Source organism: Lepidochelys kempii, chromosome 1 (assembly GCF_965140285.1).
Source record: "Lepidochelys kempii isolate rLepKem1 chromosome 1, rLepKem1.hap1, whole genome shotgun sequence".
Lineage (NCBI taxonomy): Eukaryota > Metazoa > Chordata > Testudines > Cheloniidae > Lepidochelys > Lepidochelys kempii.
Genome location: NC_136380.1, coordinates 257,874,663 through 258,002,646, shown reverse-complemented (window position 1 = coordinate 258,002,646; position 127,984 = coordinate 257,874,663). Strand labels below are relative to the sequence as shown.

General features: G+C 48.4%; 6 protein-coding genes and 2 non-coding genes across 23 annotated transcripts; 4 read left to right on the top strand and 4 right to left on the bottom strand.

The window, feature by feature from the left end:
- The first annotated feature begins 9,203 nt into the window (after positions 1-9,203).
- TMPRSS6 (transmembrane serine protease 6) lies at positions 9,204-40,958 on the top strand. Its single transcript, XM_073325420.1, has 17 exons — positions 9,204-9,360; positions 9,587-9,729; positions 9,921-9,988; positions 11,277-11,461; positions 14,834-14,875; positions 15,644-15,848; positions 17,655-17,791; positions 18,901-19,013; positions 19,980-20,089; positions 21,941-22,086; positions 23,020-23,118; positions 32,225-32,338; positions 32,804-32,920; positions 33,428-33,596; positions 35,800-36,074; positions 39,717-39,853; positions 40,800-40,958. Exons 1-17 carry the CDS (start codon positions 9,204-9,206, stop codon positions 40,956-40,958), a joined length of 2,376 nt encoding a protein of 791 aa, XP_073181521.1.
- LOC140905663 (U1 spliceosomal RNA) lies at positions 23,550-23,711 on the top strand. The gene has a single exon (XR_012156906.1). It is a non-coding gene; the product is annotated as a U1 spliceosomal RNA (small nuclear RNA).
- On the bottom strand, positions 39,124-39,316 carry LOC140905667 (U2 spliceosomal RNA). The gene has a single exon (XR_012156910.1). It is a non-coding gene; the product is annotated as a U2 spliceosomal RNA (small nuclear RNA).
- Positions 40,959-42,614: 1,656 nt separating the features above from the next.
- Positions 42,615-53,697, bottom strand: KCTD17 (potassium channel tetramerization domain containing 17). Of its 9 annotated transcripts, XM_078850659.1 has the most exons (8): positions 53,236-53,317; positions 51,860-52,012; positions 51,042-51,150; positions 49,108-49,199; positions 47,244-47,339; positions 45,859-45,984; positions 44,976-45,241; positions 42,615-43,523 (listed from the first exon to the last, which is right to left on the bottom strand). In XM_078850659.1, exons 3-8 carry the CDS (start codon positions 51,052-51,054, stop codon positions 43,259-43,261), a joined length of 858 nt encoding a protein of 285 aa, XP_078706785.1. In that variant the 5' UTR covers positions 51,055-51,150; positions 51,860-52,012; positions 53,236-53,317; the 3' UTR covers positions 42,615-43,258. The 9 variants fall into 9 exon arrangements, with proteins under 9 accessions (XP_078706785.1, XP_078706778.1, XP_078706780.1 ...); XM_078850652.1 differs by lacking the exon at positions 51,860-52,012 and having other exon boundaries at positions 53,236-53,491; XM_078850654.1 differs by lacking the exons at positions 51,860-52,012; positions 53,236-53,317 and adding an exon at positions 52,978-53,208.
- Positions 53,698-56,525: 2,828 nt separating this feature from the next.
- Positions 56,526-90,123, bottom strand: MPST (mercaptopyruvate sulfurtransferase). Of its 6 annotated transcripts, none has more exons than XM_073325434.2 (3): positions 89,665-90,123; positions 62,856-63,493; positions 56,526-57,870 (listed from the first exon to the last, which is right to left on the bottom strand). In XM_073325434.2, the coding sequence occupies exons 1-3, from the start codon at positions 89,985-89,987 to the stop codon at positions 57,572-57,574; spliced, it is 1,260 nt and encodes a 419-aa protein (XP_073181535.2). In that variant the 5' UTR covers positions 89,988-90,123; the 3' UTR covers positions 56,526-57,571. The 6 variants fall into 6 exon arrangements, with proteins under 6 accessions (XP_073181535.2, XP_073181555.1, XP_073181545.1 ...); XM_073325454.1 differs by lacking the exon at positions 89,665-90,123 and adding an exon at positions 66,025-66,043; XM_073325444.1 differs by lacking the exon at positions 89,665-90,123 and adding an exon at positions 65,424-65,621.
- On the top strand, positions 72,424-78,945 carry TST (thiosulfate sulfurtransferase). The gene is made up of 2 exons (XM_073325384.2): positions 72,424-73,083; positions 78,445-78,945. The coding sequence occupies exons 1-2, from the start codon at positions 72,489-72,491 to the stop codon at positions 78,741-78,743; spliced, it is 894 nt and encodes a 297-aa protein (XP_073181485.1). The 5' UTR covers positions 72,424-72,488; the 3' UTR covers positions 78,744-78,945.
- CIMIP4 (ciliary microtubule inner protein 4) lies at positions 79,570-85,601 on the top strand. 2 transcript variants are annotated; one of them, XM_073325362.2, is made up of 6 exons: positions 79,578-79,662; positions 81,687-81,762; positions 82,369-83,021; positions 83,700-83,850; positions 85,097-85,207; positions 85,428-85,601. In XM_073325362.2, the coding sequence occupies exons 1-6, from the start codon at positions 79,654-79,656 to the stop codon at positions 85,517-85,519; spliced, it is 1,092 nt and encodes a 363-aa protein (XP_073181463.1). In that variant the 5' UTR covers positions 79,578-79,653; the 3' UTR covers positions 85,520-85,601. The 2 variants fall into 2 exon arrangements, with proteins under 2 accessions (XP_073181471.1, XP_073181463.1); XM_073325370.2 differs by lacking the exon at positions 85,097-85,207 and having other exon boundaries at positions 79,570-79,662.
- A 149-nt stretch (positions 90,124-90,272) lies between the features above and the next one.
- Positions 90,273-126,822, bottom strand: LOC140903696 (cytokine receptor common subunit beta). 2 transcript variants are annotated; one of them, XM_073325405.2, is made up of 15 exons: positions 126,578-126,822; positions 120,587-120,717; positions 119,434-119,603; positions 116,170-116,299; positions 113,602-113,786; positions 112,787-112,944; positions 112,179-112,350; positions 106,529-106,664; positions 106,278-106,438; positions 105,733-105,878; positions 105,463-105,634; positions 96,010-96,100; positions 95,659-95,728; positions 94,076-94,179; positions 90,273-92,625 (listed from the first exon to the last, which is right to left on the bottom strand). In XM_073325405.2, exons 3-15 carry the CDS (start codon positions 119,501-119,503, stop codon positions 91,368-91,370), a joined length of 2,853 nt encoding a protein of 950 aa, XP_073181506.2. In that variant the 5' UTR covers positions 119,504-119,603; positions 120,587-120,717; positions 126,578-126,822; the 3' UTR covers positions 90,273-91,367. The 2 variants fall into 2 exon arrangements, with proteins under 2 accessions (XP_073181506.2, XP_073181496.2); XM_073325395.2 differs by lacking the exon at positions 126,578-126,822 and having other exon boundaries at positions 120,587-120,866.
- Positions 126,823-127,984: the final 1,162 nt, after the last annotated feature.

Sequence of the window (127,984 nt, the reverse complement as noted above, 5' to 3'; positions counted from 1 at the left end):
CCAGGAAACCAGGTCATGTGGTCTAAAGTTGCTGCAGATATGAGATTAGTTGAGTTGTGGCGTAGAAGAGCCATTGCCAGTTGCTTCACGACCCTTTTCTGCTGAGTCCTGAAGACTCCTTGGAAGTGCCATGAAGGTCTAAAGGGCCCCCAGCTGATCCAAATGTAGCATGGACAAAGCCACAGAAAAAGTACAACACAGGACAGTGTCCATCAATTATAGTTTCCTTATTAAACTGAACTCCAGCACCAGTGAAAAGTGCTGGGCCAGCAGTCCTGGAGACAGAGTCCTCTATCTGGAGCACAGGTACAACATAGATAGCAGCAATGCAGGTTTACACACACACGCTACCCTGACATCCCTACCAACGTACCTCATTTCTGACCTGCGGAGAACTGCACAACAGCCAGTCCCCATCCCGCACCATGGGAAAGTGGTAATTCAGGGCCAAATTCAGCCTTGATGGTGCAACTCCTTTGAAGTCAGATTTGCTTTTGGGTCTGTGTTCTTGGTTTATTCATAGATACCACAGTGATGAATGTGGTACTCAGATTGGTTAGATTAGATTAATGTCTACACGTACCGTGCTGCAGCAGTGCTGCAGTAGCGTGTCTCGTGAAGATGCTCTATGCTGATGGAAGAGAACTCTCCCATTGGCATAACAAAACCACCTCCTGACACACTGCTGTCCACACTGGCGCTTATGTCAGTGAGATGGTTTACACACCCCTGTGCAACATAATTTCTGCTGACATAAATTGTAATGTAGACATTAGCCTGGACTCAGTATTTGGCCTCTCTACGAAGACTATAAACAAAGGCAAGGCAATTGTTTTCTGGAAGGAAGGATGGATGATCTCGTATTGAAGGCACTGGCCTGGGAATCACGACATCTGGGTTCAATCCCACTGTCACAAACTTCCCATGTGACCTTGGAGCACAATTTTCAAAAGCACCCAAATCATGTAGGAGCCTAAGTTCCATTTTCAAAAGGAATTTAAGCACCTAGGAGCCCACATCCCATTTACTTTCAATAAGACTTAAGCTCCTAAGCCATGTAGGGGTTTTCTAAAATTTTACCCTTAGGTGCTCAAGTGCCAGATATATAAAGGTATTAGGTACCTAGAAAGGCAGCTAAGCATTTAAATGCCTTTAAAAATATGACCCTAAATCACTTTTGAAAATGGGACTTAGGCTTCTAAGTCCTTTAGGCACTTTTAAAATGTTTACCCTTAGTCTCTCTGTTCCTCAGTTTCCCATCTGTAAAATGGTGGTGATAATGATCCTTCCCTGAGTCCCAGGCTGTAGGGAGGGTAATTTCATTCATGGGTGAGAGGTGCTCAGATAGTACAGTGACCAGAGTTGTATAATAAACACATAGTTTTGGTGATCTGAGTACTTGTCCACTAAAAACTGCGGTAAAGACACTGTATAGTAACAGATTTCATTCTCAGCTGGCCCGAGGCTAGATTTGAACCCCTGACTTCCTGCTGAAAGACTATTCCTCACCAGCTAATAACAGACTAGTGACAATACCAAGGGAGAGCTATATCAAGGTAACCTCTGTCGGCTAAGAGGGAATTTCCACTAATGATTATCACTGAGGTGACTCCATTTACTTTGTTGTAGCCATGTTGGCCCCAGGATATTACAGAGATGAGGTGGGTAAGGTAACATAGATTCATAGATTCATAGATTCATAGATATTTAGGTCAGAAGGGACCATTATGATCATCTAGTCTGACCTCCTGCACAATGCAGGCCACAGAATTTCACCCACCACTCCTAAAAAAGACCTCACACCTATATCTGTGCTATTGAAGTCCTCAAATTGTAGTTTGAAGACCTCAAGGAGCAGAGAATCCTCCAGCAAGTGACCCGTGCCCCATGCTACAGAGGAAGGCGAAAAACCTCCAGGGCCTTCCAATCTGCCCTGGAGGAAAATTCCTTCCCGACCCCAAATATGGCGATCAGCTAAACCCTGAGCATATGGGCAAGATTCATCAGCCAGATACTACAGAAAATTCTTTCCCGGGTAACTTGGATCTTACCCCATCTAAAAACCCATCACAGGCCATTGGGCCTATTTACCATGAATATTTAATTACCAAAACCATGTTATCCCATCATACCATCTCCTCCATAAACTTATCGAGTTTAATCTTAAAGCAAGATAGATCTTTTGCCCCCACTACTTCCCTCGGAAGGCTATTCCAAAACTTCACTCCTCTGATGGTTAGAAACCTTCGTCTAATTTCTAATCTAAATTTCCTAGTGGCCAGTTTATATCCATTTGTTCTTGTGTCCACATTGGTATTGAGTTTAAATAATTCCTCTCCCTCTCTGGTATTTATCCCTCTGATATATTTATAGAGAGCAATCATATCTCCCCTCAACCTTCTTTTAGTTAGGCTAAACAAGCCAAGCTCCCTGAGTCTCCTTTCATAAGACAAGTTTTCCATTCCTCGGATCATCCTAGTAGCCCTTCTCTGTACCTGTTCCAGTTTGAATTCATCCTTCTTAAACATGGGAGACCAGAACTGCACACAGTATTCCAGGTGAGGTCTCACCAGTGCCTTATATAACGGTACTAAAACCTCCTTATCCCTACTGGAAATACCTCTCCTGATGCATCCCAAGACGACATTAGCTTTTTTCACAGCCATATCACATTGGCAGCTCATAGTCAACCTATGATCAACCAATACTCCAAGGTCCTTTTCCTCCTCCGTTACTTCTAGTTGATGCGTCCCTAGCTTATAACTAAAATTCTTGTTATTAATCCCTAAATGCATGACCTTACACTTCTCACTATTAAATTTCATCCTATTCCTATTACTCCAGTTTACAAGGTCATCCAGATCCTCCTGTAGGGTATCCCTGTCCTTCTCTAAATTAGCAATACCTCCCAGCTTTGTATCATCTGCAAACTTTATTAGCACACTCCCACTTTTTGTGCCCAGGTCAGTAATAAAAAGATTAAATAAGATTGGTCCCAAAACTGATCCTTGAGGAACTCCACTGGTAACCTCCCTCCAACTTGACAGTTCACCTTTCAGTAGGACCCGTTGTAGTCTCCCCTTTAACCAATTCCCTATCCACCTTTCAATTTTCCTATTGATGCCCATCTTATCCAATTTAACTAATAATTCCCCATGTGGCACAGTATCAAACGCCTTACTAAAATCTAAATAAATTAGATCCACTGCGTTTCCTTTATCTAAAAAATCTGTTACTCTCTCAAAGAAGGAAATCAGGTTGGTTTGGCACGATCTACCTTTTGTAAAACCATGTTGTATTTTGTCCCATTTACCATTGACTTCAATGTCCTTAACTACCTTCTCCTTCAAAATTTTTTCCAAGACCTTGCATACTACAGATGTCAAACTAACAGGCCTATAATTACTTGGATCACTTTTTTTTCCCTTTCTTAAAAATAGGAACTATGTTAGCAATTCTCCAATCATATGGTACAACCCCTGAATTTACAGATTCATTAAAAATTCTTGCTAATGGGCTTGCAATTTCTTGTGCCAATTCTTTTAATATTCTTGGATGAAGATTATCTGGGCCCCCCGATTTAGCCCCATTAAGCTGTTTGAGTTTCGCTTCTACCTCAGATATGGTGATGTCTACCTCCATATCCTCATTCCCATTTATCATGCTACCATTATCCCTAAGATCCTCTTTAGTCTTATTAAAGACTGAGGCAAAGTATTTGTTTAGATATTGGGCCATGCCTAGATTATCCTTGACCTCCACTCCATCCTCAGTTTTTAGCGGTCCCACTTCTTCTTTCTTTGTTTTTTTCCTATTTATATGACTATAGAACCTTTTACTATTGGTTTTAATTCCCTTTGCAAGGTCCAACTCTACTTGACTTTTAGCCTGTCTCACTTTATCCCTACATATTCTGACCTCAATAAGGTAGCTTTCCTTACTGATCCCTCCCTTCTTCCACTCCCTATATGCTTTCTGCTTTTTCTTAATTACCTCTCTAAGATGCTTGCTCATCCAGCTTGGTCTACAACTCCTGCCTATGAATTTTTTCCCCTTTCTTGGGATGCAGGCTTCCGATAGCTTCTGCAGCTTTAATTTAAAATAATCCCAGGCCTCCTCTACCTTTAAACCCATAAATTCTTCAGTCCAATCCACTTCCCTAACTAATTTCCTTAATTTTTGAAAGTCAGCCCTTTTGAAATCAAAAACCCTAGTTGCAGATTTATTTTTGTTAATCCTTCCATTCAATTTGAACTGAATTAGCTCATGATCACTTGAGCCAAGATTATCCCCTACAACCATTTCCTCTATGAGATCCTCATTACTCGCCAAGACCAGATCTAAAATGGCATCCCCTCTAGTCGGTTCAGCAACTACTTGTTGAAGGAATCCATCAGCTATCGCATCTAGGAAAATCTGAGCCCTATTATTATTACTAGCACTCATCCTCCAGTCTATATCTGGGAAGTTAAAGTCTCCCATGATCACACAGTTTCCATTAGTATTTACTTTATTAAAAACATTAAAAAGGGCTCTATCCATATCCAAATTAGATCCCGGTGGTCTATAGCACACCCCAAGCACTATCCTAGGGGAGGCTCTAATAGTTTTCTTCCCCAATTTAATTATTGCCCAGACAGACTCAGTCATATCCATTTCATCGCTTCTTATTTCTTTACATTCTATCTCATCATTGATATACAGTGCTACTCCACCACCTTTACCTTTATTTCGGTCTTTCCTAAACAGCACATACCCTTCAATACCTGTAGCCCAATCATGACTACTATTCCACCAGGTCTCTGTTATACCTATAATATCTGGTTTCACTTCCTGCACCAGTAACTCTAGTTCCTCCATTTTGTTACCTAGGCTCCTTGCATTAGTGTACAAACATCTTAATTTTTGCTGTTTGGCCTCACTCACATTCTGTACCCTATTAGGCACGGTTATTTTACTACCAGTATAACCTATTAGACTTGTATCTACACTGCCCTTCCTCCTACCTACAGCTGTATCCACTCTTACTTCATTTTCTTTCCACTCTATGCTAAATTCTGGCGTGGAGATTACCTGGACATCTCCCAACCATCTCCCCCAAATTCCTAGTTTAAAGCTCTCTTAATCAGTTGTGCCAGCCTCCATCCTAGAAGTCTATTTCCTTCCCTACTCAGATGAAGTCCATCCCGAGAGAACTGTCCTCTATCCATGAATGCCTCCCAATGGCCATACATCCCAAAGCCCTCCTTATAGCACCACTGCCTAAGCCATCTATTGATAGTCATAATCTTGTCACACCTTTGTTGCCCTTCTCTAGGAACAGGCAAAATCCCACTAAAGATCACCTGAGCCTCAATTTCCTTAAGCGTCCTCCCCAGCCTAACATAGTCTCCCTTAATACTTTCCAGTGAGAATCTAGCCGTATCATTTGTTCCCACATGAAGGATAATTAGGGGATTCTTTCCCGCTCCCTTTAGAATCCTTTTTAACCTCAGGTCTACATCCCGTATCTTAGCACCTGGAAGACAGCACACCCTCCTATTTTCTGGATCAGCTCTGGTTACAGGCCTATCTATTCTTCTCAATAAAATAACATAAAAATACATCTTTCCTTGGACCAACTTCTAAAGCTCATCTTTCTCACCAACAGAAGTTGGTCCAATAAAAGATATAACTGTCTCCCCATTTGCCTTGGCCTTTATTTCTTTATGGCTAAAGCATAGGTACTTCTGGTAAAAAAAAAAAAAAAAACGAGGTACATTTTCAGAGCACAAGGGTGCATGTAGGGTGGGGTCCCTGGACTGTACGCCAGAAGGTGAGTCAGGTGAGATGTATTGTCAGAGCTGCATGGAGAGCCTGGGGCTAAAGAAATGGGATGTGCCAAGCTGGAGTGAGGGGCACTGGCAAATCCGCGTGGGAGCCAAGGGTTGGATTAGCAGTGGGTGCTCTAGGGTGAAGGTGAGGAGAATTGGCAAAGAAGGGACAGGGGGAGGCTGATAATTGGAGTGGCAGGGAGCGTTACAGGACAGGACTGAGGGGCATGGATAAAGCTTTGCCTAGTTCTTACCAGTGCTATTAGTTTGGACAGTGCTAGCCCCTGCCACCTCCCATTGTCCCGCCTTTGTACAGCCCACTGCTTTCAGCAAGAGCGTCCCCCACCCTACCCTGTCTGAACAAGTCTTTTCTTCTCAGTGCCATTTGTGCCTTTTATCTCCACTGGGACCCATGAGCGTAACTAAGACAGAAAGCGGTTGCTGAGCAACTAGTTGCCCCCATAGAGGGAATCTGTGATCCATCTGCACCTGCTTTCCAGGTTAGGCTTCTCAGGGGACAGGGGAACTGTTACCCTGGCTGTTTACAGCATCATCTCTTCACAGCCTGCAGATCCTCTCTCTTGTCAAACCTCCTTTCCCTCTGAGTCATCCTCCATTAGAGAAAGCTGTGGCTCTCCTGGGCAAGCTCAGCCCTCTCTGTAGGGCAGGACAGGGCAAAGGCCAAAACAAAGGGACATGGCCTCAGATTATTGATCGCCAGAGAGGCCAGGGGCTTGAGTAAACACATGTCTACCAATGTGTGTGCGCCTGGCCACACGCAGAGCTGGAGGTTTCAAAGGTAGGTCTGTAGCTCTGGGGGAAACCCCAGTGCCTAGAATTGATCTTCTAGCAAAGGGAGGCTCTTTTTGATCAGTTTGTGGTTCTTTATGCGGCTGCTGTTTTGAAGGAATCCCTTGAAGGTGGAGTAGAGACCCTCGACTCCTCCCTTCTGCTCTGGGGTGGGGGGATACCCCTGAGGAACGTCAGCTGAAAGGAGACCACAGTGAAGAGCAACATCGGTGTATTCCGATCTCTACCGCATGTGAGAGGGTTGTAGGAGACAGGAAGTGGTGGCGTTAATGGATTCATTGTTGTCTTTGTGCCCACTCTTGTTAAGTTAGATGTTTCCACTGAGTTGCTTTTTTTTTTTTAACATTTTTTACATGTGTCTCTTTTTAGAGTGGCAGCCATGTTAGTCTGTATCCACAAAAAGAACAGGAGGACTTGTGGCACCTTAGAGACTAACCAATTTATTAGAACATAAGCTTTCGTGGGCTACAACCCACTGCATTGGATGCATAGAATTCATAGAATGCATCCAATGAAGTGAGCTGTAGCCCACGAAAGCTTATGCTCTAATAAATTTGTTAGTCTCTAAGGTGCCACAAGTCCTCCTGTTCTTTTTACATGTGTCTCTGTATTTGAGGAGCAAAGTTGAGGGTTGGGAGGAGCCTCAGTATCGGGGTGAATAAGGAATGTTGGCTGTCCTTTGTTGTTCTCATGTGGTCATGCAGCATACATGGTAATACAGACTTCCATGTGAGCACATGTATGTGCATCCACATGCTTCAACCCCCTAGGGACCTCCTCTAACAGGCACTCACATAGACCCCTCACACCTACACTCTAACACACACAGGCACAGTCCCATGCATGTACATAACTCACTAACACACACACACGTGTGTCCTCCAGGCAGGCAGAGCACCATGTAAACAGGCTTTGGAACATGCTAACACACACTCAGGCACTCTCTGACACCCCCTCACGTTCACACACACTCATACATCGCTTCTCAGTGAAGGAGACATGCAAATCCTTTGGCCTCTGCTAGTATGTTATTGTGTGACAGGACTTTCACAGGGCCTCTTAAGGGACAGGAGAGGGAAAGTGTCCGAGGAGGCCAGCCCAGGAGCATCCAGTCTTGGCAGGCTACAGTACTTCTTTGCAGAGAATCACGGGGGATTACAGGAAGGGGAGAAGGCAGGAATAAGTCAGACAATCAAGTGTTGTGGGAGGAGGAGTAAAGATGGCGATGTAGAAGGTAGAGGGCTGAATTACATTTGGGGGGTCACCGCTCCCTAGTATCCATCAGTGAGGAGTGGGGAGAGGTGGGGTAGCAAGGAGGTACCTTAGTGTGGGTTTTGCAACATTTGAAAGCATTCCTGTTGCCTTGCAGAACCCTGGAGCTCAGCAGTCTGCAAAGGTGATACTGTTGCATTCAGTGAGATTTGTGGGGAGACACAGGTATGTTGGGGAATGTATTAAAAAGCTAGGACATACAGACACTAGGGGCACAGAGCTAGCAGGAGGATGGATAGGGCATGATCCTAAAGGTCTCAGTCAGCTGCTGCCTAAGTAATGACTGAATAAACTCCTGCGGGACTTCAACAGGAGTTTTGCTTGTGAAAGCAATGAGCAAGGTCCTAGGGATTTGGCATAGATAGGGCCCTACCAAATTCACAGTCCATTTTGGTCAATTTCACGGTCATAGGATTTTAAAAATAATAAATTTCATGATTTCAGCTATTTAAATCTGAAATTTCACAGTGTAGTAATTGTAGGGGTCCTGACCCAAAAAGGAGTTGTTCAGGGGTTGCAAGATTATTGTAGGGGGATCTCAAAGATATTGTAGGGGGGGTTGCGGTGCTGCTACCCTAACTTCTGCACTGCTGCTGGCAGCGGCGCTGCCTTCAGAGCTGGGCAGCTGGAGAGTGGCGGCTGCCAGCCGGGAGCCCAGCTCTGAAGGCAGCGCCGCCGCCAGCAGCAGCGCAGAAGGAAGGATGGCACGGTGTGGTATTGACACCCTTACCTCTGTGCTGCTGCCTGCAGAGCTGGGCCCTCAGTCAGCAGCCACCATCCTCCGGCACCCAGCTCTGCATGCAGCAGCACAGAAGTAAGGGTGGCAATACCATACTATGCCCTCCTTACTTCTGCACTGCTGCTGACAGGGTTCTGTCTTCAGAGATGGGATGGGATGGCATTGCCACCCTTACCTCTGTGCTGCTGCTGACGGGGTGCTGCCTTCAGAGCTGGACACCCAGCCAATAGCCACCGCTCTCCAGCCACCCAGCTCTGAAGGCAGCATAGAAGTAAGGGTGGCAATACCGTGACTCTCCTGCAACTCCCTTTTGGGTCAGGACCCTCAATTTGAGAAATGCTAGTCTCCCCTGTGAAATCTGTATAGTAGAGGGTAAAAGCACACAAAAGACCAGATTTCACTGTCTGTGACACGTTTTTCACGACCGTGAATTTGGTAGGGCCCTAGGCATAGATAATAAGGGGATACACAGATAGGAAGAGGAGCATATAGATGGTAAAGGACACATAGGAAGGGAGGAAGGGATGCATAGATAATTCAGCCTCACCGATGGTCTGCTGCCTGACTAGATGCCCATGATGGAGGCTGAGCAGCAGGAGGAAGATGCAAACACCCCATCTGAAGATGAACCCAAGAGCAAGGCTCACGACTGCCTGCGCTATGCACCCCTCTGGATAGTCCTTGTGCTGTTGGCTGGAGCTGGTGTGCTGACCTGGTATTTCCTAGGTAACAGTTCTACCGTGTTTTGTCTTTTACACTGGTGATCATGTGTCCTAGCAAGGAAGAAGCTGATTTAGATGCCAAAGAGAATCAGTGACTCCTGGATGGGTTGCCATGGGTCACCCATCTGTGCACTGATTCCCTAGGGAGCTAGCTAAGTTCCTCCACCCAGCCAAAGAGCCTTCTGTCCTCCACATCCATGGGTTAAGCTGTCTGTGTCTTTTGTTGTCAGACTACAGACCACGACACTTGGAATCAACCGTCCTGCAGTTCTACTCTGGCAGCCTCCGGATCCTCAATTGTCAGTACTCCCTGGATCTTGGACGGCCAGAATCCAGAGCCTTCTGGACTGAGTCAGCAAAGCTACAGAAGATGGTGAGGGTGGTTTCATGTGTGGGGGCTGAGGCAGGTCAGTGAGTGGGAGAAGTGGGCCACAGGTACTTCTGTGAATGGAAGCCTAAGCAGGTTATACCAAAACAGAGGGGGCTGGAGCACTGGGTGGGTTCCCTGGGAAGTTTGCTGTTGTACTCTTGCTGGCTAGTTATCAGTTGGCATTCTCGTTACAGCTGAGGGAACTTATTCGTGTCACGGACCTGGATCCATATTACAACTCCAGCACAGTATATGCCTTCGGGTGAGTGTTACTTCCACATTTGTTTGCTTTTCAGGACTCTGTCTCTTCTGTCCCATGTGAAAGTTACAGCTAGGTTGTGAACTTGTTCAGTAGCCATCTATTCATCAGACAAGAGCTGCTGCAACCTCCATTCTTACTCCACATGGGCTCTGGATTAGAGCCTATTGAAAAGTGGAATTTCCATCCCAGAGGAAATTCCAATAATTTAACATTGCTTGTCAGCCCATACTCAGATGAAAATCAAAATATCAAAACTTCTAATGGAACAAAAAGTCCAGAAAGAAAATTAATTCAGAAATGTCAAAAGGTTTAGTCTCAGCATTTTCTTTTGAAAGAATGTTTTGGCATTCTTTGAATCGAAATGTTTCATTTTGTACTGTCAGCACAAAATGAAATACCACAGAGAAAGACCATGATGCATCCTGGGAGATGTAGTTCTGCACAGGGCAGGGCCCGGAAGGGAGAAGTGGAGTAGGAGGGACCTGGACCTACAACTGCCACAGAACACTGTGGTGGCTAGGACAGATGTGGAGATTAGTGTCAACACGATCCTGACATTTTGTTTTGCTTTTCCCAATGGCAAATTACATCAACAGTGATCTTTGCCCACCAAAAATGTCTATTTCAGCAAAAAAAAAAACAAAAAAAACACACCAAAAAAAACCAAACCCAACACCTTTTTCCAGCAGGAGAATGTTTCATTCACATTTTTTCACTCAGGCTTCCTGGCTTGGTCCATTTTCTCTGTCATTTAGCTGACAAACTACAGTAGTTGTGATCTCCTGCAATGTATCAATGGTCCCTGCACAGGATTAAAGGCTCATTCTGATCAGCTGAACAGAGTCTAGAATCAGTCACTTGTCACTACTGGGAGATGGGACATGGAGCCTTAAAGGTCAACATTTTCAATCTATGGCAGCAGCGACCACAAGTCATTTCCACCTGAAGCACATTCAAGTGGATTATAAAAAAGTTTAAATGATCTCATTTTAGTTTCTAGTGGGGCAGGTATCCAGATCATTAAACCCACCATTCCCAGTGGCACAAGATGGCTTCCTCAGCAGAAAGACCAACTATTGAATGGACCATTGATACACTGGCTCTTCTTTTCCACTAAAGGTGGTCTCTCTAGGTTGGGGCTGAGGCACATTGGTGGGGCAGTGTGTTCTGGGACATTTGCACTGATGTGCTTGATCTGTAGCTAAAGAGAGGAGGACATCTGTCTCCAGGGCTGAACTCACTTGAAATGAAAAGGATGAAGGAAATTAATGTGCTATCTCCCTGCTAGGGAGGGGTCCCTGACCTTCTTCTTCTGGTTCGCCCTTCAAGTCCCCAAGAGTCAGCACAAGGAGATGACTGCTGAGAGGGTGAACATGACTCTCTGCAGAGAGCTTCTCGCCAGTGCCAATGGTACAGGCAGACTCTCCTACCAGACAGAGTACAAGGTTGATCCAGATTCTCTGGTTCTGCTGGGTATGTATCAGCCACCCAAGTGTGACCTAAGCTTTCAGGATCAGGGGCTGAGGCCTATAAGTTGCTGCCGGCAGGCTGAGAGGCTAGGCTGAATGGCATTACTAAAAGGGAAGAAGAGAGGAAAGGAGGAGAGGAGTGTGTTAAAGAAGGGAGAGGAAGGGGGATGAGGGGAAAAAGAGAGGAAGGGTAGAGTGTAAGCTAGAGGGAAAGGCAAAAGACAGAACAGGACAGGGGAATGAATTACAAATGTTTCCTCCTTGTACACACTTTTCATGAAGTTTGGTTATTCCCCTGAAGAATTACAGACTCATGGAGTAAGAGATAGCAGTGACTGACTAGGTAGCATCTTGTCCTTTCCTCTACCTCCTCCTTCAACTTTGGCAAACACTGAGTTGTTCCCTACACTATATGCTTTGTAGCTTTACTCCAGTGTCCTAAGCAACTGGGCTTCCATGACATTCCTTGGGAGACTATTCCACTCTCCGATAGACTGAGAACAGAACTGAATGCAACATACTTAGATTACAGTTGTTTCTGCTTCATGATGCTTGTAATATTTCCATCATTTCAATTCCTTATATTGACTTCAAGATTTTATTTTTAATCAGTGCACAAAATAGAGATCACAGCTTGTTAAAGTGTCCTGGGAACGAGGTCCTGACAACTGCCCTTGATATTTCAGGTCCTTTTTAGGCCTTGATCCAAAGTCCATTAAGTCAATGGAAAAAAATGCCATTGATGGCACTGGGGTTTGGATCAGGCTTATGGTGTGATTGCTCCCTCCTTGCTCTGTGCTGCGATACCTCTGTGCATAGAGCTCACAATGACTGTTTGTTTGTTTAAATTCTGCCCTATTGCATTGCAAACTCATCTGTAAGTTTGCTATCACTGTTACTCCCAGGGTCTCTTTCACTATTGCCAGTTCCAAGTTTCTCATTAAATAATATGTTCCAACCATTTCCCCCTAGATACATTATTTTGCATTTTCCCCAGATTAATCTTATTTTGGTATATCCCTACCCTATTTGTCATTTCACACAGTCCTTTTCTCTCTGTTCTCATGGCTGTTTTTGAATTTAGTATTGGGGAATGTCATTAAAATGCTTTTTACTCCCTTTTTCAGATCATTAATGAGGATGTTAAATAAGACCAAACCTAACGTCCCACTGAACACCTCTCTCCGTTTATTAAATTGCCATTTATAATTATTTTTTATTTGCAGCTTTTCAGTTTCTGGTGCACTGTATGTGACAGTGCTCACATTCAAGCCAATTTAAATTAAGATTTCATGAAACACATGCCTAATGATTCACTAAAAATCAAGCTATATTGCATCTTCTGCTTTCCCTTTATCCACTAATTTAGTAATTTAGCAATTGAGTTTGTCAGTACCATTATCTTTTAAAGGTTTTCAGTTTTTTCCTCTCATCCCCTTCACATTTATTCATTATTTTATTAGGGTCTAAAGTTAGATTTGCTCAATTCTAATTGCCACGATCATCCATGGGGGTTTCCCTGTTTCTCCATGAAATTTCAAAATGTAATGTCTGTAGTTGAATAAGATTTGACAGTTTGGGAAGAAGTATGCCTAGCACCTAGAGCAGGGGGCAAAAATCTGGACCCCAGGATTCTATCTCTGGGATAGACACTGCTTTGGCAAATCACTTAATCTAGGTCTTTGTTTACCCATCTGTAAAGTGGGAATAAAATGATAGTTAACAACACTTTCCAACCTCACAGCTTGTTGAGGTGTAATTAATTGACAGCGGTAAAGTGTTTTAAAACCCTCAACCAAATGCTCCTACGTGAAGACTCTTAATATTACTAAATTTGTTAGCTGCCTCTCTATCATGGGGTGCCTATTTTATCAGCCCACTGATTTGTATGTGGTAAGATTGTCCAAGTCTTCCCTCACTTTACTAATAGCTATTTGTAAGCCCGCAATCTCTCTCTAGCCACAGGATTTCAGCCCCTTTTCTTTCAGGAACTCATTTTTATTTCTCCAGAATAAAAATCTATTTAACACAGGTTCAAAAAGATCAATCACATCCTTTCACCCTGACTCAAGGTCTTCTGTAGGAGCCTGTCTACTCCCTATAGGATTACCCTTAGCAGGCCATCTGCCTTGGAATCATATATAACCTGGCCTCTTTTCCCTGCCCTAGGAACTCCTGAAACCACACTCTTCCCACCCCTCAGCAGCCCTCTGCTCAACAAACCTCTTGCTGGCCTTTATGAGGACCAGGTGATCTACAAGCTATCACATGATCACTGCCTCTTAGCATGAGCTGGGAGGCAGCTGATCAGTCACAGGTGGGGCTGGGCCCAACTCCCCTAAATGAGCCAACCACCCTATGACACTATTTTTTTAAACAGGCTTGTGGATTGTCCTCTCTTTATGTTCCTTTTTAAAAGTACATTTAATAAAGCAGTATCCATTGGGCATCACTCACCGGAGGCCCTGTTATCTCTCCACCCCTGTCTCTCAGAGACTACAAGAAACTCCCACTGTTTCCAATGAAAGTTATTCATATCCTGTAACAGGAAGAATAGGGGCCCAGATTTCTTAATTCCCCATAACTGGTTTTCTTGTTAAAGAATCCTTTTGGACTGCAGTATTCTGTTAACCTAGTATTCACTGTGCCAAACTCACATACCTTGTGGTCACTTGTACCAATCCTCCCTATTATCCTCACATTTTCAGGGGTTTTTTTTCCCCCATTCATAACTCTTTGACAGCAGATTCAAAGCCCACTGAAGTCAATGGAAAGAATCCTCCTGCCTTTAGTCCCTGAGTGAGAAGAGCCCAATCCCCTTTGGGATTTGGATCCTTCTACCCCCACATCTCTGCTCACCCCAAGGAACTTTCTTTCCACCTAAAGAAAGAGAGAAAGAAGGTGGAAAGTGGGTTGGGTCACAGGCAGGCAGCCAGGGTAGAACCTGGGAGGTGTGGGAAGCAAGGCACTTCCCTGGTGTACTAGTGCTTGACAATGAGCACGGTTAGGAGGGGAAGGATAAGGACTGGTGGCCTAGGTTAATGACTGACTTGTGTGGGAAGGAAAGAATATACTTGAGAGAGGACCAGATGATGGGCAAGCAAAGAAGGAGAGAGGCTCATGGCAGGCTGAGGCATCATGGGTAAGAGGGACAGGGCCCAGGATAGGAGGAATGGGAGCTAGAGGAGGTGACCAAGGTAGATCTTGATAACAGGCATAGGAAGGAACGAAGGCACCCAGGGTAGTGCTTGATGTGGGGGGAGAGAGAACCATTGGGCACAGAAAGGAGAAGAGGGGCCCCATCCTACAGCTTAGATTTTAGGTACTACAGATTCTTATGTTTTTGTCTTTCTTTTATATATTTCCTTTCCAACAGAATCCAGTGTGAAAGACATAGTAGTGCTGAAATCCACTCGGGGTAGGCCATCCTTTCCCTTGCTCTTTGAGTTCATTTTGTTTGGGGGGATTTGGTGAGGGGCCAGAATTATTGTTTACTGTCCTGAGATGTGAGATCAAGGAAAATGACAGGAAGAGAACTGTATTCACGAAGCACTGATGCTGCACACAGTGAAGAACACTTTCAAAAGCACCACTGTGACTTTCAGATCCGCAGAGGTGTTAGGTATTTATCTCTCAATGGAAGTTAAGCACCGAAATCTCTTTGAGGATCTGGGCTAAGGTGCCTAAATCACATAGGTACTTTTGAACACTTATCACAAACTCTCTGGCTAATAGCTGGACATTTGCGCTCAGGTGCTGCGTATGCATGAATGTGTGCATTTGGAAACGCTCTTCCCTTCGCTTACCGTCCCCCTTCAGAGCTGCCAACGCAAAGAGAATTAGAAGGGGCAGCAGGAGAACAGGCAGCATGTACTGTAAACGGAGGATGGGGCCAGGGGAACAAGGAAAATGAGTCAAACAGAAGAGAAATAGGAGAGTGAGAGTTCGCCTAGAAGAAGGGGATAATTAGCATGGAGTTAGCTAGTGAGAGGGGATTGGTGTCACGGGGAGGAACTAGGGTAAAGCGTGACAGTAAACTGAGATCACTGGGAGGAACTGGGCTAACACAGAACCTAACCCTGTAGTAGGGGTTTGTATTGGTCATCATTAGGGTATCTTGTTGGCAAGAGCCCTTCCAACACTCAGCTAACAGCACTCTGGGGTTCGGTTTGTCTCATGGATTCAGGTTGCTACAGGTACAGCCGCATCAGGGCAGAGGAAGTCTTCAGGCTGAAGGGCCCTGACTACTTGGCCTCCAGTTGTCTTTGGCACCTCCGTGGTCCCGAAGGCCACATGATCAAACTACGTCTGGAGTGGACCCTCCCAGAGTGCAGGGACCGGCTGGCCATGTATGATGCAGCTGGGCCACTGGAGAACCATCTCATCACCTCGTAGGTAGCTTTTGTACGACACTGATATCAAATACAGTGAGCGGTAGGAAGAAGGTCAGTCAGCTCCTTAGCTAGTATAAATTGGTGTAGCTGCACTGACTTGAGTGTAACTCTTCTGATTTTACACCAGCTGAAGATCTGGCTCTAAGATTCCTTAGGAATGGGGTCTGGCACAAATTAAGATGAGAGGGAGAACTAGGGCTCCTGAAGGGTCTAAAATAACTGATTTATGGATGAGGGGTTGGTCCCTCTTCTGGGGTGCCACCTGGTGCACTGCGGTTCCACTGAGCCCATGCGTACCACCAGCCTAGGCTGCCTCACCCTGTCCTGCTGCACACACACAGCTAGGGACACACCCAGCTGCAAACAGACACAGAGATCAGCTCTGTGTGGGAAGACTCAGTTCAGGGATTGCCCAGCACTCAGGTGCACACACTCTCTGGAGTGTAAACCCAAAATTATATTGCCTTGCACTGTGGAGAGATCTATACAGCATAAAGTCATGAAATTCGCTCCCCCTTTCAATGTGGAGGAAGATATGCTCAGCTTTTTGCCCTCCCCATTATGAATTACACAAACTGGTTATAGAACAAAAAAACCCAAAAAACCCAAGTGCATTAACTATAAAAGGTAGATTTTAAGTGATAAGGGATAGCAAACAGATCAAAGCAGATTACTGAGCAAATAAAACACACGCAACCTAAGCTTAATATACTAAATTAACTAGTTAATAGTAGCACATTCTCACCCTAAATGTTGTTTCATGCAGATTAGAGTTTCTTGAAAGTAAGCTGCACTGCTTGCAGCTTAAATCTCCAGGTGTTCTTTCCACAGGCTAGACCTTTCTCACCTGCGCTCCCTGCCCCACAGCTTGGTTCCTTTGTTTCTTCAGGTGTTTGCAGCAGTCTTCCTTCTTGGGCAGGGAGGCAGTGAAGAACCACCAAGATTAACTCACTTCCCAGCCTTAAATAGGATTTGCATATGGCAGGAATCCTTTGTTTCCCAGTTTGACCCTCCACCCCCTCCTAGTGGAAAAATACCAGCAGTCCAAGATGGTGTCCAGTATTAGGTGACATGAACACATGACCCTGTAGTGTCAAAGCAACTTCCCAGGAAACTTCTCAGGAAGGAGGGAGATTAGTATCTTTAAAGTCCTATTGTCCTTCCTAATGGCCCATCCAGGCTGATTGCACACTGTCTGGTGGGTGTTCCCCAAGCGTAAACACAGTTGTAATTGTTATAGTCAATATTCCTAACTTCAGATACAGAAATGATATATGCATACAAATGAATAATCATATACAGTAAATCATAACCTTTCCAATGATACCTCACATGATCCATTTTGCATAAAATATATCTTAGTTATGCCATATTCATATCATAAGCATCTCTCTAAGAAGAATATGGGGCATAGCGTCACAAGGGGGACCCCATGGTCTCAGAGTCCTCATGAAGGTGGTCTGGTTTGAGACAAGATGAAGATCCTAACAAGGGGTGCGGACATGTTCCCCCACCCTGATCTGAGCCCTTTTCTCTGTGCTATACCTTGATTTGGTTACTAGGTCCAGAGCTTCAAAGGTATGTAGGCTCCTAATGTTCATTGATTTTGATGAAAGTCAGAAGCCTAAACACCTTTGAGGATCTGGGCCTTAATGTCTAGCAACATACTGAAGTTAAAGGTCTGAATAATCGCATCCTCTCTCTCCCCTCCGTCTCTTACCACCACTTCACTCCTCTCCTTTCCTCACTGCTTTTACTCATTCCCATCCTCTTTCACACTTCCTGCTCTCTCTTTCCTCTCAGATTCTATGGCTGCAGCCGTCAGGAGCCCATGGTGGAAGTCCTTTCTTCGGGCCACGTCATGTCCGTGGTATGGAAGAAAGCGATGTACAGCTACTACGATCCTTTCATCCTCACTGCCCAGGCTGTGCCCTCTGAAGGTGAGGAAGGCTGGAGGGAAAGCGTGGAGAATGAAGGAGCTGGGAGAGCTCACACAGTGCAGACCCCTTGTCAGTTAGCCTCACACGTATTCTACAGGTCACTTCACCCACCATCACAAGATACTCCTCCATTGAGATGGAATATGGCAGCTGTTTCACAGCACATAGAACCACCACACAATGGCTTGGAATAGGAATTCATTAAAGATTGTGAGGCACTTAGATGCTCCAGTGATGGCAGCCAAAAGAAGGATGGCAATAGATAGAAGTGAGGAGTCCTGCATTCAGCTAAAGTCACAGGGGAATTTAGGTCAGCAGAACAGATTCCTATTCGAAATTGGCCAAGAGAAGGAGGTTAACAACCTTAATTTGCACGAAGTGCCATGGGAACTTTAATAACCATGAGTGGTCAGGGCTGGGGTTGCCAAGGCAACTGACAGAAGGCCACACTAATGTCTCAGTAACCCCTAACGTCAGGCTGGAGCAATGGCAGAGAGTCAGAGGGAAGAGCACTGCCGGGTACAGCAGCAACACTGCTTTGGACACTTCTCTGTTGTGTCTCCCAAGCTAATACAAGCCAGGCTTGACCCCGGCTTAGCTCACGAGATCACAGCTTGTAGCCTTTCCCAGTTGGCCTTTCCTCTTTTTTCAGACACTTACTCATTTTTGTGCTGTACCCACTGCCCTTTTCTCCAGCTCTGGTCTCTTGGCATCTCCTGCACTATGATCCTTCACCCTATCGTCCCCAGCTCTTCCCGACACGTACGCACTGTGGGAAGGCGGCATAGCAATGTAGGAAGCCAAGCAGGCAACCACACCTGCAGTTGATTGTCTCGGCAGTCTGCTTCTGAGGGCCCCCCCTCATCAGGAAGTAGCTCCCCTGGGATGTTTCTGGTGCTCCCAGTGAACCCAGCTGGGAAAGCATGATGTTGGTCCCACAGAGAACACAGACCATGAGCACAGCAAACAGCTTCATGGGTCTCTAGCAAACGCGTAGCCTGTGTCTTCCTCCATTCTTCTCTTGCGGGTGAGGCATGTCCCTTTTTTCTGAGGATCCAGTTTTCCCAGGTGATGTGTGTGTGTGTGTGGGGGGGTGTCTGTGTTTTCAGACTGCCAGGTGAATCTAACGCTGCAGGGAGGCCTGGAACTGCAGGGGAAGATCAACACTCCACACTACCCGAGCTACTACTCGCCCAACACACAGTGCACCTGGCTCATGACGGTGAGCCCCACCCCCCGTGGCTCCTCCTCTTTCTCTAGCCAAACCTTTCCACAGTAGTGGCTTTAGACAGAGCACCAGGGCACCTTTTCCCCTACACCACTGCTCTGTGGCAATGCCCTCTCCACTCAGACTCAAGTGATGTGTGGGCGGGGGTTGAGTGCCCTGCAGTTTCATCTCTGCAGACCCTACAGCAGAGAGTCTCAAACAGAAGGTCATGAGATCACAGCTCTTCCTGTAATGCTAAATGGGAGGGAGTCCCCGCTAGATCCCCAGCTAGATGGGAGGAAGGTTGCGGGGAGGCGCGCGGGAAGAGGTTTCCTGTAAGGAAACGGCTGGGAATCATTGCCTTACAATACTTCCAATTCTGGCTGTGGCTCTCAGCCTAGATCTCCACCCTGGACTTGTGACTATCAAACTCACTAGGCAGTCACCTTCTGTTCTTCAAATCCAGCCTGTCTCAGTTCAACCAAGACCCAGCATTAGAGTAGCAGGGATGAGGAGAGAGGTGCATTGGCACAGCTAGGTGCAAGGCCCCAGGACTGGAGCAGCAGGCTTCCTGCAGGGCTGAGGTGCTTTAGCAGGGCTGGAAGTAGGATCTAGGGCTGGAACAGCCAGCAGTGATGGTGCAATGGGAAAGGTGTTTAGGGAGAGGTAGGAGTGGTCTAGCAGGGAGTGTTGGAGGCCATGACTGAGGGGCTCTGGCAGAGGTCTGGGAGGCAGGCCTGGGAGGCAGGCCTGGAATGACTGAGGGTGCCACACTTCAGGATTAAGGTGGTGGCCAGAGGGGGCAGTGGCCTGGTGCCTGTGTAGACTGTGCCTAACTCTTGCCAGCTTGGTACTGTGTGAATTCACTGCTCTCCCATTTGCGTTCATTTGCCCCTTTCATGCCAACGGGTCCCATTTGTTTGGCTGGAAACAGCTTGCTGCTGCTCTCTCATCTCTGCTCTTGGACCACTCTCCATGCAGGTCCCATCTCTCGACTACGGAGTTGTCCTATGGTTTGATGGCTACACACTGAGGAGACAGAAGTATGATCTGCTGTGTACTCAAGGCCAGTGGATTATTCAGAACAGAAGGTCTGTGCTCATGTTCTTGCTGGATTATCACTCTCCATCTCCAACCCCAGATTACTTCTCCATGAGTCTGAATTCGCCCCCACACCTCTGGTTTAGCCAGTCCCCAGGTCTGCTAGGAAACATTTGCCAGCTCTAACTTCTATCTTCTTGCTCCCACTCAGTCATTTGATCTGTGCTATTAACCGTAACTGCTACTACTGTGCTGATGGCACTCAGTTGTCCATATCTTTTTCAATATTCTAGTAACTCCTCCTTGTCCACTGACTGCCTATCTTGATCAAGTCAATGTATTGCTTTGCCTCAGCTTCCTTCAGAAAAGGATCTCAGAGAGAGAGACGTGCTTCTTTTGGGCAAAGGCAACATCCTCAAACCTCTCCAATGTCGCTATCAACTTCCCTTCTTCCTCGTGCTGCGTAAAGCAGATTGTCTTGTTTCCCCCACTTTGTGCAGCCCTGGCGTCCTCCCACACCTCCTGTGTTTGCAAATGTGCCTATCACCACCTCTGCAGTATCGTCTGTGTGCTACTGCCTCAAATCTTCCTCCGCACAAATCTGCCTGAGTCTCTGCCTCTTCTTGCTTTGCCTATTAAAAACTCCCTTCTATAAAGACTTCTCTATGGCGTCCCTAAGCCCAGCTGCCGTCATGCACTGCCTGCCGCTGCCCATTTTCTCCCACGTACAAAGAAGCACAGCCAATGCACTGCCATTCTCAGAGCCTTCCAGCTGGCTCCACTTTAGTTTCAGGAGCCTGTTCAAAATTGTGCTCTTATTTTAAAACTCTGTTTGGGCCTTTTCCAACCTACCATGCAGACCTTGTCTCTGCTGCTCACCTGAGCTCAGCCACCTCTGTCTTTGGACCCAATCCAGGGAATTGTTCCAATGACCTCAGACTCTCCACTATGGGTGTCACAGCCTATCAGCAGCAACAGCTGTCTTGTATGTCTCCAACTTCCCCTTTATTTGTATCCCTTCCTTGCATGTACTTTTTCCTTCTTTTCTCCCTAGTCCAACCTCCCTAACTCTTATTTAGCCATGTGAAGATCTAGGACATGAGTTCATAGGAAAGACAATATAGAAATAGCACTGGTTTAGAAAGCACAAGTTCTGCTCTTACCCAGACAGGTCTAAATCAGGATTAATGCCTCCAAAGTAGGTGGAATCATTCTGGATTTATGCCGAGGTAGCAGAGCAGAATTTGGGCCTGTGTATAAAATATGGCCTGTTTGCAGAAGGACAACCATGACACCAATTCCCTATGCCTGGTTTTTGTTACCAAGTGCATAATATTCTCCCCAAAGCTGTTCAGTCCGGAACATCCAGAACCATTACATGTCTCTCACAAACTTTAAATGGTGTTTTACTTTCGCCATCATTTCAAATTCTCTCCATCTCACCCTTAGCATGTCTCTTTTCCTTTCCCTCCATCAGTCTCTAGGGCTGCTTCCTCACACATTTCATTTTCTCTGGGCACTCGGGGCTAGCCCCTGATCTTGGTTATACTAGTGTAAAACCAGTGATGTCTCCAGAGTTGCTCTGGCCTCAGGACGTTCCAGTCAAGTAGCTAAGTGCTGGTGCAGTGGAGAGCAGAGCGTGGTGCTGGATGGCCTGTCTGCTGAAAAAGCCTGGCTTCCCCTGCATTTCCAGGAGCATCATCACTCTACATCCCCAAAACATAGAGAGTTTTTCCCCATCTCTGCTATCCCAGTCCTTGTGGTTCTCTCCTTCTCATGGTCCAGACCCCAATTCTCAAGTGCCATGGAACCTTCCTGCCCCAACACCCTTTTCCCTTGAGGACGACATTTTTTCTCCTTCATACAAACTCTTGGATATCCTGCCTGTACTTCTCTATCAGGTTGTGTGGCCTGCGGACCCTGCAAGCCTATGCCGAGCGAATTCCTGTTGTATCCTCTACTGGCATCACCATCAGCTTCACCTCTCAGATCTCTCTAACCGGACCTGGAGTGCAGGCTGCCTACAGCCTCTATAACCAATCTGATCGTGAGTACAGGGCTTCTTATAGATTAGACACACTGATTGAGAATGTAGTCTGCATCTTTCACTGCTACCCAGTCACCAGCAGGTTTCTCAAGCTCCTGGCACGTGTTGAGAGCCACACATGCCAAGTCCTAGATACAAGCTCACCTATAGGTACAGACGCACGTTACCCTCATGAATGTGTGCGCATACACCACTCTGAACCATGGACACACAAGCACACAACACTTGATCATATGCACAGCTCACAGAGGTACTGAGGGACCGTACACCTAGGCACAGGTAGACTCACCTCTGCCTCTGTTTTACTGAGCTGGCCTTGGAATTAGATGCCTTAGCTTATTTTAATTTGAAATGACTGTTTCAATCACAAAGGCTCCTGGAGAGTTATTTCCGGCTTTTCCTTGAAATCCGTGTGTGTGTGTGAGAAACAAAGCCTGACACACACACACATTCTCTCTCCAAGTCTGTCTTGTCTCACTGTGCAGTACTTGGCAGGGTACACGGTCCCTCTCTACATACTCCCTGAATGTCATGGGGACACCTCTTTCATGTCCCTGACCAGGGTTTTGCAACAGCCCCAGGGAATCTATCCCAGTATTCCTCCCAGCATCATGCCTGGTGTGGCAGGATGTAATAACAGTGTAGCCCCCAGGAGTTCTGGTGAGAGATTGCCCTTGATTTCCTGGACCCTGTCATATGACCTGCATTGGTTACAAACTTTCAATACCCCCATTGCCTAGCCAGGGTGCATATGCACGGAGTCCAGGGGCTGCCATTACACAGGACTTTGGAAACATAGCAAGCACTGAGCAAACATCCCTGGAGAGCTGGCAAGGTCAATAGCACTTGTAGCCACACACTTTTGAGCCTCAGTGTTTTGCTTTTAGGAGGTCCTGTAATGGGGACTAAACATTCCCTTGTGATTCTTTTTAGCCTGTCCCGGGGAGTTCCTCTGTTCTGTCAATGGACTGTGCGTCCCAGCCTGTGACGGGATCAAAGACTGCCCCAATGGACTGGACGAGAGGAACTGTGGTGAGTCATCCATTATTTCTACCCCCTGTCTCTCCTCAGCGATTTTCAGCCCAGTTCAACCCTCTCCTGCACAAAGGAGTAGGTCTCCATGGTCCAAATCCAACTCTCTAATGGGGGATCTCTGTGGGAGACAGGAGAACCCCACAGAGACTTCACTACATCAGTCAGGGGGGTGAAAGTAACAAAGGCATTGGCCTGGTTACATGCAGGCAGTCAGTCTTCAGTCCACCAGAATCATACTGCTTCAGTCTGTTAGGAAGCAAGACTGAAAGCTCAACGCGCACCAGGCTCCTCCACGCACTCTCGAGGCCATATATCCCACAGAGACAGTTGGCCCCAGAAAATGGGGCAGTAGAAACAGTTTCCATACGCCAAGATCTACAAGTTCCTCAAATAAATCAGTGTCCAACCTGCAGCATTCCTCTACCCCCACACTGCTAGTACAGTGCAGGCCATGACCACAAAGGTAGTTTTCCAAGGATGAGGCTCATCTGTTGCACTGCAGGTGTGCTGACCCCTGCAATTTCCCCAAATACGGGAAACTTGACCTCATAATTTGTGGTAGTGGGGGACTGCGTTCGCACTCTCCCCTGAAAACAACCCCTCCCCCCAAACAAAACTATACTCCTCTCTCCCACCACAGCTCTGCCAGTGATCCTCAGTCCTGGCCTACAGCCCCACCTGCTGTTCTAGGCCTGAGTGTCCCACGCTGCTCTGCCAACACACCACAGTCTTGGCCACCCATAACATATGGAGTGCTCGCACAGCAGAGCTCTGTGTAAGAGTACTCTACTCACCACTGGATAGTGCTGCCTGCTGGCCATTCTGGGTATTAGCTCCATCAGGCCAATACCCTTTCCTGCAGTTGCACTCCATCTCTCTCTTTCAGTCTGCACCCTTCTCTCAACCTAGGAGCTACTGCTTCCTCTTCATGACTTGGCCCTCCATCCAGTTCACTCAGATCTTCCTCTTCCAGGGTAGTCTTTCAAAATCTCTCCCCAAGCAGCGTCAGGCAGTCCTCACACTGCTGCCCTGACTAAGTCATTCCTACACCGACTCCGGCAGTCTTTGTATCCACTACCCTTAACCATGCCATTCTGCAGTGGATGGTAGGAGAACCCAGGCCCACCCTCTACTCTGGGTTCCAGTCCAGGGCCCTGTAGTGAAGTAGTTAAGATGGGCATCTTCACCACCTTACTGCTCTCAGCCCTAGACTTCTGCCTACTGTGCTTCTTCTCCCCCTTCTTTCTCCTTTACCTCAGGGAGAGGGACTACAGGCTGGCTTCCTCCCTGTTGTCCTCACACACTGCTGCCGGCCTCCTGTCTTTATAGATGCCCCACCTATTTCCTCACAGGTGAGCTTCCTTCTAAATAGCTCCCTCCACACAGCTTAAAGCACTGTCGTTTGCAGTTTAATTGGCTGATTGGGCCCACTTGGCCTAATTCAGCTCTGGCAGGGCCAGTGTGGGGAGTACAGCCCCCTCACAAACTCTTTGTATTGTCAAACCACTTGCAAATATCACCTAATTAACTCTCACAGCTGCCCTGGGAAGTATGCTTAGTATTACTACAGATGGTGTGTGTGTGTGTGTGTGTGGGGAAACAGAGAGGAAAGTTAGATTATTTGCCCAGGGCCACCCAGCAAATCAGTGGAGGGATTAGCACTAGAACTCTGGCATTCTTGGTCTCATGCCCTGAGGATGGGATTAGGAGTTATGTGCCTCTGTGCAGCGCTGCCCATGCCTGTTAGTCCTGGCATGCAATAGTCCCTCCCTGCTGTTCCAGGCCTCCCATGAAACTCACAGTCCTGTGCTCACAGGAACATAAGAATCACAGTGCTGGGTCTCACAGGGCTCTAGTTACCCCAGGATCTGGTCTCTGACCATGGCCAGCACCAGATGATTCAATAAGAGGTACAGAAAACCTTATTGTGGAAAGTTATTGACTAAACCTGTCCATGGAGGAAGTTTCTTTCTAAATCCATCAGTTAGTGCTTGATTCGAAGCAAGAGGGTTTGTTATCTCTAGTTGTGTCCTCCCTGGTGTCTTATATAGCTGTGGATGTTCTCATCCTCTAAATGTCTGATCCTTTTTAGAACCCTATTAAGATGAATTCAAACTAGAACAGGTGCAGAGAAAGGCTATGAGGATGATCAGAGGAATGGAAAACCTGCCTCATGAGAGGAGACTCAAGGAACTTGGCTTGTATTGCTTAACCAAATGAAGGCTGAGGGGAAATATGATTGCTCTCTGTAAATACATCAGAGGGATAAACACTCGGGAGAGAAAGGAGTTATTTAAATTAAAGGCCAATGTTGGCAATAAGAACAAATGGATATAAAATATTCATCAATACGTTTAGGCTTGAAATTAGATGAAGGTTTCTAACCATCAGAGTGATGTTCTGGAACAGCCTTCCAAGGGCAGTAGTGCTGGGGGGGTAGAGGGGAAACACAACAGGTTTCAAGATTGATCTTGATAAATTTACAGGGGAGAAACAGTATGATGAGACTGCCGTGACGGTTATTAGCAAATATCTCCAAAGGCTGGTGATGGGACTCTAGATGGGGAAGGCCCTGCATTACTACAGAGAATTCTCTCCCAGGTTTCTGGGCTGGTGAGTCTCGCCACTTGTTCAGGGTTTAACTGGTGGCCATTTTTGGGGTTGGGAAGGAATTTTCCCCCAGGTTATATTGTCAGAGATCGGGGGCGGGGGGGGGGTCACCTTCCTCTGCAGCGTGCGGCACGGGTCACCTGCAGATTTTAAGTAGTGTAAATGGTGGATTCTCTGTAACTTGAAGTTTTTAAAATCAAGATTTGAGGACTCCAATAACTCAACCAGAGATTAAAGGCCAATTATTGGAGTGTGTGGGTCAGGTTCTGTGGCCTGTGACGTGCAGGTGGTCAGACTAGATGATCCTGATGGCCCCTTCCGGCCTTAAAGTCTGTGAGTTCTTGGCCTCTGATATCTTGTGGCTGTGAGTTCCACAGGCTAATTATGAGTTGGCTGTAAAAAGACAGTATTTCCTTTTTCAGTTCCAAATGTGCTGCATTTCAGTTTCATTCAATGTCTCTGTGTCGTTGTATTATTAAAATGGATAAAAAGAAGCAGCCCAATTTACCTTCTCTACCACGTTCATTGTCCTGTGTGCCTGTCAAGCCCCCTCCTTTTCATCTCATCTCTAAAGTAAACAGCCCTAGTCTTTTAAATCTCTGTTTTTATTATTCCAGATTTTTCCAGGCCTCTAATCATCTGAACTCCTTGTGTTAATTATTACATAAATAATAAATATATGGAGGCAGTGCCTGGAGGCCCCAGCCCCATTGAGTTTGGGCCTGTTCACACAAGCATAGCAAGCAGACAGTCCCTGCCCCCAAAGGACTTATAATCTAATGATAAGACAAAAGACAACAAGTAGATGCAACAAACAGCAAGGGGAGCACGAGGTAACAGTGAGCCGACCGTAATACATGTCATGTGCTGTGGCCAGTGCTTACCAGTGCCTGAGCCACTGTTGAGTGTTTTGCAGGCAGTGTGACAAAGGTGGGCTTAAGGAAGGATTTGAAGATATGTAATCTAGTGGCTTTGTGGTCTTCTAGTTTTGTTGTAGATGGGCTAACCAGGACTGGGTACAGTATTCCAAGTGAAGACGCACCTTTGATTTATAGAACAACATTAGAATATTTTCAGTATTACTCTCATTCCTATTCCTGATAGATCCGGACTCTTTGCTTGTCTTTTTAGGGTATGTCCACACTGCATGCTAAGCCCAGGCTATACCTCAGGTTTCAGCCAAGTCCCCCTTCCATCCACACACAAATCAGTCTGACTTGGGTCAGCAAAACACTCAGGACCTGGGTCTTAAGACCATGCTGGGGGGTGGTTCAGTGTCTGAGTCCTGCTGTGACTCAGATCCAGGCCCTGTCATTTTGATGTGTAGATGCAGCTGAAGCCACAGACCCCATTCAGAATGTCTGCGTAGTGCAGTGTGGACACATTAGCACAGCTCAGACACCTGCGTCCAGCAATTGTAAGCCCAGGTTTACAATGCAGCGTGGACACTCAAGCGCAGGCTTGGTAACACCAAGTCCACAAGCCCAGGTCCCACCGACCTGGGATTACAATGCAGTGTAGACATACCCTTTGAGCCTGGCTGTACATGGAATGGAAGCTTTCAATAAGCTAGTTAGGTGACATCCAAGACTTTTTCTTGCATGGTTAGTGAATTTAAAACAGATCAAGTTTCTTCTTCCTAGATGCATTACTGAGCATTTGTTAACAATTTCTTTAATCTGCTAATGAGCTGCCCTCTGAAATTTGCTGCAGTCTTCTCTAGTCTTGACTAACCAAAATAATTTTGTAGCAGCTGCGAATGTTGCCACCTCACTGCGCTCTTTTCCCTCAATTATTAATGAATATATTAAACACCAGTCCTAGCATGGAACCTTGGGCATGCCATTCTCTTCTGCAGGGCCTGATGAAATTCATTCTAAAGTGATTGCTTCAGCTAGTTCTGTAATCTCAGAACTGTTAGTAATTATCTTTGAGAATGTATGGAGGACAGGTGAGGTCCCAGAGGGCTGGAGAAGGGCAAATAGTACTTATCTTTAAAAGGGGGAACAAGACTAAAAGAGGATCCCAGGAATTATAGACTAGTCAGCCTAACTTTAATACCTGGAAAGATACTGGAACACATTATTAAAAAATCAATTTGTAAGCACCTAGAGGATAATAGGATTATGAGGAATAGCCAGCATAGATTTGTCAAGAACAAATCATGCCAAACCAAATTAATTTATTTCTTGACAAGGTTACTGGCCTAGTGGATAAGCTGTGGACATGGTATATCTTGATTTTAGTAAGGCTTTTGACACAGTCCCACATGACAGTCTCATCTAGGGTAATATGAATTTACTATAAGACGTGTGCACAACGGATTGAACGGCTGTACTCAAGGAGTAGTTATTAGTGGTCTGCAGTCAAACTGGGGGTATGTCTCTAGTGGGGTCCCACAGGGGTCAGTCTTGTATCTGGTATTATTCAATATTTTCATTAATGGCTTGGATAATGGAGTGGGAAGTTTGCAGATGACACCAAGCTGGGAGGGGTTGCAAGCACTTTGGAGGACAGGATTAGAATTCAGAAGGATCTTGCCAAATTGGAGGATTGGTCCAATTTCAACAAAATAAAAGTCAATAAAGATAAGTGCAAAGTATCAGAGGGGTAACTGTGTTAGTCTGTATCCACAAAATCAATGAGGAGTCCGGTAGCACCTTAAAGACTAACCAATTTATTTGGGCATAAGCTTTCGTGGTAAAAAACCCACTTCGTCAGATGCATGGAGTGAAAATTACAGATGCATACATAAATATACTGACACATGAAGAAAAGGGAGTTATCTTACAAGTGGAGAACCAGTGTTGACAAGACCAATTCAATCAGGGTGGATGTGGTTCACTTCCAATACCTGATGAGGTGTCAATACCAAGAGGGAAAATTGCTTTTGTAGTGAGCCAGCTGCTCCCAGTCCCTATTCAAGCCCAAATTAATGGTGTTAAATTTGCACTAGCTACCCAAGATCCATGGCACATTTGGTGGCTGAGCTTTGTGACTTTGTCCTCACCCACAACCATTTCAGATTTGGGGACAAATTATACCTTCAAGTCAGTGGCACTGGTGTGGGTACCCGCGTGGCCCCACAGTATGCCAACATTTTTATGGTCGACTTAGAACACTGCCTCAGCTCTCGTCCCCTAGCGCCCCTCCTCTACTTGCGCTACATTGATATCTTCATCATATGGACCCACGGGAAGGAGGCCCTTGAAGAATTCCACCTGGATTTCAACAATTTCCACCCCACCATCAACCTCAGCCTGGACCAGTCCACACAAGAGATCCACTTCCTGGACACTACAGTGCAAATAAGTGACAGTCACATAACCACCACCCTATACCGGAAACCTACTGAACGCTATACTTACCTACATGCCTCCAGCTTCCATACAGGACACATCACATGATCCATTGTCTACAGTCAAGCCCTAAGATACAACCAAATTTGCTCCAATCCCTCAGACAGAGACAAACACCTACAAGAGCTTTATCAAGCATTCTTAAAGCTACAATACCCACCTGAGGAACTGAGGAAACAGATTGACAGAGTGAGATGGGTACCCAGAAATCACCTAGTACAGGACAGGCCCAACAAGGAAAAACAACAGAACACCACTGGCCATCACAAACAGCCCCCAGCTAAAACCTCTCCAGCACATTATCAATGATCTACAACCTATCCTGGAAAATGATCCCTCACTCTCACAGACCTTGGGAGGCAGGCCAGTCCTCACCTACAGACAGCCCCCCAACCTGGAGCAAATACTCACCAGTAACTACACACCCCACCACAGAAACACTAACCCAGGAACCAATCCCTGTAACAAACCCCATTGCCTACTCTGTCTCCATATCTACTCTAACGACACCATCATAGGACCCGACCACATCAGCCACACCATCAGGGGCTCATTCACCTGCAAGTCTACTAATGTGATATATGCCATCACATGCCAGCAATGCCCCTCTGCCATGTACATTGGCCAAACCGGACAGTCTCTATGCAAAAGAATAAATGGACACAAATCAGACATCAGGAATGGTAACATACAAAAGCCAGTAGGAGAAGACTTCAATCTCCCTGGACATTCTATAACAGATTTAAAAGTAGTCATTCCTCAGGAAAAAAAACTTCTAAAAACAGACTTCAAAGAGAAGCCACAGAACTACATTTGTTGGTATGTGCAAAGGACTTCACGTAGGAAGGGAAAAATCAAATGCACAACTACAAAATGGGGACTAGCTGCCTAGGTGGTAGCACTAGGCCAGGTTTTGCTCTTGCTGAGCTAGTTCACTCCCCAGTGTAATTCAGTCTGAGCTCTCTCAAGGAATCCAGGGAAGCAGATTCCAGCAGGTTTAGTTGTTTTTTATTTCAAGCCACCTTAACAAATCAAAAACCCCTTCAAAGGCTAAGCAGTCCCTTCCCCAAATCCATCCCTCACACCGGGAAGTGCCACAACCCATTCTCCTGGCTCTTACCTCAGAGCCTCAGGAATAGGAGGACTTCACACAGTCTCCCTTCTGTCCATTTGGTTTTTGGAGCAACCCCTCTGTACAGTTGCTCCAGCAGAAAGTATTAAGCACACAGCCCCCTCAGCTTTCAGGAGGGTCTGGCCATCTCACCCCTCCATTTCCTGCTGCCCTCTTTTCTGAGGCTTAGCCAGTTACGGTCCAGCTCTTTTCCCAGGTGCAGCAGGTGAGGCTAATCAGCCAGTCAGCTAGCGGCAGGCCTCTGACCCCAAAGGAATGGTATCCCTTATACTGTCATAGGGTTATGGTGGATCACAAATTGAATATCAATCAACAATGTGATGCAGCTGAAAAAAAGGCTAATATCATTCTGGGGTCTATTAATGGGAGTGTTATAGGTAAGACATGGGAGATAATTGTCCCATTCTACTTGGCACTGGTGAGGCCTCAGCAGGAGTGCTGGGTCAAATTCTGGGCATCACATTTTAGGGAAGATGTGGACAAACTGGAGAAAATCCAGAGGAGAGCAACAAAAATTAGAAAAAGTTTAGAAAACCTGACCTGTGAAAGAAGGTTAAAAAAACTGGAGAGAAAAGAAAACTGAGTGGGAACCTAAAAAGAGTTTTCAGATGTGTTAAGGGCTGTTATACAGAGGACGGGGATCAATTGTTTCCATTGTTTTCCATGTTCACTCAAGGCAGGACAAGAATAAATGGGCTTAATCTGCAGCAAGGGAGATTTAGATATTAGGAAAAACTTTCTATCTATAAGGGTAGTTAAGCTCTGGAACAGGCTTCCAAAGGAGGTTGTGGAGGTTTTTAAGAACAGGCTGGACAAACACCTGTCAGGGGGCTGGACTTGGTGACCTCTCGAGGTCCCTTCCAGCCCTACTCTTCTATGATTCTGTGATTAACCTGCTTTAAATCAAGATGGGGCGTCTTTCTAAAATATAGGTTCGAGCTCAGCCATAAGTTATTGAGCCTGAAGCAGGAGCCCCTGGGTGAAAATCCGTAGCCTGTCTTATGCAGGAAGCCAGACTAGATGATCAGAACGGTCTCTTCTGACCTTGTAATCGCTGACTCTGTGGAACCTTTGCCATGATGAAAAGCTACCCATGTATTTCTACTCTTTGTTTTCTTTTAGAGTAACAGCTGTGTTAGTCTGTATTTGCAAAAAGAAAAGGAGTACTTGTGGCACCTTAGAGACTAACCAATTTATTTGAGCATAAGCTTTTGTGAGCTACAGCTCACTTCATCAGATGCATACTTTGTTTTCTGTTGCTTTCCTCTGCTCAGTGCATAAGTCCATGTTGCCTCTCCTAGAGCTCTGTCCACGCACTACAGTCCTGACCCACAGCACCTTTCTGGTGTGCTCTGTTCGCTATACCACATCGGTGCTCTGCTGATACACCTAAATTCTCGTGTACTCCCTTAGTCTCTCTTAAACAAAGCTGGCCAGTTTTGCCAAAAACGGGGCTGTGTGATGGGCACAATATGTGACAAGGCTGAGTGTCCCCCTCCCCACCCGCCCAATTCATTTCACACATGACTTGTCCTATATTTGATGCCAGGACTCCAGAGGCAAAATGGGCTGGTCTCTTAACGCTCACACCACGTGGGCCTCTCAGCCTGGGTAGACAGACTCGCGCTAGCGGGGCCGAGCTCGGGTGCTAACAGTAGCGGTGTGGATGTTGCCGATCAGGCTCTCACGCCCACGTGATCCCTGGGTCTGAGCTCGGGGCGCCAGCCTGAGTCTCTGCTGGAGCCACAACGTTCCCACTGCTATTTACAGTTAGCTCGAGCCCCACTAGCGTGAGTCTGACTGCCCCGCCCAGGTGAGGAGGCTTGCTGCCAGCTGCAGTGCAGACATACCCAAAGTCCCTTTCTCCTCTACCACATGGTGTTTCCAGTTGAAGCCCCCTTGTGACTAGTGGTGGGTATTGCTGAGGGATAAGAGACCCACTCTTTCCCTTTGCCTTGCTTTTCTGAATCCCACCCGTTTCTTCCGGGTGCTTTGGTCTTAGTGTGCTCGGCGAAATTCCAGTGTCAGGAGGACAGCACTTGCATAGAGTTCACCAAGGTCTGCGACCAACACCTGGACTGTGTCAACGGGAGTGACGAGGAGCAGTGCAATGAAGGTAGGGAGGGGAGACTGCTGGGTAGCGATAAATTTCCCCCTATCAGCTAACAATGCAGGCAGTGTTGTTGTAGCCGTGTCAATACCCGGATTTTAGAGGGACAAGGGAGGTGAGGTAATAGCTTTTATTGGACCAGCTTTTGTTGGTGAGAAGTTGGTCCAATCAAAGATGTTACCTCACCCACCTTGTCTCTCTAATAAGCTACTGATAAAATTCCTGTGCTGAGTCCCAGATCAGGACCCTGCTACCAGCTAACACCAAAGTACAGCTAGTAACATTCTCTCTCTTAACCTACCAGCTAATACAGGGGTATTACTGAGGGAACTCCCACCCATTAATCTAGGGGTTCACCCAGGCAGAAGGTTGACGTGGAGTTTTTTGGCTGCCCCATGCTCTCCACTGAAATCCCCCAACCCTCATTCAAGTCTCTCCCCTTTACTCCCCCAACCAACTTCATCTTTCCAGGAGTCCCCTGCGGGCCTTTCACTTACCAGTGTGCAGACAGGAGCTGCGTGAAGAAACCCAACCCTCAGTGCGACTCCACCACTGACTGCAAGGACTCGTCTGATGAGAAGCACTGTGGTGAGGAGTGAGAAGGGAGGGCACTCTCCTAGGCATTGCCAGGGGGAAGCTCCCACTCCTGGAGTTAAGAACAGTGCTGGCTGGGCCCTGCTGTGAGGAACCTCGCTCTACCAGAGCCCTGGTTTGCACTGCTGGAGTCCTGGTTGCCAGTAGTGGGATGCTGCTCCGAGGAAGCTCACATTAACAGAACACTGACTGGCACAGACCGGGCACTGCTGAGAGGAGGCTCACAGCACGGGTGTCCCAGCTGCTGCTGACTGAGCTCAAGCGTGTGGGAAAGGTGGTGCAGGGTTCACCTGTGTTAATAATAGGGAAAAACCTCACACTGGAATTTTCAGTCATCTCAGCCCTGACATGCTATAAAATGGCTCCAGCCAGTGCCAGGCAGGGTGTAAATGGCCAAGGGTATAAATGGTGTAAATGGCAGACTGGAAAGTCAGTAAAGCAAAGGGGAAGGGCAGACTTGATGTCTTTGCTCCTTGTCTTCCTATGTCTTCCTCTCCTTAGACTGTGGATGGCAGGCCCCTCTGAACCGGATTGTGGGTGGCGCCAATTCTGTAGAAGGGGAATGGCCATGGCAGGCTAGCCTTCAGGTCCGCGGGAGCCATATTTGTGGTGGAACGCTGATTGCCGATCGGTGGGTGGTCTCGGCTGCTCACTGCTTCCAGGATGACAGGTAAATGGTGAGGGAAGAGCGCTGTGGAGGAGACCGAGTTCAGACTGCTTTCACATCAAAGCCGGTTGGGTCTCAGCCTAAATCAACTTGGAACCACGTCACAGAATGGCCACTCACTTCGGAACCATTGACGGTAGTGGCTCAGAGCTGGAACAAGGAAGTCAGGCCTGGGAAGCCCTGCTGGAGATGTGTGTGTATGAGGGCAAGATTGTGGTAGCAGGGAGGTGCTGAGGTGCTCTGGGAAGGCATAGAGGGGAGGGAAGCTTGCATAGCTCCCATCCGCTCTGTGCTTGGCTCTGGTTCCACAATGGTCATGAACCCTAAAAACATACACAATTGGACTTTTCTCCTTCATGCGAAAAAAGAGTAAATGGGGACTCACAGGGGGAAGCCCAGCCTAGCTTTATGTGGTGAGAGCATTGGTGGAGCTCAAGCTACCAGCACATTGGCCCCTCACCCGATAGGTGTTAGGCCAGTGATGACTTGCAACCCCATCTTCTCATTTAAAGGTTTCAGAGTAGCAGCCGTGTTAGTCTGTATTCGCAAAAAGAAAAGGAGTGCTTGTGGCACCTTAGAGACTAACCAATTTATTTGAGCATAAGCTTTCGTGAGCTACATGCATCCAATGAAGTGAGCTGTAGCTCACGAAAGCTTTTATGCTCAAATAAATTGGTTAGTCTCTAAGGTGCCACAAGTCCTCCTTTTCTTTTTTCTCATTTAAAGTGGGCCTCAAGCTTTGCTGTCACTCATGTCACAGCCCTCTAGAGGTGACTCGTAGTAAATAATTATATATGGTAGTCCGCAAAGGCCTTAATTAGAATCGGAGCTCCATTTTGCTGGGAACTTGGGCAAGCACCGAAGAGAGAAAATCCCTGCCCAGAGGAGCTTACCATCCGGAGACACACACAGACGAAGGGTAGAGGAAATGGCTACAACAGTCCAGCAGATGGATCTGGTGGAACACTAGCACCGCTTTGCTAGTTATGTATTTTGTAGGGTGGGGCTTGTTTTTATTACTATTATTATTTTGTCCTGGGGTTAGAGGTAGGGAGGAAGAAAAGGGGAAGAGGAATAGTTACAGTTGGGCATGCGCCCAGCTAGGACCAGCAGGCTGGGGTTCAGAGGCATCATGGCAGAGATGAACCTTAAGGAGGGATTTGTTGGAGGATGAGGTGGCCAGGGCCGGCTCTACAGGTTTCACTGCTCCAAGCGGTGAAAAAAACTGCAGCCGCGGATGCCAAAAGGGAGAAGCTGCCGCCGAATTGCTGCCGTGGCCGGCGAGACAGAGGAGCTGCCGCCGAATTGCCGCCGCCGTGGAAACACTGCCGCCCCTTTCTAACTACTGCCCCAAGCACCTGCTTGGAACGCTGGTGCCTTGAGCCGGCCCTGAAGGTAGCAGCTGTTTGGAGCGTTTGTCAGGGAGTATTTCCCATGCATTAGGGGCAGCGTGGGAGAAGGCACAGAGGTGGAAGGGACCGTGTGTCCAAACAATAGGCCTCTTACAGTTTTTTTTCCCCAGTCTTCTCCACTGTGTTTTCTTCTCTGCCCTTCACCCTCCCACTTGCAACATGCTCTCCCCTCTCCCATCCCCTTAGGCATGCTAGCTAATCTATCTAAACATCTCCACTGCTCCACCTCCAATCCCCACCTCTCTTGGCTTTTCCCAGTAGGAGGTATGTGCTATTTAATCTATGCTCCCATTTAGGGCTGTTCCTCCTTGTAATGTACCCTTGCTCAACCGAAGGGTATGTCTGCACCACTGGAGTGTAGACACTACAGTGACAGAAGGGGTTCTTCCATCACTGCAGTAAATCCTAGTTAGGTTGACAGAAGAATTCTTCCATTGAGTTAGCGCTGTCTACACTGGGGCTTAGGTTGGCTTACCTATGTCTCTCAGGGGTGTGAATTTTTCACACTGCTGAGCGACGTAGCTAGGTTGACCTACGTTTTCAGTGTAGACCAGCCCTCAGCTATGTCTTTCCCCTCCTTTACATCCCTCCCTCTCTGACCTTTTCACAGAGCTGTCACTTCCCCCATGCTCCCTTCCTTTCCTTTGCCGGTCCGTTGTCTCTCTGATTTTCCAGCCTTCTCCTCACTTCCCTCACTCTCCTTCATTTCCCCCAATTTCTCACTCTCCCTTTTTGTGCTGCACGCCCCACCTGTCTCTCTAACACTGACACACTTTTTCTCCCTTTGCCCCCAGTAGATTGGCTTCCCCATCCATCTGGACTGTCTACCTGGGCAAGTACTTTCAGAATGTCAGCAGCCAGAATGAGGTGTCCTTCAAGGTGAGCCGCCTCCTCCTGCACCCATATTATGAGGAGGACAGCCACGACTACGACGTGGCCCTGCTCCAGCTTGACCACCCAGTTATCAACTCGTCCTTCATTCAGCCCATCTGCTTGCCCGCCCACTCCCACCTCTTTGAACCTGGCCTCCGTTGCTGGATCACTGGATGGGGGGCTCTCAAGGAAGGAGGTACATGCAGGATGTTTGCTGCTCTTGTTAGGATCCACCTTTCTTCCAGGATTTACGGGGGGAGGAAGGGGGGATTTTTCAAAGGTAGTTAGACACCCAGCTCCCATGAAAAGTTGGGCTAATTACTCTTTCTGCCTTTGAAAATCTCCTCCCAAATAAATAAATTCTGTTGTGACGCTAGGAGGCTCACCTCAGGGCTTGGTTGCTTCAGTGTGGCATAATGTTCTTGGCAAGAATCTGACGCGGGGTCCCTCAAACAAAAGTCAGAGAATGTTGCAGTTCCAAGCTCCTTGAAAGATAATGGAAAGCTTTGATATGTCAGTGCCCTTTCCCCCTTTACCTACTGCAACTGCAATCTACCCTAATAGTGCCTCCAGCTCTCCCTAGTGGATCATCATATTGCATCATGCAGAATTATCACATATGGATGTAACATCACAGCATGAAGACAGACTAGCACGAGTCCCCCAAAAGATGAGAGATTTTAACTGTCTGGGCTTGCAGGACCTAGGACAAACTCATGACAGTATGGGTCATCCTGGGAGGACTGGGATGGGAAGGTGCACTGCTCTGGGACAGCTCTCAGCTGGAGGCGTTGGGTCCAAAGACCTAGAGAAGGGTCTTTGTCAGCAAGTGAAGGGAGCATGAAGGATTTTTGTAGCTATAATTCTTTACGGGGAGCTATATGTGTGCATGGTGTATTACACACACAACAACATAGTCTCCCAAGGGAAGCAGTAGAAGCCAAAAGTGGCTGGTGCCCCTGACTGTCAGAAAGAGCTGAGCTCCTGCCCTCTGAAAATCAGGCCCCTTCAAGACGTTGAGCATCCCAAATATGGAGGCACCCAAAATCAGGTGTCACCCCTCCTCAACCTAGGTCATTTAAAACTACACTGGACAAAGCACTAGTAAAAGTATAGTAAGGAAGAATCCTACCCTGGCAGGGAACTGGGCTAAATGACCTACAGTGACAGGTTCCGTCCATATAATAGCTATAATTCTCTGACTGATGAAAAGGGTCCAAATTCTAACCTGTTGTAGACTGGTACAACTCCTTTGGGAGTGTTGAACCCAGTTATATCAGGTTTCAGTTGCAGTGCCCTGCCAATGAGCTTAGTGTTTAATTCAGACAGGTAAGTATGAAACATGGAGAAAGAATTCCCAGGGCAATATTGTCATGAAGATCAATGCTGGACAGCTTTGTGAAAGAAGTGGGCAAGGAGGAGCAGGAGCTCTCTTGGCAGACAAAAAGGCTAGAGATGTTCCAGACTTGGAACACAAGGGATGGCATGAGAGAAGGTGTGGAGCTGAGGTCAAGAAAAGGAGCCAAAGCGCAATAACGAGAGAGGCCTGAGAAGATCAGAGCTGGCTGCGGGGACAACACTGGGCCCAGATATAGCCCTGCACTTGTGCAGGGATAAGGCACCATCAGACAGATGGAGGGGCTGCAGCTTGAACTTCCTCCGATCAGCAGCTGCAGGAGCCAGTGCAGCCCCTGAGGGCTGTCCTAACTTGTGCCCCTGGTGGGAGGGTCACTACAGCCTGCTGCACTCATACAGTATTGCCCATGTGCCTCCTGCAGGGCTGGTGCAACCACTAGGCAAACTAGGCAGCTGCCTAAGCCGCCAAGTGGTTGGGGGCGGCCAAAAGTGCGCTCCGAGGAGGCGGTGGAGTGGAGGTGAGCTGGGGTCAGGGGTGGGGGGCCGCCTGCAGCAAGTAACAGGGGAGGGGGATAGCAGGAGCAAGGTGGAAGTTTTGCCTAGGGCGCGAAACATCCTTGCACCGGCCCTGGCCTCCTGTTCCCCTCATAGAGCTGGTTGGGACAGTCATGGAGACTTAGCAGTTTGGATGAAGTTTTCATCAGAAAGATTCTGCCTTATTCAGAGAGATCTGGGATGAAAACCTCTGCTCTGAATCAGAGAGGACAGGGACTTGAACCTGAGTCTCCCAGCTCCCTAGCCAGTGCCACATACCCACGCTACTTCCTGAATTGAAAAGTTTTGGTTTGGATCCAAAACCGGACAGTTCAACACAATTCTGTTTTCATGGGGATGTTCAGAAGGCCATGTTTTCAATCCACTGTGGGACGAAAACAAGTTCTGAAAGCGCAACAAGTTGCTGCAAAATGGAATTGTCATCCTCCAGATAGCTCTGTTACACTAATAAAAATGATACCAACAGGATCTTGTAAGAGGGACAAGGCAAATTGCCACATTTATTGTAAATACAACAAAATATTCCTATATGCAATTTCTATATAGATCCATTCACACACACAGACATTCACACACAGGTTCTACATAAAGGTTGTTATAGTCACCAGCCTAGATGTTGCTCGTGCCAAGTCACTGGCCAGGTGGCCTGGACACGAGAGTGGAGCTGAGTCATTGTCAGATGCGCATCCGATGCTCCTGGAGGGTGGTCGTAGAACCAGACTCAAAGAACACAGTCCCTGGACCCAATTTTTATAGGTCTCTGGTTCAATACAAGTCTATGGAAGTTGCTTCATCATGCTGAATTTACAATTGAGATGACCATCAATCAGCTCAATCAGCAGGTGGTACATCCATGACGGCTCCATGACGGCGAGGTGTTATCTTCTCGTTCTTCCTTGATGCGTTTTGGGTGGATTCCGGTTCGCCCTCTGGGGGGTCATCCGGTTATCTCCACTTTGCATATTCTTCGGCCCATCGATATCAAGGTTGAAATTCTTAGGATTAGGCTGGCACCATTTACTAACCAATTATTTCCCTGCTTCAGGCTCTCAATTCCATGCACTCATCATTCATTATTTTACTTAACAACACAATCTATGAATCTTGATTCATTTAACAAGTTTTATCCCACTATCTATTTTTCCCTCTTTGGATACCAAGATTTACATAGGCATGACAAGGGACCCCCGCGGGGGAAGAGCATCAGGGTGTTGTTTTGAAGAACAGCATTGTTTCCTCAAAGTTCTTATCACTTTCCAGCACAGTCTCTTTGTCCTGTACCAGCCTGAAATAATTAGCACTTTGGCCTTGCATTTGTTACAGAGTGAAATAAGAAGAGATTTAATAATTTTATTAAGATAATGTTGAAATAAAAAATGGTACAGAGTTCAAGGCTCCTATTCCATCTCCCTGTTCCAAAAATCCATTTAATATATAGTCCTCAGATAGAGGACATATCAGATATTAAACTGATAAGAACAGATACTACACTTGATCTTAGCCAAAATTCAACAGCATGGAACTGATGTTCATACCTTTTTACCATACCTATATAGTCTTTTGTCTATCTTTATTTCTACTACTACATAATTATAATTCTATCATACTTATATAACTTTGAGGGCGACCCAACAGCTCTACTCCCCTCCTGCCCTGCTGGTGCAAAGAGCTGCAGGGTAATGCTGAATAGGGATCAGTTGTGTAGAGCCTTGTGGGTGAAGTGAGAAGTAAAAGGTGAGAAGCTAAGGTAAGGATTAGGGGAGGGGGGAAGATGTGATGCAAGTGGAGGACAAGATGGTGATCCAAGTGGCAGCTCTTTCCATGAACTGGAGACAGAGAGAGGTGAGATGTGGCTGTGGTCTGGGGATAACAAGAAGAGGCAGGGAGCTCTGCTGTTACTGACCCACTGTTCTTGTTCCATACCTAGGGCAACTGAGTAACATCCTACAGAAGGTGGATGTGCAGCTGATCCAGCAGGACATCTGCAGTGTGGCCTATCACTACCAGATCTCTCCCAGAATGCTTTGTGCCGGCTACCGCAAGGGCAAGAAGGATGCCTGCCAGGTGACAGAGGAGATGTGGGACACTTCCACCTTAAAGGGGGATCATCCAGCAATGGATGAGGGCTGGGGAGGGGTCTTTTTTTCCCTGAACATGTGCTATAGCTTTGAATAAGGTGTATATTGATTCCAAGAGGTTAGAAGAAAGACCTTCTTGCCCCAACTGCAGGTCACATCCTGCTCATGCTTATCCTCCGGTGCAAACACAGAAACTTTTCAGTTTCTTAGGATTATATCCAGTCTCCCATGAGCTCCACATAGTGCTGGAACCTTGGTGGAGCCACACACAGCTCCATAGGGAAGATTATCCACTTCCTCCTGCTGGTCCTCCCCATAGTCAGGAATGCTGGTGACAATATAGATTGGATTTTCCCTTTTCAGGCCATTACGTCCTCTTCAGCCACTCCTCTGCTTTCCTACTCCAAGCAACTTCCCCGTCATCTACCTGAAGACTGTTCCCATAACTCACCCCACCCCAGCATGTGCTGATTGGTGCTGCTGCTCTCTGCCTGCTCCTACATTACCCTTCATCCCCGGGGAATTCCACTGGCACTCCATTAATTTTAGGATCCAGTTCAAATTTACAATTGGCAAAGCCCTCCCTAGACTTGCTCCAGCCTGTTTCCTCCTGAGGCCCTTCCACTGACTAGAAGAATAAGCAAGAGACTTATTGGGGAAGGGGACACATGGCCGAGGATGTGCTAGTGGCCAATACCTTTTCTTAGAAGTCTTGGGTTTCTGATTCTGTCCTACACTCATCTGCCTGAGATACTTAGCTCCATTGGGGGTGCTGCTGAGGCCTTGGGCAATGGGATGGAGGGGTTGAATTGCAGCCTGAAGATGAGAGGAAGTAGAGGAAATGTATTCTCAAAGTACGTGCTAGTTCTTCATCATGCTCCACCCCCATCACTTTAGTGTTCTGATGGTTCTTTGTTTCCTTCTGTCTCTAGGGTGATTCCGGAGGTCCCCTTGTCTGCAAGGAGCCCAGTGGCAGGTGGTTCCTGGCTGGCCTGGTGAGCTGGGGGCTGGGTTGCGCACGTCCAGATACTTACGGGGTCTACACCAGGATCACCAGGGTGCTAGGCTGGATGAAACAGACAATGAGCTGAGGGATGTCCCCCTGTGCCTTCCCCACTAGGCACAGGCTGCTCTGTTACCTGTTCCTGACATTGATCACTTGTCTCCAGAGTGTTAAGAAAGACAGAGATTATGTTTTGGGATGGGGTGAAAGTAAATCTTCCCCTGGGGGTATGTGAGGACAAGTGGGAAGCCCCTCCACCCTCTCCAAGAAATGCCCCGTCTTGTATTAAGGCCAGGCACACAAAGGTCTCTGGTGCATTGAGGGGAGGGAGGATGGAAAGATGGGGGCCCTGAGCAGATGCTTTCTGGACAGGAGCATGGGGGAGACTAACTTTACATGAACTACATGATTCATCCCCAGTCCCAACACTGGAACATTTGCTGCAAGAAAATCTGACTGATGTAGATAGAAACGAGATTCCAGTAACTGTGATATCAATCCATCTCTCTCTCCTTCCCTGCCATTCATTCTTCTCCTCCCCCCACGCCTCCTCCTCTCCCATCTCTATAATTGCTTCTTTCTTTAGCTAGAGGGTGTAGTTAGGTTCAACAGGGCAATTATTTGTCTATTACAGCCTCCAAGACATGATCCATCACTTTTCCCAAGTACATGTCACTGCCTTGGTGCTGTAATTTCACCATCATTTTATGCTGCAATTGGACTCCCTCCAGGCACAATTCTTGGCCACTGAGTACATAACATCTGTGCAACCTCCTACCCGCTCCCTTGAATTCATTTAATACCTTTAACACAAAAGATCTTCCTTCACTTCCATTCTCTGTTGCTAGCAAGTGAGGGGAGAAGGCAGCAAGCAAAGTATTTTAGATGGTGATGGCTATGTATTTATAAAGAAATATTATGGGCCAATGTCTGGAATTGGGAATAAAAATAATTACTTTTTTGCTCTGCAATTTTCTCTCTGTTTAACTCTCTCTGGGTTGAGAATGTGTCTGCCAACCTAGAATTCCATACGAAGCAACTTGATAAGACCAGATTAGAGAACCTCAAAAAGAGACCAACACCTCCCTCTCAGCTACAGCCTGGGGACAGCATGAACCAGCTGTAATCTGTGTGGGTGCTTATACAGTGCCCATCACTGTGGTGTGAACTGCAACAGAAAGAAGTTCCCCCATCAGCCCTGCTATACACACTTGGGGAACTACAGGCAGAAAAGGGAGGCCCAGCCAGGCTCCCTGGGACTGTGGGAATGTCTCCGTCACTTTAGCCAGGAACCAGGAGAACATCCCCTTCCACCCCTGAGAATGGAAGACAATGCGTATGCAATAAATATCAGTACTTAGGTACATTAGGGTCAGAGTAGGTGACCAGGAGCCCAGGCCAGGGCCAAGCCTCCAGGCTGAGCTACACCCAGCAAGCAACTTTTGTTTCATGCGTGTTTATGAATTTTATCCTGGGCCGCGTGAGCAATGGAAATGGCTTCCTTAGCCCAGCATCATTCCACTGGGACCCATAAGTCTCCTGGCCGACAGAGTGCTGGGTACAGAGACTCCACTCACACGCACATCCTGCCGCACCTGCTGTTCCTGAACAAAGGGGTGGGGAAGGAAGACTAGCCCTGAGTGGATGCGTGCTAATGTCAGTTAATCTGAGGCCTCAACCCAAGCTCTCGGGTCCTTCCCACAAGCACCAAAGTGCTCTGGCAAAAAGGAGAGGAGACAGCCAGTAATGGACAGTGACATTTATTCAGGAGTTATAACACAGCATCCTCAGACACCGCAGAAACACCCCATGCCCAGAAGCCCTGGCAGGCATCTCCTTCCTAGAACAGTCAGAAGCTACATCAGAAGCCAGGTATGCCATGCCGTACTCCTGCCTCTTTCACCCCCATTGAAATTAAACCTCTCCCTGCAGGGCCTCTGTGTGTGTATTACCCAGCAAAGGATCAAGGCTGCCCCTTTACTCCTTGTGCTAAGCACAGAGGCTATCCGGAGAGAGGCAGGGATTCCCCATTTGCCCCCTGGTGACAAGCACAGCTCAACTGCCCTCCCCAACAGTGGCTCTGACAGTGAATCAGACACACAGGCCTGAATCTAGTCAGCAGGTCGGGGTAGGAAGGAAGCGTGTAGCTGCTGAGTTCTGTCCTCCCCAGCAGGGGTCACTGTGACCAGTGCTTAATTTAGAGTGAAAGAGGTGCCGGGGCTCAAGCAATGATTTACTTTCAAAACTGATGCGGCAAATCCAAAGGTGCCGGGGCTATGAACTGCCAAGCCTAGAGATGCCGGGGCTCAGCCCTAGCACAAATTAAGCACTGACTGTGACTCTAAGGAAGGGAAATCCTGTGGGCCTGGGGAGATTGCAGGGTGTGGATTACATCCCCTGCAGCAAGTCAGACACAAAGACGGGGGTATCTGCCTTTCTCGGGGGGATGCGAGTGTGAGCTTCAGAAACGATATTCCAAAACAGAACTTTAAAAACAAAGGCAACAAGTTGAGGGTGAGGAGTGGAGTCGCTGCGACGCTTTCCCCCAGAGGGCTGCCATAAACTACAGTACAAAAATAAAGATTTTAAATGGAAATTAAAAGGCTGGAGTTGATCGTCGGTATCACATCCTGAGGCCTCTGGCTTGTAACAACTAGAAAACGAGAGAGAGACAAAGAACAAAACCAAAGGCAGAGAGAAATCAAGCATGGAGGAGAGAGGGAGAGCAACACAAATCGAGAGGAAGAGGAAAAGCAAAGTGACAGGAGATGAGAGAACAGAAAAGAAAGAGACATGAAAAAGGAGGGAGGGAGAGAAAGAGAGAGGAAGGAAAATCCATGTGAGTAAAATATACTGACTCAGTATAATTCTCAGGCCCCACAGCTAAGGGCAGAGAGACCCCTAAACAGAGGGATGGAGAGAGCCTGGCAAATACCAGAGAACCAATGACTCCCCCTAATCTAAGGGGTGTGGGAAGAGGGGTTCAGGAACCCCCAATTTAGCACAAATCCTGTAAACACCCTAAAAAGATTGAAGCAAGGCCCTTTCTCAGGCCTCCTCACCCCCTTCACCACACAACTAGGGCAGCGAGCCCAAGTTCTCTTTCTCTCTGCCAAAAATTGGGGCACACTTCACACAGAGCTGCCTAGTTTCTATTTTCATCCCCAGAACGCTTACCCTGTCAGAATCTGTTGGGAAACGCCCACCTGGCAAAGGTTGCTTTTAAAGGCAGGGAAATATATGGAAATCCTCATGCAAAATATTCTTTCATCTATCAAGAGGAGGATTAAACAGTAGCTTCTGGGGAAAAGTCCTGTGTTCACATATGCCAGGCAGAAATACAGCATTCTCCCCAGCTCCCCATCTATCTTCCTTGCCCTTGTTCCCATCCCTCTCAATGTCTCACAGCTTTACTCTTCCTTCTGCTACCAGAGCCTCTAGTCCAGAACTGTAAGGCCTGCTTAAAAAGTAAGACACACACAAAAAGAATCAGAAAAGCACAGAGTAAGGAAAGAATCAACCACTCCCTGCCCCCACCAAAGACCTACAAACCAGGGCCAGATCCATAAGAGGGGAGGCGATGAGAGTCACTCATGCAGAGCTCAGAGTCATATCTGAGAGTGCAGACAGGTAACACACCTGCAGAGGAGGAAGAGTGAGGAGCAGGAGGAGACAGGATCCTGAGCAGGGAGCACACAGGACCCCAGAAGTGGAAGGTGACAGGGGAGGCAGGAAACCAGGTGCACGAGGAGAGAGAGAGAGAGAGAGAGAGAGAGGGAAGAGGGGAGTGGAGGGAGGGATTCTTGGGGAAAGAACTGTGTGGAAGGGAGGAAGTAGGAGAGAGGTGACAAGAACCCCATGGGCGGGAAGGGAGCAGGAGAGGGAATCTGGACAGGAGAAAGAATTAGCAGAATCCCGAGTAGATTAATTTGCTGCAAATAAAAATAAAAAAAACAATAAGTTAAATATAAAGTAGCAGCCATGTGTAATAGATCTCCCACCTCTACCACTGTGACCTCAGCCCCACTGCATCCCCTGCTCCCTGGAGTGGTTCCCTCAGCCCCTTCCCTAGTGCTTCCCTGACACTAGCTGTGTGGACTCTCACCAGACGGGAACGGACGGCTTTATGGTTGGGTTTTTATTATTATCATTTTCCTCAGGGATTTGATGCACCTTTCTCCTCTGCCTCCTCCTCCTCCTGCTCCTGCTCTTCCTCCTCTGGATCCTCCTCTGTGCTCTGCGGCCCAGCGTGCAGTACAAAGGGAAGAAAGATCGGAGACACTTGCAAGACCTGCCATGGTGATTCTTGTTCATGCGCAAGGGCTCAAAGCAGCGGCCAGATTTGGATATAGGGAGGAACGGCCTGAAGACCTTTAGGGTTCAGAGAAATTCAGGCTCTCTCTGGAACCCTGACCGGAGATTGCCCATGGGAATCAGGCAGGTACGTCTCCCCACATAGAAATGCAGAGGGTTGTCAGGGACTGATGGATTTTGGTCCTTCCCATGTTCTGTGTCTACCAAGAAAGCATACCCCAAGGGAGTTTCTCACCTCCCTCTCTGGCCTGAAGGTGAGGAGGGTGCCTCCCATTTCCACACACCACAACTCAGTGGAGAAAGCGTTCCTCGCTCTCCAGAAAGAGGATATGGTGCTCTAGTCAGCAAACAAAGGTACCCACTGCAAAGCATTCTGGGTATTCACACACTGATGGGTCTGATGATAGTGACACACTCAGCGTGGGTAGGAGATGAGGAGGCAGACTGGGGAGGCACAAGAAGGACAGAGGTACCTTGTTATAGTGATTTGCCACACACACAAGGTCCTGTTCATTAGGAGGTAGCACTTTATGACTCTGAACAAAGGGACAGGCCATGACATTTCACCACCTGGTTAGCTCACCGCTGAGGGGGAGGGAGGAAACAGAGAAGAGGCTCTTATGGTGATGAAGATAAGCCATTAACACGGACGGTGAAGTGCAGGTTGGTCTCACCTTGGCTTTGTGGCTAGGCTCAGAGCTCAGACCATTGGGTGAGTTGTACAGCTCTTTGGAGACCACGCACAGGAACTCTGTCTGGTCCTCATTCCCATAGTTATAGGATGACCCGATATTCACCAACTGGAAATCACAAAAGGAACAAAGTCAAAGATCTCACACATGCTTTGCTACACGTCCACTTCTCACTGGGAACAGGGATATAAACAACGCCCTTAGGGAGCATGGAGTCAGATACTTATGTGCTACTCCCATCAAGAAACCAGAGGGACTGAGGACTAAACAGAGGCTGTGACACAGAGACCTGCGGGTGGAGCTGCTGTACACAAAGAACTGTAACCTCACTCAGATTCCTTCAGGCTCCCCAGAGAAGAGGTGGCAGAGAAATGAGATCGACTCAGTGATGAGCTGCCAAAATCTTACCAGTTCCCCCCTCTCCCCACGAGGGGGTTGTGGCCCGTGCCCGCCCCCCCGGGACCCCTGCCCCATCCACCCCCCTCCCCTGTCTCCGGACTGCCCTCAGAACCGGGCACGATGGTATCGTTGGCCACAGTAGTGGGTGCCCACCCCGCCCCGCCCCTAAGAGCCAGAGGGACCTGCCGGGGGGCAAGGTGGGGAGTCCCGGCGGTACTTACCTGGGGTGGCTCCCAGGAAGCATCCGGCAGGTCCCTCTGGCTCCTAGGGGCGGGGTAGCGAAGCTAGGGGGGAAGCAGGGGGAGCAGCTGCACCCCCAATGATCACATCAAAAGTGGCACCTTAGGCACCGACTCCGTGAGTGCTCTGGGGCTGGAGCATCCACGGGGAAAATTTGGTGGGTGCAGAGCACCCACCTGCAGCTCCCCGCCTGGCCCCAGCTCACCTCCACTCCGCCTCCTCCCCTGAACACGCCGCCCTCCTTCGCCACCCCTCCCACTTCCTGCGAATCAGCTGATCGGCAGGAAGCCTGGGAGGGCTGAGAAGCAGGCGGCGGCTTTGCGCTCAGGCCCAAGGAGGCGGAGGTGAGCTGGGACGGGGAGCGGTTCCTCTGCGCGCCCCCTGGGTTACCTGCTGCAGCGCAGGCGGCCTTCCTCACGCCCCCCCCCCCCCCCCCCCCCGCCCCAGCTCACCTCCGCCTCCCTGGGCCTGAGCAGGAAGTTCAGTTTTTGGCCACTTGTTAAATTTAGAAGCCCTTTGAGAACCAGTTGTCCCTCATGGGAGAGCCACTTCTAAAAGGGCTTCTAACTTTAACAACCGGTTCCAGCAAACCAGCTCCAGCTCACCACTGGCTCTACTGGCATTGTACCTGGTGAGTAAACAATACCACAGGGGAAGTGGTGTATTCTGGTGCCTTGGTGTTCGAGCACGTTCCCTGTCTCTTCTCTAGCCCACACATCCTACTCTACCTGCTCAAAGCGCCATCCATCTGACATAGTGGAAACCATCTGAGTGAGCTCTTCTTCCTGGCACTGCAGCACCCGGTACACATGCTTCGGAGGCCCCTGTGAGGAAAGTGAGGCACGTTGCTGAGGAACTCTGCCTTGGGGGCAGATGTTCCGGCAGGAAATTGAGCCAAGTGGCTTCATACCCTCAAAAGATTCTGAGTGTTATTCTGTGACAAAAGCTGATACGCCTCTGGCTGGGATTATAAAAATGAGGGGCCTACAAAAAGGTACACCCGCAACCCAACTTCATATTGCCCTGCCCAAAAAGGGGTGGTATGAGAGGACAAAGGTTTCTGCAGGATCACACCTCAGGTGCAGCAGGAGAGCACATGGATTAAAAGGATCTACCGTGAGGAGGGGAAGGGTCCAGCACCCAGCATAGGCCACGCTCATTCTTACAGGAAGTTTGCATTTGTTATCATTGTTAATGAACGCCACTGATATAAGGCCGGGGTTCTCAAACTGGAGGTCAGGAAGTTATTAGGTGGGGGGTCGTGAGCTGTCAGTCTCCACCCCAAACCCTGCTTTGCCTCCAGAATTTATAAGGGTGTTAAATATATTTAAAAAGTGTTTTTAATTTACAAGGGGAGGTCGCACTCAGAGGCTTGCTGTGTGAAAGGAGTAACCAGTACAAAAGTTTGAGAACCTCTGATATAGTGCCATAAATGCCCACTGTGCTCGAGTGTGGAGGCACAGAGCAAAGCAGTCTCTACTTCAGGGAGTTTACAAACTAAGGCAGACAGGACAAAAAGGAATGCAAGTTCAGACATGGGATCAGTGCACAGGGAAAGAGACCATGGAGAGATTACTGGTGAAGCCAAGTAGTAGCTCTGCTGCAGGATTCCTGAGTGACCCTGGGGGGGAAAACACTCTCTGTGTTTGTTTCCAATCTGCAAAATGGGGGTAATAAGCCTGTTTTTCTCCCACCCTTTGTCTTGTCTACTTAAACTGCAGGCTCTTTGGAGGCAGGAGCTGTCTCTGACTGTGTTTGTACAGTGCCTGGCACAATAGGGCTCTAATTTCAGTGTGAGAGTCTATGTGTTACAGTATTGCAAATAATAAACAATTTTTAACTCTTATTATTACTGGAAGAAATGGGTATTAAAGAGCGATTTGAAAGAGGTAATCACAGCCAAAGATGGAGGAGTCATGCCTTAGTGATCTTCCCCACTATAGACATCCCCTCCGCCTCCCACAGCATTAATGCCTCAGTGACTCCCCACCGATATCCCTGCCTCCCACAGTGATAGAGCACTAAAAGTGCACTAAAAGGAACAGGCTGGCTTCTTTCTGGAGTTGCAGGAGCACACAGACAATGCATCTTCCACAAACCATCCCCTTCCCACACTGAAATAGCCCCTGCAACTAATGCCCTGTCTGGAGGTTCAGGATATCGCACCCTTCCAGATCAGAAAAGCACAGCATCCAGTGCCACCTCTGGGACTTCCATTTTATTTTAACTACAATGAAGGTTTCCTGCTGGTGGAAGATTTCATGACACAGCATATATCAGTGGAATCATCCCTGCGTATTTATGTGCCAACAAACAACTCCCATTTATGTGACCGGGCCAGCTGGGCTGACACACCAGGAATTGAACCAAGAACCTCCAGAACTAAAAGCCTTGGCTGCTACAGCTTGAGCTAAAGCTCTGTGGCTCGGGGCTGTAACAACTCATATCCTCTGCAGATAGGCACAGAGTGGGATCAGTAACAGTCACCCACCAGTGGGTTATTTTTCCACGGCACTTTCCCACTGTCCCTCCCCTATTTGACCTCTCTTCTAGCTTTCCATCCACCCTGCCCCTCTCCATTTCCCCTCAGACCTGTGTTATGGTGTAGTTCTTCTCCTCCAGTCTGTCCTTGATTATTCTGATTAAAGGGCCGATGTTATAGAATTCAGCTTCTTCTAGAACCCCTAGACACACCCAGAGCGCAAAAGACATGGGAATAAGTATCTGTCCTTCTTAGTCCCATTTCCCAGTACTCAGAGCTTCCTGAAGAGAAAGCCCCATCTGGCTGCTTCAGGAATTCACATGCCTGTACCAAGAACTCTCTCCCCTGGGGAGAAGGGACACCACAACATCCCACATTAACAGTTCTCTGCTGCCTGGAAGCTCTTACACCTGGGGATTGAATTCAGGCCCCTTTTACTACTGTATCAAGGGGAGGCGCAGGGGTGTCTAACCTGGTTACGATGTCAGGGCTCTACAAGTGAAGACAGAACCCTAACTCTTCTCTGGTTAATGTTCCCAGGATTCACCCTACTGGGAAGTGCATCTATATCCCTACCCTGGCTGTTATTCCAGGAGGAGGACACTACCCACTAATACCTGATCCCAGGCTTGCGGGTTATTTTCCCAGGGAGGGTTCAGGGCTCTACCTATTGGGCACTGAACTCAGGCACCCTGATTACTGACCCAGAGTGTCTATGAACTAGAGTGAATTTAGGCCACTAGCTACTTAAGGGCTCATTCTTGCCCTGCTGGTTACTGTCCTGTAGGCTCTGTTCAGCAGGGATTAAACCCAGACCCCTCAGTTACTGAGTGCTATCCACTTGGGAGCGAATCCTGTTTATTGTTGTAGGTACTGAGCCTAGTCTTCTGGTCCCCATCCTGGGCCTGTTGCTGATCTCTGAATAGCACTTTACCCCAAAGCAGGTAAACAAAGATGTGTGTTTCACTTCATTAACCTACAGTAGCTGCATCTGTCCGCTCCCCTGAGACAAACATGATCATGTTTGTTAACAGGGAGGGTGCGGGGCACCTTATGGGTCCACAAGGGAGAACGATGCCTAGGAACCAGCATTCAGTGACTACACAGGTTCTCTCTTGAGATCAGTACATAGACAGGGCAAGCAGGTGAGATTTAGTTGCCCCTAACCATCCCACGTAGGCCTACGGTACACTGAAAAGTTTCCTGGCATTGCTACGTCAGTCAGGGGTATGAAAAAACCACACAGCTGACCGACATAGCTATGCTGACAAAACCCCTAGTGTAGACGCAGCTCTGTCAACAGAAGTGGATTTCCATCAACATAGCTAACTTTGTCCGGGGAGACAGCATTCCTGCAATGACAGAAAAACTCTGACAGCATTGTCATGCTGGCATAGTCTCCATAGTATAGATAGACTCTGAGATTCCCTCAGAGCTTCTCATTCTCCCACCCCATTAGTCCCTCTCTCACATACACTGGGAGAAATGGCATGCTGGGGAGGAAATCAATAATACTGTAAAGCATTCTCAGTCACTTAGGGCTCAAACCCTGTGGGGTTAACACCAGGGAAGGCCATCCATTTCTTACTTGTTAATTCATCAGAGATCCTACCTACCAGAGATCCACCACTACCATGGCCTAGCCACTCCTTTCCCAGCCCCAGTGACAAAAGCTTCATGCTCCAAGTAGTGGAGCACGGGTGAGGAAATCAGTGTGCACAGGGTTGAATCAGCATGAGTTCACCCTACCATAATATCATACCATCACTAGGAATAAGGGGAAATTCCAGCAAGCTTTTTCTCCCAACTCTCATTCATTTTATTGTATGGCAAATGGGACACAAAGAGTTCCCCGGGATGTGGGCTCCAAAGATAGCTGTCTCAAAAATCCTAGCACAGGGGAGAGGGCCCGCCACTGGGGGGAATTTTTTAGACAGCAGAATTGGATATGGTCAGGAGACTGGGGTTAACAGCACCTACTGTAACCCACCTCTAAGAGAGGGATTGGGTGTGAAGAGGGAGTTTTCTGGGTTTCAACACTCACCCTCCTCAGCCATGTCTTTATTCAGTACCAGCTTGCCATGACGGAGGAAATTCAGGATAGGTCCAAAATATGTGGGGTCCCGGTCTATTAGGTACGCACCAGTTTCATCCTAACAATATAGAGACAAGCCATGATGGGAAGAACCCAGGGGGGAAACTTGCCACTGACCCTAACTTCTCTAGACAATGGAGTACAATAAAATAATAACTGTAGTAATCCTGGGTTACATTTCTATAGCTCCTTTGATCCAGTGGACAGGGCACAGGACTGAGGATGAGGAAACCTGGGTCCTTTTGGCTGTTGATTTTAGGGAATTCACTTAATTTTTCTGTGCCTTGTTTTCCCTGTGAAAAATGGGGATAATGATTAGTGCTGGTCAGGAAACAGTTTTCCAGTCTTGTGAGAATTTTTGAGATTTCAATAATTTTTTCCACCCCAAATTGGGATGAAAAGTCAAAATCTCAACACAAAAAATTATGAATGGAAAATTCAAAAAGAAAAACATTCAAACCAGAGAGATCAAAACATTTCAGTTCAACTTTGACTGTGTCATTTGTTTAACATTTTTAATCTTAAAATAACTTAAAATTTCAAACCAAAACATAATTTTAATCCCAAACCCAGTATTTTCCATTTTGAAAATGTCAAAGTGGGACATTTCAACAATTTCAAAATGTTTCTTTTCCCTGAAAAACAAGAAATTCAAAAAAATGGACCCTTTCCCAGGAACAGCTTGGTTTTGATGAATCAGCATTTTCCAAGGAAAAACCATTTTATCAAAAAATCCCTGACCTGATCTACTAATGATACCTACTCACCTTTGTAAAGTGATCTGAGAGCTAAATATTAAAAGTAGCATATAAGAGCTAACTTTAGGATCCCAAAGCACTTCCCAAACGACATGCATATAGTACTACAGAAAAGCAGCCACCTCTGGGGTGGAAGGCTGCAGTCAGCTGATACACATCACACTGCAAAACAGTAGGGAGAAGAGGCATGTTTGAAAGTACAATGGGTTAAATCAATTCTCTAATTTGTTTCATGTTCTCTATGTATATAAATCTCCCTACTGTATTTTCCACTGAATGCATCCGATGAAGTGAGCTGTAGCTCACGAAAGCTCATGCTCAAATAAATTGGTTAGTCTCTAAGGTGCCACAAGGAGTCCTTTTCTGTTTGCGAATACAGACTAACACGGCTGCTACTCTGAAACATCTCTAATTTAAAGTACCCTGGGACTTCTAACATTCAGGCAGAACCTAAATACACATGCAGCGCAAACTGCACAGTACTCTCAATTTATCTCCTTTGAAAGAGCAAAGGGCTGAACGGATCCTGCTGGGGCCCCAGGTCTTGGTATTTCATCCCTGAGGTGCAGACCCCGCAAGCCTTTCCTATATATAATATGATTCTATAAGGCTAGCAGGGAGATCCTGGAATAAAAAGACGTGATGTGGACTCTGGTCTCAGCAGGGCTCCTACCTCTTCAGCCTGTACTGGGAGGAGGAGACTGGAAGAAGCGCTCTGTGTAAGCTGGGAAGCTTGTCTGGTGCAATAAAGAAAACGTACCTCCCGCACCTTGTGTCTCTGGCGGGAGGCTACTTATTGTGGCTCTACATGGTAAAGCCAAGTCTCCTTGTCAGGCCTGAGTCCCACCCACGGAGCTGGGCGTGTGACAGAGGGAGAAAGGAGGGCGCCTCTTGCGGGGCTGGTGCAAAGCGTCCCAGACCGGTGGCGCGGGGAGGCAGAGGAGACGGGTGCTCTGTGTGCCACACAGCCCCGGGCTGGCGGGCCTGTTCGGTCCCCACTGTTAAGCCACAGCCTCCTCCCGTTCCACAGAGGGGACGGGACGGGCCCACCCCCCGAAGAGGCTCTGGCTGGCACGCAGGGAGTGAGTCCCCCGGGGGGGAGAGGGACGGGGTCTCGCTCCAATCACCCCTGCGCGCGCGCCGCGCCGCGCCGTCCGTCCCGCTGCCTCCCCAGCTCCGTCCATCCCGCTCCCTCTGGACCCTGTACTAGGACCCCGCCTTCCCCCGCCGGGGCTAGCTCCTCCCAGCCCGGCCTGCGCTCTGCTTTGATCCCACCCAGCTCAGGGCTCCGCGCTGCCCCCCTGGGCGCGCCGCAGCCGCAGCCGCAGCCACCCCCCTCCCCAGTGCGGGTCCGGGCGGCCAGCAGGCGCCAGCTCGCCGCTTACCCGGTCTGACTGCAGCTCCTCCCCCTGGCACAAGCGGCAGAGGAACGATTTCTGCTCCCGGCACAGGGTCTGCCTGGTGGTGAGGAAAACCGTGCCCCCGACGTTCAGCCGGACCCACTTGGCCCGGCTGCTGTTTGCGGGCTGCGGCGGGTGGCTCTCCCAGGTCAACGAAACCCTCTCTGGAGCCTGCGTTTCCTCCCCTCCTCCTTCCATCCTCATCTCTCCCTCTCCGTCCCTCCCAGGCTGGAGACGCCCCTGCAGGTGTTGGGCACTGGAGGATTCTGGGACCTGTAGTTTATCTGGTGCTCTCCACCCCAGAGGTGGCTGCATTTCACGGGTGCTCAAAGTGGGCAGCTATGGGATCTTTGGGGAAGAACGATTCTGTATCAATGGCATGTCTGTTATTACTAACGATGGGCACAAGGGACAAAACCCAGCTCCTCATTCTGAACACTCCCCAAATTCCAGGGGTGCCAGGATAATGGGTTTGCCTTGGGGCCTCTCTCTGGTCGCTGCTGTTCAGTTGATAGCTGTAGGTTACTTTGAAATAATATGTAAACCCTGTTAATATGACCACATTACATCGTCTCTGCGATTGCTCACCAAAGAATCCTGAGAGCTGTAGTTTTGCATAGCCCACTCTGCCTGCCGCAGGATCTGCAGTGTTATCTATGCCGCCACTGCTGCTGCACGGGGTGATGAGTGCTAGAGGATTCTGGAAGCTGCAGTTTACACACCTTCTGAGCAGGGTGTTGCAGGCAGTGGTGCTTTGGGTTGAGGAGAAAACTGTTCTCTGCTCTGTGCCTATGTGTTGGATGTGGCTCAGTCTTCCAATGCTGAACCAGCCAGATCTCTTTCATGTTCTCCTTTTGCCCAGCAGGGTGTCCAACTATCATAGCATTCACTTCTCTGCTATTGCAGCAAGACACTCATAGAGGATTCGAACTATTTTGGTCATTGAGACTATGTGGGTGCTCATGCATGTAGGGGACCAGTGTCCACTATCAAAGCCCTGTTGTTGTTTTTTTAATTTATCTGCAGTGATGATCACCTAGTCAGCAAGTTTTCCCCTTGGCTGCTACCCCATCACCAACTCCAAACTTGCCTTGCATAAACCTCCCTTTCCTGGATGGGTGTCTCTATGTTTATGCAGTCCCAGGCCTTGCCCGCACCCCCATCCAGGGGATTAACTCATTCACAAGACCTACCTCTGTCTCTTCTGAGTGCCCCATTTGTGGCGGGGGAGGGGGGAAGGTTTTGAGAAGGAAGAGAGGGTGCCCTTTTGGAAGTTAAGTTGCACATGACCCCTGGCCCAGGTGAAACACGCAAACTTTATCTATCCCCTCAACTATGCTTCTACCATGCCCAACAGAGGTCATCTGACTTATTAACTGCAACCACCTTTGCCAACATTTCAAACAGTATTCACATCAGGCAGAAAAACACAGGTAGCTTCCCTCCCAAAGGCTAACACTGGCCCAAAGCCACCCGCCCAAACAGGTACCTGACCCTTTCCTGCCAGGGCAATAGCCATAAAGTGCAGTGCTGAAATGTAGGCACACGTCTATTAACCTTACAGTTGGGTCTTTTCTTGGGTCTCACACACACACACACCCTTTCTTTTTTTTATTCCATTTAGGGAGCTAGTTCTCTGGTACAATTCAGTCCCTTTATGCCATATAAGGGGCATAAAGGCAACAGTTTTCCCCACAGGTGAGTAACCAAGTCTAAAGGGGTTCCCTGGAAAACAGAGCCAGCCTACCCCACTCCTCTCTAGCGAAGGGGGTGTGCCGGGGGTAGGAGGTAATGTGGCTGGAATATGCTGTCCTCTAGCTATTTTCAGCTGCTGAGTAGTCCCTAGGCCACCACTGCTGAGTGTAAATATGAACAGCCTTGAGTCTCCTCTAATTTAGAAGAGAAGACAGATAGACAGGCCCCTGGATGCACAAAGAATATAAACTATAGGTGGCATAGTCACTTTTGCTCCCCTGCTCCTTAACTCTATATGGCATACCTTGGTTAGAGTGGAGACTCAGGCCCAAACCCTTATTGTCTGTCATCTATTTTTTCCTCTTATCCCCCCCATCTATCTCCTTTTTCTCCAGCCTCCGTCCTTCAATTCCTTAGCCTGCATCTCTTTCCCCACTTTTCTCTGCCCCACTCCCTATCCATCTCTTTCCTTCTACAGCTGCAGATGATCCAGGGAAGGTCTTTAGTCATAGCATGAGTTCTTCTGTCAGCACTGGCCTCTGTTTGTTGCCCAGATGTCAGGATCTGGCCCACCCACAAGAATGAAGTCATCATGGAAGGAAGGGCAAATTGTTAACACCTAACCCACCATATGTAATGCATCCCAGCTGCTCCCTGGGAATTGATCAGGAGACAAACACCCCCTCACCCACCTCTCTCTTCAAGCTGTCTAGGACAATGGGTGTTATGATCAACAGGGACCTTTCTTTAATCAAATATATTGAGGCCACTGTCCTTGTACAGGTGTAACCAAGAGCAGATTAACTCTCCGAATGCACTGAATCAAATACCCCTGATGTCTGCTGGGGGAGATTTTCAGCTCCAAGACTTAAGGTGGTGGCCTTGTGAAAATGACTGCCATTACGCTAGGGCTTCAACTCAGCAAGGTACTGAAGCACATAACTAATTGTAAGCACACGAACAGTCCCATGCAAGTCAGTGCAAGTACCTGAAAAAGAGCTCTATGTAAGTTTGTCTCTCTCACCAACAAAAGCTGATCCAATAGAAGCTATTACTTCACCCACCTTGTCTTGCTAATATCCTGGGAGCAACACTGCCTACAGGGGGAGTACTCTCATTCCTAGCGTTAGGCATGTGTAAGTATCATGCTGAATTGGAACATAGCATCTGAAAGTTGCACAATTGCATGGCTGCAGGACATTAACAGCCTGAAACAAACAACAGAGAGGTATGCTGTCCCTTTCTTATTTGGTCTACAGGTCTCTCCCAGGGAAACTGAAATATACCTACCAAGGATGAAACAAATACTGCAGTCACTTCATCAGCACAGCTTTCTTCATAGAGAATAAGGGTATGTCTACACTGGAAGTGTAATTTGCCACCTGGATAGACATACCTGCGCTAGCTGTGATCGAGTTAGCACGCTAAAAACAGCAGCGTAGCTGCAGCCGCAGCCGCACAAACTGCATGACAGCCTAGCAGCCCCAAGCATGATCCAGTCTGAAACTGCAGGTACGTCCTCGGGCTGGCTGCTCACACTGCTGCAGCTTCACTGCTGGTGCAGGTCTGTCTGTCGGAGCTGGATTTCATAATTTTATTAAGATGATGTTGAAGTAAAAAGAAAACGGTACAGAGTTTAAGCATAGAAGTTTCTGGTTATCAGGGAATAAGGTACAGATTATCAAGGGGTGCGAAATTTGGTTTAGGAATGGGTGGCGTAAGGAATACATAATCTCCCCCATTGGTAGTAAAAGTTTAACCGGTTAAAGTACAGACACTGAGATATGCGGGTATGTTGTCCATATAATGGTTATGTTCAGGGGTGGAGTATAATGAGTGGATACGATGATGGGGATGGATCTACCCTCATTTGGTGGGATTTAATGTTCAGTGAGTTTATGGTTCCAGTTCATATGGTCCAATGGAAAAAGTCTCTCAGTCCCTCTCCCATAGTTGATGCACGATGTCGTACCGGCTCACACCTTACACCTGCTCCAGCTCCACTGTAGACGTATGCTGGATATATGTAGCTGTGGTAACTAAACACTCCCTGTGGAGGGGTACAGAGCAAGATGCCTCTGTGATCTAGGAAGGAGAAGCCCCAGCTATACTGTCCTGGGCTCAGTTCAGGAGAAAAACCTTTAAACTCATTAAATGTTTTTATTATGTAACCTTTTAAATAGATACTTTCTTTTTAAAAAAAACAGGATTTCAAGTTCCCCAGGAACAATGGTGGATGCAGAACTGGCTGAGAACAAATCAGAGTCCAACTACGAGGAGAAACCTAAATTGCTCCTCCACTCATCTTCCTCACTCAGTGTCTAATCAGGAGGGATCATCCCAGCTGATGAGTCCAGCCTGAATCAATTATTCCACCAACCCATAACAAGTGCTTCCTCCCCCTAATAAGACGCTGTAAAAAGGCATCTTCCATGCCCAGAAAAATGGGTTGTAGGCAAGAAGGGGGAGGGGAGTAGGGGGAAGGGACTAGAACCATGTGTTTAGATTTGTCACCCCAGACCTTCACTCAATACCACTATGATTTTAAAAACAGGAAAGGCTAAGACCATCTCCCAAAGCCTGTTCCAAGGCAATCTGTCTGCACCGCAGGGACAGAAGCATTGCTTCAGAGGGTCTTGCCTCTGCCCTCAGAGATGACCTCTCCAGGCCGAGCCCGCATGTACCACTCCACCCAGGCACCATCGTAGACAGCCACGTCTGGCTTGCCACAGAGGTACGCCCCCAAGGCCACATGGCAGGCAGTGACTCCCGAGCCACATGTGGCTACCACTGGCTTTGAGAGGTCCACTTTCTTCTCCTGGAATAAGCTGCGGATCACTTCAGGGGTCTTCTCAAAGCCAGCTTCTGTGAGGAAATCCAAGAAGGGGATGTTCAGGGAGCCAGGGATATGACCAGGCTCAATTCCTGGAGGAAGAGGAAGGAGACCAACGCAGACAGGAGTTAATTTTTACATCACGGAGGGTTCCATCGCACAACCCCTTCTTGACTACCCTCCACGCATACTCATGCCTTGGCAACCCTCCCTCTACAGCCACTGCACAAGGTTATGTGAGGGTTAATGTCTGTATGTTTGACCACAAGGCATCATATCAAAGCTAAATATTATTAAAGTGATGGGGTGTGTGGGAGCTACCTTCTCTTCCGCCTCCCCAGGTCCCCAAGAGATTGAGTGCACTGCTGCCTCTGAACCATGGGACTCTGCATTCATACTAAAATACACAGCTTTCTTCACTTCTTGTACGGACGGAAAGTCACTTTCTGGGGTGCAGCTCTAACAGCTTGGGGTAGGGATAGGAGCACCCTCTTTCAGCCGCATGTGTTAGTCACAATGTATGCAACATCACTTCTATATGCTTGATTTGGGACTCAGCTGTGGCAACAGGTGAATCAGCTGAGAGGAGGGATAGTTTTAGGGTGAAGGCAAGGAATGGGACTCAGAAAATCTTATTTCTATTCCTTCCTCTGCCACAGATTTCCTGTTTGACCTTAGATGTGTATCATAATCGCTGTGTGCCTCAGATTCCCAGCAGGAGAACAGCCATAATTAGGAATAGTTAGTTATTATAGTTAGGAATCATTAGCGAACAGGATGTAAGGAATCATTAAAAAGGGATAAAGAATAATATGGAGAATATCTTATTGCCTTTATATAAATCCATGGTATGCTCACATCTTGAATACTGCGTACAGATGTGGTCTCCTCAACTCAAAAAAGATATACTGGCATTAGAAAAGTTTCAGAGAAGGGCAACTAAAATGATTAGGGGTTTGGAACAGGTCCCATATGAGGAGAGATTAAAGACGCTAGGACTTTTCAGCTTGGAAAAGAGGAGACTAAGGGGGATATGATAGAGGTATATAAAAGTATGAGTGGTGTGGAGAAAGTGAATAAGGAAAAGTTATTTATTTGTTCCCATAATATAAGAACTAGGGGCCACCAAATGAAATTAATGGGTAGCAGGTTTAAAACAAATAAAAGGAAGTTCTTTTTCACACAGTGCACAGTCAACCTGTGGAACTCCTTGCCTGAGAAGGTTGTGAAGGCTAGGACTATAACCGGGTTTAAAAGAGAACTAGATAAATTGATGGAGGTTAAGTCCATTAATGGCTATTAGCCAGGATGGGTAAGGAATGGTGGCCCTAGCCTCTGTTTGTCAGAGGGTGGGGATGGATGGCAGGAGAGAGATCACTTGATCATTACCTGTTAGGTTCACTCCCTCTGGGGCACCTGGCATTGGCCACTGTCGGCAGACAGGATACTGGGTTGGATGGACCTTTGGTCTGACCCAGTATGGCTGTTCTTACGTTCTTAATCTTCCCCTTCTCTCACCATTTGTCTGCCTTGACCATTTAGGTTGTAAGCTCTTTGTGGCAAGGCTGTCTCCTACTATGTGTTTGTACAGCACATACCAGAATCGGGCCTTCTATGCACTACCATAATACAAATTATAATCTACAGTAAATCTGGCTGTCAGATGGAGATCTTCACTGCCAGGTGTTAGGGGAAATCAACCTAGTTAGCATATGTGACTCCATTTTGGGTTTCCTCTTGGCCGTTAACTAGAAGCGAGCACATCACGTACCAAGGGAGGATCCTTCAGGGTGGACAGCTGGACAGTTCTGTGGGGAGATCGGGAATCGAGGCCATAAGAGAAACAACCGCCGAGTCCGGGATGGACATGCGAAGCCCCTTGGGGGCACAATATATGTGGGCTCTCAGTTTGCTAAGCACGTCCCACCCAAGAAGGTTAGCGGGGCCTTCTGGCATGACAACAAATCTATGTGACAACTTTAAAGAACCCAGCTCCACAGGGACGGGGCAGGATAGGGGAGCCGGGCATGGGTTGCCCTCAATACCCTGCACCCAGACCTTGGTATTAGAAAGAGAGCCCGGAACAAAAGTTAAAGTGGAAAGGGTGGCTCCGGTATGCACCAAAAAGGGTACAAACTTTTCCCCAATTTTCAAGTAAATTTGAGACTGCAATCCAAGATCCCATTCTAACTCTCCCACGGCTCCCAAAATCGCCTCCTCTAGTCACTGGGGATTAGCAAAGTCCTGGGGAGCGTTATGGGGAAAGGAAGAACCGATCTCCGGCTGATCCTGCCAAGGAGCCCCTTGTGGAAGCACGGGGCATTGCCTCTTCCAGTGCCCCGGTTGCTTACAATAATTACAGTTCCTGTTCCTTGTCCCACCCCTTCCTCCTCCCCATCCTGTCCCGCGTCCGCATCCCCTCCCTCTTGTATTCCTGTGTCCCTGCCAGTGCTGATTCCTCAAGGGAACCTGCAGTGCGGCTGCCAACATCCTTACTTCCTCCTTCTTTTGCTTACGTTTTTCCTTAGCTTTCTCCTCGTCCCTACCATTAAACACGAAAGTGGCCAGGCGAACTACTTCGCTTAGGGGTTTCCCTGGCCAATCGGGAACATGTTTAGTTAAATGCTTCTTTATGTCTGGTGCCGCTTGATCGACAAAGTAAGAGACCATCATCGTGCGGCTAACCTTGGCTTCTGGCTCCACCCCTCCCCCATACATTGTAACCTGCTTAAACAAACGGGCCAAAAATGCAGACGGATGCTCGTTTAGGTCTTGCTGGCACTCTAATTTTTGACCAATTTGCCGTCTTACTACCCACCCTACGGATGCTCTCCAGGAGCCCTTCCCGGGCAGCTGAGAGGCTGGCCCGGCCATTGAGGTTGTTAGGATTCCAACCTGGATCGGCTTCGGACCAAGGGGTGCGATTCTCAGCGTCCCCCACCCAACGCCGATTAGCGTCTAGAATAGAATACCTCTCGTCGGGGGTAAATAGGGTTTGCAAAATAGCCTGGATGTCTGCCCAGTTAGGCTTAAATGCCGTAAAGACTGAACGGATAATCTGTAGGACTCTTTCTGGACTGTCCCACAACCTCCGCATCTGTGACTGCCAGGTTACCAGGGCCAAAAGGGCGGTGGACCATGATCATAGTGACACAGTCAGTGCCTGTCGCAACGGGCTGTTGTATCCGGGGCGCTTGAAGCGCAACAGGGGGTAGGGTTAGAGACGGGTATAGACAGGCAACAGGAGGAGGAGTAGGGGGAAGAGACGGAGGAGGAAAAGCAGCATAGGGCGGAGCGGAACCTGCAAGCGGCATGCAAACCTTAGATCTGGTACCAGAGCCCAAAGTCGAGGGGCGCCCCTTATCTCGGGCGTATGCCCAATTATCCCATACATACCAATAATCCATTTGAGCTGGATGCTTGTCCTCCAGTTGTTGTCTAAGGCAGGTTAATTCATCCTGTCCAAAAGTTCCGTCAGGTGGCCATCCAAAGGGCGTCTGAATAGTCAGCGCTGGCCACTCAACTTTACACAAAATTACAGCTCTCCTTTTACCTAACCCAGGGGTGCCAGAAATATTTTCCAATTCTCAAGAATCTCAGCCAAAGGGGTTCCCCTGCTCACACTCTGCCCAGAGCCCATTCTAGGGCTACCAAAAGAACGCCTAATGTGCCACCTTATCGCCTAAGCGACGGCCCACACTCCCGTTCCTCGGAGTTCTCGAAGGTGAACTCATCCGGTGCCGGCTGGAGTTGTCCGAGGGAAGGAGTGCGGCTTCGCTTACAAGGGCGAGCCTAGAGTCCCATCTGGGTCGCCAAAACTGTTACGAATTATTCCAGTTAGGACACGTACAGTTCGTTTCTAGGCTGAGGCAACCAAATAAAGACAGACTGCAGAGTATCTCAAAGTTTCTAGGTTTATTCCGCTTAACAGAGCGGTAACACGCTCGAGCATAACGGGACCCCGATTACAGGTTACACAAAGATTATATACTGTTGGCAAAACATCCTGCCTGTGTGCCTCGGTGGGGGGGCCTAAACCAATAAACAGGCCTTCTCCTTATCTATTACCAATCCCCTGCAGCCACCTTCCCCATGCAAAAAAGCTGAATTAGCAACTATTTCAGGCATGTCGGCTGGTTCCTGTCTCCTTTGTTTCCCTTATCTTGAAACTGTCCAGCTGTCTACCCTGAAGGATCCTCCCTTGGTACGTGATGTGCTCGCTTCTAGTTAATGGCCGAGAGGAAACCCAAAATGGAGTCACATATGCTAACTAGGCTGATTTCCCCTAACACAGGATTAAAGTCCTCAGGGCTTACTGCTGGCACAGATGCTGAACTACTAAACATCTTGTGTTTGAATCACAGAATCATAGAACATCAGGGTTGGAAGGGACCTCAGGAGGTCATCTAGTCCAACCCCTGCTCAAAGCAGGACCGATCCCCAATTAAATCATCCCAGCCAGGGCTTTGTCAAGCCTGACCTTAAAAACTTCTAAGGAAGGAGATTCCACCACCTCCCTAGGTAACGCATTCCAGTGTTTCACCACCCTCCTAGTGAAAAAGTTTTTCCTAATATCCAACCTAGACCTCCCGCACTGCAACTTGAGACCATTACTCCTTGTTCTGTCATCTGCTACCACTGAGAACAGTCTAGAGCCATCCTCTTTGGAACCTCCTTTCAGGTAGTTGAAAGCAGCTATCAAATCCCCCCTCATTCTGCTCTTCCATAGACTAAACATCCCCAGTTCCCTCAGCCTCTGCTCATAACTCATGTGTTCCAGTCCCCTAATCATTTGGTGTCATAAGGCTTTGCCCCAGGGTGAATGTGTTTTAAGCAAGCTTTTCCAGCAGCATACAGAGAACAGAACAGTGGGAGTAGCAAATAGACATAGGTAAGCAGAGACAGCAACCACAAAGAGGGATAGATATCAGCCAAGCATCCTCCTCTTGAAACTCATCTTTGGAAAAAGTGAGTTTCCAGCCTCAACCTTCAGCTGGGAACGAGAGTCATGGTTCTGGGTTTGTGCCTTAAAATGAACCCCATGTTTGTCACAGCGATGGCTAAGCAGAGGTGTTACCTTCTCTGGGCTCTGCCTCCGTCCCTCTGAACCGCCCTGCAGAGCGAGCATCAACCAGCTGGAAGCGATGTGACTCTATGTTCTCCTCTACGTCCTCATGGGTCTTCACCAGTGACTTGTCCAAGGAGGCACTGAACTCCGCAGGAACTGCTCGGCTCTTGCCAGAGCTCAGTGGGTACCCCTCCCGCTGCCAGTTCTTCAGCCCACCGTCCAGAAGGGAAACAGCATGGTGCCCAAAGGCCCGGAACATCCACCAGACACGGGGAGCAGAGAAGAGACCCTGATCGCTGGCATCATACACGACCACATGGGAGTCGTTCCCCACACCCAGCTTGCCCACATACTCCGCAAAGTCATCCGCACTGGGCAGCATGTGGTCATATGGCGACATACGGTCGCTACATAGGTCGAGGTCAAAGAAAGCAGCACCAGGGATGTGGCGCTCCTCAAACTCATGCCGGGGGTCACGCTTCATCTTCGGGAGGTACCAGGACGCATCCAGGATCTTCACAGCCTGCCCAGCCTGAGGGGACTTGATGGTTTCTGAGAGCCACTTAGCCGACACCAGTGCCCGATAAAGGAACTGCTGAGACATTGCTCCTGAGTCCTGGCCAGATTCAGACAGTCTCTGGGGTTTCCTGAAGGGGGGAAAAGTCAGGAATTAGTGACAGGAGATATTAGGGTGAGCTACTGCGAAAAAAGAGACTAGAGCTCTTTGGGGGAAGAACTGTCTTTTGTTCTGTGTGTACAGCACCTTGCACAATGGGCTCCTGAGCACTACAATAATACAAATAGTAGAAGAAAAGAACTTGGGCCCCAGGTTACAGAATACAACCCCACCTCTGCTTCACTGTGTTCACACCAGGGTAAAGTCAGCTCTGTAACACCACTGGGGCTACATCAGAAATCGGTTTGGCGATCCAGAGATCATGAAATGAGCCCAGTTAAAGACAGAGAGCGAAATCTAGGGAGAGGAACATCTGCAGAGCCTGCCTCACCCCAAGATGAGTCAGCTGCATGTGGCAGGAACCTGTATTCAAGATCAGGAAGAGAGAACCCTGCGTGTGAGGCACCCTGGCACCTGCTGCATATACCAGAGCCAGCAATCTGAACCTCACAAAAGGGAGCTCTGCATGGTTGGGTCCCGCGTCCTGAATTAAGGACTGCCACCGCCCCATTAAAAAAGCTGTTCGTTTCCCTATGCCCAAGTTTTGCTGTTGCACACTCTGCCAGCACTGTGACTTTCCTACAACTCCCTGCCCCACGCCACAGGCCCGAGAGAGGAAAGCAGCATAGCTTTGGGAAGAGCCCTTGCCTCCGCGGCAGGCTGAGAAAGAACTCCAGGCAGAGAGGGTTGTCCCCTCGGACCTGGCTGAGCCAGCAGCATCCCCCCTGCCCCTGCCCTGGCGGTACTGGACCCTGGGTTCCCACTGCCAGGGGTGTTACACACGAAGCAGACAGGAGTGGCCAATGCCCACTCAAGGCCACTCCCTGGCCTGACCAGCCCCTACAAGGCACTAACTGCACGGTCCCCATCAGCTTTTAAGGGACAGCCCCCGCTCAGGGCAGCAGCGGAAAGCATGCCAGCGTGCCAACAAGGCCTGGCACGGCCTCCTTCCAACCCAGAGCCTGGGGATCGGCGCAACCACTCCGCGCCCACCAGCCAGGTTCAGCCTAGGGAGCCTGGGGGCCGCTGGCCCTGAGCCCGCAGAAGTTCCTGCCTTCGAGTGAGCGACTCCCGTCCAGCAGGCTACTGCCCAGACCTCCGTCCCGCTGCTGGGCCGCGGCTGCTCAGCGGCGTGACTGACACGGGCTTCAGGCCGCCTCCCCCAATGCGCGGCGCTCCCGCCCCCTCCGTACGTTCGCTCCTGGGAGGAGAGAAGCACCAGCTCCCACCCGGCTGCCCAATACGGGAAAGGGCTGCCCGCCCAAACCAACTCCTGGGGGGGTGGGGGGAGGCGGGGGCAGAAGGGACCGCCCCGCACCAGCCCTCCCAGCCCAGAGCCAACCCGCAGCAGCTCCCCTCCGCTCCCAGCCACCAGCGGGCGGGCTTGCCGGAGGGAGCGGCCCCGCGCAGCACTCTCCGGGGGGGGGTTTCCACACACACACACACCCCCCCCCCCTCCTCGCAACAATGGTCCGAGCCGCCCGCGGGGCGAGAAGGAAATGAATCAAAGAGACCTTGTGGCCGCCAGGGTGCGGCGCCGGGAGCCGCTGCCGAGTCAGGGCAATACGCGTGCCCCGAGTGCAATGCGGAGGGAGCGCGGCGCTGCAAGGCCGGCCTCGCCCGGGACAGGCACCCGCCCGCGCTGCGCGTGTGGACTGGCGCTGCGTGGCCCAGGGCTCCGGAGCGAGCTGCGCTGCCAACGCTGCCCTCTGCAACCCGTCCCCCCCCACACACACACCCACCCACACCCCTTTAACCCAGATTCCGGCCCCTCCCCCCGCCCCGTGTGCTGGCCCGGGATCCTGCTCTGGAGCGCGCCCTCCTGCGGGCGTTTCCCGCCGGGGATTTAGTCCTGAGGGGTTTCTCTGAGGCGGGGGGGCTGGGAGCGGCTCCTCCATCACCAGGATTCTTCCGAGAGCAGGAGGCCTTTGTGTCCAGCGGTTTCCTTCATGAGGAGGGAGTCTCCCGGTCTTGCTGTGTAGTGAGGTGTCAGCTGGTCTTTAGCTCGCTTCCCTTACACTTGTACTGTGACCCTCACCCTGCCTGAGACCACAGTCCTAGCTTTCTGCAGAGCCCTTTAGAGTTTCTTCTAGGGTGAGACAAGGTGGGCGAGGTAATACCTTTTATGGCAGTGGCTCTCAACCTTTCCAGACTACTGTAACCCTGTCACGAGCCTGATTTCTCTTGCGTACTCCCAAGTTACACCTCACTTCACTGTTTGCCCGAAGCTGGGAATGGGCGACAGGATGGAGCACTCAGAGATTGCCTGTTCTGTTCATTCCCTCTGAAGCACCAGGCATCGGCCACTTTCGGGAGACAGGATACTGGCTAGACGGACCTTTGGTCTGACCCGCTATTGCCGTTCTTAGGTCCTTAATTTCGCTTACAAAATCAGACATAAAATACAAAAAAGTGTCTCAGCCACTATTACTGGAAAATTGCCAACTTTCTCATTTTTACAATATAATTATAAATCAATTGGAATATAAATATGGTACTTACATGTCAGTATAGTATATACAGCAGTATATACAAGTCACTTGTCTGTATGAAATTTTAGTTTGTATTGACTTCACTAGTGTTTTTATGTATAGCCTGTTGTAAAAGTAGGCAAATATCTAGATGAATTGATGTACCCCCTGGAAGACCTCTGCATACCCCCAGGGGTACACGTACCCTGGGTTGAAACCCACTGTTTTATGAGACCAGCTTCTGTGGGAGAGAGAGAGACAAGCTTTCCAGCCAGCAGCACAGAGTTCTTCTGGTACTGGTAGCTTGAAAGCTCATCTCTCACCAACAGAAGTTGGTCCCATAACAGATAGTAGTACCTCACACTCCTTGTTCTAATATCCTGGGACCAAAACAGCTGCAACACTTCACAGTTTCTTCTTTGAGACTTGCCCTTTGCCCTAACACTGATTTAGCCAGTCATCTGACTGCACTGTCAATGATTCTGGAGTCTGGTTTCACCTTGTTACCTCCTTCCCCTGCCATCAGGGTTTCAGTTTTATGCCCCACAGGAGGCTGAAGATGGTTCCTTATTCCCAGTTCCTTACTGGTGGTACCAGCTCCTTATTCAAAGGCCAAAATTGTTTAAAATATAGAAGGGTAAGAGTAAATGTTTAGAAATGGCATCAAATTAATGTGATGGAATGTGACAAAGATACATTAGTTAATTATTAATTACATAAGCAAATAAGATGGTATTTGACTGACTGTACATAACAAACTAAATCTCATGTCACCTGCAGTGACACATGCCTGTGACCAACAATCTGTTCTGAAGGAGCTGGGATAGGCTGCTGCCTGACCCAAAGTGTAGTTCCTGCAACTTATGCTGTTACATGTCGTGGTCCTGCCCCACTACTACCTTGTAAATGGGGCTTGAATAAAGAGCTGGGATTTGACTGACTGCACGTGACAAAATAAGTCTCAGGTCACCCCAAGTGACATGTCTCTATGATTGTCAGACTGTTCTGAAGGAGCTGGGGCACACCGCTTGCCAACCTGAAGTGTTCTTCTTCAGCAGTATGCTGCCACATGTCATGCCCCCACCCCATTTCCATTTTGTACATGGAGTTTGAATAATGAGCTGGGGCTTGACAGGCTGTACATGACAAAATACATCTTTGGGGCACCCCAAGTGATACATCCCAGCAACCGTCAGACTGAAGAAACTGGGGCCTGCCATTCATTGACCTGAAGCTTTGTTATTGTGCAATAAGATGTCACATCTCCACCTTACTTATATTTTCTATATGGAGTTTGAAAAAGGAGCTGGGTTTTGACAGGGCGTACCTGACAAAATAAGTCTCGGGTCACCCCAGGTGACGCAGCCACTCAACTGTTAAACCGGTCTGATGGATTTGAGACATGCAACTCCCTGACTTGAAACTTTTTCTATGAGAAAAATTGTGGCCCATATCACCAGCCCTCTCCCTGACCCCCAAACACATACACACCTTTTAGAAGGGAATGGGAACAGGAATGGCAAACAGGGCCATTTCAGAAGATGAATATGTGGATCCTATGCTTGCAGCTACAGGGACTTGGTGACTGCTGTGTTTGTTCCATCTGTTTGTTTGTTCTCCATCAGTGTTGTGTACCTGGGCTATGGGTCCCTGAACTGCCTGGGTGAGACAGATCTGTTTGGGTCTCAGTGAGGGCCTGGTGGCTGGATTTTGAACAGAACTAGTGTTTGATGTCTCTGAGTGGTTATTCCCTCCCTGTTTGTGAGGGAGGTAGGTGAACAGTGAGGCTTAATATATATCAGTTGCCAGGTGAACAGGAGAGACAAACCAGATAAATCTCACTGGGAGTTTACAGAGGGATTGTGAAACCAGTTTTAGATATGTACAGTGGTGAGCTGGAGCTGGTTTGTACCGGTTCGCACGAACCAGTTGTTAACTTTGAAGCCGGTTTAGAACTTTTGAAAGCCGGTTTTGGGTCTCAGTGAGGCAAACTCCGGCCCGCGGGACTATCCTGTCTGGCCCACCTGAGCTCTCAGCTGGGGAGGCTCCCCTGAGAATCTCTTTTTAATTTGTACTCACCCGGCGGCACTCCGGGTCTTTGGCGGCACTTCCATGGCGAGCCCTTCAGTCACTCTGGTCTTCGGCAGCACTTCGGCGGCGGGACCTTCAGTGCCGCCAAAGACCTGGAGTGACTGAAGGACCTGCCATCGAAGAGCCGCCGAAGACCCGGAGCAACTGAAGGAACCGGTTCTTCAGCTTTTGCCAGCTCTTCACTGGATATGTCTTTACATAAGGTAGCAGATAGGGATAATGAGGGTACAGCTGCTGTGACTTGCATTGGATGTGCTATGTTTTCCTCTTTGCTGGAAGCCACAATAGATTTATCCGAGGCAATGAAGACTTCTTGGACAACCAGATTTGGAAATCATTGTCACAGACACCACAAGGTGATCAGTGATGAGAGAGTAGAAACCAAAGAGGCAGTCTGTGACCAAGAGGGGAATGAGAGTCAGGAGGCATTCAACCCAATGAGAAGTATCAAAATGTTTTCAGGTAGCAAATCTACTATAGAAGAACCTTTTCTCCGATGAATGGAACAGAAAGCCACAGGGGACATAGCTGATGGGTGTCCTTACAATAGGAAATAAGCTACCAAGAGAAGTTCTTCAGTCATCCTAAGAATGCAAATCATCATCATCAGTGACTCCATATTAAGAAGAGCAGACAGAAAATTAAACAAGAGGCAGAAGGACAATAGGATGGTGTGCTGTCTCCCTGGTGTGAAGATATGAGAGGTAACTGTAGTTAGACAGGTTTATGAAGTTGACTGGCAACTGATTATGATACACATTGGAACCCATGACAAGCATCACATGGAACTATAGAATTATTATAGAAGACCCTAGACATGTTGGAAGCAAGTGGAAGAAAAGGAAAGTTTAAGTGATCTTCTTGGAGATCATACTGGTCCCATGAATGAGAGAAGGCAGAAAATACTGGAGGTGAATTGTTGGCTGCACGATTGGTGTGAGGCTAAAGGTGTTGGTTTTGTTGAACCTTTCAGTGGGAGAGAGGCCGTACAAACAGGATGGGCTGCATCTCACAGGTAGGGAGCTAACCTTCTCAAATGCAGATGAACTAGAGCAGCTAGGAGGCCATTAAACTACCAATGCAAGGGGAGGGTGCTAAGGAGGCAAATGCAGTACAAAACTTCAGACTTGACATCTTGAAAAAATTGGACTGATGTGGCAAAGAACGCAAAGAGAAGACATTCTTAAATTGCTTATATATCAGTGCTAGGAGTCTGGGTAACAAGTAACAGGAAGTAGAAATTCTCAATGAGGAGAAAAAAATTATATAATTGGCATTACTGAAGCCTGATGGGACAATTCACATGAATGGTTATAACCTGTTTAGGAAGTATAGAGTTGGTAGAAGAGGCCTGTGCCTTACAATGAGAGATTTAGAGAGCTCAGTCTGTTTAGTGTATCAAAAAGAAGATTGAGACATGACTTGATTATGGTATATAAATACCTTCACATTAGAGGTCTGCACAGGCCTAAATTTTAAGCCTGACTGGACTTGAACTGGACCCAAGCCCAACTGACCTGACCCAACCCCAAGAGGGTCAAGTCATTTTCCAACCCAACCCCAACCCATCAAACCTGAGATAGCACCACCTCCTGTGACCTGTCCATGCGGTCAACACAAGCCCTGTGACTGCTCGGCACGCTCACTTCGCAGCACACACAGTGCAGCAAGGTGGAAACTGGAAGGAGCGGGCCAGGCAGGGACAGGAAATGGGGAGCAGAGCTGACCCAACCCAAGCCCAAGAAGGTTGGGTTGTTTTCCAATCTGACCTGACCCGAACCTGACACTTCTTGTCGGATCCTATCGGGTTTGGGTCAGGTGCAGGGGTCCACTTCACATGGACAAAATATTGGATACTAAAGGCTCTTTAAACTAGCAGAGAGAGGCAGAACAGGAACCAATGGCTGGAAGCTGAAGCCAGACAAATTCAAACTAGAAATTACTCACAAATTTGTGCGAGTCAGGATGATCAACAATTGGAACAAATTACCAATGCCCTTGGTGGATTCTTCAAATCAAGGGTGGAAGCCATTCTCAAAGATGTATTTTAGTCAAACACAAGTTGTTACTGGACTCAATACAGGCTAACAGGATGAAATTCTATGGTGATACAGGAAAGCAGACTAGATGATCTAATGTCACTTCTGGCCTGAAAATCTCTGAATTTTTGAAGCCTTTTTACAAGCCCTTCTGCACACGCACCTTTTTCAAAGTTTCCCCCTCCCCGTGGAAGTTTGGTGCAGTAGGTTGATTGTGCCAGGATTACAGACTATAAAATACTCCTTGTGGAGAAGCAGGCAGCACCAAATTATGCAGCAATTTTAAGCAGAAATTCACAAAGAAACTTCCCTTCTGTGCAAAACAGGGTCTTATTATACACATCTTTAGGAATACTTAAATATAGCTGCCACCAGTGATCAGCACTAACAACAGCAACAATTGCTCAATTAATTAACATTCTTTTATTATAATAAATAGCAACTTCTTTACTTATGTCACAGTCAAAGTGAACAAGTTCACTGGATTGTGTCAGCTGAGTACACGCCATTTCATTAATGGTGAACCATGCATCTTGTTCTTTATACTTGCATTTAGTCTGATCATAGAAAGATTGAAAATTTTGACCCATAGCTATTTCCATCAGAGATTTCTGTGCATGATAGCAAATAAGTTGAAAGAAAACAAGATGCATTTTGGAAGTCAAATCAAAGCAGTGACCGGGGTCTTTTCATATACCATTCAACGACTATTCAGACAAAAATGAAATGCCCCTACCTCGGAAAACCCCATTATCTGTCCTCACTGTAGCTCTTTTCCATGTAACTTGAATGTAGCTTTCATATTTAAAATATTGATTAGTTCAGTAGAGGTCATCACAATTATTTGCATAAACTGTAAAGTTTATAAAAGAAAAGGTGTTGTTATTATAGGCCCAGAGTTGTTAGGACACCATAAAACACTGGGAGCCATTTTGTATTTTTCCACAAACTTCGTCAAACTGAGGGCGGGCATTTCTAAGATGGAATTTTGGAATTAAAAAGGAAATGAGGTAGAGATATTCTAGCCACAGATAAAGAATCCAGTCCCCCAAATTCCATTAAAGTGTACCCAGCCACATTGCTGCTGTATAAGCCTGACAGCAACTGTAAAAACGCTGGCTGATTCGACTAATTGTAGCATATATAGGTATAGGGCAGGATCCCTTTAAGTAGTGGTGCTCACTGTTTTCTGTGGTTTAGAAGCCACCAGAAACCACTCAGGGCAGCAGGATAGTATTAACCTAGAACTTGTATGATTGCAGGTAATAAACATGATTATTTGGGAGCCAGCTGTGACCAAGTAGGGTCTCCATATTATTTTTATTGTAGAATGAGCAAAAGACACAATACTAATCAAAAGAAATGTTTTTATATCTCTAATCCAATTAAATGATTTTTGATAAATTTAGCTATTTTTCAGCTTCTTAATTCCTCTATTATCACACCAGAGTTCCTACCGATTTCTTCATTTGTAACTATCATATAATTTATGTGAAAACATCACAGCTGGATTTGCAACACATGACTGAATATTGCTTTTTGTTGATTTTTACCTGCATATTGTATGTTTACTAAAAAAGATAACACAAAATAATACATTGGGGTAATATATTTGACAGACCAAAAATAAAGGGTCACCTCTGAGAATGGCATTTCCTCATCTCTTCATAATGAAATAACAATTGCAGGAACTTGTCACTTGGGGGGTGACCTGAAACATACTTTGTCACGTACACAATCAAAACCCCAGTTCCTTATTCACACTCCATTTAGGGCACAGGAGGCTATCAACTCCCGACTTCAGGGAGGTTTGCATCTAGATCTGAACTTCACAGCTGCCCATATCTTTGGTGAGTGGCATGTCCCAGGCCCCACTTCCTTCATAGCAGTTTGATGGTCACAGGGACATGTCATTTTGGGGTGATCTGAAATGTCTGTCATATACAGCCAGTACCAATTACTAATTTAAATGTTTATCACATTCCATTACGTTAATTTGATAACATATCTAAAACATTACCCTTACATAGATATGTTTTAAAAATAATTTTGACCTTTAAATAAGGAGCTGGTACCACAAATAAGAAATTAGGGATATGGAACAAATCCACCAGTTGCTTGCAATAGTGTTCTGGGACTGGCAGCTAGCAGGGGAGAGGAGGCTTGGGGGGAAGGAGGGAGAAGAGGGGGTGGAGTTTTTAGAGCTGTCTCAATCCAGCCAGCTGATTGGCTGAGAACCAGATACCAGGAGCTGGGATTCCAGTAGACTTGGCTCCTTCCATTTCACCCCTGTGGTGGTACAGTTCCTGCACTCACGTACAGTGCTAAGCTCTCAGTTCACAGCACAAACACAGTCTTGGACACAATGGTGCAGCAAGTACTGTACAGAGCTCTGGTCTCCACCAGGTGGCTCTCAGAATCTGTCCTGGCCAACCGGATTGGGCCCAGCCTGCAGGTGCTCGATGTATCCTGGTACCCTCCTGGGGAGAGGGATGCCCAGCAGGAGTTCCGAGACAAGCATATACCTGGGGCCTCATTTTTCGATATCGAGGAGTGTAAAGATAAGTCGTCACCCTATGAGCTCATGCTGCCCAGCGAGGCACACTTCGCCAACTATGTTGGGCACCTGGGGATCAGCAATGACACGCATGTGGTGGTGTATGATGGAGATGACTTGGGGAGCTTCTATGCACCCCGAGCCTGGTGGATGTTCCGGGTCTTTGGGCACAGAACAGTCTCCGTGCTGAATGGCGGGTTCAAGAACTGGGTGAAGGAGGGTCACCCTGTGACATCGGAGCTCAGCCGGCCAGAGCCAGCAGTGTTTAAGGCAACCTTGAACAGGTCCCTGCTGAAGACCTACACAGACATGGTAGAGAACATGGAATCCAAGCGGTTCCTGGTGGTGGATTCCAGGTCTGAGGGGAGGTACCGGGGGACAGAACCAGAACCAGGGAACGAAGGTAGGAGCAGCACATGGCATCTCTTTCAACTACAGCTGGATTTTTGCTCAGGCACTACCCCTCCTCCCTGCTAACAAACACACCTGCAGTAATGCATGCTTGCAACTCACACTAACACACACCTCTCCTCACTGATATGCACTCACGGTGCCCAAATTTCAGCAAACAGATCTGAATCTATTCTGAGTTCAGGGCTGTTCAGATTTAGGGTTTTCTTTGGACCTGTTGTAAAGATGGGCAGCTGTGAAGTTCAGATCCAGTCACAAACTTCCCTGAAGTCTGGAGGTGTTTTTTTCCCCTATGCCCTATTGCCCCCTTGCAGAGTTAATCATACCGCTGATGTGGGAGAATAGGGCCTCCTTATCTAATGTTAACACATGCACACGTGGTTGGTTTTCATGCTTGCACTTTGCCTTCCTTGTAACATGAGAGATCTGTTTTCCCTTGAGGGATAAATCAAGTTCCCAGTCAACAGAGAACTTGCGTGACTGGTTGTTTGCCCTTTGAATCTTTACCATATAAACCCAACCATTTTAAAGAGAGAGAGTCCCAAACCATATCCCAGCAGCTCAGACCCTCCTCCCCTCCCTTTTCCAGACAAGTGGCATGGTTTGTACAACTGTAACATTATCAGCCTGAACAAAGGGATAGAGCTGCTGCAGTGGGAGAGGCTGTATGTTTGGGGAGAGTTTATATAGACGCATGCCTGGAATGGAATTTTGCTCAATTTGAAGTTAAAGGAAAACATCCTTATTGCCAAATCTAAGAGTTCACATAGCACAAAAACAACCCCCAAAATCATAGGAATAATTTAAAAATCACAAGATCTTTTTAAATATCAGGATTTTTTGCTCCGCCTTCTGATTTCTGAACATGGAGCAGAAAGCAGTCAAGTTGTGCATGTGCACCAAGATTGTTGTTGTTCTTATTTCTGGAGAGCCAGACGTGTGTGCAGGGTGTTTTACAGTTAGAAAGGGAGAGAAGCCTGCCCAGAGTTTAATTTGTGCCAGGGGTTGCACCTCTGGGCTTGGAAGTTCATAGCCCTGGCACCTCTGGACTTGCCGCTTCATTTATGAAAATAAAAAAATTGCTTGAGTTCCAGCACCTAATTGCTTCAGCCCCCGCACCTCTTTCATTACAAATTAAGCACTGGGCCTGCCCAAAAAAAAGATTACAATCTAAGGTCCTGATCCTCCAGTCGGATCCATGCAGGAAGACTCCTGAGCCCATCCAGAGCTTCATTGACTTTGGTGGGGCTGTACACAGGCACAAGGCTCCACATATGTGGATCCAATTGCAGGACTAACACAAGGTGGGATGAGGATGGAAGAGGAGGTATGGCATGACAAAGGTTACAGCAGTGAAAAATCAGGAGATGTGCTTGTTGTTAGTTCCCTTTTTTAGAGTATTAAGATCTGGGATTGCATCTGAGTTCAGTATGTGGAGATTGAAATTCAATCTGAAATGCACACAAAATACTCCTTGCTGGGGACAGATGGATTCCATATTCCTTCTCCCTAGAGTGGAAGTAGGGAGTTGTCATCAGCCTGCAAATGCTGTAATAACTCAAACATTTCAGTGATTATTAATTCTTAGTTTTGAATTAGTTCCCTGGGAGCGGGTGGTCCCCCTTTTGTGTTTGCTTTCTGCAAGTATTCCAGCAGAGGAGCCTTCCAGGCACATATACACACCCACAGCACGGCATGCTCGATAAGTTGCTAAAAGCTGTTTTCAAATCAGTTAACACCCTGAGTGCAAACTGCACGTTGTAAAATGAAGAACTTACACTCAGCTGTGCAATCTGAAATCCCTGCTGTTGTTGGCTGATTACACAGTTCATTACCATAGTGCGTAGCTACCCCATAGTGCAGCACTGCCAGCACTCCCTGCCTCAGTTTCCCTCCCAAGGGGGGATTTCCTCAGTTCTCCACACACCAGTCTGTCTAGAGATGTGGCATAGCCCTCTGTCCAAATCACAGACAGGGTAGCAAAAGACCAGCTAAAAGGCCCAACAAATAAAAAAAGCTCTTCTGCCCTTCAGGAGCTTTTTTTCAGCCCAGCCTCTGGACTCTGTTCCCAACCCCTTTTGGGCTACCTGGGCCAGTTTTTATAGCTCTGGCATAGGGCCCTCCACTCCCAGGCTGGCTCCCCTGAAATACTATTCTCAGTCCCTTCTGGGCTCTGTTCCTTGCAGCCTTCCCTACTCTGATATAGGGCACTGGGTTCCCTGAACTCTATAGGCCCTGTCTTAAGGCCTTCCATAGGAGCCTGCCCACTCCCTGTGTTTCCACCAGCAGAGTGAGCTCTCTCAGTCCTTTTATAAGGCCCACATGTTCATTAAACTATCACCTGACCTTTTAGTCCCACCCCCTCAGGTTAGGAAACAGCTAATTAATTATGGCACATTTGTTACTCTTTTCCTCATTTCCCCTTACAGGGAACTGAAACAAGGGCATCTGGCTTAGAGAAGAAGTGTGTTCCTGAGGTTGAAGAAGTGGCCTGGTCTTTAGGAGACCAAAGTTCCATTACTGGCTCTGCTATTATCTTCCTTAAGCAAGTCACTTCACCTCTCTGTGCCTCAAGGCCCCCTCTGTAAAATGGGGATCATTCTCTCCTTTCTCCCACCTTTTGTCTGTTAGATTGGGTTCCTTGGGACATGGACTGTTTTTAAACAGCATCTAGCACGATGGGACTCCGATCTTGGGTGGGGGCTCCCAGTGCTACCATAAATCAAATAAACAATAATCATCATCATCATAATGACTAATTTACAAGCAATGTCACATTTAAAATATTTAGCACAAACCATCTGCCCAGCAAGAATTATTTGCTTAAGAACTCGTGAATAAATACACTTGAGACTCTCTCTGTTTCTTGGCAGACAACAGAAAAAGAGGGTCAACTTTCCAAATAAATTGTTTGTTAGGAACTATTGCCCAGATCCCCATAGGTGGCACATGAACCCCACTTCGGGGATGCTAGCGCTTGTGCTGCCTCTTCTGCTTGAGGCTCCACCCCTACCCTGCTGCTTCCACCCTCCTCTCCCCTCACCCTCAGCCGCCAGAGCCAGAGGAGCCCTGAGCCCCCACTGTGGCCAGAGGAGACCAGCTGAGCCGAACCTAGCCCGCCTGCCCCAGCCACCCCAAGTACCCAGCTGCCCCAAGCCCCCACCAGCTTCGGGGGAGAGGCAGATGAGGGTAGGAAGAGACACAGCGTGGGCAGGGCCACAGGGGAAGAGCAGGATGCGGGACCTGGGCCTCGGGGCGGAGCGTGGGCAGGGCCACAGCTTGGCTGTTTGGAGAGGCTTAGCCTCCCCGGGCCCATGCAGATCCCTGTCATCCTTCCACTTTCCTTTTCTCCTGCTACTCTTCAACCCCATCCCCTGTATTCTCTGACTCCTCTGCTTCCCTGCCCCTCCCATTCTCCAGAATTCCATTGCTCCTTGTGCTCCACGTGCTGCGTTCTGCTCACCCGGAAAGACCCAGGGAGGAGAGAGGGATGGACTAAGAGGACATTTCTGTGCTATTTAGCAGCTTGAGGATTGAGCGTCTGTTTTCAGACAGTATTTGATTAACTCATTTTGTATTGTTTTTGCTAGGTGTGAACGCACACTGAGCCTGCTCTGAAGGACACAGTTTTAATAATTAAAAACATAAATCAAAATAAATCAAATCTCTAGATGTAGGCCACCTGTGGGCTTGGGTCAGGAGACACCCAAGGACTGAAACAGCAGTTCAAATCAATATATATTTCTTAATTTAAAAAAAGCCAGGAGTGAAAATTGTTCTCAGCTCAGCATTTGCCAGCCAATGCTGAGCCTGTTTTCAAGGGAAGTGCGTGGATACTGCTGGGAGCTGGAGCCAGTTTCTAAGGAGCTCAGAGGAGACAAATCAAGAAGCAAATGAGACGAATAATGTCCGTCTGGAACAGTGGGTGATCACACCATCACAGAGCAGTCTTCCAAAGGGATCTAGCACTGTCACAGATTCTGCCTCCCAACCCTCTAGCTTTACCTGTGGGACAAAATAACCTGCCACAGTCTTTGCAACATCACATTGTAATGCTGCATCCATGAGTGATGAAACTGCAACATCATCACATATAGACATAACATTGTGATGCTGCATTATGATGCAAGGTCAGGGCATTGTGAGGCCTGAAATTAATTGGTGACTCGGTCTTTGTGGGGGACAAATCTATGACCATCAGGACCATCCCACTGATTTTGGGACTGGGGGCGACCTGTCTTTAAGAAGTAGATTATTATCTGATTGTCCCATGACTTGTCTCTTCCAGGCTCTTTAGAAATTCAAACCAGTCTCATTCAGTGGAGACTAATTTCAAGCCAGTGTTTAAAGTCTCCTACTCTTATAGGGCTTGATCCAAAGTCCATTAAAGTCAATGGAAAGACTCCCACTGACTTTAATGGACTTTGGATCAGGCCCGTAATGGAGTTTGCTGTGTGTTTCAGTGAGACATTTAAAATCTCATTCATCATTTTTGAAGCCTCTCTCACACTAACGGACTTTACCCTTAGGTCAGATTCTCAGCTGGCACAAATTAGCAGAGCTTCCTTGAAGTAATTTACGCCAGCAGAAAGTCTGACCCTCGTTTACATCAATGCAGAATGGATTTAAAATGCAACAAAAATCTAAATTCTCCACTCACACTAGTGGTGATGTTTGACCCACACTTGGCCCTGCTGTAAATGACTAGCCAGTGGTGACCCTAAATGCTCCAGGCCTGACAACTCTCTTCTCTAGAAGACCATCTGTGAGTGACACACCTAAATGCTGGGCTCAGAACAGTTTTCATGATATTTCTGGCTCCTGTCTGTTCACGTCATCCTCACCCAACATTGCTGGCAACAGAGATAATTTCATAGATTCTTGGAGCCAAATTCACTACTGACATAAGCGCATGCAACTCTTGTGAATTTAGCCCATATAGGAAATGGTAGAGGCCACTGAATCTTCCAATCTGAACCTTTCTTACATATTTTGTTAGGTTTCTCTTTACACCAGGTCCATCAATATCTGCTCTAGCCTGCTCTTGAATCTCAGCAGTGATGGTACCTCTGGCCATGAAGAATCTTAGGCCCAAATCCTCAAAGGAATTTAGGTGCCTAACTCCCCTTGAATTCAATGCACTTAAATACTTTTGAGGATCTGGGCCATAGTGTCTTAGCCAAGGCTTTTACTTCTGTAACTTCTGGCTTGTCACTCTGTACCCCCAATGTCGTCTCAGATGGTGAAATATTCCCTTGAAGGGATTTATAGGCTATGAACATGCTATGTTATATGGATGTCTTTTGAACACTCTCCTCACACGTCCTTTCCTCTGTCCCCGGGGGTGTTTTAGGGCTTGAACCAGGTCACATCCCCGGCTCGCTGAACATGCCCTTCTTTAAATTCCTCACTGAAGCCGGCTTTGAGAAGAGCCCAGAGGAGATTCGGACCATGTTCCAGGAGAAGAAGGTGGACCTCTCACAGCCACTCATCGCCACGTGCCGTAAGGGGGTCACGGCATGCCACATCGCCCTGGCAGCATACCTTTGTGGCAAGCCAGATGTGGCCATCTATGATGGATCCTGGTCAGAGTGGTTCCGCCAGGCCCCGCCGGAGCACAAGCTCTCTGAGTGGAAGCGCAACAAGGCATAAAGGGGGAGAGGTTGCAATGCAGTCCTTTAGCATTCATTGAGAGTGGGGTTTGTCAACTGTCTTCGTTCAAGGGAGCTGGAAACGAGGGGAAGGAACATAATAAATTCTATGTTACAGTTAGTCCAGTTTTGTAAGAACAATTAGTGGTTTTTAGTCTCTTTCTTTTTTAATGATGCCACTGAATAAAATCTCTGCCTTCCGATTACGTGTCTGTGTGTGCCTCTAATCCTCCCCAGTGACTGTGGGACCTCATCATACTGTGATGTTACAATGTGCAGCTGAAGGAAGAACAGCCACGTTACCTGGGGGAAAGTTAGGCTCTCCCATGAGAGGTTCTGAGAAATCCCAGCTGGGTTGGGAACTACTGAAGCCAAGTTACCAACTCCCCCAAAGAAATGGAGAGCACAGTCTTGTGGTGCAAGCACAGGGCTAGACATCAAACATGGTGGGTTCTAGTCCCAGCTTTGCCATAGACTCACTGTGTGACCTCGGGCAAATCACTTAACCTCTCTGTCTTAGTCTGTAAAAGGGGGGTAATGACGCCTCCCTCCTGGGGAGTGTATGAGGCACAGTTAACACCATCTGGAGATGCTTGGGTGGAAGATGCAATAGAAGTGCTAAGTCCTATTAATTGTTCTTGTTTTATTATGAGATCCACCAAGGAACCCTACACATGTGCTGAAAACTGTTGGGCCTGTGCTCTTTCTGCGACATGAGCTTTCCCCCCCAAAGATAACACCTAACTGTGCCTTGTTTATTTTGGTTCCCATAGTAACTACAGCTCATAGATGGGGAGGGTTGTTCCCTAGCAACCATCCCTGAGGCTTACTCTTAGTTCCACCTCTGCACTTCTGGACTTCAGCAGGACCTGCCTGGTTAGAAGAATCACTTTGTCATCTCAACTGAGACCATGGAACAGGTGAGAGATACATTTTAAGAAAGGCTTCACCTCTGAGCCTCAATCTGGAAGCTCGGCCCCCCCTCACCTCCCCCCCCCCCCACTTCAGACACACACACAAACAAAGAAAGGATGAGCCAATCAAAAACACCATTTCATATGTACTGCCACATTGCTTTTCAGGCCTGAGGCAGCACACTGAGTGTACTATCTTTTTGATGCCAGTCCAGGCCACATGTGGCAGGCATGTGGGGCTATTCTTGGCCATCTCTGGCAGCTGATACTGAGCCCCATTTGGCAGGAGATACCAGGCCACTTCTGGCAGGTGTACAGTTCATCTATAATAATAACAGTGCTTTTCCCAGCCAGAGACCTTGTGAGAATGGCACAGCAATACCTTCAGCAGCCTGAGAAGGTTAGTCTTTAGCTCCACTGGGACAAGTCCCATCTTTCTCCTTGGTCAGTGGGAGTCAGAATGGCAGGAAAGTATTGAACGCGGTGAAAATACCTGAGGAATTACATTAATACTTTATTTGGCGTCTTCAGAAAAAGGCAGAGAAAAAAATTTGGTCATTTTATAGCTCTTTGGTCAGGAGTTGTTTTTTATAACATGTGCATGTACAGTGCCTGGCATAGTAGGAGACTCTGGATGAAATTCTGTGGGTTGCGGTATATAGGAGGTCAGGCTAGATGATTGAACAGTCCCTTATGGACTTAAGAGCTATCCATGTTTGAATGGGGCCTCAAGTTCAGTCAGAGGTTCTAGGCACTGCTGTCAGAAAAATATTAAATAGTAATAATAATAATATGTAATTAGTTCAAATCCCAGAAAAGAGGATCTTCATGTGAACGGTAAAGTCACTCAGCTCACCAGAAGCTGGAACAATCAGAGTTACTAAGGAATGTGCTTTGCAGTACAAGGAAAGCAGTGGAGGCAATGCCCCAAGCCTTCTGAGTCAAGGGGTGACCCACAAATGGGAGACTTGCGTGTCTGGGGAACAAGCCGCCCTCTTCCCATGGACATAACAATAATGGTGGTAACTTGATTCAACTCTAGGTGGGAGGTAGGAGTTAACATTGGCGCTAAGTGGGAAAGATCCATTTAGTAACACCGAGTCCTGCAATCTGATAAAAATACAATTAAAATGCTCTTAAAAGGGATTGAAAATAATACAGAAAAAAAACCTAATTCTGTCCCATAGAGCAATCATGTGCCCTCACTCAGGGCCTGATCGAATGGCCAGAAAGTCAATTGGAGCCTGTCCATGGACTGTTGGAACAGGGCCTTTGGAGCCCTGCATTCAGGTTTGGCTATCCAACGTGTAAGATGAATAGGGGGCAGAGAAGAGCAAGGACAAAGGTTAGAGTTGTGGGTGGGATTTGCATGACAGCTCCCTCCCCACAGAATGCAGTCAGTCTGGGGAGTCTGCTGCCATTGAAGGGCACAGAGTAAAATACAGTAGCTGCTTTTTATTAACAAAAGGGCTGGCTAATTTGTTGACAACTAGCATTTGCAGTTATCACAGCTTGGGTGAGGGTAGTCAAAGCAAAGCATAAAATGATTACTGCACAGGTCAGTGCTATGCACATCTCCTCCCCACTTTTGTCTGTTTAGACCTTAAGCTCTTTGGGGCAGGGACAGTCTCTCACTGTGTTTGTAGAGTACCTGGCACAACAGGGTCCTGATCTTGACTGAGCCCTGTAATATACATAACAAATAATAATGTCCATGGCAAATGGCATTCTACAGAAACTGATTATACAGCATTACGGGCTGTAGCCTTTTGGGCCAGTCCTGTAGAACACGGTAGTGCTTTTTAATAAGAGAGGATTATGGACTTGATGGACTGCTCTGGTGTGGTAATTGGCTGCTCTGGCGTGGTAATTCCTAGGTAGAATTTGCTGTACCAGATCAATGTTAAAGGTGGTGCCACACCAGGTTATTTGGTTGTGCCATATCTTACGTCTGACAAACAACCAGCCTAACCCACATTCTTGGCTCCTGCTCTATGCCTACTTAACTCCGCCTTTGTTGCTCTTTCAAGGAGATGCCTATGACCTCGGCCTCCCTTACACCTGCTGCAGCGAAACATGAGTCTGTGCTAGCCAACGGCCCAGCAGGTAAGAGACACAGTGTAACAGCTGCTTTGTTCGCTAGCCCCCACTTTGCACTCAGACTTCTGCCCTAGCTCCCACATTCATGGGGGTTTTCCTCCACCCTTTACACCCCTGTATTCCTGTGGGATTGCTTATTTGCATGAATGTGTGCTGATTGGATATGCATGTGTATGAGAGGTTGATGCACGTGGGTTTGTGAACTGATTAGCTACATACACCTGTGGGAATGAGTTCTCACGAGCAAGCCTGCGCTGCTTAGGTATGTGTGTGCCTAAGAGGGCATTCATGTGAGTGCGTGCCAATTAAAGGCAACAGATGTGTGTGTGTGACAGGAAGTATGCCTGCTGATGTGTGAGAAAGTTCAAGCCTGGGTTCAAGTGCACAGGCTGACTAGCCACACCTGTGTGTGTGTGCGCGCACGTGCTTCTGGACACGTGATCACAGGCACACCCGAGCTCCTCGCACAGACTCCACCCAGCTCAGGGGGTGTAGCTTATGTACACTGTACATTTGTGTAACCATGATGCTGTGCAGTGCAAGACCATTTATTGCCGCACTCCTCTATCAAAATGATGGCAAATTGGTTGAGCTTTTCCTTCTATCTTTAAGTGGAACCTGGAGATGGCAACAAGGAGCATGTCCTGGCTGGGGCACGGGCCAGTGGCAAGAGAACCTCCTTGAAAAGTTCCAGTAGAACCTCCTGGAAGACCTCCAAGAACCCTACAGATAGTGGAACACCCAGGAGTTCTCCTCAAGTCAAATCCCAGGCACCCCCCTCTGCACAGCATCTCCACACCAGAAGCTATAGTAAACAGAGTCTCCAGCCCAAAATGCCTTTTGCACAGCGTCATCTCACCAGAGAAGAAGGAGAAGCAGCCCGGGATGTCTCAGGTGTCAAGGAACCAGCAGTGAGGCAACATCAAAGAGGGAGGACAGGAAGTCTCCTACATCTTGCAAAGTCTACCCAGAAGAAGGCAGAAAGTGTCCAAGCCTACTCAGATGGCAAAGAACCAGCAGCAGGGCAACATCGACCGCTGGGGCCCAGGGTGCCTGGATCTCCCCGAAAGACCACCAAGACCAGCCACAAGGAGGCGAGGGAATTCCCGAATGGCTTAAGTGCAAAGGAATCCTTAGCATCAATAGGGCAAGACGTGAAAGCAGAGGGGAAGCTCTTTCAGGGGAAGAAAAGCAGCATAATCCCAATTAACATCAAACACAAGTTTGGGAGCAGCATCGTGGATGAGCTCGTCACTGAGGAGCAGGTTGTAGAAGAAGTGGTGACACTGATACATGAGGAGGGGGAGGATACTTTGGGGGGAAGGGTTCAGAGGGCTGGGTAACTGGAAGTACAGCACCTGGAGAAGGGTGTTTTAGGGAGAGGCATTTGGGCTTTGTAACTGGGGGGCAGGTCCAGTGACAACTTCCATACCCAGAGGCACCAGATATTCAACCATGTCTTGTGTTCTCTCTGTCTGTCTCCCCATCCTGATTATCTCTCTCCCTCCTTGCACTCATGATGAAGAAGCAGAGGGTGAAGGGCCATTAGAGACAATAGCATTAGAGGGTGAGAGGCTGGGGAGAGGGGGTGTGTCATAGCACCCATCCCTGGGCCAAATTCAGACCTGTTGTAAGAAGATGACACTCCACTGATTTCAGCTAAACAGCACCCATGTATACTAGGTCTGAATTAGCCCATGTATTTAGGCTACACCCAGAGACCGGGGTACACATTGGTGAGAGGTTTCAGAGTAGCAGCCGTGTTAGTCTCTAAGGTGCCACAAGTCCTCCTTTTCTTATTGGTGAGAGGGATACACTCAAGGACAGCGCTTGCCCCTGGGTACATCCAGGGCCTGCACTTAGGGCTGGAGGTGCCTCCGGGGAGTCGGGTGCACTTGGGGTTTCTGGGTCAAGACTGACTCCATGATGTTTGTGCTTGCCAGGCACGTCGTGCTCTGTGTGAGGCTGGACTGATTGAGGGGCAGAAACGACTCAGCAACCGGACCCCTAAACCACCAGAGAATCCCATGGCCACCACACCCTTTGCTGATTATTATGAACTAGGTTACAACCTGAGGTCAAACATCTTCCAAGGTGAGGGGCCTTCCATTTCTACCCCTAGATGTCCCTATACTATTTGCATTGCCCCTGGGTTCCTGCATTGGTCTGTGTGTCTCTTTAACTATACCTCTCCCTCCCCTTCCTCTCCCCCCTCTTGTTCAGAGCACTCCTGTAGCAGGATACAGGGGGAAAGGAGGGATGACTATGGGTCCCCTTTTTACCCATTCCCCCTTTTCCTTATCTTCCCCCCCTCTTCCTTCTTTCCAACCAGCAACAGCGAGGCATGAGGGTCCAGCACGACCACCCATCTCCCCGCCATTCGAGAGCTGCCTGGATAGTAGCTTTTGCAATCAAATGTCTCAAGTTAATAGCTCCAGTTCAAATTATACGCTTGTTCCTCTTTGAGGCCTTCTCAGACATGGTGTTCTGAAGCCTCTCCCCCAAGTCACTGTGCCTCCAGAGTCCTCAGTGATCCCTCTATCTGATCAAATCAGACTGGGGAGCGATATACTGCTCTCACCAGCATGGTATTGGAGTGCCTTTTGTGCATGCACCCAATGCCTCACGAGCCGGATGATGATTATTATGTAGTGTGCCCGGTGGTAGCATGTAGGAATCTCAGTCAAGAATTGGGACCTTTGTGTAGCCAGGTAAAATGAAGACAGTCCCTCCCTCAGGAAGCTCACACTTGGCATCAACCAGTGGCTAACAGCCAAGAGCAGGTCTGGGTGGCTTGGGAGGAGGAGGGAATAATGAAACCAAGAAGAGCTGAGCAGGGCTAGAAGGGACCGAGAGAAGTCACAACTCACCATTGCCTAGCCAGGGCCAGATGGGAGTGATCTGGAGGGCCCATGGCCGAGATAGGTTTGAAGGAGGGATTTAAGAGGGTCAGATGATGGCTTTGTGAGTTACATCCAGGTATTGGGAGCAGTAAGGGAGCGTGCAGTAGGGGAGCGTGCACATAAGTGCTTGAGGGAAAAGTAGACCTTGGGACATGACTCAAAATGATGCTCCATCATGGGCCTGCTCTACCTAAGGGCAGGCAGTACTAGCAGACAAAGTGCAAGAATGCACTGGACAGAGGCCAAGTGGTCGCAGAGCCATACCACAGACCCCATCAGAACACATGGCTGAGTCAAATCCAAATGAAAGTGCTAATGTCAGCTGTGTATCCCTTTTCTCTCCCTTCCTCTCCCCCTTTGGCTGCGGGTACACGTCACTGGTGCCAGCAGCAGAGTGGCTCGTGGTAACAAATTCCTGCACATTCGGTTTCTTGCAGGTGGCCCAATAGAGAGTAAGAGCCTGATGAAGGATTCTTATACTCCAGATGTGATTCAAAGGGCAGTCAGAGACCCCAAACACTGGCATGGAAGGAAAACTGATGACCTAGGTAAGGCTCCTGTCATGAGCAAGCAACTGATGCACTTCAGAACTGGGCTCGGACTAAGAATGGGTTAGAGAGGGGCATTGTCACAGGAGGAGAGCCATTGAGCTAGGGCAGAGCACTGCCACAGGCAGGTGGAAGTTATTAAGCCTGGTTCTTACCCACAGGGAGAGCGGTATCATTAGGAATGAAGCAGCGATTGAACTGTGGTTTGTCTTCTTTATAGGGCGATGGCACCAGAAAAATGCCCTAAACCTTAACCTGCAAAAAGCTTTGGAGCAGAAATATGGGGAGAAGACCAAAGGTACCAAATCTTAGAAGGCAAAAGACAGAGAAGCGAGCCACTCTCCAAGAGGGACCCTGCTCTCCCTGACGCTAGAATAAACCTCTGTGCAGCCTCGATCGGTGTGCTTGCTGAGCAGCGGCAATGCGAGTGGCAGGAAGAGAACTGGGCGATCAGCTGGCAGAAACACAATGGCAAAGCCTTTTATCACAGGGAAAGGGAGGGAGAGTCTTTGGGGGCAGCAGCGTGTGAGAGGACTGAATGGCCATGGAAACGGTTCTCATGGAATCCCTGCAGGTGAGACTGGGGGTGGGGGGGACAAGGAGACTGACTATCCAGCAGACTGGGGACCGTGTTTAGGAAATAGCAAGGCTGGAATATGTGCATGCATGTGTGCGGGCGGAGGCGGGATGCCCATGACTGAATGGCCACGGATGGCACTTTGATGGCTGCCAGCCTCTTTTCCGTCTCTCTCCTGGATTGTGTACACAGTTCTCCTGCACAGCGGAAAGCACATTGGCTGTTTGGTGAGCGGTACAAACCCGGCAGAAAGCCATCAGGCTGTGGGCACTTTCTGTGGGAACACTTTCTCGCAGGTGTTTCTGGGGGGCCAGTCACTCTCAGTACAGCATCAAGGTGCAACTCTTGTGCCCGTCGGGGGCGGAGACTGTGAGGCAGGAGGCAATTTCCTTCCCTCTCATAATTCTGGTTGCTTTGAGGCGGCTAGACAGAGACTCACTTGGAGAGCTCCTGCATTGCCAATGACCTACAGTGACTGTGTGAAAACCGCTGCCGGCACTCACTTCAGCACTGGAGGCAGCAGGGCACCCAGCCAAACCCAGGAGCTCCAAAACCCAAACCAGTGCCAAAAAGCCCATCCCACCAAAAGGGAGCCAGAAGGCTGCAGAGGGACCGCTGGGAGCCCCTGGAATTCGCCATGCTGCTGGGTCATCCCACAGTGAGGAGGATTGTTTTGGGGGCTTTTCTGACAAGTTTCTTGTCTATGCCCCATCTCCCACCATCCCCCATAACAATGTCTCTTTGTGGGCAGGGGTGCCAGCATTGCATGGTGCTCTGATGTCCAGGTCCACCCACAGATAGTAAATCCAAATAGGACTGAATCCCTCAGAAGGGAGGAGATGAACTGTGGCAGGCAAGGGGGTGTCACGCAGTAACACTGTCTGCTGGCTGGGGGTGCAAAGGTGGTTTAGGATCTGCTCATGACGGTCCTGTCTGACACAGCTCCTAAGAGAACCCAGGGGCTTCTAGTACTTGTTCCTTCCTGGTGACCCCCCACAGAACACCTACTTGCCACAAAGTTTGCAAGGGCAGAGGGGCCCTCTCTTTCCCCAGCTGCCCCAGCCATAGGTGCTGGAACTAGGGGTGCTGCCATACCCCTGGGCTTGAAGTGGTTTCCGTCAGCTATAGGGTTTACAGTTTGGTTCAGTGGCTCTGAGCACCCCCCACTAAGCAAATTGTTCCAGCACCCCTGGGCCCAGCCGCACCTCCAAGCTTGGAACTGCTGATTATTTTGCCTGCAGATATGAACTGATTCTGGGCACAAATTAGGGCTGTTTCTCCATGCTCTGTCAGTGGGATTAGGTCAGAGCATGCTGACTGCAGAGGAATGCCAGAGGTTTGCAAATAGAAGAAGTTAAAATGTAACTAGTAGTAACTATGGGAGGATTATCTCCCACCCTCAATAATTAACCATTACGGGTTCTGACGTTCCAAGGAACATGGTGTGGCGGAGAAATAATTGCTCACTGACTAAAAAGGGGGGGACCAAGACGCAGGTCACAGAGATCTCCTACTGGGCTTTCTTTTGCTTCAGCATGGAGTGGCACAGGTCTCAGCCAAGTAGCAAAGCACCCTAGGACACCACCACTCTGCACACTGTATGCTGGGGCTGATGCAGAAGGAGGTTACATGTGCCAATTAAGTGCCGCCCTCAAGGCACCCAGCAAATTAGTGGTGGAGCCCATGCTGCTGCTTCAGCACTCTGACTGTAAAACCTCAGCACCTGATCCCGCCACTTGTGAGTTTTAGAATAGCACATTGGGTACAGCGCCACACGACGTGAGCAAGCGTGGCAAAAACAGAAACTCAGACAAGCATCTGCCCTGATCAGAACGGAGTCTGCTGCCAGCCGAGGACGCTGCCCTGTGCTTTATGCAAATAGAAGCAATGCATTTCTGTTTGCTCAAGACCATGAGATTTGGATAATAAACCAATTTCTCCTGTGCAGCCTACAGGAAGTTGCCCACGCCTGAGAGCCGGATAGTGAGAATTGCTGATAATTATTCATTCATATAAATAAGGAAAGGGTCCAAATGATTAGTTTTGCACACCACTGGCGTATGTAACTGCTTGCTTATATTACTACCTGTATTGGCCTTATCGGTCCCTCCTGCCTCTAGTTAGTCTCACGCTTGTAGAGCCTTGCCTTAAATTACATTGTTAGCACTTTAGAGCTGGGACTGTGTCACCCTATACATGTGTACAGTGCCTAGGCCAACAGGGCTCCCACAGGCCTACAGAGATTATTTGGGATACAGAAAACAGGGCAGCTGGGCGCAGCGAGTTGATACACATCCAGGCATCTGGGTGCAGGGGCAGAGTTAATACATGGGGTTTTTATGGTCTCATTCTAATGCCTACAGAGACACATAACAACACCACAGCACAGACTGGCACACGTGGCCTTCTCTATTCACGAAAGGCTCAGGGCTGGATTAACAAGGTGTGCAACAAGTCAGGAATGAGTTGGGCTGGGAACGCTTGGCTGGCACCTATCTCTGCTCTGGTCAGCCTGAGGCAGTCCTGCCGGCCCCTTGCTTTCAAAAGCAATGAATTCACTATTCACATATCTTAAAGTTTAAAAACAAATGAGTTTATCAGAATTTTAATTATCCAAAAGAAGAATTACACTGAACAATGCAGGCCTGGCAGCATCCAATTAACAGAGCGGGGAAAACAGAAACACACTCCCGAACTGCCCTTTCCTCCCTGTAGTGGATTGAGACTCACCATAGCAGCGCCTCCTGCTGGTCATCTGGGAGTTAGCTCTTTTCCAGCATACAGAGCACCCTCTGCAGGCCGGTGTCCCACCTGCCGCTGGCCCCATGTCCCTCCCAGATCCCAGTTCCCTTTACCTCAGGATTCTGCCCCAGTAGTACCCCCACTCTCTGGGTCTCCCCTCCTCAGGGGAACCCCCAACTCTCTAAGCCCACCTGGCTTCAGTGGGTACTGCCAGTCATCATCTAGCCCCCGCTCACTGGGGCAAACTGCAGTGTGTAATGGACACTCCTCGTTGGCAAGGGGTTAGGACCAGCTGCCTCTACTAGGGTGACCAGATCGCAAGAGTGAAATACCAGGACACATTGGGCGAGGGGGGGTGGGAAGGGACAGACACAGGTGCACACCCCGACCGGAGCCGGAGGCACACTGGTCCGCCTGGCCCTGTGGTGCTACCAGCGTTCCCCTTCCTGTTGGGGATGCGCCCATGCTGCACCACACAGCTCCCCTGCCCAGAACCCCCTGGATCCACTATGCCCAGAGCCCCCCACAATCCTTCCACCACAAATGCACAGTGCTGTGCACACACACACCCTGCCCAGCACCTCCCTGCCCACAGCCCCACTACAGCTGCCCCGCTCCCCACACAGAACCCTCCCCCACTCGCTAGTTTCCCAATACACACAGATTTCCCCTCCCTCCCAGGGCCCTTCCCCACAGCCCCACCACCACAACTACACAATGCCCCATACAGACCCCCACTGCCCTGACACACACACAGATCTCCCCCACTTCCCAGCACCCCCCAACAGGACCCCACTGTCTAGCACCCCAAAACACACAAACCTCCCCCACTGCCCAGTGCCTTCCACACGCCTCCCAGATACTCACCATCACACCCTGCCTTCCCTGGCCACACTTAGCAGCCCTGCTGGGAGGTCTCTGACTCCTAGGGCAAGAGCGGCAAGGGGAGACTCCAGACTCTCCACGTGCTGCGCCCGCCACAAGCGCAAGCTCTGTGGCTCCCATTGGCCAGGAAAAGCACCAATGGGAGCTGCTGCAGAGCGGGGCTTGCAGGCACCAGCAGCACGCAGAGCCCCCCCACCCTAAGAGCCAGAGGGACCTGCCTGGGGGCAAAGCGGGGAGTCCCAGCGGTGCTTACCTGGGGCGGCTCCCATCCCGGGAAGCATCCGGCAGGCAGGTCCCTCTGGCTCCTAAGGTCACAGGTTGGGGGGGGGGGGGGGGCACGGAGGGCTCTCTGCCCCCTCCCAGTGCCTGCAAGCCCCGCCCCTGCAGTGCACGATGCTCCTGCTGGCATGTGGGCACCAGGAACTGCCCCAGGAAGCGGTAAGCGGCAGTGCCGCAGCTGCGGCCCGGATGGTCCCGATATAGGGACAAAGGGCGTCCCGACCAATGTAAGGTCGGGATGCAGGACAAGTCTCCTAAAACCAGGACTGTCCTGATAAAATTGGGACATCTGGTCATCCTAGCCTCTACCTATTCCCAGGCTGCACCTCTGTAGCCCCAGTACCTTTGTAGGCCTTCAGCAAGGCCTGCAGCCTTCCCCAATACTGCTCCAGCTCAGGTTCCTTGCTCCCAGGCAGCTAACCCTTCCCACTCCAGGGCTAGAGTGAGACTTCTACAGCTCCTGGCCTCCAGCCCTCATATCAGTGCCAGCTGTGGCCCGATTAAGCCATCCACACCTGGGGCCAACTATCTCGCCAGCCTCCCTCAGCTGCTCTTAATCCATTTTAATTTGGAGTGGGGCAGCCACCCCACTACACTCCCCTCATCAGCCATGTCACACAAATATACCAAAGTCAGACTCAGACATCCTACGTGGTAGGTGACACATCTAACTCAATCAGTAACAGAGCTGACCCATGGATTGAGAGATGATTTTGCTAGGTCTGATCACTGGGTGGCAGCTCTGAGTCAATGTTGTTCCCTTGCAGAAAGGAGCAGGAAAGAACTGAGTTCTCTTTCCCCGGCACTGTTACTCACCAAAGCAGCTAGCTAGTTGCTATCATCTCCTACAAACAGCCAGTGTACTGGGAATCCAGCATGTCATAGTATTTGAGCAATTAGAGATAGAAGAGATCCATTAAACCATAGTTTGTCCACTCGCATAACCTTTCCCCTGCCCCAACCCTAGTTTTCCCTGCAATAATATATGTCCTCCCTGGCTTTGTCCAGTCTGGTTTTACGTGTCCTGGTGATGGGGCTTCCACTACCTCCCTAGAGACATCATTCTGCAGGATAGAGTCACAGATAGGAAAGGTTTCTCCAGCTGCAGCCAAGTTTCCCCATTGCTGTTTCACCCCTTGACTCCTTGTCCCATCCTTAGCAATTCCAATCCCTCCTTGACAGGTTTGCTATCTACATCCTTCCAACACTAATTCTTCTGGATGCGTATTATCTCTCTAAATAAACTAGATCTGTTTTCAGAATGTGAGGCATTTCATTCCAGGTGCTTGCACCAGAATCTTATCCGTGACATGACATTTGATCGTTCATGCTGTGAAGTTTGCATTGAACTCAATATTACATTGCAGCAGAAGCGTGGCAAAGCTAACATGATAATGGCAGGGGGATTAGAGCTGTGTGTAACGAGCAGAGCTCTCCAAAGGGGAGAGATTTCCTGGTTTCTCTAGCCAAGTACGCTGATACAGCTGAGGAGGATGTGGTGCTGATTGACATCTGCCACTCACTTTGGAAGGAGGGCTGGGAAGAAGGACTGCCCTTTGCTTTTCCTGCCTGGGTTCGGGAGGGGAAACAGTGATGACAAGAAGAGGCAACAGGCTTCGAGTGGGGGACTCGAATCCATTCACCTGTTCTCTTGCCCTCACCAGTCCTCTTGTAGCACTAGTACAGTTCCTTGGCCCTGACAGCTGGTTCCTGTCCTGCCCACGGAGGCAACACAAAGTAATCGTCACACTTCAGGGTTTTGAAGAGCTGAATGGCCTGCATGTGAAGAGCAGGCTCTCGCTTGCTATTGACAGATCCTCCATCACAGGGCGGCTTTCCAAATGCCTGTCTGGCTTCTGATGTCTGATCAGCCAGGGGGCCTTTCTCACCCATGGGGGGCTTCTCACCAGGTTTGAGGCCAGGAAAGAAGCAGTATTCCCCCACCTGGCGTAGAAAAACTGGTCCGGTGCCATCGGGGTTGAACATGACCACATTATCCTCTTGCCCAGGCTCTGCTTTAGCAAAATCAACCCCCTCCGATAGGATGGGTGGGGAAAAAACGACGGGTTCTGGAGTGCCACAGAGAGCCTTGGGGAACATAACATAGCTCCCAAATCCAGAGAGAGCGGCTGATGCTGGAGATGGAACTGGGACTGCGACACCAGGTTTTTCAGGGCCCAACTCGGGGCTAGGGGTGCCCTCTGTGGCATGGGGCAGTTGTGGGTTGGATGACAACATGCCAGAAGCAGTGGGCATCCCCTCCAGTGGGGCCTGTGCAGGGGACAGATGGGCAGAGTCTCTTGCTGGCATCAGTGACAGACCTTCCGTGGTGACGTATCCCAGTGGCAATTTCTGACCGGAATTGTTTAAGACGGCAGCAATCGGTGACCTTTGACCTTTGGTGTCCCCTTGTGCCACTTCCCCACCTGCTGGCTGGCCTTGTGGCCCTTCTTGCCCTCCAGCAAGTGGCTGCTTCATCTCTTTCTCAGCAGGAAGCGAGACGGGGTGGAGCTGAGCTTCTCCTCTCTCCTCCTCCACCAGCAGGATCTGGGAAGAGGCCCCCTGGGGTAGGGACACGTACTCCAGGGACACTGGCCTCCCCTTGGTTCCCAGTGGGGCAGCTTCCTGGTCCTGATGAATGTCAGGCAGGGAGCACCCATGGGGGAAGTGCAAGTATGGACCATTAAAGTCAAAGCAGGACATGGGTGCCTGAGAAGCAGTGACCTTAGCACTGCTCCTCCAGGGGAGCATGGCTGGTGACAAGGACTGACTGGTGCTCTGACTCGAATGGCAGATAGCCGGGGCTGCAGGATGTGGAGCTGGAGTTGTCACTTCAAGAGTCTGATATGGGTTCTTTGGGTCCAGTGCACCAAGGAAGCACATCATCCTCTCGGTCACGACTGCAGGGAGCTCTGCTGAACTAACCTTCATCTGTCTGCAAGGGGGAAACAAGAGGAATCAGAGATGGCACCCTGCAGAGAACATCACATATGGACAGGGAGTGGAGCTGAGGGCCTCCTGGGAGAAAGGTCTTCTGCGGGTGAGAAGGAATCTTTCCCTGGGGGCAGATTATCGCATAACTGCCTATGGCAGAATTTCTTGTGCTTTCCTCTGAAGCAGCTGGCACCGGCATCTATTCCTGGCAAGATACTGGACTAGATGGACCATTGGCTGGACCCAGTCTGGCAATTTCTGTGTTTCTTGAGTCTAAGGGGCCCAAGCAGCACATCACCCTTCAGAGACCATGATCACCACCACCTACATTATATATAGCACCAGACCTTTGCCTGGCACTGGGCAAGGTTTATAAAAAGACATGGTCCCTGCTGCAAGGAACTTACAGCCACTGAGGTAGAAGACAGAAAAAGGGAGGGAGCAAACAAGGAGTGATGGGGGTTCAAATAAATACAAATAATGGCCTGCGCTTTCCAAAAGTGACTAGTGATGGCTGGGCACCCACCCATGGGCAGTGGGTATCAAAGGCCAGGGGAGACTAAGCCTCCCCTGACCGAGGCCGTGGCCTTGCCAGTGATCCACCCCTAGGCCATGCCCTCACTCCCCCTCTCCCCTTAAGCCAGCAGGGGCTCAGCTCCTTCCAGTGGCCTGGAGCTCAGGGTTGGTGCTGGCAGCCCAGGGCTGGGGTGGCCGGGGTGGCTCAAGGAGGGTGAAGAGCCTCTGTCCCCAACCTGGAAGGGGAGAGCGCTCTAAGCCCTGGGAAAAGGGGTACAGCTATAAGTGTCTCCAAGTTGGGACTCAGGCTATTCTAACTGAATATGGCCTTCCTCAGGCTACTCTTCTTAACCCAGAATCCCTCACAGCATAGAGCATGATGGGTACCCTGCCTCAGCACAACCTCCCTACATCAGGAGCTGTGCGGAGGGCAGTCTTGGGTTTCTTACATTTGCCCCACACTACTGCATTGGAGGAATTATCCTCTGTCCTATTGCAGCCCCAGCTGGCTCTTGTATGCTGCCAGAGCCAGAATCAGCCCCAAGAGTGGTGAGGGCCTCACTTCCAGGAGGCAGGAAAATAGGATGTGTAGGGCAGGGGGCGTGTATGCATCTGTATGCTGGGGGTGCTTATCCACCTCCATTTCCAGATTGGGAAATCAAAGGCAAGCCCATTACCAGAAGGAGAGATCAGGGAGGAAGGGCTCAGGGTTTGGGACTGGTGTTTCCAGGGAGCCAGGGAGAGCAGGGGCTGCAAGTCCATCCATTGACATTTCCAGATGGTCATGTGGAGGATGTGCCAAGGTTTATCATTCACACCAGTTACATTTGCCATCCGTCCCTGATGGGATCAGCCACCCAGAGGAACTGAGATGCCACCATCACCAAGCAACGTCTCAGAGAGTATCACCACTGAGCAGTGCACTGACCACTCACCCATCCAGCACTTGGATGCAGCTGGCCAGGTCCATCTTCTCGGAAGGGCTCTGCTTGCCAAAGTCCAGCTGGCTGCTCGGCAGCGGAATCCCAAGTGCTACTTTCTGAAAAGAGACAAGGGCAGATAGCATTCCTGGCAGACAGAGGGTGATTCCCTGAGGGCAGAGGGGAGCCAGAAGCCCCATAGTGGAGATGCCACAGTGTGTGGTAGCACTTTAACCCCTCTTGGGGGCAACATTGCTCCTGGGGACTGGTGGTTTGATGGGGGGAATAGGTCTGGAGGCCTCCTGCTGGAGGCCTTGTCGCCCTGCCTCACCACACCCCAGAAAAGAGCAGAGGAGAAGTCCTCCAGGCAGTCTAGAGAGGCTGCAGGGGAGCAGCTAATCAGAGAGGCTGCTGGAGTGACCAGTCAGGGGGCAGAAGGGCCATATAAAAGGAAGCCGCAGGGACACAGCAGTCAGTTGCTGCCTGGAGCTTGAAGAATGGGTGCATGGCTGGCTGGAAGAGTAGCAAGACCATGGCCAGCTCAGTGCAGGCAGGCTGAGCCCAGGACCTAGCCAGACCAGGCAAGGGTACCATGATGGGCCCTGCTGGTCTGGTTGAAGACTAAGCCCAGGGAGAGCTGCCAAAAAGACACTAACCGAGGGTCCCGAGATGGGCTCCTTTGGGGCTGTTAAAGAAGGCAGTACCTCTGGAGGAAGCCTTGGTGCTAGAGCCCCGTACCAGAGCCATGAGCAAGACCTAGAGACTGTACACCCCAGAAGGGGGGACAGTGTGTGTGACTCAGCCGGAGGGGGGGGGTGTGCTCATGAGAGGCAGGTGCCACCCCATTGTAAGAACTGAAAAGAAAGCAGGCTCACACCCAACCAGGAAGGGGGCACCTGCAAGAGGTGTGTACTGCCCTGTTCAAAACTGAGTAATTGCAGTCATGTATTGGCGCTCACAAGTGTAAGGTAAAACACAGTGGCAAAAATCCTGCTATCTCCTGGGCTTCTCCTATGCACCAATGGGCAGGGTCCTCAGACAATGTGTCCCCACATGTGCTGTGAAAGGATAGAGGCTTGAGAGGGCAATTAACCTGCCTGCTTGAACCTGGAGGATGGGCCAGGACTAATCAGAAGTAAAGCCCAGGTGGGGAAGAGAAGGGCTTGTGGCCATAAAGAGCTGAGTGAGACTCATGGGAGGAAGGAGACCCAGGGGAGAAGAGGTGGGAAGTAACCTGAGAGAAGGCTGAGAGGGCGAAGGCAGAGCAGACAGGCTACTCCAGGGGTGAGTGGGAAGCCTGACTGGAGACATGGGCCCTGAAGAGCAGTAGCTTGCCTGAGCCCCTGAGAGAGGGGAGGAGCGTGCCAGCCCCTGGACAGCGGGGCTGTTGAAAGCCCAGGTCCTGTGAGGCCGAGGTGGCCAGCTGAGCCCAGCCAGGCTGAGGGTTTGGTTTTGTTTACAGTTCTGTTGGACTTGGTCAAGAACTCGGCTGGCCAGAAGCGGCAGGACTCTGTCAAGTCGTCAGACCAGAGGGCCGGGATACTCTTACAGCTGGAGTAGGCCAAAGGGTAGTAGGGGAAAGCTCAGTTCTCTCTTACCTGGAGGTAGCTCTGGAGCAGCTGACTCCTGCCGGGATTTGGAATCTTTTCCTCCCATTTTTTCTTCTTGCTGTAACAAGACAGAGTTTGCAGGGTCACTTCTCTTGGGAGGAGGCTACAGCAGATACACAGCCTTACCCTGGGCCCCCTTGTCAACCCAGAGGTCCTGAAACTCCATGGCCCTACACTCAAGCTGCTGTCTGACATGGAGAGAGCTCTGCGCTGCACCCCAGGCATATCTCCAGCTCAACTAAGCCCTAGATCCACGATAGGGATGTGCTCACGCAGCACCTCCCTGCACTCACTCTATTGGTGTGTCTGGTGAATCTCCAACTCCCAGTGCAGACTTACCTGAGTAGGCATCTATAACCACACCAGCCAAATGCTATCAGCACGATGGTGAAGACTGGGATCAGCAGTGGGAGAATCAGTGGTGACCCGGCTGAGGCAGATAAATGAGAGAGAGAGATATAGACAGCAACAGAAAATGGCTTCATTCTGTATCGAAACTTACATTCTGGATGCTCTTTTGGGATGATATTGAGGTCAGGAAAATGTAGGTTGCCTGTCAAGTCACGAGTCCTAACTGACAGGTGTGTTAGACCATGGAATACTCACCCACTTGGGATAGACTAGATGTGACCTAATCAGGAGAGCTGGGCAAAGTACCAGGAGAATGAATTGGTCAACACATTTGCTAAATCCAACTCTTGATTTGGTCTGAGCCCCTTCTTTGGGTTTTTCATGAACATCTGGACAACCAGTTTGTTTGTGCAAACACCTGGGGACGAGCTTGTATTTGTGTGAGTCTTCATATGCTCACAGACCTCATACGTTTCCAAGAAAGAATTCCCTCTCCTGCATAACTCCAAGGGACAGGGTCTCCCAGGAGGTACTGTGGAAATGGGGTTCTCCTCTACAGATCTCATTAGGTCAACCCCAAATGGGATATAGTCCTCAAGCCCCTGTTCTCCCCAGTCCCATGTTAGGACTATTTAAAAAAAACTAAAGAAATTCCCAAAGCAAATAACTTTGTTAAAGTGAAGTTCAGACTGAGGGCTTATCTGTACTTATGGCTAAATCGGCCTTGTTGCGATCAGTGCAGCAGTGTCAATTTAGTGGGTCTGGTGAAGATACACTAAGTCGATGGGAAAGCACTCTCCCGTCAACATCTGTACTCCGCCTCCCTGGGAGGCAGAAGGTAAATTGGCCAGAGAGCGTCTCCCATCAACACAGCATGGGGATCTGAGGGTCATAGTGGACCACAAGCTAAATATGAGTAAACAGTGTAACATTGTTGCGAAAAAAAGCAAACGTCATTCTGGGATGTATAAGCAGGAGTGTTGTAAGCAAGACACAAGAAGTAATTCTTCTGCTCTACTCCGCGCTGATCAGACCTCAACTGGAGTATTGTGTCCAGTTCTAGGTGCCACATTTCAGGAAAGGTGTGGACAAATTGGAGAAAGTCCAGAGAAGAGCAACAAAAATTATGAATGGTCTAGAAAACATGACCTATGATGGAATATTGAAAAAATTGGGTGTGTTTAGTCTGCAAAAGAGAAGACTGAGAGGGGACATGAAAACAGTTTTCAAGTACATAAAAGGTTGTTACAAGGAGGCAGGATAAGAATTGTTCTTCTTAACTTCTGAGGATAGGACGAGAAGCAATGGGCTTAAATTGCAGGAAGGGCAGTTTAAGTTGGACATAAGGAAAAACTTTCTAACTGTCAGGTTAGGAAGCACAGGTTAAGCACTGGAATAAATTGCCTAGGGAGATTGTGGAATCTCTATCACTGGAGATTTTTAAGAGCAGGTTAGACAAACACCTATCAGGAATGGCCTAGATAATACTTAGTCCTGCCATGAGTGCAGGGGACTGGAAGAGATGACCTCTCGAGGTCCCTTCCAGTCCTATAATTCTATGGTGTAGACACTGCTGTAAGTTGACCTAAGTTTCATCAACTTCAGTTACTTAATTTACATAATTTATGTAACTGAAGTAACGTAACTGAGGTCGACTTACAGCTTTAGTGTAGACCAACCCTCCAAGAACAGATCAGTAACTTCAGGGTGAAGATCCTTACAAGAACACTGCAGATAGCAACAAAAAAAGACTTGCAGTTAAGTGTAAATGTACAGGAAACACAAACATTTGAGAGTCTAGAAATTCACAATTAAGGCTTATTCAGTCACCTCTCCTGTTTGTACAGGTTCAGGAAGCCAATCAGAGACCAGGAATTCCATCATGAGACCTAGTGACCAATCACACAGACTGAATTCCAAATACTGAACAACACTCCCATGAAGCAATGCTTCTCTGAATGACCAGAGAAACCCATGTAGGCTCTGATGGATTTGCTTAAAATCAGTTGCAAAGAGCCCATCTTTTCATTATTTCACAAACATGAAAATGTTGTTCAGAATGAACAGTTCAACCAGCTCCACTGATTAATCCCTTTCTACCTTCTAGCATGGATCATTCCTTCCCTTCTCCAGACCTCCACTTAGATCCATGAACTTCTCACACTGGCCTCCAGCCCCATTTTCAGCCTGACCACGTCCAGTGGGATCCAGTCTGCCTGGTTCCTCTTAAAGGTAGTAACCTGGACACCTCAAAGGCTGCAGTGCAGAGATACTATGTGTAGGGGAAGATTACAGTCATGTGACCCTCCTGTGAAATTCTATACATTGGGGAAGCGTGCTGTAACCCCCATATTCCTCATTTTTGTATAATTGTGATCTTACGTATAAAGCATGCCTTGTAATGTATCAGGGAAAGGTTATGATCTGCTGAAAGTCATTTCTCTAGCCATAGATGTGTATCATTAATGCATATGAAGTTATGAGAATTGTGTAGTATGGTTGTCACTAAAACATGCTGTAAGTTGGGGGAATCAGCCAAATATTAGCTCCCCAGAGGCAACAGCAAGGAAAGTAACCAACGCCTGGGCAGGGTGTCAAAAAACCCATCAACAGCCATTATTCAGCAAGGGAGCTACAATGCAATGACTCACCTGCATGAGGCCACACCCAAGAGAATTGCTCAACCTTGCTTGGAGAGACTAAGTAATGCTCACCTGACTCTGAAGCGGGGGGCAGGGGGCAAAGACAAGAGGGGAGAAAGGACATGATAAAAGGGAGAGATATTTGCCATGCTCTTCCTCTCTCTTCCACCTACATCCACAGATACCACACCAAGCAACTGAAGCACTGATCAAAGGGGAGAGCCTGACTGAAGAGCAACCAGCCAGCCTGTAGTGAGAAGCATCTAAGTTTGTGTGAAAGTAGAATGAATTATATTGAAATTATAATTCATTAAAGAAATGCTGCTTGAAGGGTTTGTTGAAATATAGTTGTCAGGAAGAGAAACATTAAGGAGTGTGAGACAATGGGTCCTCAAACTAATTAACTTAGAGCTCCTACTGAGCTAGGAGATTGGTTAACGTTAGTATGCAAATAAGACATGTATGTATATTTGTCAGTTTCTGCTTCCTTTTGTCTCTTATGTTAAATTGGCTTTCCCTTATCTGTTTAAATAAGTTAGCTTGAGCTTTTGCAGGAGGCTCACATATCTGGGTGCATTGGCAAAGCGCTTTGCTAATAAACAGAGTGGTCTGACAAATTCAGTGAGTCTTGAATTTGACTTTGACAATTTGAAGGTTCCACCGAGATGGCAACCGTCTTCACTGGGGCCATGTGACTCCTGACCGTTCTTAGGATGGCCGTAGCAAGCCGGCACCTGGGCATTTGGCCCGAGCGGTCCTCCACCAGAATGGAAGTGTGCATGAGCACAGTGAAGTCTACGCCATCGAACCTGTTGGTTCCCACTCTGTTCTGGTAGGGATCCCGGGATCTGACATCAGGAATCTGGTCAGGTGATTATTTCTATGTTTTGTCCGGACTGAGGACTGTCTTGTCTCTGTGTCTATCTGTCCTCCCTGTGGTGTGTCTGAGTCTGGGTGCCGTCTTCGTCCGGGGATCAGCTGACCAAAGGGTTCCTGTCCCCACGGTCTGAGTGAGTGAAATCTGCACAATCACAGCCACACAGCGCCTTGGGTAAAACCCTTGGTGTGAAAGCAAGGGCGATGGAGGCAGTAGCCTGTGGGCTCCTTTTGTGTGTTGCACGGGGTATCGCTCTGACGAACCCGACTTTCCTTCTTGTGTGATTGGTGTGTAAAGTCCTCCTGTATGGGTAACCAGATGTCTAAGTCGGGACAGTTCCCTAAAGGAACACCAGCTCATTTTATGTATTTTAAGAAGGGTCTGGACTCCTGTAAATTTCTGGAAAAATGGTCTAGGCTAACTCAGGAGAATCCCAAAATTCAGTGGCCACTGTTAGGGTCTTGGGACAAAGACCAAGTAGATGTCTTAAAAGATAAACTCGGCCAACCTAAAACTAAATTGGCAAAAGGAAAGGTTGGTTGTTTCATGCAGTGGTGGGCAAATCATTGGTGGACAGAATCAAAACTTGCCTTCTCAAAGATTCAAATAATAAGTTAAAAGCTTTATTAGAAGCCTCCTCTCCTGCTGCCAGACCGAGCGCTCCCCTTTATCCCGTTCTCCGAGAAAACCAGGATCGATCCCATCCACCTTCATACTCCCATCTCATTGTGGGAAAGGACGAAGAAAACCCCTTGTTAAATTCTGGGGATGACGATGAGGAAGATGCATTAATTGGCTTGGCATCCTTGCATCGGATCAATAGGCGGTCACAACAACTCCCAGGGGTCTCCAGTTCAGACCAGTCCGGATTGTCCAATACCGCCCAGGCCCATTCCTCCGGTACCACTCAGACCCACAAAGAAACCCACCCCCCGTTCCCCCAAAACCCTCCAGTCTGCCTGACTCCTCTGTTTTTCCCCATACATACGAAGATAGCCTGGACACTGATTGGGCCCAACACTTACGCTCTGGCTCTAAACCTGTCCAGGCTCCCCTCTGAATCCTGCATACTGGGGGCCAACAAGAGAGTCCCACTTGGAGCTATAAACCCTGGACTCATACAGAGCTCCTTTCAATTGTAAAAGGCTTTCCAAAACCCCTGGAAAATCCTACCACATTTGCAGAGGAGTTTTTGTTAGTGTGCGACACCTATGAACCCTCTGAGGCAGACCTCCTGCAGCTGTGCAAGCTACTTGTAACCCCTAGCGAGCATGGAAAATGGCTCACAGCAGCCAACTGGCCCATCAGTGAGCGCCATTCAACTCTACCAGACACCGGTCCTGACACTGAATACCGGAAAAAGTGTAAAGACCGAACTAAAAACCTACATGAGGCCATCCCTCAAGTATGGACTCCAAAAACAAACTGGACAGCCATACATACATTGCTGTAAACAGCGACAGGGAGAAAGTCCGGGTGACGATCGCACCTGACTGACTGACGTTTTTCTGCAACATTCTGGTATACAGCAACCGGGTGAAAATGGGAAGGGTGCCCTGGCTCATGCGTTTGTTAATGGCCTCCTACCTGCTATTGGCAATATGCTAAAGCGAATAAGTGTTGGGTGGGAAACGGAAACCATGGATAAATTGCAATCAGTGGCAGAACACTGCCATCACACTCTAAAGGGAAAGGAGGAACAATCTTCCCAAAAGTTAATGGCCCTGCAAATACAGCATTATTCAGGGCAAGATAAACAGTACCGGGGAGGGGGACGTGGTCACGGGAGGGGACGTGGAACTGGATTTTCGGGTTTTGGGGGTGTTTGTAATTACTGTAAACAACTCGGACATTGGAAAAACGAGTGTCCGCGCCGGCCTAATAGCTCTGTAAACAACCAGCTAGACCCCCTGTCGGCATAGCCCGACAGTCCCCAGACTTACTTTGTCCCACAGCAATAACAGAACACCAGGGAACCTCGGGAAATTTTAGCTCCTTTACTACCTCTCACTCCCACGGGTGAATGTGTTTTGACTATTAATGATCTTTCTCTCCCTTTCCTTGTTGATACGGGAGCTTCGCTCTCTGCGGTTCGTACTGCCGACCTGCCTGAGGTTCCCCGCTCCGAAAAAACCATATACGCTGTGGGCATTACGGGACTCCCAACCCCTTATCCCCTTTCAAAACTTCTACCAGTTCAGGTTGGTCCCCTTTCCGCGGACCATGCATTCCTCCTCTCGGATTCCACTCCAGTGAACTTTTTGGGTCGGGACCTGTTATGTAAACTTGGCTGTACCATCTACTGTTCCCCGGATGGTGTCTACTTACAAATCCCCCAGTCCTCTCTGTGTGATTCTGTAGCCTCCCTGCTGTCTGAAACTCCCCTTTCCACTCCGGTCCCCTGCTGCCCATTGGTCCTGTCCCTTGAACACCTAATTTCACAGGTCCCATCCTCTCTGTGGCCAACCCACCCGTCTGAAGTGAGCCGTTTACATACTGACCCCGTCTACATTATTGTTGATTCCTCCAAACCTCTGTCTCGCCTCTCTCAATACCCTTTAAACCCCAAAGCAGAGGCTGGAATTGCTCCAGTCATGACCGCCCTGCAGGAACAAGGCATTATTATCCCCTGCTCCAGCCCCTGTAACACCCCTATCCTCCCAGTTCGAAAAGCTGATGGTAAATCGTGGCGGTTTGTTCAGGATCTTTGGGCCATTAACCGCATTGTCATACCTGCCTTTCCCGTTGTCCCTAACCCAGCGACGATTCTGGCTTCTATCCCACCAGATGCAACTCATTTTACTGTTGTTGATTTGTGCTCTGCTTTCTTTTCTGTCTCGGTTCCCCGTGACTCCCAGTTCCTGTTTGCCTTTTCTTACAAGGGGTAACAGAACACATGGACCACACTGCCCCAGAGGTATACTGAAAGCCCGTCATATTTTTCCCAAGCATTAGCCCGAGACCTTGCTGACCTTGTTTTCCCGTCCAGGTCCACACTAGTCCAATATGTAGATGATCTACTCCTCTGTTCCCCTTCATTGTCCGCCTCTGAAACTGATCCTTTAGTGCTCCTTACTGCCCTAGCAAATAAGGGTCACAAAGCTTTTCGCTCTAAACTACAACTCTGTCAAGCTTCTGTCACATACCTTAGCTTTCTCCTCTCCCAGGGTTCCCGTGCACTTTCTCCCACCCGCGTCCAAGCTATCATTAGCTTTCCCCGACCCCGCTCCCCACACCAGGTCCGGAAGTTTTTAGGCATGGCTAGATTTTGCAGACAATGGATTCCCCAATATGCCTCCCTTGCAAAACCTCTCCAGGAACTCACTCGATTCTCTGTGCCTGACCCCATGTCATGGCCCCCTGAGGCCAATTCTGCCTTCATTTCCCTCAAACAGGGTTTGGCTTCTGCCCCTGCCTTAGGGCTGCCTGACCATTCTAAGCCTTTTACCATTTTCTGCCACGAACAATCTGGGTGTGCACTTGGAGTTCTCACTCAGACGCACGGAGAAAAGAACCGCCCAGTGGCTTATTTCTCTGCCACGTTAGACCCTGTTGCCCAAGGCTTACCCGCCTGCCTGCGTGCTGTGGCTGCTGCAGTGCACCTAGTCGAAATGTCTGATGCCCTTGTTCTCCGCTCTCCTCTTACCCTCCTGGTCCCTCACTCTGTAGAAACTCTCCTGCTACAACGTAACACAGGCCACCTCTCCTCTGTCTGCCTTACCAGGTACGAATTTTTACTACTATCAGCTTCATATATCACCATAAAGCGTTGTTCTCAGTTAAACCCTGCCACTCTCCTTCCTTTGTCTAATGACGGTGATCCCCACGACTGCCTTGCAACTGTCTCTGCTGTCACCGTCCCGCGCTTTGACCTTTCTGATGTCCCTCTCCTTAACTCTTACCTTGTTTTATTTACTGATGGTTCCTGTTTTCGAGATGACCAAGGTCGTCTCCTTGCAGGATACGCTGTAGTTTCACTCTCTGAAACCCTGGAAGCTGCACCTTTACCTTCTGTAACCTCAGCACAAGTTGCTGAATTAGTTGCCCTCACCCGTGCCTGCTTTTTGGCGGAGGGACGCTCCGCCACCATTTACACTGACTCCCGCTACACTTTTGGAGTTGTACATGACTTTGGTACTCTCTGGCAAACTCGGGGTTTCCTTACCTCTGCCAGTACCCCTATTAAAAAGGGGCCCTACATCGCTGCCCTCCTGTATGCAGTTTTACTTCCGTCTGCCCTAGCTATTGTTAAGTGCCCTGGCCACTCAGTGGCGGATACTGATGTTGCTAAGGATAACACATTTGCTGATGCCTCTGCTAAACATGCTGCTGCCATAGAACCTTCCCCAGATGCATTTCTAGGTTCCCTTTCTGTTTCTATACCGCCGCCGTCCCTCACTGACCTCACCCTGCTCCAAGACTCTGCCCCAGAAACCGAGAAAGAATCCTGGGTTGCCCAAGGTTGCTCTCTACATCCTGATCCTCTACTGACGCCTTTGTAGACCCCTTTTCACGCTACCCGTCTCTGGCTGCCCTGCTACACGATGTTTCGCATGTCGGAAAGGAGGGGATGGTCTCTGCTGTAACTAAGACAGGATGGTGGGCCCCCCATTTTAGCTCCAGAGCAACCAGCCAGCCTGTAGTGAGAAGCATCTAAGTTTGTAAGGGCATTGAAAGTGTTAAGATCAGCTTAGAATGCATTTTGCTTTTATTTCATTTGACCAAATTGACTTGTTATGCTTTGACTTATAATCACTTAAAATTTATCTCCGTAATTAATAAATCTGTTTGTTTATTCTACCTGAAGCAGTGCGTTTGGTTTGAAGTGTGGCAGAGACTCCCCTTGGAATAACAAGTCTGGTACATATCAATTTCTTTGTTAAATTGACAATCTCATATAAGCTTGCAGCATCCAGTGGGCATAACTGGACACTACAAGTCGGAGGTTCCTGGGGTTGTTTCTGGGACCGGAGATATTGGCTAGTGTCATTTGGTTGCAAGTAGCTGGGAGCAGCTTACATGCTATAGGCCATGCGTGAACAGCCCAGGAGTGGGGGTTCTCACAGCAGAGCAGGGTAAGGCTGACTCCAAGAGTCAAGGATTGGGGTGACCTAGCAGATTATCGGTCCAGATACCACCAGAGAGGAATGTCACACCTCCCCCTCTAATTTTCCTGGGAATCATGGAACTAAAACCTCTGTAAAACACTCTGACAATGTAGGCAGTTCATGCTTCTAAGCCTCCTTGTGGAGGCCCCCTTCCCTCCTCACCTAGTGCATCCAGTTCCAACCCCTGATTTTCATACAGTTTTCTTGTTCCAATTGTCAAAGTCAGATTCAAGGCTCACAGAATTTGTCAGACCACCCTGTTTATTCGCAAAGCGCTTTGCCGATGCACCCAGATATATGTGAGCCCCTCTCTGAGGCTAATGCTAACTTATTTATACAATTAAGCCAAAGCCAATTTAACATAAGAGACAAAAGGAAGCAGAAACTGACAAATATACATACATATCTTATTTGCATACTAACGTTAACCAATCTCCTAGCTCAGTAGGAGCTCTAAGTTAATTAGTTTGAGGACCCATTGTCTCACACTCCTTAATGTTTCTCTTCCTGACAACTATATTTCAACAAACTCTTCAAGTAGCATTTCTTTAATGAATTATAATTTCAAAATAATTCATTCTACTTTCACACCATGGAGAATGGCAGCCCTGGGCTCCCATTCAGATAAGCCAATTATACTCCTTCTCTGTGAACTGAAGCATGCAGCCAGGTATCAAGGGGACCCTGGTCAGGCTCTTTGCTTAATTAACTGTATGAAACCCCAGTTCCCCTGAAACCCCAGCTAAAGGATCAGTTTCTCTAGGGAGAGAACTGACCCCCTCCCCCCAAAGCCAGTAGCCCAGCTGGGATGTACCACTCTCAGTTTCCCAGGTGCACTCCTCACTCCACTCGCTCCAGGGCCCCTGGTAGCCATCCATGTGCACCCTTGCCCGCATTTTCCCCCTATAGTGTGTGGAGGGCTCCAGCATCTGCAGGGTGAAGATGAGGGGAGGCTCGTCATTGCTGATGTTTACACCCTGGGCATTCTGGGAAGAGAAGAGATGGAGGAGGGGTGAGGAACTCTCTGTCCCATCCACCCACATCCCCAGCAGAGTCCTGGGCTCCCAGCAGTACCGTCACCTACCTCCAACGAGTCACCAGTCTTCCAATACAAGAATTCATATCTCTGGCCTATATAGGCATAGCTTAGGATCTGTTTTGTCCATCTCAGCTCATACTCCTGCTCTTTCCTCTTTGTCATTGTCACGTTGACAGGCGCACGTGGCTTGACTAGAACACAAACAACACGTTAGGAATATGCATCCATCTCCCAGCTTATCTTCCTGCCCATTCCCTTTCCCACTCTGGGCTGTGGGCAGGACTAAGGATACGCTGGTGCGAAACTTGTTGCCTGAGCAGACTAGCACCAAGGACGGCTAATAGCAGTGTCCCCGTCTGACACATCTCATCTCCACATGCCCATTCTGTACCTCCGCGCAGCAGTGCTCTGTTGGTGCCAGTCAGGAGCTCCAGTGCTGGGAGCTTCCTTTACCAGCCATCTGTCCCACCCATGCATCACTGTCTAGCTCTCTTGTTAACCATTCCACCTCTCTGCCAACCCAAGCATTTCCTAAGCTGGAGGAGAAACCTCCAGATAACCCTGGGCAGAGGATCCAAATGGGCTCTCACTGTTTTTGTAGGCTTTAATCAGTTTCTCCTCCTTCTTGGGCCGGACAGTTATGAGGTACTGGCTCAGCCTGCTGGGGTTGGTGACATTGATCTCACAGCTGTGGAACAGGTAGTGGCTGCCAGGCAATTCCTCCTCATGGACTGGAGAGCATTCTGTCTCTCTGGGGAAGAGAGCAGCCAGGCCTGAGTGAGCAGGAGGGATGGTCAGATATAGGAGGACAGGAATACGCTGCCATGGGCAGGTCACTTACTCTGATGCTGGTGGGGTTCTGTAGAAGAGCGTGAACAAGACAGAGCTGGTGACCTCTCTCCTCACTTCCCAGCTGCACGTTAGCCGATCAACCCCATTGAAGAGGCAGCGAAGATTCTTGGGCTGAGCCTCATCCTCTATCGAGGAGACAGTGGTTAGTGTACCTCTGGGAGGGGCAGGGCTGGGAGGGATGGGGAGAACAGTGGAGCTGGGACTGATTGTGACCATTGAGGGAAAAAGGGAAAACTTTTAGACGTAGTCTACACTACAGAGTTAGGTTGATGTAAGTCTGCTTACATTGACCTAAGTAAATAAGTGTCTACACTAAAATTTCATTCCTGCTGATTTAAAGCACCTGCTATGCTGACTTAATATCTCCACCTCCATGAGCAGCATAGAATTTAGGTCGATGTAGTTCGGTCAAAGCAGTGTCAGTGTAGACACTGCGTTACTTACATCGGCTGTTAGTGGCCTCCAGGAGGTATCCCGCAATGCTCCATTTTGACCACTCTGGTCACCATTTTTAACTCCATTGCTTAGCAGCCAGGTACACAGGAAGCCACCCCTCCCCTTTAAAGCCCTGTGAATTTTTGAAGTTCCTTCTCCTGTTTGCCCGGCTTGGAGAGATCACCTAGCAACTCTCGAGCATGCCTAGCAACTACCCCGCTGACCATGCTGGCTACATGCTGCAGACACGCTCCTGCCTGGAGTACACTGGGATGCAGGGGGGTGGGTCGGATCTCTTGGGTCTGTCAGGAGAAGAGGCTGTGCAGGCGCAGCTCTGATCCAGCCGTAGAAATGTCAACATCTGGGAGAAGATCACTTGGAGCATGGAGGAGAAGGGCTACAGGAGGGACCAGCAGCAGCACCATGTGAAAGCCAAGGAGCTGTGGCAGGGAGGCTAAAATCACTCTGGTGTGTAGCCGCAGACCGGCCATTTTTACAAAGAGCTGCATGCCATCCTCAGTGGAGACCCCACAACCACCCCAAAGAGCCCCATGGATATTTCAGAGGAGCCCTAGTCACAGGCCCCTGCCATGAACAGTGAAGACGAGGTGGAGGAAGAAGAGAAGGAGGAGAATGGGGGACAGGCGACTGGTGGTTCCAGCCTCACAGTGAGCCAGGACCTGTTTTTGAGTCCTGGGCAGTCCAGCCAGTCCCTACAGTCCAGCACAGGCGAGTCTGATGCAGGGGAAGGAACCTCTGGTAAGGCTGCAGTTTGCTTTGAAATTAGAGGGATGGAACCCCCAAAGTAGCAGGACATATCTGTTGATTTACTCCTTTTTTACTTAGGTTAGAAGAGGTAGTGAAGTAACCAATAGAGGTAGTGTTGCTATCTGCTTTTCATTCCCCTGTAGAGTTAGGCAGAAGCGTCCCCACAGAACAGTTTGTTTATGTGCACCAGGATGTCCCAGGAATCCTTCATAGAGATCTTAAGGAAACTTTACTGGAGGTAGTCTGCAATCCCCTGCTGAAGGTTTCTGGGGAGGGCTGCCTTATTTCTTCCACCATGGTAGGACATTTTCCCACACCACTCAACAGACATCTATTCCATCTCCGCGCTTCCCCGGTGGAAACTTTCCCTTCTTTGCTACACGGATGTTATGCAGAACACAGCAGGCAGCTATAACCATTGGGATTTTTTTCACTGAAATGACTCTCTTCTCCACTAGAGTGAGCAGATAGCAAGTGTGAAAAATTGGGATGGAGTGCAGGGCAATAGGTGCCTATATAAGACAAAGCCTTGAATATTGGAATTGTCCCTATAAAATTGGGACATCTGGTCACCCTATTCTCCACTGTCAATGAAGATCTCATTTTGGTGTCTCTGAGTTGGAGGGCTGGGGCGAGCTCTGTACACAAATCCAGGCATATGGCCTTGCACATCCGAAAGTTCTGCAGCCACTGCACATCATCCCAAACACGCATGACAATGTGATCCCACCAGTCAGTGCTTATTTCTCAGGCCCAGAACCAGCTCTCCATCATATGCAGCTGCTCCGTAAATGGCACCAACAACTTTGAATTGTTTCTTTCTATGTCCCACAGTAATCTAGCCTCCAAGGAATCATCATAGAAACCACAACTGCATTAAAAAGGCAAGAAGAAAAGCAACAGGGCGGTCTGCAAAATATCTTCAGTGTCTGTATACCAATGCAAGGAGAATGGGGAATAAGCAGGATGGACTGGAAGTCATGGTATGTGAAGAAAATTATGACTTAATTGGCATTACAGAGACTTGGTAGGACACCTCTCATGATTAGAGGGATATAGTTTGTTCCAGAAGGATAGGTAGGGGGAAAAAAGGAGGCAGCATTGTGCTGTACATCAAGAATGTAGACACTTGCTCTGAGGTCCAAGAGGAAGTGAATGGCACACATACTGAGAGTTTCTGGGCGAGGATAAAAATGGAAAAGCATAGTAGCAATGTTATGGTGGGGGTCTATTATACAGCACCAAATCAAGAAGAGGAAGTGGATGAGGCATTCTACAAGCAGGTAACAAGATTAGCTAACACACATGAGCTAATATTAATGGGGGATTTTAACTCCCCTGATATCTGCTGGCAGACTATTACAGCAAAACATAATATGTCCTTCGAAATCTTAGCATGTGTAAGGGACAACTTTCTGATTCAGAAAGTTGAAGTAACAACTAGGGGGTCATCCATTTTGGGCCTGGTATTGACCAAAAGGGATGAATTAGTTGTGAACATGAAGGTGGCCGGGAACTTGGGAGGAAGTGATCATGATCTGATAGAATTCAACATCCTAAGGAAAGGAGGACATGAGAACAGCCTAAAAAGAACACTGGACTTCAGAAAGATAGATTTCAACCAACTTGGAGAAATAGTAGGCAAGGTCCCATGGAAAGACCAATTAGGAAGAAAAGGAGCCAAAGTGGGCTGGCGGTTCCTAAAAGATGTAATATTAGAGGCTCAACATCCAGCTATTCTAATGCAGAAGAAAGATAAGATGAGTCACAGGAGGCCAATGTGGCTGCACAAGCAGTTTTTTACCTATCTAAGAACCAAATGGGACACATCCAGGCAATGGAAGGAGGGGCGTGTCACCAAGGAGGGTCACACATGGGAATAGTGTGAGTGTGTAGGGACAAAATCAAGAAAGCCAAGGCAAGAATGGCATCTGGCAAGGAATGTTAGAGACAACAAGAAAGAGTTCTACAAATGTGTCAGAAAAATCAGGGATGATGTGAGCTGCTGTTCAATGGAGAAGGTGAGCTGGTAACAGAAGATAGTAGGCACTGAGCAGCTATGCCTTCCTTTGTTTCAGTCTTTCACAGAAAATAACATGTGACTGGATGACTAGTGTAGTTACCATACATAATAAAGAGGAAGGGATGCAGATCAGAATAAAGAACACATCAGAGATCTTTTGACTAATTTGAATGAATTCACGTCAGCAGGGCCAGATGCTATTCACCCCAAGGTGCTGTAGGAATTAGCTGAAGAAATCTAGGAGCCACTTGTGATAATATTTGCAAACTCATGGATGACAGGAGAGGTCCCGGAAGACTGGAGAAGGGCTAACATAGTGCCCACCTTTAAAAAGAGGAGCTGGGAACCATCGACCAGTCAGCCTGACCTCAATTCTTGGGAAGCTACTAGAGCAATATTTAAAACATTCAGTTTCTGAATACCTGGAGGATGAAGGGTGATCACTGGCAGCCAGCATGGATTTACTAAGAACAAATCATGCCAAACCAGCCTGATTTCCTTCTTTGACAGGGTAACTGGTTTGGTGAATGGGGGAATGCAGTGGACATAATATACCTGGACTTCAGCAAAGTTTTGGACACAGTCCCACATGACATTCTGATAAGTAAGCTGGAGAAATGTGGACTCAGCGGAACTACCATTAAGTGCATGCATAATTGGTTAAACAACCACAAAGAGTAACAATTAATGGAATGATGTCGGATTGGAAGGGGGTCTCAAATAGGGTTCCACGAGGATCTGTTCTGGGTCTGGTGTTATTTAACATCTTTTTACATGACCTGGATGTAGGAATAGAGAGCATAGTGATCAAATTTGCAGATGACATAAAAGCTGGGGGAGTTGCAAGCACTTTGGAGCATAGAGTTAAGATGCAGAGGAATCCTGATAAATTGGAGAATTGGGCAATAGACAACAAAATGAAATTTAACAAAGACAATGTAAAGTGCTACACATAAGGAAGGGGGGAAAATGTACAAATACAGACTTGGGGATAACCGGCTTGGCAGCAGTACTGCTGAGAAGGAATTGTGGTGGAGCACAGCCTCAACATGAGTGAGCAACGTGAAGCTGCTGCAGAAAAAGGTTGCATTAACAGAGGCGTAGCATGTTAGTCAAGGAAGGTGATAGTTCTGCTCTACTTGGTGCTGGTTAGGCCTCAGCTAGAGTATTATGTCCAATTTTGGTCACCAATGTATAGAAAGGATGGAGAGAAACTGGAAAGGAGCCAGAGGCAGGCAACAAAGACCAAAGAGATAGAATGCAAGCTCTATGAGCAAAGGCTGAAGGAACTGGGTATGTTCAGATTTGAAAAGAGAATAAGGGGGGACATGATAGTGGTCTTCAATACTTGAAAGGCTGCCATAAAATATGAAGAAAGGTTGTCCTCTCTTGCTACAAAAAGCTGGACAAGAGGCAATGGGTTCAAACTATAGCATAGCAGATTTAGTTTAAATCTCAGGAAAAACTGTAAAAACAGTAGGACAATGGAACAGATACCTAGAGAGGTAATGGAAGCTCATTCTCTGAAGGTTTTCAAAGCAGGCTGGATAGCCATCTGTCTTGGATGGTTTAGATACAAGAAATCCTACATCTTGGCAGTAGGTTAAACTAGATGACCCTTGCGGTCCCTTCTAACCCTGTGATTCTATGTTTCCCCACGGCTCCTCTGGCAGCTCTGCAAACATTGCAAGATCAAGCGCCGTGTGCTCACAACACTCATCACAATAGCTACCCATGGTGCACTGCTCTCTGCATCTGATGAGGATGCGCACCACCAACACAAAGAGCATAGTGTGGACACACACAAATGATTTAATTACTGCGGAGGCTGTATGCCAACGTAACTTCGATCAACATAATTTAGTAGTATAGAGATGCCCTCTGTTTCAGGGTTTTCTATAGGAGCCCAGAGCATTAAGCTGGTCCATTCATCCAAAAGATACAATCCACGTATTGCAATACACAGAGAGACCGGCCTCTCCTGAGCCCACATTCCAAAACCCACCATCTCCATTGGCACACACTGGCCCTGTTGCTGAGAGGCTGGATACTGAGCACACCTAGAAGGGTCCCATCAAAGCGAGGGGTTTGAGGTGCAATGGCAGGGGAAGTGTGTATAAGGAGCTTCTACTGCCCCTGCGAGTGCTGCACTGGGACTGGTACCTGTGCCGTGGGACTAACCAGAGAGCTGAAGTTTCCACAGCTCCTGCTCTGCTACCTGTCAGTGACATCAAATTCACTTAATATAAGAGAGCACCAGTGAAACGGGACCATTTTCATCAAATTCCAGAGATTTTCCAATGTCATCAGTTCAGCCCCCAAATCCTTTGGAAGCAAAACACAATATCCCTCTGCTGCCAGCATCTCATCACGTCCCTCCTTCCCCCCATGGCCCCTCAGCCTCCAGAATTACCTTCCTGGGACCTCCAGGACACAGCAGTGCTCCATTCGCTGGACTGCCCAGACCAACCAGCGCCCTGGCTCGGCTTGGATCGCACACGAGCAACATAGGTGCTGCCCGGCACAAGGGCATCACGCCTCAGCAGGCAGTGGGAGGCACTTGCGACTGACACCGAGGAAGATTTCTGTCAATGGGGAAGAGATAGCGAGGAGTCAGGGGCGGTGAAGAGAGAAAGAGAGAGAGAGACATGTTAGAGAGGCATGGGAGGATCCATTTCTTGGCAATTCTGCTCAGCCAAGCACAGCCAGCACTGTGATCCCTGGGTAAGGAGGAGCCAGATGCTCCTTGTGCAGGGCTCATTGCTCTTATAGCACACAGGCTGCTTTTTAATTGCTAGATCTCTGGTCTTAACCAGCCAAGGCCATGGCTGGACGGTACAGGACTTCTAAGATGCACACACAGCTAGCTGCAACATGCACGGACCCACGGTCTGGGCCATTCAGGTTTCAGAGGATCGGCTGGGTTCAGCAGCAGCCGAGCAGGTTTCAGAGGATTGCAAAGGGTTGTCTTCTGCAACCAAGAACAACACATGCCAATGCTTAAGCATATCTCATGCCTACCTCCCAGGATTCCCACTCCCGCTTGTAGGTCACTTCAAACTCCAATGCATCATATACCCAGTGGCTTCCCTTTCTCTCTCCAGCTGCTTCCCAGGCCAGCAAGAAGTTGCCTGCTTCTGTGACGTTGATCCAGAGCTTCTGAGGTGGGAGGGGCTGGACTGGAAATGAGAAGGGACAACATGGGTTGCAGTTATTAGTAGATGGGGATGGGGAGTGGGCAGAGGGCCTGTCTAGTTCTTATCTCCGTAAGGAAGGACCCAGATCTGCCTAACTTCAGGCTTTTGTGGGATTTATCAGGACTGCTGCAACAAAAAAAAAAAAATCTAAGGCCTGTTGGCACTTGGCAGTGCAACAAGTAGAATTGCCAAGGCCATAGTGAAAATGGTGGTGAGCGGAACAGAAGGGTAATAGGGAATTGAGTGCTGTATTCATTTAAAGGTGAAGTCATATTAATGAATATTTTTCTGAGTAAAAAGGTTTGTTTGAGATCAGTTTTTTCCTAATGGCAGAGACACTCAGCCAGTGCAAGAAGGTGGGTCAACTGGGAGGAATACATCTGCCTTTTCCATTGTAGGCAGGCAAGGAAGGAATCCGTCCATCCATCATCCTCTAAGTGAGAAATGGGAACACGGGCCTCACAATGGAAATGAAACTATTCCTGGCAAGATAATAGGCTGACGTACAGAAGTAAGGTTCAAAGTTAGAGATCAGGATTCTTGACTAGGGTTAGGGGATCAGGCAGAGGAAGAAGTATTAATTTCAAAGGATCTCAAATATTCCTGGGGAGAAGAGAGCGGTGGGTGTCTCGCCCTTACCATTCTGGAAGAGGCTGATGTTCAGCTTGGCCTGCAGCAACCGATCAGGTTTGAAAGTGTAACTGTCATGCACTCCAACAGCAAAAAGGGTGCTGTTCCTGTAGCAGCTCCAGCCGACACAAAAGTCCTGGCCGACAGGCAGCCTCTTGGCTCCCTGAGGCTCACATGGGATCTGTATGCTTTTCCTGTGTGTAAAAAGAGAGACCTAGGAGAAGCTGATTTAGGTACAGATAGAAAATCCAAAATTAGGCTCCTGAGACTTTCCCCACATTCTGTTCTAGTCTATATAGATTCTTCTGCTGCACTCATCATCGTAGCATCTGAGCGCCTTCAAGTAGATCATTAAGCAATGTGACTTCACCTCTGTCATCTGTGGCTGGGTCTCTCATCCTCTCCCCAGGGGGGAAAGCATGTGAAGTGCAGTGTCTCGTGTTGGTAGGGATTTTTTTTTAAATATACACATGTTGCTATGTATTTATATTAAAGAAGGCATGTCAAAGAGATAGTCTCGCACTTGGAGTGGAAGGTGAGGTTGTGACTGTTGTTAAGTTTCCACAGAAGTTGATTCCACAGTCTCAGACTGGCCCCTGAGAAAGCTTTGTCTCCAGCACAGATGAGCATTACTCTCAGTGACAAGAGTTCCATTGTGCCAGAGGAGCAGAGTTGTCAACCACAATTTTTGTTCGAGAACATTAGATGGCCCATTAGATGGCTTGCGCCCCAACCCTGGAGAGCCTTGAAGATAAGGACGAGACCTTTAACTTGATTTACACACTGTAAGGAGAGTGATCACTTTAGATAAGCTATTACCAGCAGGAAAGTGGGGTGGGGGGAGAAAAAACCTTTTGTAGTGATAAACATCCATTTTTTCATGGTCTGTGTATATAAAAACATCTTCTGTATTTTCCACAGTATGCATCTGATGAAGTGAGCTCTAGCTCACGAAAGCTCATGCTCAAATAAATTGGTTAGTCTCTAAGGTGCCACAAGTACGCCTTTTCTTTTAACTTGATTTGAAATTCTGTGGGAAGCCAGTGTAGAGAGCGGAGGACAGTGGTGGTGAGTTCCTGGTAGCCTGAGGAGACACATTGCAGTGTCTGTACTAGCTGGAGTTTCCTACACACTGAAGGTTTCATGCCCAGGTACTTTGCCTTGCTGTGGTCCAGCTGAGAAGTGACAGAGGGGTGAATAACTGAAGCCAGGTCCTCTAGGATGGGACCGAGTCTCCCAGCCAACCAGAGATGATAAAAAGCGTTACTTGCTGGCGCTGCTATGTGGGAGCTTAGGGTCGGCAAGGAATCCAAGAGTACTCCTTAACAATGGACAGAACTGACCGATTGTGGGTATGTGACTTCAGCCAAAAGAGACTGCACTGTGGGCGCAAACTCTTCAAAATGCTTTCCTCTGCCCACCAGCATCACCTCTATCTTGCTCTAGTCCAGCTTCAGCCAGCTGTTCTTCACCCATGAGCTGGTCTCATCCAAGCACTGGGACGTCTTGGTGGTAGTGGTGTGCTTGTGTGCGGTGAAGGGTAAGTAGTGAGCTGTGTTTCATTGGTATATTGCTGGCACTAGTGTCCATGTTGTCTGACTAGTTCACACTCATCCCAGGATCCATCCTCACAGCTCATCTTCTGATTGGACTCCAGAGCATTCTCTCCAAGGTCAAGTCCTTGTGCGGGTTCTTTTTCCAGAGGTGATGGGCTCACTTAGGTCCCAATCCAAAGCCCAGTGAAGTCAGCGGGAGTCCCTCCACTGACTTCAATAGGCATAGGATCAAGCCACTAATGATTTCAGCATCTCTTCCCCAAAAGACAATAGAGATGACACCTTCCTATTCCCCACCACTTCCCCCCCACTCCTAAACCCTGACCTCTATTTTCCTTATCTCCCCATCTCTTGCTTTCCACACATCCCCTTTCTGTCCCTCTCCCTTTCTGCCCACCACATCACTCGGGGCCTGATGGCTCAGTTCCCCTCTCAGAAGGAAACAGATGTGGTGGGCAGATGCTGAGGTACACAGCCCAGTCACTCTGGGAGGAAACCCAATTGCATAACTAGGCATAACCACTTCTCTTTTCACAGCCTCTCCACCCATCCTTATTTTGCAGACATGACCTCACCAGAGCTATGTTCCTTCTGACGCTGCAACAAAGAAGAGCCAGGGGAAAGTTTGGGAGCAGGGAACCATCCCTCTCTCTTCTGCTGATGAATGAACCTCAACCCAACTGTATTCTAATGCCTCTTTCTCCACTCCAGGTGCAGTAAGCTAACAGGCCCTGCCATCACTCACAACTGGGATCCCCCAGAAAAATCAAGGGAGAGTGATAGAAAAGGTAATGAAAATAAACTGGTCAGCGCACCTTCCTGTATCTCCCCATCCTTCCAATGCAGACCTAAAAGAGTCTCCAAATTCCACCCCCCAGCAAGGCCAGCACAGGTGTCCACATGCGCCTCAAAGCCGGCTGCCAACTTGGATCCCTTTCCTTCCTCCCATTCCCAACTCTTAGGTTCAGCAGCCACAGGCCTCTTATGTCCTTCTGCAGCAGAGCAGGGCTCAGGCACTTACTTGTCTATATTGTCCTCATAGTGAAGAGTCACATTGAGGAAGCGACGTGCCTCTGTGCACTCCTGCCATGTGCAGGTCGTCTGGGAGGTGTAGTCATTGTAGCAGCGTAGGCTCTGCATCGGGAGGCTCTCTGCAGGGTGAAGGAAAGCACAACGCTGCCGGTGGGTCATAGAGATGGGCAGTGAGGAATAACGGGATGTGCACACCGATGCCATGGCGGGAAGGGCAAAGATGGGGGAAGGAGGCGCGAAAGGGTAAACTCTCCCGGGAGTCCCTCGCATGTCAGTTAGCTCACGTGTCAGGGATGGCATGGACAAAAACCTCCCCCTCCCCGACGCTCACAATCCAGAGGCTGGAAAAGAGAGGTTTACTTACCAGAAGCTGTGGTAATGAGAGAATTGTCCCTGTGCATTCACAGTCTGGCTAACTTGTGTGGGTCTCTCATGATTTTGGTAATTAATTGATCTTTAAATATTCATGGTAAATAGGCCTAATGGCCTGTGATGGGATGTTAAATGGGGTGGGATCTAAGTTACCCAGGGAAGAATTTTCTGTAGTATCTGGCTGGTGAATCTTGCCCATTTGCTCAGGGTTTAGCTGATCGCCATATTTGGGGTTGGGAAGGAATTTTCCTCCAGGGCAGATTGGAAGAGGCCCTGGAGGTTTTTCGCCTTCCTCTGTAGCATGGGGCATGGGTCACTTGTTGGAGGATTCTTTGCTCCTTGAAGTCTTTAAACCATGATTTGAGGACTTCAATAGCTCAGACATAGGTGAGAGGTCACAGGAGTAGGTGGGTGAGATTCTGTGGCCTGCGTTGTGCAGGAGGTCAGACCAGATGATCATAATGGTCCCTTCTGACCTTAGTATCTATGTATCTATGAGTGTCGGGCTACTGAGTGTTTTTCTTAAAGCCCCAACATCTGCACTGAGGTTATTACCCGAGAATCTCACTTTTCATGTACAAAAAGTAAGTGTCTGACCTACACGGTTGGGAAGAGAAGCTTGAAGGATGAGCCCTAAATACACCAATGACAAACGACAAATCATCCCCACCTGTACCCCCGCAACTGTATTCTCATTCAAATCTCATGAAATTTAAGTCACTCTCAGGATTTTTTAGGCCTGACCCTTGATTTCTGAACACTGGGGGTTGGCAGTTCTGATTCGCATTGTGGGAGTCGCCCTGGTGGTGAGCACACACAACCCTCGTTGAAAGCCATGTCTGTGGGGGATGCATGAGCATCCTCAGAGTGTCATGGGTCAGACGACCTCCTCTGCATACTGGAGTGTGCCCACCAACCGCCTCCATTCCTTCTCCTGAACTGCTTTATTATTGTTGAATTATTTCAGAAGGTGTCGCTAGCAGTAATGCACTATATGACGTCACATGATGTCAAGTCATGCCATAAAATGCCCAAGTGAAGGACTCGGCAATGAAGTGGGCTGTCCTGGTGTGAGCATGGGATTTGGACCTGAGAATAGATCACATAGCTTAATAGCCTCAGAGGTCAGATAGGCCTGGAGACTTGGGTGTCTTTCCCTGAGCATGTGAGAGATGAAAGCCCTGCCAATAGCACATTGGGCTGGGGAGTGTGATTGCCCCAGCACATCAGACATCAGACATGCACATCCACCTCTGGAAAGGTTTGCATGTGCATGTGATGTGCATGAGGCACCTCCTCTGAAACCCGTTTTAGGGTCTGTACGGGGTCTGGGCTTGGTGCAGAGCTGGGGCAGCAGGGGCTCAGAGGGAACATTGAGGAATTTGTAGAAATTCCTCCCTCTCTAAGGTAGACTGACCTAGAACAAAGCAACAAACAACTAGCTCTAACAGTGGTGGGCAAACTACGGCCCGTGGGCCGCATCCGGCCCTTCAGATGTATTAATCCAGTTCTGTGTGCCTCCTGGAAGCAGTGGCATGTCCCCTCTCCGGCTCCTAAGTGTAGGGGCAGCCAGGGGGCTCTGTACGCTGCCCCTGCCCCAAGCGCCACACCCACAGCTCCCATTGGCCAGGAACCACGGCCAATGGGAGCTGTAGGGTCGGCACCTGCGGACGGGGCAGCGCACAGAGCAGCCTTGCTGTGCCTCCGCATAGGAGCTGGAGAGTGGACATGCCGCTGCTTCCAGGAGCTGCTTCAGATAAGCGCCACCTGGAGACTGCACCCCTGACACCCTCCACGCCCTAATCCGCTGCCCCAGCCCTGATCCCCCTCCCACCCTCCGAACCCTTTGGTCCGAGCCCAGAGCACCCTCCTGCACCCACAACTCCTCATGCCCAGCCCCACCCCAGAGCCCTCAACCCCCTCCCCCAGCCCGGAACTCCCTCCTGCACCCTGAATTCCTCATTTCTGTCCCCACCCCAGAGCCCGCACGCCCAGCCAGAGCCCTCACCCCCTCCCACACCCCAACCCCCAATTTTGTGAGCATTCATGGCCCGCCATACAATTTCCATACCCAAATGTGGCCCTTGGGCCAAAAAGTTTGCCCACCCCTGAACTAGCTCTAACTGTGCACAGATGGGGGATTAAACCTAGAAACAGGAGCAGTCAATGGACATGACAGAGGGTCCTGTTTGTTCTCTGCAGTGGTAAAGAAGGAACTAAGGCAGTTCAGAGGGATGGACACTCCTAGACATGGGCCTTTGACACTGACACTGGTGACTTACTCTGTCTCCCTGCCCCTCACATATTCCCCCCTCCTCTCTGTCTCTCTCTCACACACACCTCACACAGAGTCATCCTCCCATTTGTCCACACCTCCAAATGGTTATTCGTTCACTTACACTCCCACCTGAATCTACATGTCATTCTATCCCTCCACGCTCCTTCAGAGGTCTGTCTATCCCTGCACTGCTCCTCCAGTTCATCCACCTACTCACCAGCCGGCTTGTTCACACATTTGCACAATAGCCCACCTGTCCATCCATCCATCTACTCACTCTCCTGCACTTCCATCCATCCACTTCTCCATTCATCTACTTCTCCATTCGGCCATTTCTCCATTCAGCCATGCACCCTCCCACCTGTAAGTCCATCCACATTTCCATGCACTTACCATACCATCCATTCACATAAACAATCGCCCTCTTGCCTGTCAATCTAGTCACCAACAGATACATCTGGAATGGCAGAGGGAGCAGTCGAGCAGAGGAAAGGGGGAAAGAAGGAAAGGGAATGGAGGAGAGTAAAGGGACTGGAAGGAGGGGAGGGAAAATGACAAAAAGGGCAGGGAAGAAAAAGAAGCTGAAAAGAAACTGAAACTCACCTCGAGATTCTCCGAACCTGAAAGCCCAGCACAGAGCCAGCAGAGCACTCCAGAACGCCTTCATGTTCATGCCAGCCTGAGCCCACCAGCTCAGTCCTACTCCCTGTGCTCTGGGCTGGTCGCCGGCCTGGGGTTCTTGTACTCACACTTGTTCACTGCTTCTTTGTCACCTGTTAAATGTGGAAGCCAAGCTGTGATGGTCAGGTGGGGGAGGTTGGGACCTTCTATGAGATACAAAACCTCCCCTCCCTGCACTGAGGGGACCTTTCACTGATCCATCAAGGCCACAAGGAACCATTAGGTCACCTAGTCAGACCACCTGTAGGACACAGGCTGGAGAATAGAATTTACTTCCAGGACCGATTCATTGCAGGATAGAGGGGAATTCAGTCTCCATGTTCATTCACCACTGGGCTTTCCCCACACATATACACATCTCCCTCATTTGTTCTCAAGCCTGCCCTAGAGACTCACCATCCTACCCTACCCCACCCCATCTCCCCCACTCATATACATCTCCCCTCTCTTGGGATGAGATGGGGATTCAGTCTTCATGTTCCTTCAGTTCTGGGCTTCTACCCCATCTGCTTCTCCTCCAGCAAGCCCGCAGGTGAGAATTGCTTTGAAGTGATTCCAACTGGCAGTTTGCAGCCAGCTCCCCGGGAATTGCTTTGGGACCCTGACCCACAGGCATAATCCCAAAGGAGCTTTAGTGTCTCTTTTTGTGGGATCTAGCATTTAATTCAGTGGTGCAAAGAGCATGGCCAAATTCTCCATGGGGGTAACTCAACGGAAGTTAGAATTGCACCACTGGAGAATGTGCCCCCATATTACTGCTTTCTAAAGAGCATGACAGACGCCCCCTGCCTTGGCCCCAGCCACAGAGCCACGCCTCTGTGCTCTGGCGATGTCTGATCAGTGGCTTTTTCCCACTTTGCGGGAGCATGGAGTTGGGGAGCCATCCAGAACAACCCCCAGCTTCCTAAATGCCATTTCCTTTGATAGAATCTGGTGTGCTAGACAAGTGAACATTCACCACAGAGAAGAGATCCCACTGTGACTGATGGCTCCAGAGCTCGTGAGCCCTTGTCTGTCTGGGGACAGGCTCTCTTTGCCACGTACCCTTCCCCCAGTAAAGGCGGAGTTTCCTCACCTGAGCCAAGAGTTGCCGGTGGGACAGCCGCCTCACAGCAGGTGGATCGCTGGCCCGCTCAGTTCTCAGTTCCTGGCAGCTGGAGCGACTTTACGCATACAGGAATCAGCAATGACCACGGCTGTCCAAAACTGGAATGGATCCCCATGGGAAATAATGAACCTGGGGTATTCCCCACGCCTTTTGCCCTCTGAGGGCTTCCACACCCCTATCTGCCTCCTTTCAGGGAGTAGACAGTCCTGAGCACTCTGGATTTGGAGGGTGAGACTCAGACTCTGAACTTCCTATTTTTGCAGTTTGTTTCATACCCTCGGAGCGCCTACTGATGCAGTTCTTAAAATCTGGGCGGGGAAGGAAGTATTTCTCTTTTCATTGTTATATTGTATTGTTTCTGATTAAACAGTTTCCAGGAATCAGGGGACATGGTTTTCTTGAAATCAAGAGTAATATGCTGCTAACAGAGGCTAGCCCTTGCTTCCTACCTCCTTGCCCCCTCCCGCCACCCCCTCAGACCCTTGGGAAGAAGACAGAAGGAAAAGGGAAGTCGTTCCCTCCCTTCTTGTCCCCTGTTTGTTTCATCCACCTGCTGTATCTTCCCATAACCTAGATTGTAGATCTTTGGGGGAAGGGATTACTCTTTACTACATTGACCCCTGGAGTCCCAGTGAATTCAGTGAGCTTTGGATCATACTTTAAATAATAAAGAGAGCACAAGAGGAGCTAGAAGAAAATTAGAGGGTGGAAATGTAGGATAACTCACCCAAGAATCCCACATGGTTTTAAATACAACTTCCTGTAACTACCAATTAGCCTTCAACCTAGAGGCCCATGAAGTGGGCTACGGAGAGTTGTGAGTGTCAAAGATGGGGCCCTCTAAAGCCTAGCAGCCCTTTGGCATGGTTATAAGGGTCAAGGTGGGGCATGAAGGCAGACTGGGGGCCACCATTCCTCTGAGGTTGGTTGTAAAGGCATTTATAGGCCACGGATGGGGCACTCTGCAGTGCACTGCCCAGGGAGACTGTGTGTAAGGGGCACGGCGTGGGGTTACTGGCGACAATGGCAGGCTATAAAAGGTTATATCAGACTGAGTGTTAGGACGCACTGTAGTCCAGCAGCCCCATGAGACAGGCTGCAAGGGGCCAGAATGAGTCAGACCCAAGTGTAGAGCTCCATTTGCTACAGGGTACATCTGCACTTCAAGCTGGGGTGTGATTCCCAGTTCCAGGAGACATACTAATGCTAGTTTAAAAGACAATACCGACAGCAGTGTGAGCAATGGGAAGAGCTAGCAGCCCCCAGTACGTACCCATCCAAGACCCTAGGCACAGTGAAAGTATATGGGAACAAGACCCTGGGAATCGTTCCCTGCATAGCTTATCAGAAGGGACTTTTGTGATCATCTAGTTTGACTGCCTAACTCAGGCCATAGGACTTCCCTGAATTAAATTCCTCCATGAACTAGTGCAGCTCTTTTAGAAAAACAGCCAATGTTGATTTTAACATTTCCAGTAATGGCAAATCCGCCACAGCCCTTGCTAAATTGTTCACTGATAAAAATGTTAAATAGTGTAGGGCCAAGAACAAATCCCTATGGACCCCACTTGCAGTACAGTGATGATTTCCCATTTACAGTTACTTTCTGAGACCTATCCATTAGTCAGCTTTTAATCCATTTAATGTGTCGTGTTGATTTTGAATCAGTCTAGTTTCTTAATCAAAATATCCGGCAGTACCAATTCAAATGCCTTACAGAAAGCAAAGTATATTATATCTACACTAGAGCTTCATCAGCCAAACTAGTAATCTCATAAAAAATATCGAATCTGACAAGATTGATTTGCCATGAACCCATGTTGATTGGTATTAATTATATTACTCACATTTAATTCTTTACTAATTGAGTTCCATCTCAGCTGCTCCATTAATTTACCTGGGATCAATGTCAGATTGACAGGCCTATAATATCCAGGTCATCCTGTTTACCTTTTTAAAGTATTGACACAACATTAGGTTACTTCCTGTCTTCCGGAACTTTTCCAGTGTTCTAAGACTTACTGAAATTCAACATTAACAGCCCAGACGTCCTCAAGCACCTCTTGTAAATTCCTGGACCTGCTGATTTAAAGATATCTAACTCATAGGCACTGACTCTGTGGGTGCTCCAGAGCTGGAGCACCCATGGATAAAAATTAGTGGGTGCTTAGCACTCACTGGCAGCCAGCTCCCCCTCTTGCCCCTCCACCTCCCCCTCCCTCCAAGCATCTACTGCCTGCCGCAATCAGCTGTTTCGCAGCATGCAGGAGGCTCTGGGAGTGAGGGGGAAGAGTGGGGATGGGGCATGATGGAGGGAGGGGAAGAACTGGGTGGGAAAGATGTGGGGCGGGAAGAGGTAGGGAAGGGGTGGGGGGTGGGGGGAACGGGTCGGGTGGGGGAGGGGCCTGGGGCAGAGCCGGGGGTTGAGAACCCCCTGGGCCTGGAGGAAGCTGGCACCTATGGTCTAGTAGCTGCTGTTTAACATCCTTCTCAGTTACTATTAGAATGGAGAGTCTTTCATCTTCATCATACAATATGAATACATCACCCTGCCTTCCCCCCCCCCCCAGAAATACAGAACAGAAATGGTCATAGATAAGGCCTTACCAAATTCACGGCCATGAAAAACACATCACGGACCCGTGAAATCTGGTCTCACCCCGTGAAATCTGGTCTTTTGTGTGCTTTTACCCTATACTATACAGATTTCACAGGGGAGACCAGCATTTCTCCAGTTGGGACTCCTGACCCAAAAGGGAGTTGTAGGGAGGTCGCAAGGTTATTTTAGGGGGGGTCGTGGTATTGCCACCCTTACTTCTGTGCTGCCTTCAGAGCTGGGTGGCCAGAGAGAGGCAGCTGTTGGCATGGCGCCCAGCTCTGAAGGCAGTGCCCCATTAGCAGCAGCGCAGAAGTAAGTGTGGCAATACCATGCCATGCCACCGCTACTTCTGTGCTGCTGCATGCAGAGCTGGGCGGCCAGAGAGTGGCAGCTGCTGACTGAGGGCCCAGCTCTGCAGGCAGCAGCACAGAAGTCAGGGTGGGAATACCACACCATGCCATCCTTCCTTCTGCGCTGCTGCTGGCGGCGGCGCTGCCTTCAGAGCTGGGCTCCCGGCCGGCAGCCGCCGCTCTCCAGCTGCCCGGCTCTGAAGGCAGCGCCGCTGCCAGCAACAGCACAGAAGTAAGAGTAGCAGCATCGCAACCCCCCCTACAATGACCTTGCGACCCTCCACCCCTCCTTTTTGGGTCAGGACCCCTACAATTATAACATCATGAAATTTCAGATTTAAATAGCTGAAATCATGACATTTACTATTCTTTAAATCCTATGACTGTAAAATTGACCAAAATGGACCGTGAATTTGGTAGAGCCCTAGTCATAGAAAACATCTGCCATTTCTGTACTACTGACAATTCTACCATTGCTGTCTAGTAATAGACCCGTACCATTGTTGGGACGTCTGTCCATGGAATTTCAGTACTGTAGCAAAGATTTCACAGGAGTTCCTCACTGTAGTGAGAACAGGGGGAGGGAGAAGGGTCTGTGACCAGGCAGTGAGGGCGTGTGTATAGGAAAGCATGTGAGCAAGGAGCAGAGTGGAAGCGTATGCAGAAGAAGAAGGGTTTGCTTTGTATCACACTGCAGAATCAAATGATTCTCCACAGTCCAGGGTGATTTTTGCCAGATACAGGTTTCCTGTTTGCCAGAGGTCATTCTCCCTCCCTTTCCTTCCCCTGCAAAACAACCCCGCATTCACAGAATTGGCTTGCAAGATTGGTGGTGGAGGGATGTGTCTCTTCCAGTCAAAAAGAACCTTCAGGTTTCCTTTGCTCAAGTAAACTCCAGGGCTAAGTGACAGGTGATCCAGCACAAAGCTCCTAAGCCTCTAGGGGGCTTTGTAACCTGGGCCCGTCAATCAGCTTTCAGATGGCTGGCTGGTCCCTTGTCTCACCCAGAGGACAAATTGTGAGCCAATCAATTACCGCATCCCGTGTTATTTCAGTCCTCTTCTTTCCCCTCCCCGCTCCAACCCTGCAAGGCCTGGAAAGTGGAAGTTGGATTTAGTTTTGTAAAAGACACAATCTCCATCACGCTTTCAGTCCGTGAAAAATACAAGACATCACCTGTGTCCAGGCTGGGTGTACGCTAATTGGTTGTGGAATCAGATGTGCTTGGATCCTTCAGCTGAACGCCTTCACACTTGGCAAGTTGGAACAAAGAAGAGACTTCCAGCACAATCTGCCATGGCCCCTCCCCAGGCTGTTCTAATTAGCAGAAGTTCTCTTCCCTTCCCCCACTGCACAATGGACCAACTTCAGAGAAGAGAAATAAGTGTTTATAATTCAAAGCAACAAGCCTTTGGAGCAGGGATGCTCAGCTTTATTAAGGCTTATAATACTGTCTCACATGACCGTCTCATAAACAAATTAGAGAAATATAACCTAGACAAACTTACTAGAAGGTGGGTGCACAATTGGTTGGAAAAGTATACCCGGTAAGTAGTTATCAATGGTTCACAGTTTAGCTGGAAAGGCATACCGAGTGGGGTCCTGCAAGAATAATAGATTCTGCAGGGGAGATGCTACAATTACACCTTTGGCTCACCAGGAGCTGCTGTGGTGACAGAGGAGAGGGCAGCTGGCTCACCACCAAAACCGCCAACCAGAGAGGAAGGGGTACTTTGGCCTTGGCCCCCAACTTCTACATAGATTCCGGCGCCATTGCCTGCAGGGATCTGTCCTGGTCTGGTTCTATTTAATATCTTCATTAATGATTTGGCTAATGACATAGAGAGCAGACTTATAAAATTAGTGGACAAGACCAAGCTGGGAGAGATTGCAAGCACTTTGGAGAACAGGATTGGAATTCAAAATGATCTTGGCATACTGGAGAAATGATCTGAAATAAATAGGATGAAAAATGCAAAGCACTACACTTTGGGAGGAATAATTAACTGTACAGATACAAAATGGGAAATGACTGCCTAGCAAGGAGTATTGCAGAAAAGGAGCTGGGACTTATAGTGGATCATCAACTAAATGAGTCAACAAGTAATACTCTTGGAAAGAAAGAAAGAAAGAAAGAAAGAAAGAAAGAAAGAAAGAAAGAAAGAAAGAAAGAAAGAAAGAAAGAAAGAAAGAAAGAAAGAAAGAAAGAAAGAAAGAAAGAAAGAAAACCAAACGTCATGCTGGGATGTATTAGCAGGAGTGTTGTAAGCAAGACACAAGTAGTAATTCTTCCACTCTACTCAGCATGGATGAGGCTTCCACTGCAGTACTGTGTCCAGTTTCTGGCACCACACTTCAGGAAAGATGTGGAAAAATTGAGAAAGTCCAGAGGAGAGCAACAAAAATGAGTAAACATACATGACCCAGGAGAAAAGAATGAAAAAATTGGGTTTGTTTAGTCTGGAAAAGAGAAGACTAAAGGGGGACATGATAACAGTCTTCAAGTATGCAAAAGACTGTTATAAAGATGAAGGTGATAAAGTGTGCTCCTTAACCACTGAGGACAGGACAAGTAGTAATGGGTTTAAATTGCTGCAAGGGATGTTTAGGTTGGACATTAGGAAAAGCTTCCTAACTGTCAGGATGGTTAAACACTGGAACAAATTACCTAGGGAGGTTGTGGAGTCTCCCTCATTGGAGATTTTTAAGAACAGGCTAGACAAACACCTGTCAGGGAGGGGCTAGAGCAATGCTCTTCACAATTTTTGAAGTGGGGGCCACTCTGGCAAAAAACCTTCAATGTGAGAGCCACATCAACTGCTAAATTAACACACTGCTTGCTACTCCTTAATGATGTAATGTTACAGAGCCACTCGTGTAACTAAAACAAAATCTACTTGTACAATAAAACGATATTCCTTTTATAAAATAATAACCAGGAAAATATATGGAATTAAAAAGGCACCTATGCTAGTAAACTTTTTAAGAGCAGAATAATGCAAAACTTACTTTAAAAACTGGATGAGCGAAAGTGCGCTTGTTCTTCTTTGACTTCGTTCATGCGGTATTTGTAATCTGTCATCGCAATCCTAGTAAGACAGTCCAAATGTTCCGTGGTCAATTTGTTCCCCTGTTTTCTTTTCATAATATTCATTGTTGAAAATGTGGATTTGCAGGTATACATACAGACAAAAAATGACAGCATTTTTTGCACACGATGTTTCAGAGATGGATATTGTGTATCAGGAACCATGTTCCAGAAATGATAAACACCTGTCTTAAATTCAGACTTCATGTTGTCATTTGTCTGAAGTTCCACAATTTCACTCCCCAGTTTAGCACAGTCAGAACAAATGTCTATGATAACTGGTGACAGAGATGTCACTGACACATGGAAGGGGTTCTCAATTAAATGAAAAAACTCCTTGTACTCCATTACGTCTTTGAATCGAGACTCTAATTCCACCCTCAATTCTCCCACTACTTGTACAAATGAATTGTAATTGAAATGTTTCAAAAGCTCGGGATTTTCTGAGGTAACTGCTCTGAGTTTTGGAAAGTGAACAAACTGTGTGTCGGGAATGAATAATGTCGTAATCTTGTTTTGAAAAGCAGTTACGAAACGCAGCATGTTACTAGGAAGTTTCTGTTTCCCTTGCAACTGGAGATTTAGTGCATTCAGATGGCAAGTGATGTCAGTCAATAATGCCAGCTTAATTATCCACTCTGGATTTTCTAAGTCTTTCTCCTTCTTCTCCTTGCTTTCAAGGAATTCATGAATCTGAAGAAGGAGACACAAAAATCTTTCAAGGACCCTGCCACAAGATAACCATCTCACTTGATTGTGCATCAGTAGGTCACAATACTCTGTCTTATATTCTTCCAGTAATGCTCAAAACTGCCAGTGATTCAGCACTCTTGAAACAATAAAATTGACCACCTTTGCAACCAACTGCATGACACTTTGCATTTCACTATTTTTTAGTTTACCCACAATTGCTTCTTGGTGTATAATGCAATGAAACACGGCGATTTGGGTATTTCCTTTTGTTCCCTCTTCAGGCCAATCAATCCATTCTCCTTCCCTTGCATATTTGGTGCACTGTCTGTACACAGTCCAAGTTATTCTCAGCAAAAAAATCGAGTAGGGCAGTCAAAATGTTTTCCCCTTTTGTTAGACCTTTCAAAGGTATTAAACACAGCAGTTCTTCCCGGAATAATTCTTCTTTGGGGAAACAAACCCAGACACACAATTGTGTGACATCACATATATCTGTATTTTCATCCACTGCTATGCTAAAACAGGGTGCTGACAAAATATTGGCGGTTAACTGTTGTCAGATTTCTTTTCTGACTTCCTCCATCCTACTCATTATGGTTGTGTCAGACAGTTTGCAGCCCTTTTATTTGCTTTAG

What these genes read in the sequence shown, in the direction of transcription:
- TMPRSS6 (XM_073325420.1), top strand. Translation starts at nt 9,204, where the DNA reads ATGCCCATGATGGAGGCTGAGCAGCAGGAGGAAGATGCAAACACCCCA. An exon ending in AGATTCTCTGGTTCTGCTGG is followed by an intron (nt 11,462 to 14,833) that starts GTATGTATCAGC and finishes CCTTTCCAACAG; the next exon opens with AATCCAGTGTGAAAGACATA. An exon ending in CCTCTATAACCAATCTGATC is followed by an intron (nt 22,087 to 23,019) that starts GTGAGTACAGGG and finishes GATTCTTTTTAG; the next exon opens with CCTGTCCCGGGGAGTTCCTC.
- KCTD17 (XM_078850652.1), bottom strand. Translation starts at nt 53,454, where the DNA reads ATGAGGATGGAAGGAGGAGGGGAGGAAACGCAGGCTCCAGAGAGGGTT. An exon ending in AGCCTAGCCACAAAGCCAAG is followed by an intron (nt 45,242 to 45,858) that starts GTGAGACCAACC and finishes TGAACCCTAAAG; the next exon opens with GTCTTCAGGCCGTTCCTCCC. An exon ending in AAGCCGTCCGTTCCCGTCTG is followed by an intron (nt 43,524 to 44,975) that starts GTGAGAGTCCAC and finishes CTCGTTTTCTAG; the next exon opens with TTGTTACAAGCCAGAGGCCT.
- TST (XM_073325384.2), top strand. Translation starts at nt 72,489, where the DNA reads ATGGTGCAGCAAGTACTGTACAGAGCTCTGGTCTCCACCAGGTGGCTC. An exon ending in ACCAGAACCAGGGAACGAAG is followed by an intron (nt 73,084 to 78,444) that starts GTAGGAGCAGCA and finishes GGGGTGTTTTAG; the next exon opens with GGCTTGAACCAGGTCACATC.
- CIMIP4 (XM_073325362.2), top strand. An exon ending in AGCTCGTCACTGAGGAGCAG is followed by an intron (nt 83,022 to 83,699) that starts GTTGTAGAAGAA and finishes TGTGCTTGCCAG; the next exon opens with GCACGTCGTGCTCTGTGTGA. An exon ending in GAGGTCAAACATCTTCCAAG is followed by an intron (nt 83,851 to 85,096) that starts GTGAGGGGCCTT and finishes GGTTTCTTGCAG; the next exon opens with GTGGCCCAATAGAGAGTAAG.
- MPST (XM_073325434.2), bottom strand. Translation starts at nt 89,987, where the DNA reads ATGACCAGATGTCCCAATTTTATCAGGACAGTCCTGGTTTTAGGAGAC. An exon ending in CGGGATGGGAGCCGCCCCAG is followed by an intron (nt 63,494 to 89,664) that starts GTAAGCACCGCT and finishes TCCCCCCTTCAG; the next exon opens with GAAACCCCAGAGACTGTCTG. An exon ending in GGAGGCAGAGCCCAGAGAAG is followed by an intron (nt 57,871 to 62,855) that starts GTAACACCTCTG and finishes CTCTTCCTCCAG; the next exon opens with GAATTGAGCCTGGTCATATC.
- LOC140903696 (XM_073325405.2), bottom strand. Translation starts at nt 119,503, where the DNA reads ATGAACATGAAGGCGTTCTGGAGTGCTCTGCTGGCTCTGTGCTGGGCT. An exon ending in CATCAGCCTCTTCCAGAATG is followed by an intron (nt 112,945 to 113,601) that starts GTAAGGGCGAGA and finishes TCTCATTTCCAG; the next exon opens with TCCAGCCCCTCCCACCTCAG. An exon ending in TGCTCCAGAGCTACCTCCAG is followed by an intron (nt 94,180 to 95,658) that starts GTAAGAGAGAAC and finishes GTCTCTTTTCAG; the next exon opens with AAAGTAGCACTTGGGATTCC.